Raw genomic sequence first — 144,179 nt, forward strand, 5'->3', positions numbered from 1 at the left:
TGTGAAATATAATTTGTGTTACTCATGTGAGATCCTTTGTAGATATGTTTTTACATTAATTCTTTAATTGAAAAGTATATCTGGAATATAAGGAGCTATGTATACTCTAGGCCAGTTATATAATACTCCAGTTTCATGTTGCAAGCGAATGCATTATTATTTTAATTTCTTGAATGAATGACTGAAATATATTGTGTAAATTGATATAAAACTATTCTTACATAACAACGACAATACATTTTGATTATATCCTACTACTTTTATCATTTTTGTCATTTTGTAGAAGTTGTAATTGAAATCTAAATATTCTTCATTGTGTTTCAGGTAGGCCTACAATGTTTCAACCATAATTCAGTGCTCTGAAATTCTACTCCTGACAAAGTGTATGTTTACTTCAATTCTTGTCATGTAATTTCTTAACAGGTAGAATTTCATCTTGCCAACCTTATTGTCTGTCTTCATTAACTTACAGAGTTGGTTAAATTTCAACAAATATATTCAGCATTAAGAAGGCTCATAATGGTGGTAATGATAATGATAATAATAATAATAATAATATTATTATTATTATTATTATTATTATTATTATTATTATTATTATTATTATTATTATTATTATTATTTCACGTCCACACCTGTGGAGTAACGGTCAGAACGTCTGGCCGCGAAACCAGGTGGCCCGGGTTCGATTCCCGGTGGGGACAATTTACCTGGTTGAGGTTTTTTCCGGGGTTTTCCCTCAACCCAATATGAGCAAATGTTGGGTAACTTTCGGTGCTGGACCCCGGACTCATTTCACCGGCATTATCACCTTCATTTCATTCAGACGCTAAATTACCTAGATGTTGATACAGCGTCGTAAAATAATCCAATAAAAAAAACTTTCGGTGCCGGACCCCGGACTCATTTCACCGGCATTATCACCTTCATATCATTCAGACGCTAAATAACCTGAGATGTTGATAAAGCGTCGTAAACTAACCTACCAAAAAAATAATTTCACAATCTCTATGTAAGTGAGTGTAACATTCAAGAAGAGGCAAACTTTTGACGGAAATGCTTATGGAACTTAAAACGAATTTTCAAACATGATAGAATATAAGGAAATAAGATATTAGAAAATAATCAGTGATAAGATCATCAATCACAAGACAACATTATCAGTGTTGCGATGGTAACAAATACGTGCTCATTAAAATATTCTGTGCAGTTCACAAAATATCAGTTACATATCATGTTACCAATAACATTCCTGTATGTGTAGTGTTCATCTTCGTCAACTATAAGTTAGCAAGACGTATTTTAAAATCTGCAGTTGAAATAATTGAAGGATTTTACTGAAGTCGTAAGCGATAAAAATGATACATCTCGCATATCCAGTACCTGTAATTATGAATTTCCTGAGATTAACTTCCAGTGATTTGAGTTCAACATTTGAGAAAAGATTGGTTGAGAATCTTGAAATAAGTCAAGATTGAAATCTCTTTTCTAACTGAAACATCATCCAGTGTGTCCAAGAATATAAATAATCTGGATTCTGTTATTCTATTTTAATTGGGTTAGTCTACAGCTTGCCTTCACTTTACATCGAGCCTGTAAGCGATCGAGACTATCAGAACATTCCATGGACGAAGTATACTTAGGAAATCCTGACAGATGAGGCAGATACAGTGATAAAGATGAAGTATTGCGTCGGCAGTTCAGTAAATATCCACCAAATCCATTGTATTCGGATGATGAGGCAATCAGAATCTGTATCTGATGACTGAAGCGAAATCCATCAAAGTCAGCTGTATTTGCACACAAACAAGAGAGAATCATAAGTTTTTATCCATATGAATGGAAAATTTAACTGGCAGAAAGAGGGAGAATCGACCTTTGTTATGTGCGTAATTTTTTTGTTGTCCATTTTTCTGCAACATTTCCGACATCGTTGGCACAAAAACAGTTGTTTGCAGATGGTTGGAATCTGATGCGTATTATTGCATAGCATCGTTCTTTTGTTAGCTTCATTCGTAATTGACAAACTCCGAAATGATGCGGTCTTGTGCCCAGGCACGAAGCAATATTTCTATGATGGAGAAAGGACTATGTATCGATTTCTGAAGTATTATTTTTGGGTAGAGCTCACCTTTTCTGGAATAGCTCGGCGCAGGATCTCCACTTGGGGAGTGAGGTTCAAGTATTGCTAATTCTCTTTGTCGTTTGTTTTAGGAAAATATTTGGACCGGGCTCTTTCAGGGCACTACTTTTCCCTGTAGCCATCGTGCCAATTCTCCAATGACGACACTAATAGTAGTAGTAGTATTAGTAGTAGTATTTACTTATTTAACCTTGTAGAGATAAGACCATCAGGCCTTCTCTGCCTCTCTACCAGGGGATTACAACTATAATATGAAGAATAAAATTACAATTAACATTAAATTTACAATTACAATTACAATAAAAATTAAAGTACAACAATATTACCTGAATAATGAAAGCTAGACAATTTATCATAGAAGTTAAGAACAAAGAATATTTTTGTATTTACTGAATTACAAATTAAACCTAGAATAACAAAATTCTATAGTGAAGAAATTACCATATATTGAGATATTTTGTGATAGATTAAGAGAACTATTTACAAGAAACCATGTCTGAACGAGGGTCAATTACTGACCAAGTGCCTAGTAAGTTTGCGTTTGAATTCAATTTTATTTCGGCAGTCCCTGATGCTAGCAGGTAACGAATTCCAGAGTCTTGGCTGGGCTATTGTGAAAGAGGATGAGTATGAGGAGATGCCATGGGATGCTATTGTTATCATCATTATCACCATAAAAGAATTTAAGTATAGAATCCATTTACTGTAAATCTGTTCATATACATCGCAGAATGGCTTTATATTTGCAATGCTGTTTCGGGTTTTCAGGTCTTGATAGCCTCTTAATGTAGGAAACTGTGGTTACCCTTATAATAATGCAGGGGAAATCTAAACGAATGAAACAATTTTACGTGTTCAGTATAAAGAAAATCTTTATTTATAAAAACGCGTGTAGCAGGCCTAGCGAAACCGAAAAACTTTTACTTACATCACAGACATTCAGTGTGGGAACCGCATGTCACGAGCATATATTTAGGGTATAGATCGACTCCCAGGTTATGCTAGTGACGTCTCAACTCTATGAGACTCTTTGGATAGTGCAGCCGCTTTGAAATGGCCTTGTTCTAACTTGGGCTATACAAAATCACTCCCCAACATTACCCCCTTGTCAACCGATGGAATCATCATAGAGCCAATTGGCTACTATATACCCTACGTAAAGATTAATTTTTTGGTCCTACAGAATAAGCAAGTAAAGCGATAAGTTTGGAAGTAAATCCCGAATAGACAAAGTATATGATTATGTCTCGTGACCAGAATATTGTACGAAATGGAAACATAAAAATTGGAGATTTATCCTTCGAAGAGGTGGAAAAATTCAAATATCTTGGAGCAACAGTAACAAATATATATAACACTCTGGAGGAAATTAAACACAGAATAAATATGGGAAATGCCTGTTATTAATCAGTTGAGAAATCTTTGTCATCTAGTCTTCTGTCAAAAAATCTGAAAGTTAGAATTTATAAAACAGTTATATTACCGGTTGCTCTGTATGGTTGTGAAACTTGGACTCTCACTTTCAGAAAGAAACAGAGTTTAAGAGTGTTTGCGAATAAGGTTCTTAGGAAAATATTTGTACCTAAGAGGGATGAATGGATTTGAGGAAAGTGGGATATGATAGTAGAGACTGGATTAATCTTGCTCAGGATAGGGACCTATGGCGGGCTTATGTTAGTGCGGCAATGAACCAGCGGGGTCCTTAAAAGCCATTTGTAAGTAAATAAGTACAGAATACGTCTGTTACGGTAACAATTAATATTAGAGGAGAAAAATTCGTTCCGGCGCCGGGGATCGAACCCGGATCCCTGGTCCTATCTACCAAGCGCTCTAACCATTGAGCTACGCCGAAGTTCATTCCATAGCACCGGATTAATACTAATTGTTACCGTAACAGACGTATTCTGTAGGACCAAAATATTAATCTTTACGTAGATTCTTCGAGCAACAGTGCATATTACTGTGGAATCCCGGCCATCAAGTCGCTCAACTGAGTACGCTCCTTGTATAAAGGCAGTTGACATTGATATATACATATATATATATATATATATATGTCAACATGTATGTCGAATTTGGAGTAGGCTACAAAGAAAGGAGAGGGATTCGATCCTGTGCTGTGGTTTGAATTTCGGCGTAGCTCAATGGTTAGAGCGCTTGGTACGAAGAACCAAGGACACGTGTTCGATCCTCGGCACAGGAGCGAATATTTCTCCTCCAATATTAATATTAATAGTATATACTCATCGATTCATAGTCATTCTACCTAAGAGCCAACTGGTTAGTGTCTGAAATTGAGACAACTCATCCTGCCTAAGGTTTTTCCGTTGTTTTCCTAAGGGGCTAAGGCAAATGTCGGGATGAGACCTAAAAGAAATGGGCCACGCACCTGCACTCACTTAACCCTGACTCCGGTAATTCCTCAAATTTTAATAATTATTTTACATCTATGCCCTCTCGCCTATCTCGTCCTAATTGAGTCACCAATTGAGACAATTGGCTGGTCTCTATATTGAGACGATTGAATAGACTCAAGTCATAATTCAATCGACCCCTTAACTAAGGGCCATTTGGCTAGTCTTTGATATTGAGACAACACATCGTCCCTAAGGTATTTCCGTGGTTTTCCTAAGGCGATAAGATAAATATCGGGAAGAGTCCTAATAGAAATGGGTCCCCAATTCCTGATAAAACAACGTAAATGTCTTGGTTCAACTTCTATAAAATACCCATTACATGGGCCAGGTTACTCGTCCCTAGTCGCATTGCGAAAGGACAGAAAACCTTTCAATTTGCAGATGAGAATTAGCGGCATCTCTTCCGACGGCCTTCACCTGCCTTAGTCATCGACATCGAACAGCACACGAATGAGTCTTCTCGACTCCACCTGCACTGCGAAATGACAAAGGTCCTTTCAATGTGCAGACTTAGGCTACACCTACCGCCGTTTCTTCCTCTTTCTGTCCTGTGATCACTTTAATCACATTCCCCTCCCCTAGCGCATATGATACCTAAGAGATTACGTCTATTTTCGACTTTCCCCTTCAAATTTTTCTAGAGATCCTTCAGTGGAGCAGCGTAATCTGGAGTGAGACAAGTGGCCAACAGACTTGGAGCCCACATATTCAGTTTCTTTCAGCCCCGAACCCTGTGCGAGGACGCGTTTTGCATACCTTTTAAATTTCTCCTCCCACTTCTCTTTCAATTCAGTTCCATTCAACCTGGCCACTATTAACTCAATTGAGGCACTGCACATTTTTCCTTAACCTTCCACTCCACCTTTCGTTGCTGAGACGATTACACAAGAAATAAGTATAGCTCAGTGACGGATTGTATAAGGCTTCTACGAATTTTCGGCTCTCGCTGGTCGCTGAAATCCATTAGTGATGCACATTAGCTATTGTGTGTTTGTTTATAAGATAGTAAGCGAAAAGGACATGGACGGGGGTTTCCGAGTTCCGTTTCACTTCCCCATTGTGTCCAGGAATAGTCTAGACGATAGTATATTTCTTGCCATAGCTATACCTGCCAGCAATCTCCATATCTATGTTTTCGATGGCAGCAGCAATACCCTACGTATCTCTTGCAAATTTTGTGATAGACGTGGCATATAAACAGCGTCCTTCACATATCCTCACGGACAAAAAAATTCAGGGAGTAAGGTCAGGTGACCTAGGTGGCCAATTTCGAAATATTATGTGTTGCCATATCACAAAATAAACTTTATTGCCCATTTTTCTTCATTAAAGGCACCGTATGTGGAATAACCGATCTTCACATGCTGCAGTAGGTCTTAATCCCGCAATTAAAGGACTACAACAAATACCTGATGCAACAAAATGGCCCACCCCATTATCACAATGAAGTTCGTAGGTTTATACCCCAGCCTGTGGTTTATTGTGCTTATCATTCCTGTTCTGTGAATGATATTTGTTCCCGAACGGTCGCGCTCTTTCACAAATATAGCACGCTGCACCTTGAACTTAACCAGAGCTATGCTAATGATGATAATGTTATGTGAAGTAATGATGGCGAAATGAGTCAGTGGGCCAACGTCGAAAGTTAACCAGCAACTCTGTTTCAATTGGTTGAGGGAAAACTTCACAAAAAGCCAACCAGGTAACTTTCTACCTGAACGAACATCTGCCCCATACATAGCTGGATTGTCCGTGGTACTACCAATTAGACATGGGTAAAAAAGCTGGAACAGTTTCAAAAAAACTGTTCCAAAAAAACTGTTCCAGTTTTTTTACCCATCTCTAATTTCGTGAAATAATCTGTTCCAACTGTTCCACTGCTCCAGTGTTCACTTCAACGTTCCACATGGTTCCAAGAGATAAACAGTTCAATTTCTAAACATCTTCCTTGTTACTCTGCTGTCTGCAAAGACCACATGTAGCGCTATCATCGATCTCCAATCGAAAGAAGATACAATATCGATGTTCAACACTGCCTTCGTGCAACAGTAGCCTATGTAGGACAGCGCAATTGTACGAATCTAATTCTCCAATAAATCTGATATTAATAAATTATTATTAGCCGCCCATTGATGGAGAATATGTTCATGGTGCCCAAACATAGTGTTCAATACTAGTATATCGCGAAAGTATTATCGGCTAATGTCTTATTGTTAAAATCTCCTAGGGTTATATGCTTTATCTTTTACTAAAATCGATTCATTTTGAATTGTAGTTATTTACTGCACTCTTTAACAGTAACCTACGAAAAATGACTGTCGTCGTCATAATATACTGAACAGCTGATTTAAAGACGATTCAAGGGCTTTGAAACATGTTCCCGAAGCATATGAGAGGTTGAAACAGTGGGAACACTTGGAACAGTAAGTAAGTTGACACTGATGTTATAAACATATTCTTATGAAACTGTTTCTTTGAAACTGTTATTTTGGAATAGCTTTGTTCATGAAACAGTTACAATCGAAATTGTTTCATAAAAATAACAGTTTATTCCATCTCTACTGCCAAAGATCTGACTTTTCGCAGTTGGTCATCGGACCTTACTCCATGTGATTTTTTAATGTGGGCGTATGTGAAGATTGCTGTTTATATGCCGTCTCTGACAAAAAATCTGTTGGAGTTATGACAGAGTATTACTGCTGTCATGAAAACCATTGATGAATATGTCTATCATTCTCTGTACATGTCCTAAACCTTACTTGTTCTGTTAAATTACAATAAGTGACAATATTTTTACCATTATTTTGCTGGAATAACATAGTTTATTACCTTTATTTTCTTTATAATCTCAATAAAAAGCCCATTGGTATTGTCATTAATTTAGAACAAAACGTAAATAATATGGCATTAAATTCTACACCATGTAGGCCTATTGTGCAACATTGTGTTGCTCTGTGTAAGGATCGTGTACAGGAGCTGTAACCGCTGTGCACATAGCGTAATATACAGAAGAGCAGACACGTGCACGATACCGTTCTACGACCAAGCAGAGCAAGAGCGCCCATGTAGCAAGTTAAGGCTGGTCCACAATAAATCAGGAACGGAAACGAAAACGAGAACGAGAATGAAATATTGTTAAAATAAATGTATTTAAATGTAAGCATTCACAATTAATGAGAAGCTTCCCGGAGTCCGGGAACAGGAACGTAAATGTTAATTGTCATTGCTCCTATTTAAATACATTTATTTTAACAGTATTTACGTTTTCGTTCCCGTTGTGTCCGTTCCCGGTTTATTGTGGACCAGCCTTTATCGGGCTGCTTCGTGTGACTTCAGCTGCCATGAGTTACAGTGTTAACCACTACGTCAATAAGCTGCAAGTATACAAAGGAAGAACATAGTCGTAATCAAGTTCAAGAGATACCACGCCTACTGTCAAGTGTGATTGTGAAGAATTCTTCTTTATTGAATTTCAAGAAAATGAAAAATATGTACGAAGGCTGAAATTCAATCTCAATGTGACATTACTCCGTATATCACAGCCAACAATATTGCGACTTTGTAGATGGAAAGCAAATTAAATTGATAAATGAACTCAAAGGAGGAGCACTACTATCAAAAGAGGTTCAAATTAACTTAAAATACATAACACTTTAAAGGACTTTGGTCATATCGACATGAATAAAATTACGTAAAAGAGTGAAATTGAGATGGTGATGATGATGATGATGATGATGATGATGATGATGATGATTAAGCCTGAGAAAGATATGCCGTTATACTATCAGTGCGCTTCGTTCGCCTCTGACTTTGAGTACGTCTCAGAGTTGTAGGTGAGTTAACGTAGTGTCTTTCGTTCGTTTGAACTCATGCTTATCATCACGGTAAGTTAGTCCTCAGCATTTGGGTGGTTGAAAGCCACTCATTTGATTTCGAAACAACTATTTGCTAAAGAAACATTTAAAGACATTATTTTCTTTGTTAAAGAAAAATTGTACCATTTTAAAGACATTTTATTTTCTGTTTGTAGAAAATACACCTAATATAACATAGATAAGTGTCAGTCTTATTCTTTCACTATGTTAATATGATGACGTATTACGTTTTTGTTGTACACAATTTTTCATTTCATGTACTATTGCAGTGAATAAAAAACCACATTTTCGAATTTTCAAAGGACAATGATTACATGATGCTAGAAAACATAATCTTACATCTAGAAAAACTCCGTTCCACTTCTGGACAAAGAATGAGGACATATTTGAAATATTTTACAAAAATATTATCTATCTCAAAATCTGTATTATTATTAATACATTTCCTCATTTGAAATAGTCACAAATTTTACATACAGTTTCGTCACAATATCATTGACTACATATTATTTTCTGTCTGTAGAAAATACACCTAATATAACATTGACAAGACTTATCAGTCTTATTATTTCACTATGTTAATATGATAGTGTATTACGTTTTTGTTTCACATACATTTTCAAATTTTCAAAGAAGAATGATTGTCTGTTGCTAGAAAACACAGCCTCATATCTAGAGGAATTTCGTTTCACTTCTGCAGAAAGAAAGGGGACATATTTGAAATATTTTACACAAGCATTATTTATATCAAAATCTGTAACATTATTACAAATTTCCTCACTTGAAATTAAATCACAAATTTCGTTCTCGGCATCTTGCTATTATTCTTCTTTACAAGACGTTGAATGTTGCCTGTTACGAATAGCAGTATTCGGTCGTAATGTAACCGATCAACTAAAGTTCACTGCTGAACGAGACACACTGAAATCCCCTCCCCCCCAACGCAATAACGTACTGGTACCTGAAGTCAGAGGCGCATGAAGCGCAATGTAACGGCATACAATTCTTAGCCCTAATGATAATGATAGCGTATCTATTACATTTTAAATATATCTTGCTTTTTAGAGAGACTCTGAGGAACAGATCTACAGCGACCCATTTTACCGGCTTAGTTGCCAAATTTGTTTACATTTAGCAATGCTTCTCAAAAACGTCGATGGTGGAGATATTAACGAACGCTCAATAATGTCTGTAAAAGAATTTTGCCCTAACCTAATGAAAATGTATCAGTCCGTTGCCATGTCACACAACACTGTGAGACTCAAAAATATGTTTTGCTAAAGAAACGTAAAAGTTAATTTATGAACATACATTTGCCTCAAATGCATCTTAATATTATTTTTATTTAGAATTTAGCATTAAAAACGCATCACTACTTTGATCACAGTTGTAAGTTAATGATAATATTGTACTTTATTTATTATAGGCATGTTAGTCTTTGAACTTTCAAAGCTACGTGTCGTAAAATTCTACACTGATGCGGCGAGATTGCATCCGAGAGCCGAAATGTGGAGTTATTTGGCCAGCGGAAGCAAGAGCATGTTTGTAGTTAGCAGACAAGCAAACATTAATTACACATTTTTTCTTAAATACCTTACTGTAAAAGTTTATAACTGTGGGCCTACTGTGTTCTCTTTGTTCATTACAGTCTTGTTATTCAGTAAGTAAAATATTTTACTATAGGCTAACACTTGTTTTGTTTTTAGCCACTGGAGAAGTGCATAAGCAAACAATCTCATGGGAGCAGATTAAAAAGTTAAATTCTTTTCTTTCATCATATTAATAATGTCAAAACAAGTTCTCATACAAAGTTTGGCCATTCGACCGCAAGTACGAGACCGTCCAGTTTGCTAAGGCGCTTGCTTACCGATTCGGAGTTGCAGTCGGGCAATAGTTCGATTCCCGCTTAGGCTCATTACCTAATAATGATAATGATAATACTAATAATAATAATAATAATAATAATAATAATAATAATAATAATGGGCCCAGACTGACCAGCCGTCTACTGTTCTCACGTTTACATGCCGAAGCAGTGGTTGACGATCATCCAACCCAGAATGAAGGTATCGTGTGGTTAGCACCATGATTCACCCAGCCGTTATAGCTGGCTTTCGTAACCGGATTTCGCTACCTATCGTAGTTCCCCAAGTGCATCATGATGCTGAGTGGGCACCGGTCCCATACACTGACCGAAATATCATGATAACATTTCTTCCCCCATGAGGACTCGAACCAGCGCGCATTTCGTAACGCGAGTACTATGCAGGATGCTTTAGACCACGACGCCATGGCGCGGAGCGGGACGGGGACTGATTGCCTGATTGGGTTATTTCCGAGGTTTTCCCCAACCTTAAGGCAAATGTCAGGTAATCTATGGCGAATCCTCTGCCTCATCTCATCAAATATCATCTCGTTATCACAGGCTGATATCAGTGAATATAATGTACGTTTGTGTGATTTTGTTCAAATCTTGGACTATTATAGATGTACTGGAAGGAATGGTGAACAGGAGAAGAGTTCGGGGTAGAAGAAGATATCAAATGATAGACGACATTAGGATATATAGATTATATGCGGAGAAAAGAGGAAGGCAGAAAATAGGAAAGATTGGAAAAAACTGGGTTTGCAAGGCCTGCCCTTGGGCAGAACAATATGATTGAATGAGATGTAGGTACATAACCAATTCATGCAGCGCCAACTTCTGTGAGTGAGAATTTTGACGAGCATACTGAGCATATTCTATTCTACCTTTATCAGATTTCAACTTTCCATGGCGATAGGTTGTGGTATAGTAGTTTTCTATGTTTGAATTACATTAGTATTACAATAAGTTCAGATATATAGAGATACTCATCAGACGAGACGTGGAACATCCCTTAGACTTCAGCCTAAAAATGCTTTTAATGCAATCGTGATGGAATAAGTTGCGTGCGAAGTATGCTGTCCAACTATGCTTGCCCCATCACCTGTCACACCACGCATTTCTCTCCAACCTTCATATATGTTATATATAGACGGTGGATGCGGAATGACTTAAGGAAAAGCGAAGTTGTTTCGTATCAGAGTATATGGCACGTGCCTCGCCGTCCGTCTTTTGTGTACCTGGCGAGTACAGCAGCGTACAAAACGAAGGAACCCCGGTCCGTTCATAATGCAATGTGTGCAGTTGTGTATCCTGCTCAAGTATTTAGTACGCGTTGAATAGTAGTAATATAATATATTTTAATATAATATAATAGAAATAACAATAAAAATTATTATTATTACTATTATTATTATTATTATTATTATTATTATTATTGTCAATAATTCTCTTATTTTTATACTATGTTTGTCTCATTTATTTTGACCTGCTGTTCACATTTTATTATGCTTTTCCCTTTCTTTCTGTATGTTACATATTATGTCTGATTTCTACTTACTTGTTGTTTACATTACGTTATTATTATTTTATTCAGTTTTGTGTGTAAAATTGTAGTGTACTTTGTAAATTTGTAGTGTTTTTTGTAACGCAGTTTTACTCCTGGTTGAGTGTTAGAGAAGACCGTATGGCCTTAACTCTGCCTGGTTAGATAAATCATTATTATTATTATTATTATTATTATTATTATTATTATTATTATTAATGTGCTAATCCATTCTTAATGGGAAAACGTTAAATTCGCTCAGAGATACGAAATGCAATTAAGAAGCATGAGAGTGAAATTTTTTGTATTAACGAAGACAATATCGTGTGTAGGCCTAATGTATGTAAAATTGAAATAAAAACCAGAACAACTCAGGCTATTGAGAAACAGTGCAACAGTACATCGCACAGGAAATATGTTGAAATGAAATCTGAGGAACCCTCTACATCATCATCATTATCATCATCATCATCATCATCATTTAGTTGTGCGGGTCTAATGACACGTGCAAAAATGATGCCCAGTACAAATATTCCTCTAAAGAAATTGAGTGATCACCATTTTAGAGGTTTTCTTCAGAAATTCTCTCGATACAAAAACTTTTAAGCGATAGGCGAAGACGATTCAGCTTCGAAAACTTACGAGAATATATCGTCGTTTACTGCAACGCTGGTAATTGCATCAATGATGACAAGGACTGAACCTTGCAAGGTATGTACTACAGTACGTTATTTTTCTTTTCCTTCTGACTGTACGGAGATACAATAGCATGTTGACGTCGTCTGTTTACGTTTAAAACCTGTTGAGCCAATGGTCTGAATGAAAAAAATGTAACATATAGTAAATGTGCACCTACATTCAACGATAAGTCATCCCGCATCCACTGTCTAGTTATATCATACTTCAGATGTTGATTTGCCGTTCCTCACTGATCTATATGAATCGTCATATCCCCGTGAGATTTTGTGGGAGCTTCAGTGTCCCTGCATGCATATCCTTGAGTTGTCTAGAACTCAGCACCACTGCCATCTACCGGTCTTTAGATAAACCACGGTGGCAGTGGCAGTAACGGAGACGATCCTTTTTCGAAAGAGAGTTGCTAATGATAGGGGAATAATTGTGGAGAATGTTGCTTGAATGACGGGAGAAAAGCGGGAGAATCTCAAGAAAAGGCTTCAGAACCTTGGCTTTGCTCACCATAAATATAACTTCAACATCGCTGAGTTCTGAATTCGGCTCCGCCCAACGCTTAGTTGAATGAACTACCAAGATAGATGTAGAAAAAGTGTAATGTATCCAATATTTGAGAAATTGATAGTGGTTGCATATATGCACGAGTAGGCTAATTTTCATTTTCGTCCTTATGTTCTCTTGTGCTTAACATCTGCCCTTGAAGACGCAACACACAACTGAATTTCAGAACATACACATTATTTGACTCCACACTACACAACACAACGCACCCTCGTCGGGGATGAAGACACCGGAAGACGCAAGACCTCAGCAGTTCTGAAGATGGCTCCCAAGCCGAAACTAGTCAACTAGGTACTTATAAACTTAGTTAAAATTAACACATGAAAGTAATCACCATATTTTGAATTTATAAGAGAAAAAAGAAATAAAAGATACCTTTCAGAAAAAGCCCGTGGTTGGAGTTATTCTGAAATTACGTTGTTTTTAAATGCAGAATGTTGGTAGATGCAACAAGGGGCTATTCTGAAACTGTTTTATCATAATTTTTTTTAACCCTGATTAATTTTATATCTTCTGTTTTCAATATGCTTAATAATGAAATCATAAGAAAGATCATTTCTACAAAAGATTTTCTTGCAAAACTTTGTTTACAAATATTAAGACAAAACTTGGAGTTGAACAGATGTATTGGTACATGAAACAGTTCCTTTCGCTGTCGAATCGCCCGTTGCACGGCGGCCGGCGATAGCAACCGTTGATAAACGAGCTCCCGGCACTGCGGCCGACTTGAATCCTTTCCTCTTCGTAGGCGCGGGAGTCACTCAGTCTCCCAGCGGGAGCTCGGTTGTCAACGGTTGCTATCGCCGGCCGTCGTCTTGCAACGGGCGACGCGAAAGCGAAAAGCACTGTATATACATATAGCCTACGTAGTAATATAATAGCTCTTAATTTTTCTTTATACTTGTTTACGTCACTGCAAATTAGGCACGTCAATGTCAAAAGCAAATTTAATTTGCCATTCCCGCAATGCAAACTCTGGATCAAGTAATATTTTGATGATATAATCCCTATAAACTGTGTCAATGTCATCAGCTTGAGGAAACTAATTCATATCTGGAACAAAGGCCTACAGTGGAGTCCAAATCTCCTGGCGTTTTGCGAGAACCAATAACGTACAAGCCCATCGTTTTCGAACCTACAAAGCTACCGAACGTCTGGCGGGAGGGATGGGCGGCCGGTTTTGAAAACAGGATCCGTTATCAATAACTAAACAGTGTAATGCAATAATAAATAATGTATTAAGAAATCATACCTTCAAATTGAAATTTGTAATTCCAGGGGAAAAGTCAATGGTGTGTTTTCGAAGTCATTTAAATTCGTCACTCTTTTAGGTATTTCAATATGTTTTCTAGGGGAGATGAACAATTTCTTAGCAACCTATGTTTCCGCATTTTGCACTTCTCTGCATGCATGTAACATGATTGATACATTTATTGAACACACCTCAGCAGTTAGTTCTTGACACTTAGAAAAGTTAAGATTTATAGTGTTTTCTTCGAAGGAATATTTTCTGAAGAAATGTAAACATTAAATATAATATTCCGAACTTTGCTACTATATCCACTGGATCTATTACTGATCCCACGTCTTATATTTACAAGCGACGTCAACGAATATCCTTGCGCGGCAACGCAGCGCTGTTGCTATTGGCTCTTGCCGTATAAGTAAACACGCACCAAACGTCAGGAGTATATTGGACCGCATTGTAGTCACATATAATCATGTAGTTGAAAGGGAACTAATTGCCAACAGATTACAATAGGTTACAATAAAATAATTTAAGTCTTACTACACTTTGTTTAGGTTATGTTATTTGTCGAAGTAACCAGATCTTCCTTTTCAAAATAGCCCCATATCACATTTCAGAAAAAAAAAACCCACAAATCAACATTTCTGGTCCACGGATTATAATAAAGCTAAAAATATATTTACTTTATTCCTCACACAGAAGTATTGCTTATTCACTTATCAATATATATATATATATATATATATATATATATATATATATATATATATATATTCTAAACTTATGACACACACTCAAACATTTTTATCGGTAAGAATGATGAGAATTTCAGCCGTCAACTTCCAAGCTATTTGTTGGGTTCATTCACTTCAAATTTCAACATGAACTGTCTTCGTATCCAATTTCTATCACGTTAGCCATGTGTAACATGTAAGAAATATGCTCCATAGAAGTTACATTCCATAGAACGAAAAATTGCAGTTGTTTTCAGAATAACCCCGTAGTTTCAGAATAACCCCACTTCACGGTAATAAAGAAGTGACCTACATAATCGCAGCTGCCAATACATTGTCTTACACATGAATGAGTAAAATATATATGAGTACACAGAATAGCATATTTTGACAATGTTACATTATGTCTCACATAAGACACTTTTTCTCGAAAATGTTGAAGTTAGACAGATGATTTTTTAATAGCTTATGTACACATAACTTGACCCTATGCTGAAACAGTACATTGTATTGACTGTATCATAATATCTACAGGAAATTAAATTTCTATAATTTGTTGCAACGAAATTTGCCTTAAATATGCATATTGTCGTAAATATCACTGAAAAAAATATTTTAAGAAAATATTTTCTTATAGAAAAGTATTGTTACTTCAAGTATATAACTATATTCTCTCATTGTTGCAGGTAAGATTCTTCCTCCCTCTTCTGGCATTTCAGAGTTGGCAAGGATAGGTGAGTAAATGACAAAATCAGTTTCATCCTCTGGCATATTATAGCCAACTCATCACTCTCCAATATAGAGTGCATTTTGATCATTCATAAAGCATTCATGGATTCAAATTCCAGCTGCGCTATGAACTTCCCTCCCAGCATATATCGAATTGGACATCTATTAAAATTGTTCCGATTGCCTTCTGGTTAAAAGTTTCTCGAATGCAATCACTCCTGTTGGCTCCCGGGTCACATACGATCGTACACCATTTGGTTCCCATTGTTTTCACCTCGGACAATGCACGCAGAATTAGAGTATTATGTTGACTGTGGGACAACGACTTTAATTTTATACCAGCCTATTACTAAAGACAACTATTCTGATTGGTTCTTTCTGAACCACTTAAGCATTGGCTGATTGTCTTGCTCTAGTATATAACACTGTACAACATGAAATTTGTCCTTTTTATAAAAAATATGGTATCCAATGTATTTTGTTGTCGCGAAAACAAATCTGCAGTTAGTTTTGTCCAGCATGTACTGTTTCTCCAAAATAAAAAGTTATTTAATGTAAGTGAAATGTTGCACTACTTTCACATTATGGGGTGCAACATGTCACTGAAAGTACACTTTCTTGACAGCCACCAGGACATCTGTAAAAAAAAAAAACTGGTGCTGTAAGCGATGAACACGGGGAGAGGTTTCATCAGAAATATCTACCTTCGAATAGCGCTTCAGTGGAAGGTGGAATGCAAGTATACTGACTGAATATTGCTGGTCACTCATCAGAGAGATTGCAGAAGCTGTTTACAAACATAAAAGATAAAAAAAAAGAAAATTTTAATTTGTGAATTTTGGACATAGAAAGTTTACTTTATGTGCTAGTGTAACAAATTTTTGTAAATAAGTGAAGTGCATGTACCATAATAGTGGTATTAGAAAAATTTGATTTTCAGAAATGAACTCAGCACCTCTCATTTAGTTAAAATTACAGTTTCATCTGAAGGACAGAAACATAATTTAAATTTGTTGTCCAGTGTAATCAGTCTCCCCTGCGCTAGCTGAGTGGTCAGACCTTCCTGTAATGCGGGCGATTCGGGTTCGAGGCCTGATTATGCCTGGAATTTTGCTTTCAAAAATCTATATTGACATATATGGCGGACAAGGTTGCAGTTGGGCTTTTCTTTCGGATTCTCTCGTTTCCCATATTAGGCACCTATATCATTCCGTCAATATATCTCCATTTCGTCATCATTCTATAGCATTCTCGGAACGCCTGTTGGAGACACACGGAGAAGGTTGGTCTAAAGATTGTGGGGTTACCTGCAAAGAACCTGGGTACTCAGCGAACCTTATTGTAGTCAGTATTCAGCCGATGTGGTTTTGAGAATGCGTCTAGCTTGAAGATTAGCGCAATAGACGTAATAAGGTTGCAGTGCTGTGTCGTAATGCCCCTCCCGAAATTCAGTTGCATTCAATATAGTCAGTTTACAGATTATGTTTTTTGATACATAAGTATCTCCTTCCAGTATACAGGGTGTAAGCGATATAAACTGCCAAAAAATTACTGGTAATAGAGCATAAATAACTGAAAAAAATAAGTAATGTTTTTCTATAACTGTGAAAGTTTTCCCATAAAAGTGTGTTTATGAGTCTATCTTTTTTTATGAAAAGAGAATAAACAGTCCTGTAATTACCTTGGAGATTCACAGTAAGAAAAATGTCCCCTGGCCTCGTTACGAGCGATGCGCAGGGTAAGGCCACCTAGATGGCAAAAACCAAAAACGAAACACACATTGGAATCAGTACAGACTTACTATAAAGTACATCTGTTAAAACAAGACAGTATAAGGAAATTATACTGTAAGAGATTAGATGAATGCATTGATTATAGAGCATTAAGTACAGATGTCAACCAAGAATGGGAGGATCTAAGAAATATAATTGAAGAAGCTGCATATGAATCCCTGGGAAAAAGAAATAAAAGAAGAAGTAAAAGAGGCATCTCAATTTGAATGATGAAACGAAACAGATTGTAGAAGAAAAACGTAAGGCATATTTAAGATTTTTACAAACAAAATCAGAAATAGATAGGAAGGAATATAAATATAGAAGTGCTATAGTTAAAAGAGAGATACGAAAATTAAATAGACAAAGTTGGGACACTTATATAAGTAATATAGAATACGATGTACATGGAGCACAAACAATGGCTTATAAAGCCTTAAAGTATTTGAATAAATAAGAAAGAGATACTGTAGCACTGAACAATATAAGGACAGAAGATTGGCTTCAATATTTTAAGGAACTATGGACAACTCAAAATTATGAGACAAATTTATATGATGACAACAATACTTCTGTTCCAGACCATGTAAGAGATGTCGATCTCATCGAGTATGAGGAAATGGAACAAATCCTACAATCCTTCCACAACAATACATCTCCAGGTAGTGATAACTTAAACATAGAATTATTGAAATATGCCTCAAGAAGTATAAAACAACGCCTATTAAATATATTGAATATTTGCTGGACAACTTATAAAGTGCCAGAAGAATGGGCAAAAACAATAATAATCCCAATATACAAAAAGGGGGATCGCGACAACCCTAATAACTATAGGGGTATCAGTTTATTAAACTCCGTATATAAATTGCATGCAAAAATATTAACTCGACCCCTAAATATTATTAGTGAAACAAAACTAAGTGAAGTACAATGAGGGTTTAGAAGAGGAAGATCATGTTCTGACTGTGTTTTTGTGATCCAGCAGATAATTCAGAAAAGAAGGGAATTTAATCTCCCAACATATATATTGTTCATAGATTATGAAAAAGCCTTTGATAAGGTCTTAAGGAACACATTATGGAAAATACTGTATGAAGAAGGATATCCCAAACATTTGGTAAATATCATAAAAAGCTTATATGAGACAAAAATATCGATAAGAGTAGGTAATCATATAAGCAATTCAGCAATAGTAAACCAAGGTGTGAAGCAAGGTTGTCCGCTATCTCCAACATTATTTAATATATACTTCAATAAAGCCATAGAAGAATGGCAGAATGAAATAGCATTTGGTATAAATTTAGGAACAACTGTATTAAATACAATGCTTTTTGTCGATGATCAAATATTGATCGCAGAATCTGAGGATGATCTACAAATGGCAACTTACCAGCTCCAGCTAATAACAGAAGGATATTACCTAAAAATTTCTAATAACAAAACTAAAAAAATGGCTTTCAGAGGACTTAACCATAGGCGATGTAAAATAGTTATTAATCAAGGAACTATACAACAGATATCTTCTTTTAACTACTTAGGCTGCAATATATCTTATTTGGGTGTACAGGATATTAACAGTAAGCTGAGCAAATTCCAACAGATGTGTGGAACAATAAGAAGAACTTTAAGAAATAAAACACAGCGTTCAACACAATTAAAATTTTACAAAACCCTAGCAGTTCCATTATTAACTTACGGCTCTGAAAACTGGTCATTAAACCGCGCATCAAAAAGAAGAATCCAAGTAAGAAATGAAGTTCCTACGAGGTGTTGCAGGTTGTACTTTATTGGATCATCAAAGAAACGAAAATATCCGACAATTATTAAATATTTTTAATTTAGAAGAAAAGATTAAAAATCAGAAACAAAATTGGTACCAACATATTACAAGAATGAGTAATGACAGATTACCAAAACAAATTATGGATTATGCACCAACAGGATATAGAAATGTCGGAAGAACGAAAATAAGATGGACAGATGATTTAAGACTTGAAGACGGAACAGGCCAATAGGCCTAATCCCTGTAGCTGAAGAAGAAGAAGAAGAGAATAAACAGTCATTATTTACTTTATCCTATACGTACACTGAAGCAGTCGTTTGTTACTCTGTTGTGTATGTATATAGAAAACCCATAATTCCATTAGAAATATCTAAGTGGGCCGACGTCAATGACCCAATCTGAAAGGCTTTACCCTCTAGTGAAATAAAAAGAAAACTGGACACTGAAATTTGCCTCTCCAGGTCAAAAGGTATGTAAATTGCCTTCTCTTTGCATGAGCTGAGGTACGCAGATACTTAAAATGGCGACCATGTCTCACATTTTTAAATCCGCCATATTAACCAACATTTCAGTTCCCATTTAAAGACTTAGAAGTGACAGTAGAAGGCTACTATACGTGCATAATAACTGGAACGTAAGAAAATCGTGGAATAATATAAAACTAGCGAACTAATTTTTTCTTATATGTTACCCATACATGCAAGAAATTAATGTCGCTGCTCCACCCTTTGAAGCAGGTAAAACACTTTCTATCACTTACATTTAGAAAAGACCTTATACAGATACTTGTGATGCCCCATCTCGATTACTGTGATTCATTGTTAACAAACTTAATTTCTAACTTAAATGAGAGATTGCAACGTGTTCATAATGTATGTGCAGTATAAGATTCGTCTGTAATATTCGGAAATTTGACCATGTAACACCGTCTCTTGAACTGCTCTCGTGGGTTCGTCTAAAGGAACGAAGAATCATTACACGCTCTTTCACTTCTATACAAAAGTTTACATAGGCCTACCTCTTCTCCAAATTACTTGTCTTCATGTTTTCAGTTCCAAACTACTTCACGAAATCAGCATCAATCTCTCCTTTCTATTCCTCGTCACGGAACTTCCCTACACTTATCCTCCTATACTGTATCATTGCCTCGCGTCTGGAATTCGTTACCTAGTGACGTCAGGGATTGCCGGACACTGACACAGTTTAAAAATAAATTAGAAAAACATGTTTTATCTCACGAAATCCGTTTCTGAGAAGTTGCTAGATTTATGCCGGAGTTTTTATTTTTAGTATTATGGCAATAATTTCCTTTTGTTAGATTAACCCTTTCTCTTGTCTTTGTGCCAGAATACTAGAACAGCTTACTGTCCCTTAGTTAATAGCAATGATGCTGAGTGTCACTGTTATTTTGTGTCTGTATTTGTTGTATATGTTTTCACTTTTTGTTTGTTCCTTTTTTTTTTTTTTGCATAATTTAATATGTTAGACTAATTTTTATTATTTTCAATTTGTATTTGTATGTTCAGTTGTTTTTTATGTCATATTCATCCTGTCACTCGTTATTACTGTAGATTAATTGCATTGATATATGTTTCTTGTAGTGCTATTGTATTTCTGGTGGTGTGGAAGAGAAGGCCTGATGGCCTTAGCTCCACCAGGGTAAATAAATAAATAATAAATAAATAAATAAAATAATTAATTAATCTAGTTTGCTGATATAGTGTGTCTTATTCACCTTATATATTACCGATAAGGTTAAGAATATGATTGAGAATGTGGTTACGTTCAGTTATAAATATGTCATAATCAATGAGCATAGAACATTAAATACTTGTTCCATTAAACCAAGGTCCGTGGACAGACTGTAGGTACCACTATCGGTCCACGGACATTGCCTTTAGATGAGGAGGAATTTAAAACAAAGAGTCCTAAGAAACTGCAGTCGTGTTATGTTTGTTTCTTTACTTGGTTATTTAACTACGCGGTATCAACTACTACTACTACGTTATTTAGCGTCCGTGGGATTTGTGACAGCGAGATGAGGTCGAAGATTCGCCAGATATTACCTGACATTTGCCTTACGGTTGGAGAAAACATCCAAAATACCCAATCAGGTAATCAGCTGAAGCGGGAATCGAAATCGCGCCCATTCGCAACTCCGGATCGGCAGGTAAGCGCCTCAGCCGACTTAAAATACCTAAGCCGCGGTCGGTGGCTATCTGTTGTTGTTAAAGGGTAAGTAGGCTGTATTATTTCGTAAAAATAATTATTGGTAGAAGACAGATATTTCTTTTGTCCTGGTTTCTGTCTACTGTATTTGTTTTAGAACTTTAATAAAATGATAAAGCTATGCATGATTGACGTTGGAATTGAATGGAATGGAATTTACGCAGGGGGGGGCACTATTGCTCAACACTGCGACCTGTTACGATCTATTGCGCTAAATCTCAAGATAGGGACATTCCCAAACTCACACCGCTGACTACACTAAGGTTCGCTCCGTACCCAGGTTTCGAGCAGGCAACCCCCCTCGTCCCTAGGCAGGCCCCCACCGTGCGTCGCCAGCCGGCGATAGGGGAACGCTATGGGATCATGACGAAATGGAGAAATGGTGACGGAATGATGTAGATGCCTAATATAACGGAAAACGGGAGAATCACGAGAAAAACTCTATCTGCGACCTTGTTCGCCACAAGTGTCATTATGGATTTTCCAATGAAAAATCCGAAACTTGACAGGGACTCGAACTCGGAAAACCTGTGTTATAGGCCTGAAGTCTGACCACTTAAGGCTGGTTCACAATAAAACGGGAATGGAAACGACAACGAGAACTGAAATATTGTTAAAATAAATGTATTTAATATTATTTCCGTTCTCGTTCTCGTCGTTTCCGTTCCCTGTTTATTGTGAACCAGCCTTTAGGGGTATGGCTCATGTTAAAACGACTGTTCTTTATGGTGCGTTTAATTGATTATAGCTCGGAGAATCCCCTCACATAATGCAACGGCGGCCCTACTTCTATGTCTATGATTCACATTTTTCAGTTCACTTCAAATCTGTCAACTACTGCGATCTAACAGTAACTGTCATGAGCAATACCAAGCAGAAGTAAGACAGCACTGACAGTTAAATTAACAGTGTTTTCGTCTGTATTAATTCCTAATATCAATTAACAACATTTTTCATAAACAAAATTTTTACCACATTTAAAAGTAACCATAGCCTAATCAACATTCATTCATTTTCAGTGATTTTTTTTGTAATAATTTTCGTTGCAGGTGTATGCTTGTCAAGTGCTCAATAATTGCAGTATAATTATTGATAATGGATAAATTCTCAATAAAGAAAACTGTCCAAATTAAAACTGCAATGAGTGAGACCAGAACGACTTAATTGAAGATATTATTAAAGTAACTACTTTATTTTGTAAATTACTGTGTTATACACTTATAATAATAATAATAATAATAATAATAATAATAATAATAATAATAATAATAATAATTATTATTATTATTATTATTATTATTATTAATTGTTCCAGTGTTCGTATGAAAGTATTTTGATTCTGAGAACTAACTTAAATAGGCTATATTCGATTTCATTATCTCTCTTAGTGTTATTATTATTATTATTATTATTATTATTATTATTATTATTATTTCATTTTATTTTATTTATTTTTTGACGTGAATGTCTCCATTCGGCCTGCAAACCTAGAATACTCGTATTTGTGACAACTTTTGTAAGATGAAGTTCCTAAAATTTATTATAGGGGGAACACCATTTTCATTATGGAATTAACCGATAGATGGCAGTTTCCAAAGGAAATGATGTTGTCACGTTGATAAGATAGGAGTCGGTTGTGCAAAATTGACGTGTTCTCTTATTAAAATGAAATTGTATCCTCAAATTTATAAGGGCTTCATAAATATTCATTTATTTAAAACAAAACAATTGACCGTTTATGCTTGTAACTTAGTTTGGAGTCTACTCTTCAAACATTTCAAAGGGTACTTTTTTCATAAAATTATCGCGTTTCCAGTTCTCTGTCAATCCATGTTGTTATGTGAAGGGTTCAGAGCCATTGTGGGCCAAGCGCCGTTTATTAAAAACGGAGAAAACAAGGGTTAAAGTTAAGTGAATGGCATGGTTTAATGAAGATTGACATATCATTTAGTTTTAATATGCATACCTTATATTACTTGATATATTTTTCATTGAATTATGGCATTCACTTAACTCTAGCTCTTGTTTTATACGTTTTTAATAAATGGCGCTTGGCCCACTATGGCTCTGAACCTTTCATATTTTCTTAACTACAGAGATCAATTTATCATTTAGTTTTAATGTGCATACCTTATATTACTTGCTATATGTTTCATTGAATTATGGCATTCACTTAATTTTAACTCTTGTTTTCTACGTTTTTAATATATGGCGCTTGGCCCACTATGGCTCTGAACCTTTCATATTTTCTTAATTACAGAGATCATTTTATTAGAGAAGGAATAGGGCGCTCATGAAATAGCATTGGAATTAAACTGGCATTAGAAAACATTTACCCACACAATTAATGAGAAATTAATAGTTACTAGGGATATACCTTTCCCTCAGTTACTGTGTCTAGCGAAATCCTCACGAAATGTATCTAAATTAGCACTCTAGTTCCGCCATTACTATTGTCTTCTTGCTATTTTGGTAGGTCGGGAAAAATATTGTGCTAAGAAGAATTCATTTCCTCTGTTTGATTTTACACCACAAATCTCAAAAAATCTCTCCAGAATTCAATCTTAATGAATAATATCAGAAAAGAAATTGTTTCGGGTTCGATGCTCGGCCCCGGAACAATTTTTCCCTTGCAATTATTCAAATGAGCTTTACAGGGAGCTATACCTGAAATCCATATTTGTATAATTATGTTAATATTTTATCATGATGTTTTATGAAGTATTATGTTTTTAATTGTTTCGTCAAAACTTGTGCAACATATTTTGACATTTTCACAATTTTTATTGAACTATAAATATTTATTTTTAGTTCGAAACAGTAAAGAACGTGTGTAAGTGAATTGATATGTCAAATTCTAACTACGAAACTTAGCGTCACATTTTAGTACTTCAGCTGTTTGTTTATGGTACTTTATACCGTATGTTCCACAAAATCCTGTTCGATAGTAGAACTAAATAATATCAGATACATACAAAAATGAGAGGGGGAAGTGATTATAAGGAAATTGTTTACACTTAGCCTATATCAGATGTCGGACTTTTTTTATTACGTGTGTATGATTACTTCTCAAATTTTTACATCATTCGTAAATTAATGTCATCCAGATACAGTGTTCAAGGGATTTCAAATTATTTTTATGTTGAATGATATTTTGTTAAACTATAAGTTACAAATAATAATTTGAGTCGAACATTTATATTGACGGTCGAGATGAAAGAAACCACTTATTAACCCCAACCCTTTCCTGATGTAATATATAACAGATTGGTGATACTTTCGAAGCTATCTGTATAAGCTGATTGCGAAAGATATGGTTTATCACAATTTTTATTCTATTAAACCAATCGTTTTTTTTTTCGTTTTCGGTAATTAACAAAATTCTCAGATGACCACAGAATTGTGAGACACTCTATATTTATGAATTTCATACAATCATCGCCTCCATAAAATTAATAGCAATTTTATAGACGGAAGTCGCAATCAGTGCACTTAAATGACATGTAAATATTTCAGGTTGATAAGCTACGTGAAAACACGTAAGAAAAATATTTTACACACGGGACTTCAAATTTAGTAATGTTTGTTACAACTAAGTATGGATTACACATAAAATTTTATCTGGCAATATTCTTCTACACATGTGTAGAGCAAGTTTTCCTTGGACCTCTTTTGTTAGGCTGCATTAATTGGTGGAGGGGCTGAAGTGCACGACGTGAGGTCTATAAAGAAGCCTGTACTGCCTACACAATTCTACGTACTCCAGGAACAACTCTTTACAGCTCCTGGACATGGCCAACAAGATAATATGTATTCTCGTGACGATAAGCTACTTAGCTTTGGTGAGTAAAGAGAACGGTTACCTCATTGTGAACGATTAACCATAAGTAAAGACATCTTATATCGCGTCGTAATTCAAGTATTCACCCAAATTTAATTCTTTACCTTAAAACACAATTTGGAAGACGATAATAACAGTGTTTTTTATTTCCCTACACAATAATCTTGTACACCTATCCCATTTCATGTAACATCCCTCTGATTCACGATGCACTGAAGAGAGAGATATAGAATGTTTCAAATGATTTGGTTGTTCAGGATCATACCACGTAATGATGTAGCGTAGATTGGAAATTCAGTGTCTATGGCAGAAGTTAGTAACCCAGTGCGTTTAATAAATTTTTCTGTCAGGGTTACGATTTTAAATAATGATAAAGGCATTTATCTAAGTGACGGAAATGTGGGTGTTTGTATATCTTGAAAGACATGCAGGTTTCCGAGCAGGAATTTTTGTATTTGCTTTAGATATTAATAAACTGTGACCTACACAACACGACTCAATACATATGAAGGGTCCACGAAAAGAACATGCTCAGTCACTTTTCTTCAATTTTTCAGGGGAGCATTTTTTAACTTTAATAGGCCTCCCCCGATAAGACAGCATTAGTTTTAAATATCACTTAAGTTACCATGTTACAATACAGGCTTTTTGCCATCCTGATATTTTAGAAAAATAGTTCACTTTATGAGCTAGAAGATGGGACCTAAAAACAAAAACTCTGAAAACTGACGGAGAACGTCGTTCAGAACTTTTATTTTGCTAATTTTTTTAATTAAAAAAATTCACAGATGGTCACTTAGAAAAAATTTTAATTCAATATAAATTAATTTTACATTTATTATTTTAATATTACAAATAACAAACAAGATAAAATATCTCGATTAGAGAACATGCAGAATCAACGAAGAAAGGAAGTTAGGGCATTTTAAATTTTGGATTTCAACAATATGAATTGGGTGAACAAAATCAAACTCTGTCCGTTTAAATCCTTTAAGAATATTAAATACCATCCGACCCAGTCGAGATGCATATAACTCGAGCAAGGCACTTTAGCATTTATTACCACACTAATTTGAAACATAAATGTACACAACATAACACTGGAAACGTTTAATTAATTATATAAAATAAATCAACAAAACTGATTAAAAAATCCGTTTTCCCCTAGTGATAGACGTTTTTACTTGAAAATAAAAGCTATTTTTAGTAGTGTCTGTCCATAGGTCTTTGGTGAACAAGTCTTATCTGATAAAGAATAAATTCCACTGTAAATATGAGATATACATAATCGATTTTTGATAGAAACCTGGCAAATTTACGAGTAAATAATAGTGACAGACTCTAATACATGTTCATTTAGATACAATAACCAGAAATAATCTTATCTGTTATTATATCGGGGGAATAATCGATGTTTCTCTTCTTGAACGCATGTTAATTTTTATTACACACATTAGCACAATACATCTGTCAAAATTCCTAAAAAGGTATTAAATGAAATGACCTTCACTAATTCATAAAATGTTATGGCATAGGGAACGGGAAATTTAAATCAACCAATGCTCGATGTCTTCAGTAAAACTCATAGCAATTGCTTCCATCAAAGTGCGAAAGATTTTGTTGACGAACGTACAGTGTTGTTAATTTTCTATCGTCTCGTTGAAGTAAGATACTTTTCACCAACATTAAGACGTTACACTGTAAGCCGGAAAGTCGCAGGTTCAATTCCCGATGTGATCATAGTTTTCCTCCATTACCTAATCTAATCCGTAATGAGTACCAGGAATATTTCCTTTGGAGTAAAGGCGGCAAGCACGTAGAACTGATATTCCTACTACTACTAATTCCAATTGTCTGAAATAGTTGAAAACAACCTCTCTCCACCTTATGGGGCTCCTTGATCTGGAACTTAGATGTCCAATTATTGTAACTCGTACGAGGTAACCCCTGGCGTAAGCAACCCGCAGTGCATATTCTTTAAGGTCCTTTTTCCTATTCTGTATGGAAAGTTATTGACCTTAGCAGAGCATGCTTGACGTGCAATATCTCCTGGTTCTGTAGGCGTTTGGACACCCATGATCTGGAAGAAGGATGATTTTACTTTAATGCACCTTTCTAGAAGCGAAGGTTGTGATATAGAAGTATCATCCTTGCTCAGTCGTACTATCAGAAAAAATAAGTGCTTGAGTTTTCGTTGGAATAAAATTATAGAAATGAATATAATATAAATTGTCACAACATAGTATAATTATGAAAATGAAGAGAACCAATAAGGATGTTGATAAAAATTGAAGAGTACAAACTCAAATTAGTGACATGTCATAGTGTGTAGTCGTTTAGCCGCAACAGCATGAATTCGGAGGTTTCGCGTTCGATTCCAGACGGGGTCATGGACTTTCCAAAATTACCTAATTATTCCGACTGAATCATGACCCTGAAGTGGACTCAGCCTCTAGCTGATAGGAGTATCAGGGAAGTTTACTTTACTTCGGAGTAAAGGCGGCAATTAGAACTGACATCCCTACTGCTATTAATTGTGTTGGGGTTTCGTAACAAGCTCTTTTCTTACGGTGATAGGTTGTTGCCCCTTCGCGAAGCTGGAGGACCACTCACTTTGACAGAGAAACAGAGGTTAATGGTGTTCGAGAATAAGATGCTTAGGAAAATATTTCGTGGTAAGAGGGATGACGTTACCTAGATGAGAATGGAGAACGTAGCGCAGCGCAGAACTGCACGCAGTGTATTCTTCACCTAACATAACTACTAACATTAAATCCAGACGTTTGAGATGGGCAGGGCATGTATAGTACCAATGGGCGAAACCAGAAATGCATATAGAGTGTCAGTTTGGGAGACCGGAGGGAAAAATACCTTTGAGAAGGCCGAGATGTAGATGGAAAGATAATATGGGATATGATGGTATAGACTGGATTAATCTTGCTCAGGATAGGGACCGATGGCGGGCTTATGTGAGGGCGGCAATGAGCCTTCGGGTTCTCTAAAAGCCATAAGTAAGTAAGTAAGTGTTTAATTAGGCAAATCCTACATGAACTTAACAATTAAATTTGTATTACGCCAAAAATTCTTCATACTGGCGACCACCACATTCAGTGCAGACATTGCATCCGAAGTTAACTGGCACACTCTCCCAAAAATCCCAGGCATCTCTGTAACCACGTTAGATACCGAAAATATCCTTCCTAAAAGTCTTTCTGGGTCCCCTACCGGTTCCTCTTAAACAGGCGTTTTAATACCCACAATAGAAACAATCAAGAGGCGCCAAATCTGTGGAACGGGTTGGCTATATTTATCGAACCTCCTTTTCCGATCCAGCGTCCGGGATATGCGAGATTTAGAGTCTCATGCAGCAACAGTAAAGTGTGCTGATGTTCCGTACTGTTGCGTTCGCATCTGCTGACAGCTCTGGAAGAACTTGTTGCAAAAAGTTGTAAATCTTCCCATTGAAACGTGGTGGCAGGAGGTAAGGTACAAAATCTGATTACATCTGCATTATTTGTCCTCACATTACGGAAGGAGAATTGCTTCGGAGAGCACAGGTTTCTATAACTCTAAAAGTGTTACATTTTGATCCCTCTATAAAATCCTTCAGTATGAGCACAATTCTTTGGGATCACCCATTACATTCAACATTTTAATATAACATATCTTTTAGTATTTATTTCGTTGTTAAAATCATAACTTTTCAAGCTACCGGTAATAATAATTAGGGCTAGGAAGTTCGTACCAAAGCTGTTGATTTCAGTTGAGTACATCTAGGAGTATAGATATCATCCGCGCCTCGCCCTATTGCCCCTCGCTATAGATGATACACAGTATGTTCACAAACAACGCATAGTGGCATTCTGTGGAGCTGTGTACAGTCATGAATAGTTTGAAGAATATTGTTAATTTATATTAATATTTTATATTCTGAACAAAGTGAGCTATTCTGTTATTATTGTATTATTTACCGTACGTAATGTGAATGTTATGCATGATTTCAAAAAAATAAACTCAGCTGTTATTAAATAATTATGCAAACAGGAGTGTGTGAAACGTTCATTTTTTATCCTATTATTCTTCTTTAGGCTAAATGTTGACGTCTCCTGCTGCTATGCATTCGGTTGTGTTACAATACAAGTTCAACAGCGGAATTGCGATACAAACTTCCTAACTGTCATTACAACAGAAACGAAAATTTTTCTTGAACACAGTTTTGATTTAATATTATGCGCCAAATCCGAGATACACTATTAGATTCACAAAGTAGTTGTTCACCTGATGATAGTGAGATATACTGTATCATATTTCATATTTGCTCCAGTAACGTCTTCTGATGTAGAACGAATATTTTCAGAGTACATATTGTTTGTTTCTTTTTCTGAACATAAAAGGAGTATTTCTTTTGATAAAAGAAAAATGTTCATTATGTGTTATAATGAGGCTAGAATCATAATTGTATACTATATGTTATTTTTATATGTATAGGTAAATTATTTTAGATTGGGAGTTACGAACTTTATAATTACAAATTATTGTTTTTATATGGTTTTTTTGTTCTAAGGCTGTGGACGACTAGAGCACATGTTTGGTTACCATCTGGCTGTACATGTTTGTCGTTCTGGTTCACTAACACTGGAGACGCTCTAATTACTTTTCACTCGGTAGAGAGATAGTCCAAGCTCACACAACTTAACAGTTTTGGTACCAACTTCCTAGCTTTAATAATAATTTCATTTTCGCCCCTTTTCATTTTTAAAGTTGAAAATCTGTAACACAGTCTAGTATACGGAACATGTGAATTTGTTTAACAATTGGTAAATCAATATTGAAAGAATACTAATGAAATAGTTATTTCGTTAGAGTAGCTGGGTAGCTCAGTCGGTAGATCCAAGGACTACCCGGGTTTAATCCTGAATCTGAAGTTTCAGAAAGGTCTTGAGATCCACTCGGCGTTGTTTCAAATTGAGTACCAGGTGTTTCTCGGGGGTAATAAGCGGCCAGGGAGTGGTGCCGGTCTCATCATCTCATTCCAGTGCCGTGTGGGCTCTAACTCCAGGTCTCCAATGCCTCCATGCTTTTTCATAGTATGTGAAGAAATTCCCACAAAATGTGAATGTGTAGTGTTGATTCAGAATCGTCATGAGACTCTGAATGAAATGAGATGAAGTGTTAAATGCTTCAGTATATCGAAGGAAACAATAATATGGTATTATCAGTAGGCCTATATCTCAAAATGTATATTCCCCTCCTCTGAATGAAAGAAAAACAAAGAATGGAGGGAAAATTTAAGGAGGGACAGCTGGAGGCTTATTGTATTTATCACTCCTATTCTCTGAATGATATTTTTATCGTCGAACGGTCGCGCTCTTGTACGAATACAGCATTTCACTCCCTCCAGATATTTCTAAGGCACACAACCTAAGTCGGATCCAAGGAAAACCTAGCTTGGTCCTATTCAAATTTTAAACGTGAAACGTTCATGCTCTTGATATTCGAAAAATCTGGTCACATTTTCTGTTAAGGTGATCCAAGCGCACTAAGTCACGCAAACTATAAAAATAGCGCTCTTCCGCTCAGGCTGAGAATATATAGTACAGAAATTTTAAAACTCAACGAAATATTAAAAACTTAATATTAAGTTAAAAAGAAATTATTCCTACACAAATGGGGGTTATTAATAAATGGGGCGAGTATAAAGACAAAAATAATTAATTTAGTATAGGCCTACTCTAATTCTAAAGTACTTAATTTCAATATCAATCCATTTCACTATAATAAACATATTCTTATTAGTTACAATTTGAAACAACTCATTGGAGTCATTTTGATGTGTGAATCGTTTCGACTATTAATTGCAATGTTGTCTAGAAAGTAGACCTAATGCACTGAGGAAGCGATTATAAAGTAATTAATGGGAAGGCTCCATCTTATATTTAAATTCAAGTATAAACACAGAAACGGAAAATAATATCAAACTTTTATTTGAAATCCTAAACATCCTTTGAGTTCCAACTATGCTCACAATAACGATTATACGAAAACGATCTTTATGCATAAGAAACCATACTAAATTATTTCCTGCGTAGCAGAAAGTTGAAGGAAGTGGAAGACCGTATTTAGTTATGCTAGAATTAGTAGTATAAACTATTATTTGTATGCATAACAGAAAGTACATACTTCTACTTCTAAGTAAAAAACTAAGAAAAATCATAGTCTGCCCTTTTTGACATTTCGTTAGCTTAGCATAAGCTTTTGTAAAGTTTAAAATATCAGAATTTATGCAAATTCACACTAGAAAATCCTACGAGGAAAGACGAAAACCATCAGAACTTGATTATAATCAGTTATAATATTATAGGAAGAATTTTTGTAATGGACTACTCAAATGTTGATTTTGAGATAACTTCACTGGAATTCTATCTGTTGGTTGACTTTTGTTGTTATTATTATAAGTAATATATTTTTAGTAAATGATTACATGATGTATCTATAATTCATTCCATTTACGTGAAAAAACTACGTATGCGTACAATATTTTAAGTTACATGAAAATTTAATGTATCATTTTGGGGCCTTCTGATTTTGACTTTGCTTTGCTTTTCATGCGATTTACTTCCTTCATAATTTACTTTTCGTCAATTTTTCCCCCCTGTAAACTTCCAACTCAACTTTCATAGCCTGGATGGCTTTTTCCTTATTACTTCTTGCGACTGAATTTTGCAACTTGTTTAATAATTCTTTAATTATCCTCTTAGTAGATTAAAAAACAGCAGTTGTTCTCTTTCTCTCTTTTTGCACTTTCCACTTCGTCATAATTGTCCACTTTCTTGTTAAACTAACGAAATTTTAAGCATGATAATCAATTTTTCCTACCCAGAAATTAATATAAATTTATATAAGGCGAAAACTAAGGAATCTTCGCAGATAACTCGAAGTACTGTCGATATAATCGAATACGCTTGATAATTTATACTACCGCCGCGTAGTGCATACTTCGCAGTACTAGTATCAGTTTTATGCATACAAAATGCAGTATATGCTTCTACTTCAAGTTTCTTCTACAGTCAAAGCTAAAGGTAGCCTAATACTACAACTTAATGCCTATCACCCAATATTAATTTTTATTTATGTACATATGCGTGCATTTAGTTACTTACTTTATTCAGTTATTATTTATTTTTTTATTGTTTATTTATTGTTTATATATTGTAGGAAATTTTACTTCAAGCAATCAAAGATATGTCTGGAAATAAATCCCGAAAATACAAAGTATGTGATTATGTCTCGTGACCAGAACATTGTACGAAGTGGAAATATAAAAATTTGAAATTTATTGTTTGAAATGTGGAAAAATTCAAATATCTTGGAGCAACAGTAACAAATACAAATGACACTTGGGAGGAAATAAATATGGGAAATGCCTGCTATTGTTCGGTTGAGAAGCTATTATCATCCAGTATGCTCTCAAAAAAGCTGAAAGTTAGAGTTTATAGAAACGTTATATAACCGAGTGTTCTGCATGGTTGTGAAACTTACTCTCTTTCTTTGAGAAAGGAACAGAGGTTAAGGGTATTCGAGAATAAGGTGCTTAGAAAAATATTTGGGGCTAAGTGGGATTAATTTACAGGAGAATGGAGAAAGTTACACAACAAAGAACTGCACGCATTGTATTCTTCACCCAACATAATTAAGAAATTAAATCTAGACGTGTGAGATGGGCAAGGCATGTAGCACGTAGGGCGAATCCAGAAATGCATATAGAGAGTTAATTGCAAGGCCGGAGGGAAAAAGACCTTTGGGAGACCGAGACGTAGATGGGAATATAATATAAAACTGGATTTGAGGGAGGTGGTATATGATTGTAGAACCTGGATTAATCTTGCTGTTGATAGGGACCAATGGCGGGCTTTTGTGAGGGCGGCAATGAACCTGCGGGTTCCTTAAAACCCATTTGTAAGTAAGTATAAGAAATAAAATTAACTTGTATTATTCACTGTACCACAAACGTGGAATGTGGCCTCGTCACTAAATAGGATATGTTGAAATACGTGTTTGTTGTTCACATCCTCCATAAGTCATAACACATTGCCCTACGAGCTGCATAATCTTCTACGTCTAGTTTGTGAAACACCTGAATGTGATAAGCACGCTTCTTCAATGTAAACCTCAAAATCTTTAACACAGTTGCTCTGGACACATCTAGCTCGCTACTTAAACGACGAGTCGATGCTTGAGGACTGCTTTCGATGACTTCTCGGATCTATGCCACAGTCTCCTCGTGCTCGGCAGGTCGACCGGAACGTGGAGTATCGGCGACATTACTTGTCCTCTGAAATTTATTGACCAGGAGTATGATATTTGCTCGTGTTGGCGCCGGTTTGTGGAATTTACGTCTAAACTCCTCTTGCACATGTGCATAAGTTAAACGTCGCAATCGAGCACTGACAACAGTCACCCATTCTTCAACAGTCAACATACTCAGCCTGAAACGAAAACCAAATTCCAACGTTAACTCGAAAATGGATCGAGACTTTAAAATCTCCCTGTAGTGTAATACTCTATTGGTGGAAAGTTCATAGTTTTCTCAGAAAAAAAAAAAGCCCCCCCCCCCCAAATGTTTAACACCATCTTATTCGTTAACAATTGCGAGTAGGATCGTGATTTTTGTCCATATCGATAGAAAATCTAATAAGTGATCATCAATTTGGCGTATTTCAATTTTATTCGCCGACTGTGAACCATATGAGATATAACGTTTTATTATAGGTTCTTATGAAACCTATTACAGTTTGGACCTCAGAATTCAACCGTCAGAATTCATGAGTCATTAACATCATCATCATCATGAACAGGTTAATGTTAGCTTCACTTGAATCTGTTACTAAATCTCGGAATGTTTATGGCTTGACCATCGTTGTTTAGGTCTTTCTTTATCTCGGTGTCCTTTAAGTTGGTATTGGAGTGCATTCGTTGGCAAACGAGTTAAATTCATTAGGCGATTTTAGCCAATTCATACCATCACATTTTAACTTCTCTCAAATGTCTGTATTTCTCTTTTTTACATCCTATTTAAATCTAAAAGTGGACGTAAAAACCTCATTTGGAATGCTTATAGTTCGGGTTTATATTTGTAATTCAAAATCTAGTTTTCACTGCTACATTTCAGAGGCACTTTTGCTGTCATATTACATATTACAAAACTTTTATGAACAACAGTAGCTGATATATGTATCTGCTCGTTCACAGCCATATAGCCCACAGTAAATGATAAACACGCCGTGATACCAGTTGAGATCGATAGAGACCTACCTCATTCAGGGACAATATTGCTCTTAATCATCCATTCTTGACCAGATTTGTACCCTCTGAGGAATTTTACACGTTGCTGATCACATGAGGAAATAGGGCAAGTTGTAGCTTAGTTACTACATGCATACATACAGGGACATCACTTTATTTTTACCAACATTTTTAACATTAACCTGGCTATACTCGGAAACACTGTTTCCCCCTTCAATTACAGGAGTTTGATGTTACTAGTGCAATATGTAAACAAATCATTTTACTAGGTATAGGAGGAGAGAAAAGTAGTGTATCCATTTATGTTGTAGGGAAATACGATATTACGATTTTCAGTTTGATCATCACTTTTACGGAATTTATCAAAATACAGTAGAGTAGTAACATTTAAAAAAAAAAACTCAACATTTCAGGCGGCTATGTTCGTTATGTAATGTCTAGTTTATTTAGCATATTAATTATTGATGTTATCATACAATATAGAGAGTGCATTTAAATTGAGGGGATCATAAGTAAAGGGCTGTAAGTGCACTTAAGTTACTTTTGAGAAAATGGGGTTTAAATATTTAAGCTTTCGTAAAATCGGTAAAATTTTTTATTTAAATTTTAATGTGTGATGCGATTAAAAGTATCCCTTTGCCACTAAAATTTTAGATACTTTTGCTTACACTGGATGCACTTAACTCATGTTATTACAAATGTCACTAGCATTCCTTTGCTTCTAGCCACCTCAATTCAAAAAAAGCTAATCTGAATTTTTAAACAAGTTGCTGAAAATGGTTGCCGTTCATTACAATGCAGGCTTCAATTCAGTACGCATATTATTAAAAACATTTTGAAGCATATTCTCTGAAATTGAATTTATCGTTTCTTGAATATAATTTTTTAGTACGATATTATTAATATAGGTTCTTTCTTCTATAGAAAACGCAATCATATTTATGAAACACACTATACACTGCAGTGTTTACTTCACTGCTTGAAGACTTCGAATGCAACAGCGGCCGTAAGTTTGTGTGTCTGACGGGAGCAAGGACATTAGTGAAGTGAAGTACATTCAGAAATGCAGGTACAATAAAAATGCAAGTAAAAATAAAATGATGTCCCTGTAGGCCTACATACATACATACATACATACATACATACACATATAGTGTTCTGCCCAAGGGCAGGTCTTTAACTGCAAACCCACCATTCTCCAATATTTCCTATTTTCTGCCTTCGTCTAGTCTCCGCATAAGCTGTGATCCATATATTTTAATATCGTCTACCATCTGATATCTTCTTCTGACCTGAATTCTTTTCCCGTTCACCATTCCTTCAAGTGCAACCTTCAGTAGACAATTCCTTCTCAGCCAGTGACCCAACTAATTCATTTTTCTCTTCCTGATGGTTTCAGCATCATTCTTTCTTCACTCACGCTTTCCAAACAGCGTCATTTCTTATTTTGTCCGTCCATTCCACATTCACCATTCTTCTCCATACCCACATTTCAAATGCTTCTAATTTCTTCTCATCACTTCGTCGTAATATCTATGTTTCTGCGACATATAATGCCACACTCCACATAAAGCATTTCACTAGTCTCTTTCATAGTTCTTTTTCCGGAGGTCTGTAGAAGATGCCTCTTTTTCTATTGAAAGCTTCCTTGGCCATTGCTATTCTCCTTTTGACTTCCTGGTTGCAGCTCATGTTACTGCTTATACACCCAAAGTATTTGAAGCTGTTCACTTGTTCTACTGCTTCGTTTCGTATTCGCACGTCTATTTTTCTTCCTGTGACCATGGTTTTCGTCTGTTTGCATTTATTTTCAACCCATACTGCTCACAGCTGTCATTTACCTCCAGTAGCATATTCCTTAGTATCGTCTCCTCTTCTGCTAACAACGCCATTATCGTCATGCATTATAGGCTCTATGTTCGGTTGAAGTTTGTCGATATTTGTTGCCGATATTCGCTCAGCAGAAGGAGGCCTGTCGTGTTTGTTTCATCTTGTTATAAAAACATTCGCTGTCCTCGACTCATGCTTTAACCGGTTAAGGATTTTAACACAGATCTTGCGATTAGTTTTTCATATAAAATAAGACGAAGTTTTTGATGTCTTGGTTGCCTCTCCTATGTTCGAACATTGCAAGATACTAAATGCCATATCATCAGCTATGATAGTTTAAGGGGAGAGGATGGTATTTTTTACAACTTTTTTCCTATTTGGTGTAAAATATTAATTTTTTGTATGTAGAGAGCTCATAGCTGTAGCAACTCAACCAAATATAAATATTTTGAAAAAATTATTTTGGGGCCCAAATTTGAAAAAAAAAAATATACCCAATGCAGGATTGTACTAAAACCGATATATCTAAACCGTTTTTAAAGATAGATTCAAACGGTTTTTGCAATGTATTTGCAAAAGCATGTTCTACAAACTATCTGTAACAGAATTTTGATATTAGTCCCTACGTTTGTAAAATAAACAATTAAAATTTAATAACAATTTTCTGATTTTCTTTCTTGTAAATAAACGGACGTAATTTTAAAACGAAATCTATTAACAAAATTCTGTTACAGAGAAAAGTTTCGTAATAGTCTAAAGAATGTCTGTTCTAAATTTCATGCATCTATCTTTAATAGTTCAGAAATTATATGCATGTTTGTCTGGAAATGTAGCAAAAAAAAAAAAAAACGATAAAAGTGTGCGTGTGGTTTAAAAATCCATAGCGCAGGAAGTTAAAAATGACGTCTCAACATCCGATAAGGCACAACTACCCACAAAGTGTTATGCAATGCATTCCACACATATCAAAGAGTATTTTAAAGAAAAAAAAAATTGAAAATTTAATTTACCGGAAACAACAATAAAAATTGGGGAGTGATTTAAAAATCCATAACGCTGGAAGTTTAAAAATGGCGACTCAACATGCCATAAGGGCACAAATACCCACAAAATGTTATGCTATGCATTCCACACATAAAACATTATTTTAAAGAATTTTCTTTGAAAATGTATTCATTTTTCACCAAAAAATACCATCCTCTCCCCTTAATTGAGGACCGTTTTTGAAAAACTTGCTAACTGAAAAAAAACTAAATTTTACAGGAGAGACAAAACACTATAGTAAGCAAATTTTGCTTACTAACTTTCACTTATAGCAGAAAGCATGTTTTGAAAAAACGATCACATTTTAACAAACTACAATGAAGAGAAATAACCCAAATTTACTAAGACACCTTGAGCATCAAGTAGAGGCCTGCCTTAAGACAACGAATCCATCAAAATCTCAATTTTGCAAATTTTGCAAAAACGGTCCTCAATTCTGAGACAAGTCAACATTCGGTATCTGGAAGATTCTGTGGAAGGAAACGCTATTGTCAATTCTTTTTCATTTCAGTAGTTCGTTTTCATTCCAACATGCCATGTATGTATCACTCGCAGTCACGTGCTAGACATGCACTGAGTGAGTTTCATCGCGTTACGAACTTTGATGTTTCTGTGCGTGTTTGAAACGAACAAGAAAATAGCGAATCCCGCGAAGTCTGAAGTGAGATCGCCGATTCGATTTCTTAATACAAAAAGGCCACTTGTTGTTGAGCTCATGATCCAAGGAGCGACAATAAACGCTGACGCATATTGTGCGACACTAAAGCCATTACGGCAGGCCATTAAAAATTGCAGGAGAGGCGTATTGTCTAGCTCCCTTACAAAATAACCCCAACTCCTTCAAAGTTACAAGTGGAAAGTTTTCGACCAGATACCCTGCGTTCATGACCTAGTGACATTAACCTTTTTTTGTGAAACTAATGAAATTGTTAGGAGAAAAATATCTGCGAGTACTGAAGAGCTGAAGAAATCAGTCACTACATTTCTGAATGGACTGGAGACAGAGGCGTATGCTTAGAGCAGTGGTTCCCGAACTTTCTGAAGGCGCAACCCACTTCTAGGCGAGACTTCTGTATGCGACCCCCGCTTACGAACTGGTAGGATATTCAACTCCATTCAATAAATATAAATCCCGTTAAAATCGAGTTGAGATTAATAACCGGTTCAGAGGCTCTCAGTTCTTCACAGTTTAAATTTACCTGATCAATTTCACTCTGATCTTCCTCTACTTCATTTACTATCGGTCTTATTATAGTGGGCTTTTCTGAAATTTTGAAAGCTATAATATAGTAATTTATAGCAGAAGAGGATAAAACTCTGTTTATTCCTGTGTGCAATATATTTTATCCATTACTGATATCTAAATTTAATTTTAAGTTGAAGAGTATGACCCAAAATTCGCTCAGTCCATATGGCCATTTTTATGATTTATACATATATAGGTAGGCCCATAAGTCACGTTACCCCAGTAATATTTTAATATTTTAAAGTCAATAAGCATCGCTACCAAACGACGACCCAACTGCGGGTTATTGAGGAAAAAGCATTCAGGAATATAACAGAAGATTTTCTTAGCAAAACCTCTCGTCGAACATATCGTGTTCAGTTATGCCATGATAACGACGTTGCACACAAAGATCTTCTGGATAAATAAGGTACGTGTATGTATATGAGTCAGTTGGTTATTTAGTTAGTTATAGAGGAACAACTTACAAAACTCCGTTGGTCTGCGCATGCGTCAATCTTAATGAGTGGCACAATATACTATTCATATCCTCCTTCCTAATTGTCAGCCAATAGTAGCGCGTACTGATAGCAGTGATGCATCAGATAATTTGTCAATCTGTAACGACATTGGTTCAGATTAATGGAGGGGAAACTCCAGACTCCGTCTCTAGCACAGCGGTAAGGTTTAGTAACCTCATATAATGGAGTTTTCCCAGTTGTAGGCCCAGTGCTGCCATGGTAATTCTTTTCTTGGCTGTACGCCCCAGCCCCTGTTTTCTCCCTTGAAATATATTTTGCTCTCGTCTCTCAATCTCTCTGACTGTCATTTACTGATTTTTTTAATATTAAAAAAGAAGAAAAGAAATTGTTTTGCTTTAGATTTTAATTGTACAAGTTTGATTTAAAGAATACACCATGTAGCACCACCGTAGATGTACGCTTGTCTCGATGAATCTTGGAGTGTGTATTTGCAGTACTTCTTGTTTTTCAACCATTATTTTATATAATTCTGGATTCCAGTGCTGCAGAGGTGGACAATTTTAGTTCATGAACGTCAAACAAAATACATTAGGAACAGCAAGAGATGATCTAAGATCTGTAAAGATCTACGCGTACAAAACTTAGGCACCCATATGCCGTATGGCTCCGCACAGACAACATTTTCTTTTCCCCATACGATTAATTAAAAAAAATGTAGGTTCCCATACGATGTATGGCCTCAATGACAGCACTGTGTAGGCCTATAGTTAGTTAGTTAGGTAGTTAGTTAGTTAGTAAGAACATTAAGTGGGGATAACGTGACATATGGCCTTACCTGTACTGCGGTGGACTCGTGGTCTATAATGGGAATGACGTGACTTTACCTTTATTTATTAGCTGTTATATTATTTTAGTGCAGAATGTCACTTTAACTGCGCTACAGTATAGAGAAAGTCAGCAACTTTATCATGTGCATTTATTTATACGCAGAGTTTAGTCAATAGGGCTGGAAGTCTAGGCATGAACTTGCAGAATATCTCAATTGAGTCATGAAATCGTTTCAAAGACATAACAAACAAAACCGTAAGAAAGTATTTGAAGAAATGTAGCCTATTAATTGTGGTTTTGTAGTGTATTTATATGCGCAGAAAGGAGTAGTAGTTGAACTTCGAGCATTATATCGGTATTAGGTTTGTTTTGTTAATTTGGGCAGAGTCCTCGCAAGAATTATAAGAAAAAAGTTTTGTATTTCTCTGAGTCTCCATGAGAAAATACCGCCAAAACCCTTAGATATGTCACTCGCGAAAGAGAAATTTGAGAGAAAGAATTACAATTTTTTCTCCTCATATTCATGCACAGGGTTTATTTATATGCCGAAAATCTACCAAATAAAATCCTTTTTTATTTTAAAACTTTTAATAGTCTATAACCCTTCCATCGAGTTTTAATTGCGGCGAACCATGTGTCCAGTTACAACCATGTAAACCAATAGAATTAGGCCATCGAGCACGGCTCCGCATTTAAGTAACCAGCACTGTCGCTTATAATTGCTGAAATTCCTAATAAAGGCCAGTATAGACTCAACTTGCATCATTTACTTTATTAACTATTGTTGATATAACAAAAAATTGTGCTGAATGCATTTGTGGGTTTACAATTTCACAAAACACTGCAGTGAAGAGGGATTACCCTGTTGTAACTATCAGTTCATTTTGTACGCCATAATTACATTTGACAATAATGCAGAATCCCAGTAATACCAATGACTAGTTTCCAATAGAGGTAATTACAATGCTTAATAACGATTTGTTAATGCAAGGCTGAGTTGTATAGGTTGTTCCAAAGTAATGTGAAGCGTTTATCAATGAATTATCACTATATTTCCTATTTCATATTATTCATATCTTCAGCTTATAGGGAGAGTCAAACCTAAGGGACCAGCACTTCTGCTATCTCCCGGCACTTCAATCGGATCTCACGGATAACGTTCTTGCCGTCTCATAGTATTACAGTATGGCAAGTGATCTTTTGCGCTGCAGGTGAATTATTTATTTGCGAAAATGGAGACGTTCCTACCTCAGTTTGTGAGCACTATCTCTGAAAGTTCTCTGTTACGTTCTGTACACATATTACATTGATATATTGTGAAGTTCTGTGACACAATATGTGAGGTCGGGGAAAGTAAACTCACTAATTGTCACACAACAATCTGGTAGGTCGGTAAGAATGTCTGCAACTTTGGTTTAAGTTCGGCCCAGGACACAGTGCGTAGGTTTTCCATATCAGTTGTTGCATCACACTCGCAATTGATGCGTCCATTACCAAAAGGATCCTTGTCCATGCTGTTTAATTTTAGGGAATGTGATAAAAACTTTTTATTGATATTTTGGATTGAAAAATGTAAATGAAACTTTTGTATTTTGTTTATTCATGATTATAGAATGGCATTCTGAAAGAATTAACTCCAATTCTTATTGATTTTATTAAAAATAAAGTTATTTACTTGGACAAGGGTCATTTTGAAATTGTTTTATGGATAAGGGTGATTTTGTAACCGTTTCAAATTGACATGGGCATTTTGTCCTTGCAACAATTTATTAGTGATCCAAAAGAACATATTATTCAATAGTAATAATAATAATAATAATAATAATAATAATAATAATAATAATAGAGAGTCTATATTACCTAGGTCAGTACAGAAATACTGAAAAATAAAAAAAAATTGAGGAGCCTAAATAACAGAAATGTATACTTCGATCATCTTCACTAAGGCAAGAAAGAAAGGCCATCAATGAAATTAACACAAAATTAATGAAAAATGAGTGGGACACAATACAGAATTTTGATAAATCATAGTTATCTATTAATAGCAAAATAGCAAATAGCATTTACATTGTCTCTAGCCATTGGGAAATTCAAGATCTTCCATGAAACCCCCCCCCCTCTTCAGATGGCAACTCAACTTCAACATCACTGACAGTCTTAATTTGTTTGTAAAATTCGCAAGTTAGCCCAGGTGTCTCCAAAGTGAGGGCTCAGTAAGCGATGGATCCTTTCCCTTAAGTGAGGGTGTCACTGCACCATATACTCGCCTAACCTCAATCTTAAAACTTGTAGACGGCTGCTGTCGTTAATCCATATTCTTGATAAAAGCTATGATGAATTAAAATGTAATAATTAATGCAATGATTAAGCTGAGAATGTGTGCGTAAAAATAAAGTACGGTAAGAGAAATAAAAGCCTACAATGCACCACTCAACTCAACAAAACAAGACAACTTTGAATATGTTTCACAGCTGTACTGGTCGTTCAAATTTGTGTGTTTCTTATGCTCTGTGCCTATTGAGGTAGCTACTACCAACAGAAACATATTAAATTATTGTATAAAAATGTTTAATTCTCTGTACAATTAAGCATTAAATCTAAAATGACAAATCCAAGTGAGAAATGGACAAGGGAACTTTTGGAAGTAAATATCATATTCTTCATAAGGTCTGCTATTGGACAAGATTCCATTTTTTCCTGTAGTGATGATTCCTGCTATAGTCAGCTATGATTGATTCTTTGTTATGGAGAAGGGGCATTTTGGATCTTTTCGTAATTTTCAAATGCTTTTTATATAGTTTTAAATGCGTTTTGGAACTGTAAGACGTGTATATTTAGATAGAGAGTGATCATCTAAATGCAGAGATACCAATATCTCAATTTCGAAAATTTGTGGACAAGGCAGCATTTGGAAATGAATGCCTCAATTAGTCAGCTGTCTGAACTCAATTGGGAAATACGTAATTTTTTATGTTGTTGGATACACAGCACAGCAACACATTTTTCTCGTTGAAACGTATCTATTGAGGAATTCGTATTATGTGTTTACGAAGTATAGGCGAAACTTTTCAGAGACTACAGAAGCATCGAAACAATGTGTTGTTGTATTATTTAATAAGTGGTTAGAGACAGGTTCTGTTGTCGATAAGAAGAAACGTTAGTACAAGCTAATTCGGGATATGAGTGAGAATAGACTCCAGTTTCTGACCTATAACTTCATACTTCCCTATGCTATGTTTGCAGAACGGAATGAAAGACATCGAGCAACTGCCCTGAAATTCAGGTTGGAGTCTTTCCAGTTATTCAAATAAATAATTCACTAGTTACGCGAAAGATCACCTACCATACTGTAGTGCAGTGGGACAGTAAGGACGTTATCCGCGAGATGTGTAGGCCTATTTATCTGCTTGCCAAACTGTAGTGAAAAGAGACGGCAAGGGGTCAGTCCCTTAGGTTTGACTCGTTCTGTATTTTCTATGACTACGCACAATATGTTAAATTGCAGCACGCTAAACAAGAAACTGGCATAACACTTTAACAAGATATTATTGCGAATTAATAATACGAATTGCAAAAATTATATATTTACTTTGTGCTACGAATTTTAAACACTATTGCAAGTAGTCAGTGTATTTATCCACCTACTGGACTCTCGTGAATGATCTTAAAGATTGTGATGTTAATTAAATCAAAATTTTATTTTCGTGGATTATAAATAAAAGTAGGAATTTGTACTACAACATGAGGATATTAGGTTAGTTGTGCTTAGACTGTCGTTATGTCATTAATGACATGAAGCCTAAGGTATGGCCAGGTTACAACTGAACTGTGTTATGTATCGCAGCAATTGAATGGGGAACGTTTCTTGTACGTAGGTTTCTGCGTTGTGCTCCGGCAATTGGTTTGTTTACATGTTACATTGCACTGCGATTCGTTGATTGGTTAACCACATAAAGCTACAACATCATCCCATTCCTTATAGGCCAATGCACACGGGATAGTTTACAGGAATCAAGTGCTTGAAGCAACTCTACTTTCCCCGTGTGATATGGTCGAGACAGTCAAATTGTGACTTGGCGGTCAAGCAGAATTTGAGTTGACGACTTGGATTTGTAATTCGAAATTATTCAAGCAACCACCTGTTTTTAGATCAGACCTACACCTGGTTAGAAGCAAGTGGAATATGATACTATAATTATTTGGAATCCTCATTGCAAAAACAACGTTCATTCTTTCGAGTTGATGCAGAATAAATTCCATAGGTTTCTATATTATAAGATATTCAAAATACCTTGTCCATTCCAGTTCCCAACTAGATTATTGACATGAATTTTTGGTTTCCATACGCTCAGTGACACAAGAACAACTTACTCGATGATATTCTTCAGAAAAATATGAACAAAAATAATATTGATTCCGTTGAAATACTCAAAGCAATTTCATTTTAAATCCCTGTAAATATGTAGAAGAAATTTTGTATTCAGTATCTCTAGATCGAGACACATATAAAAACTTTTTCCTTGCTCTGGCCCTGCAATTTATTACCTGTATCAATTTATTAAATTTCTGATTTTTTAAATCATAATAAGCAACATGGCTTTCATGTTTTCATTTATTTTATTTCTATTGCTAATGAGTTGCATATATTAGTAGCTATTTTATAACTGCTGCTGATGTGAATCATTATCAGAAATTATAAATTAAATTTGTGTGAAGAAGGGGCTTTGATGGGCATCTAGCCTGTGTACTTGCTTTCCCATAAATCATAATATATAAATAAAAAGTAAATATATAGACTCTATTTTTAAGAGTGCATGAGATGTACGAACTTCCGTGGAATATACAGCATGAGAAAACTTCAATAATAATAAAAATTAAAATTAAACAAGAGAAATTATTTCAGAAACTTGTTACGAAACTTAAAAAACAAGGTGTCCAAAACATTAATATAGAAGTGGTTCGCAAAAAAATGTAGAAAAAAAAAAACAAAGTTGAAACAGTGTACCTTTAAGCATACAACATTCAGCGCGCATTTTTCACGTGTGGAACACGGTTTCAAATTTGGTGTCTCCGTGTGATCAGAAACATGGGGTAAAGTTTAGAGGTTTCAAACACTTGACTCCTGTAAACTATTCCCGTGTGAATCAGGCTTATACCACGGCAGAGTTTCCTAACAGGTACCCAACCAGCTGCACTGCAAGCTACACTCACTCTCTCTTTCAACAACAAACAATCTATGCCTATGCATACCTAACCGTGTAGTCTCTGTGGGTAAATTCATGTCTTTAGTTATGAATTATAGATCTATAATTTTTCCCTTAGCGCGATGGAGGGACACAAAGGCAAGCGCCGCAGTATCGAATGGACTTAATATGTATTGGCACTCTTTCATTTAGAAATATTTTGTTGAAGTCCGAACAACCATTTTCTCAGTATACATATCATAACTTAGCCATGTGGTGCCAACTATCAGTTCAGGCATAATGCTTCGATGAAATCCGATTAGTTTGCCCTTTTACCCCAGAAAGCGTTACTACACTTCCAGACAATTCCGTGAAGTCTAGCTTTGAACTATTTTTTACCCGCTACGCGCTTTGAATTGCCAATAAAAACTGAATTCGTCACACGTCTCTGTGCCGTCAAAACAATATTTATACATTTTGTTTATGATAACTCAAATCTAGTCACTGCTTCTGCAGAAGAACATTTTTTGTAATCTTCTTTCGTGTTTCTTAAGGCTAGTTCCCCCCACTGCGTCTACATACCTTTTCCATTATGATTATAAAAAAAAATTCATGTGCAGTTGTCCATCGGTGTGGAGTAACGGTTAGTACGTCTGACCATGAAACTAGCGTGCCCGACTTCAGTACTGGTTGGGACATGTTATCTGGTTGAGATTTCTTCCGGGATTTTTCCTCAACCGATTAATAGAAACTGCTGGGTAACTTTCACCTCGCTAGCATTATCATTTTCATCTCACTCAGACGCTACATAATCATAGTAGTTGATACAGCGTCGTAAAAAACCAACTAAAAAATCAATTTGCAATAGACATTGTGCCGAGGGTTTACAGTTGTCAAATGTTCGTACATAAAATGAAAGTGAAGACGGCGTTACAACATACAGTAAGGTCCGAAAGTCTTGTCTCCCCCCCTTATTTGTGTGTTGATGTGCATCCATTTTGAACATGTCATAGCAGATGTGTGACAATGGTTGATACTTTACGTTCCAGCTTGTTTAGTGATCCAGAACATCAGTATGAGACCATCATTATCGCCGCACAAAATGATGCGGCGCCATGTCCTGTGTAGATTCCTAGCTTAATTAAATTTTCGCCATAGTGTAAACACTTCCACACTTAGTAGTAAGCCCGCCTCTGTAGGAAAGGAGAGGAATTCTGCTAGCTGCAACGCTCCGCTCTGGCCCTGTACCTTCCACGTGCTTCACTAGGGACGTCAGAAGTCGCTCCTTTGGATACGATAGCTGTATCGTGATCATTCAATAGATTCAAAACATTTAAATGTTAGACATATAGTTCTTGAGATATATTTGTGAGTATTGAGCAAGGGATGAAATCAATACTCGAACTATTCGCCGCGAAGAAGAAATCATTAAAAAGAGTAGTAGGCGAAAGTATCCTATATAAGAACTATGAAGATACATGTAGAGTGTGGAGATTGAGCGCTATGCTCTTATAATATTGACACTAGAATGGGGCGATATGGTGGCCACTGCGCACTGATCACTTTTATCCTCTGCAAAGACCCGGTACTCAATTTTACAGAGACTGAGTGGTCCCTGAAGACCGTTCTATATGTTTTGGCAACTTGTGGTTAAACCCGAGAACTTCCAGTTCGTAGCCAGTTCTCCTACAAACTGAACAAGGAATAACGTACCTAATAGATGACAATAATGAAAAGGTATTAAAATGAATAATACAGAGCTCTTCGAAAAGTTATGCGCCACAAACGTGCTTTATGGGAGGTTTTGGAGGAAGATGATCTGCATATATGTCTGAGTGACACGCGTAATTAAAATGTTTTTTTTTTATTTGACGAATCTATATCATTTGGGCGCGTTGCACATCGTTATTTTTGTTTTACTAATACAGTAAAACCTTCCTAAAACGAAACTCGATCGTTCCAGAATTGTTTTTCCATTTTCACAGGTTTTCTTTTTACAAAGGGTTGAGTTTTGGCAAAACTAAGAAAAGACTACTCCAATATGCTCACTGTAGGAAGAATACAATGAAGAAATAATTTGTAATAAAAGTTACTACAGTACATCCAAAGTGAATTTTATTTTCATAATTATTAACTTACGTAATTGCAGTCTCTCTCTCTCTCTCTCTCTCCCTCTCTCTCTCCCCTCTGCGCCCTAGTTCCTTGGCCCCCACATTTCTTTTAAAATGCAGTCCCGCGACTTGGAAGGGAACGTTGTAGGATTTCCTTCGCGCCCTGCGTCAATTCAGAGTGTAAATTGTGCCCTGATTTATCAGTTGTATAACTGAAGTTGTTTTTTGATAGAAAATAGATTACATTCACATTAGACAAATCAATCCTTGGCTGGCAGGTAGCATTGTCTAAAAACAGTATGACTTTACGACCTTGACGTTTCATTGCTCCATTAAAATTATGAAGCCACTCTTCCATGATAGAACTGGTCATCTAGGCTTTTTTAATTAAATCACACAGTTTTACTTTATTCGCACTGTTATTTAATACCGGTACTGCATTGGCATATTAACACAAAACTCAGAATAAATAAACGGAAATATGGAACTAAATTGAAACTACACTACAATTATTCACAGTTTATTCTACTCCCAATGTCCTTTTATGACTGTATTGGCTTGTTACCACAAAAGTGAGAATAAATGAAAGAAAATGCTAGAGAGTTTGAAGAAGTAATGGTACAGGAGGTCAGTAACCTGTCCGGGTGCTTGACAATAAGCACAGAATAGTGATATGGTTAGAGAAGCTTCACCCCCAACGCCTGACAAAGAATAGCGAAAGTCTTCCAGATCATTGCATGTACACTCACAAAAAAATTATGCCATGCTTCGTACAGTATTATCGCAACATTAAAAACGGTTTGAAAGAATTTAGAAACAGTTACGCTTAAAATTATCCCTTTTAGTCAGGTTTTTTTTTTTACCTAAATGGCCCAAAAGTGATTCCGTTTTCGCATTAGGCAGTTTTCCGTTTTAACGTATAATTTTACATAGGAAGTCATACCGTTCTCAAATTTATTTTTCGTTTGTGCAGGTTTCCTTTTTATAAAGGATACGTTTTAGCAAGGAATAATGTAGTCAGTACACAAAGTAACTTTTTATGACTTATTTTTATGTAACGCGAGTCCCTGAATGACAAATTGTTTCCAGTTTTGCAGTGTCCTCTTATACACGTAAGAAAAGCTTGGTTCGATTTTGTACTGTCTGTGTCTTTATTATACTGTTATACTGTATAAATATTGTGTATATTTTGTCACAGACTTGGAATAACTCTGCTTTCAGTTCTGATTATTAGTTCACTTGCATTTACTTTATGGAATGCCTACTTAAAACCGATAAAATGGGGATCTCTTTATAAACTTATTGTTTCATTCTATAATATAGAAAGAAGGAACAGTTAATACACAAGTTATTGATCAACCGTTATAGTGCATTCTATTGTGAACTTATGACTGTTTACAATGTAACTTTAAATACTACTTTGTTAAACTTTGAAAGTAATGTCATATACTGAGGAGGTTTATTACTCTGTAGTTTATACATTGCTTTTCTTCATATCTATTCTCCAGACGTATGAGCCCATGTATTTGTTGATCTTCGGATTCATTGCTTCAAATTTTTAACAGTATTCTACTAAACTTTATTTCTTATACACCAATTCACATGTATTTAGTATGTTGCTGCTTTAAAATTTTCTGTGTTTCTTACAATTATTTACTAAAAATGGTTAGTGTCCTTTATGTAATCTTCTTAAGAGGATGTGTGTCTTGGACTAATGTTAATATAGGAATTCTTGTTTTTGAAGTTTGGCTGTGCATTTGTCTTCACATTAGCAAAAGAACATGTTTGAAGAGTCATTACAAACAGCTTGTAATTTGCAATTCATGTTCTGATTTTCGATAAGTCAGTTATTAAATACAGTAAATATTAACGTTAAAATGTTCAATCTTATGACTTATCAATTTAATATTAACATGTATTAACAAATATTAATACTAAATTGATAAGTCATAAGACTGAACATTTTAACATTATTTATTTATTAAATTCACTTGGGTTACTTGTATTGCTCTACTTCCTTCCCATGTCCTGAAACTGTATATAAAGACACTGTCTCTCCTGTATATCGTTGTCAATTTTGCTTACAAATTTGTTCAGAGGGTGATGATAAGCTTTTCATATTATAGAACATATATGTCCAATTGTAACACGTAAGAGGTAACCCCTGGCGTAAGCAACCCGTAGCGCTTATTCTTTAAGGTCGTTTTTCCTATTTTATATGGAAAGTTATTGACCTTAGCAGAGCATGCTTGATGTGCAATATTTCCTGCTTCTATAGAAGTTGCAGTTTTTTCTGATTGTGATTTAAAATTGTATAATAATTATCTGCGAGCTTTTTATTTGTCCTTCGTTCCTTTCCAGATTTTCTAGTTCAAAGTCTATCACTTTTTATAGGTTTCCTGTACAGTTGCTTCAAAATGCAGCAGTTTCCCGTTTTCTTCTGAATTTTCATCACACGTATTGTCTGTGTGGTCACCAAGTGGTATAAATGAAAAAAAAAAACCTTGTTTTGAGAAGATCAGGGGGTTTCCGTTACTTACATTTAAAACATTTCTAGAAATCCTAGGAATAATTCCACCTATTGATGCTGAAATATATGTGATGATGGAATAAATTTGTAGGCTGATTGTCCAAATGCATCTGTGGTACCTGACTTAGGCTACTTCACTAATCACAGAACACGAGATGAAAATAATGTTTGTATTTAAATTTATAATGCACTCTCTTGATAGATTTTTTGTATGTAATATTGACTTACTTCACTTGCCAAATTAATACTTCTCCATATGGAGAATACGATGGCACTACTAACTCAGTTTTGATAATTTTTACTTAACCACTTGGCGACGAAGCAGCTCATACATAATATATTGTGTTGTCATTTTTGGTCATATGGGTGTCTCAAACTTTCTGTTTAAAATATATAGGCCTATACTTTTTCATTTTCACCCTATGATTGTCTTTACTCAAGTCTTACTTATTTAGACCAGAGACCAAATTTTGCTAATGGTAAAGAGTAGTCTCAGTTAATTGCACTTCCTATTTTAATCCGCTTATCTTTGAATTCCAGTATTAACTTATTTGTTTATATAAACCACACCTAGTCACTCGTGTACATCTTCATAAACATCATGCACATAATGACACTCGTTTTAGGAAAAGGACTTTAGTACTTTTTCTGTTAATATGTAGACGATTTTTTTCCAAGTTTTCAAAGTTTATCAGGGATCATTGTATACCTTCTAAGTCATTAAAATCTCCACACAAAGTGACATAGTTATTTTATTTAACTTTTTTAATACCTACTTGAAACTAATAAACAAGTCTGTTTCTTCTCTCTTTTACTCTTCCTGTGAATATCCCGTATTTTTATACGCCATCAGTTATTATGCATTTCATTAGTTTAAAATATTGAATGAACACTTTCATTAGCCACAATCTTGTTTAAAGACTAAGAAATAAATTACTGTGCGCCAATAATGAAGCCACAACGGAGTTACAATAGCAGTGTAAAATGGCGCACAGGAGAAAAATTTTCACCATTGCTGCTCTCTTTTACTACGAATTTAAAATGAATTCCGAGATGCCATTTAAGGTTATTGACTAAGCTAACGCCGAACCTTCAAAATTCATAGTACTACTAGGAAGTAATAACAATAGTAGTAATAATAATTACAATACTAATTGTAATTGTATTGGTAATGAAATAATGATAATGGTTTGTGAGGGAATATTAATGAAATTACGTATAGTGGTAATAAAATATATTGTGTTCCATAAAGCTCTGAGACTTAATGCATACTTGAAAACTAATATAAAGTTTCAACACTTTAAAATGTGTGATCCCATTTTAAACTTTATGAGATGCCGTTATAACTGCCATAAGAACTCATACTAAACACAATTTCAAAATTGTCAGATCATATGTATTGTTTGTTTTTTTTTTTTATTTTATTCATCGTGATTTAGAGTGATGTGTCTGACGAAACATGCTCATGCTAATAAAGATAAATAACATAATTTACATTCCTTTCACTACATTGAAATGAAACTAAACACGAAGTCACTGTATGTAAGAATTCCGCTGACTCTTATTTTTGGAGCTCAATAATCCATAAGTTTTAAATGTATTAAGGCTATTACAACTTAAATAAGTGTATTATACTTTTTAAAATAAGTGTCTTGAATTGATTTATGAATATTGAGACCTTAACATTGTGTTTTCAGCGCAATAAATCATTTCTCTGTGGAAATGTATTAAGTAATATCTGTTACAAACTAAAGACGAATGAAGTTGTGTAGCTAAAATTAATACAATTTTAAACTGTGTGAGAGTAATAATTTTAACAGAAACAGTAATTGAAGAGTACTGTATAGCAGCGCAATGAATAGTTGGAAAATGTAAACAGTCACGGAAGACACGTGCCTTTTACCTCCCCTTGCGCAACCGCAAGAGGGAGGGGACAGGCTATGGCGTTTGAAATTGTCCGGCTGTCTATTGCGGTCGGTGGACATTGAGTTTATGATAAAAATGATCTGCTACAAAATGAACTGTATTTCATTAAATTGTGACACTGCAGCTGTAGAGATTATGAAATCTATAGAATGATTCCCAAATTATTTTCTGTAAATGGCATTTTACCCTACTCCAGTGTTTCCAATACATTACATAAATTTGATAAACAGAGCGCAAAGAAATCGAAGCTTAATCTTATATCATTATCGTCTCTATCTAAGACAACAAAAATAATTTAAATTGATTATATAATGTGAAACTTCCTTGGCATATATAATTTCATATTGAAATTAATTAAATATAAAGTTACCTAATAAAACATTACGCATTATAATGTTCGTTGCTTGTAATTAATTAGTACAGAAGTTGTAATTATCTTTAATAACGGTGAATTAAAATGTTCTGTTTTGATATACTGCCTGTGATTTTTAATTGTACATACTCTTACCATTTGATTTTAATTTTATAGCGATTTATTCAATTTATAGCTCAAAATATTGTGTCATATTTCATAGATATCAATATGTTGTGCTTTCTGTCAACTTAAACAACATTGTTTCATTACCTTAATCGAGACACCATAAATACACATTGAGTTATTATGTTACAACCTATATACTGGCAGTATTTCTTACTCAACACGCATATAAAGCTGTACTTTTGAAAGACATTTTGTTCATGTTTACGTCGTAATTACATTCTGAATTCAATCTTCGTGGTAATATTTTATCGATGTGTCACGGGCTCCTCTAAACTTCACACCAAGTTGGCAGATGAATGCATCTTTCAACAAGTGGTTATACATCTACTGTCAAGTCAACTAAACACATTCAGAATATTAACCATTGGAAATTCCGAGAGAGGTAAGTTCAATCACTGAACATAAATGTTTATGTATATTTTAATTATGATTTTACAATTATATGTAACTTACTCAATCTCATATTAAGATTCCAATGTAGCATCTTAGATGTTTTGTATCACTTTTTTTTGTTATACTAACCTACACTTAAAGTTAATAGATAAAAATTTTAAAAGTATCTACTAGTTCCATATTCAGAAAAGTTTTCGTGAATTTAGAAGTTTGACGTATAAGGATAGGCTTGTTTTTCCATATAACTGGACCCTTCAAGGATATGAGGGATACTTAGTACTTATAAGAATTTTACAAAATGTTTTAGGTGAAATTCTAACCTTCTGAGTCCTGAGAATATAGTATACTATACCACACTTCATACATGATTATGATATAAGATGTATGTGTAGAGACCCTATTTATAGTATAATATATCTGCTCTTGTACCCTATCTGTAAGATAAAGAGTTGTTTTTTAGCTTTTTTTCTCATGTCAGTTACTTTTTTTGGTGTATAATTATATTAAACTCTTTAAAAATAAAACAAAAAATATCTCAGGGCTCAAGAGGCTAATAAGAAGTTTACAAAATATTTGAAGTGAAATTCTAACCTCTTGAGTCTTGACAGTACGGTATACTATACCATACATAATTATGATATAAGATGTATGTGCAGAGACTCGATGTATAGTATAATATAGCTGTATTTGGGCCCCATCCCTGACCTGAAGAATTTTTTCAGCATTTTTCCTCATGTCAGTTATTTTTTAAGTGTAGAATCATACCGAACTTTAAATATAAAACAGCAAATGTCTAAGGACTCGGGAGGCTAATAAAAAGTTTACAAAATATTTGAAATGATATTCCAACCTCCTGAGTCCTGATATTATAGTATACTATACCATACTTCATGCATGATTATGTTATAAGATGTTTGCGCAGAGAACCGAAGTACAAAGTATAATATACTCGTACCTGCAGTTGTGCCCTAACTGTAACATGCAGAATTTTTTCAGCAGTTTTCCTCATAACAGTGATTATTTTTATGTAGAATCATAGTGAACTTTAAAAATAAATGTCTCAGGACTCAGGAGGCAATTATAAGATGTATAATATAATAATTCATTACTCACTATGTATATATGATTCGCGCTTTAGCAATTAGTTCTATAGGTTAAATTTTGAGTAAAAAATGTAATATGACTGTAAGTCAGATTAGCAATATTGTAGTACCTATAGCTATTGGAATCTTGAAAAAGTACAAATGGTTCTGAGTACAATAATATAAAGCTATAGGGGAACAGCTTAGAAAACTTCGTTGGTCTGCGCATGCGCACAATATACTATTCACCCCATCCTTCCTGTCAGCCAATAGTAGCGCGTGCTGATAGGAGTGATGCATCCGATGACTTGTCAATCAGTAGCGATAATGGTTCAGATCAATGGAGGGAAACTCCGACTCCACCTCCAGCACAGCGGTAAAGTTTAGTAACCTACAACGGAGTTTTTCCCAGTTGTTAACCTATAGATTATTGGAAATACTGTTTACAAAGAAATAAACAATTTAATTTGAAACCAGATTATAAAATTAAAAAATAAAATCTTCGTCCTTCCACTTCAATGCACTTGCCGCATATATGTGAATCGCAGACATAATATTTAGTAGCTCGGCAGGATGATGAGGGCTGCAGCGTTCACAATAAGGACAAATGATTATAGTTTTCTTTATTCCTGTTAAAATGTTTTTCGTGCCCATAATCTTTACACCTTTTAAAAATTTTTTTGGCAAGTCTATTCGCCTAATTCATGCCGCACATTTTTATTTCTTTTGAAATTTCTTTTTCATGTCCATTACCTTGTTATAACCTTCTTTGTCATGTTTGCCTTTATTATTATTGTCAAAATCTCCTATCCCATCATCTTTACCTTATTTTTGTTATAAATTCCTTGTCATCTCCACCATATTTGCTATAGTTATACATTTTTTTCACCTCCATCATCATTATAGACTATTTGTCAATTTTCTTTATTGTGTCTATAACTTTGTTCTTGGAATAATATTGTTTGTCGTAATTTCATATATTCTGTGCCATTTCAGTAATGTTTCTTCTTGTATTCTTCTTTGTTACGCCAATTATATTTATTCTTCTTATAATTTTACTTATATATGCAGTGTCATCCTTATTTCTGTTATAATCTACTTTGCGATTCCCATCATGTGAATTTTTGTTATAATATAATATTGTCAATGTCATCGTCTTTGTTCTTTTTACAATTTTTTGTTAACATTTCAGTAATTTTCCTTGTTATAAATATCTTTGTCATGTCAGTTTTTAATCTTGTTGTCATTTTTATTATATTTAACCTTATTATAATATAATCATCTTTGATATGTTCATAATCTTTGCTCTAGTTATAATCCTCTTTGGCAGTGTCATCGTCTTTATATTTTATATAATTTTGTTTTCCATATCAATATATTTTCGTGTTTGTAATGTCTATTTTCATTCTTGTTACCATTTCTTTTTCTTTTTCATTATTAATCGTGTTATAATCTTCAGTATTATGTTCGTCCTTGCCTAGTTCAACATTTTTATAATAATGTCCTTCGTTTTGTAATTTTTTCATAACATTTATTGCCATGTTCTACATGAATACTCTTAGTATTCATGTTCTTTTTCAGAATATTCTTTAACATCAGGTTATTCGTCATGTTCTTTATATCTATGCTGTTTATCTTTATATTTAGCATGATCTTAATCGGCAAGCTATTTTTCATGTTCGTGATTGTTATGATCTTCACGACATTGTTCATTGTAATGTTGTGATATGTTATAACCTGCTTTATCTTTCACAATGTCACTTGCAAGATCTTGGAATTCCTTCCCTCTCCCCATCAGAATTTGCAGGAAGCTATCAAAATTAACAAAGAAATTGAAAATTAATCTATTAAACAATCAAACACCTCACTTATAATATGATTTGTCCACTCGTACTTTCGTTTCCTTTTCACATTAATTGGACTATTCGTGTGCAATTACTAGACTTAGTACAGCTAAATACTCGTACTGAATAATATAATTTACTTCTTAGTGTAGCTTATATGTTAAGGTCAAACGGCACTATATTAAAATCTTTCTATGTCAGTATTGTCTTCCGAAACCGTTTATTGTATTATATTTCATAATGTTGTGTAGTATTTCTATTTGGATGGAAGAGAAGGCTTGAAGGCCTTAACTCTACCACACCAATAAATAATAATAATAATAATAATAATAATAATAATAATAATAATAAAAATGTCTTTTAATGTGACGTAGTTGGCATGTTATATATCACGTTTTTTCATAATGTTATTTTCCGAATTATTATTATTATTATTATTATTAGTATTTTTTATTATTATTATTATTATTATTATTATTATTATTATTATTATTATTATTATTATTATTATTATTATTATTATTTAACTACGCTGTATTAAGTACAGGTTTATTTAGCGCGTCGATGGAATTGGCGTTAACGAGATGGTATTTGGCGAGATGAGATCGAGGATTCATGATAGATTACCTGACATTCGCCTTACGGTTGTGGATAGCGTCGGAAAAACCCAACCAAGTAATCCACCAAAGCTGTAATCAAACCTACGTCCGAGAGCACAAGTCCGGATAAGCAGGCAAACGCGCTACCCCCGACCTACGTCAGTTGCTTATTATTATTATTATTATTATTATTATTATTATTATTATTATTATTATTATTATTATTATTATTATTATTATAATACTTCTTCCTCAAATTTCGAGGTTACCCGTAGACAAAGCATACCACATACATGCAAGTAATAAATTAAGATACGCTTTGCAATAAGTTGTGCTATGTATGATGTTCTCTATATTTTAATCATTTTCTTTATCTTGAGTTTAATCGGTATATTGTCATGTATTTAAGAGTCATGTATTGTATTTTATAACCATATTGTTTATAAAGTTCTTTATTATACTTTGATCGGTACAGTACGATTATTTAGTCCTAACAGTCGCCGGAGATGTTCGTCTGGGTCAGGCGAGTCCATTTAGTTACGCCAAGGGGTGTTTGGGTTAGTCACTCCCTTGCCTTCGGAGTAATCGGATGCCACTCATGCGGTAGAGCAGTATGTTTCCAGTACAATTAAGTTTTACTGCATTCCTTTACCGACCGCTCGCCCTTATCTCTACTCGGGAGCTCTCCCCACTACTTCTATTACTTCCCCTCTTTCGCGTGGCTGAGCTGTCAGGACTAAACAGTCGGTCTGTACGTTATTTGTCTATATTTAATCGTTATTTGCCATAATTTATTTTATCATGTTATTTAGCATATTTTTTTACCCATATTATTTATCATGTTTTTCATGATGCTCTTTATCGTAATGTTTTGTCTTCATTTTCTTTGTCATCACCTTTATCATGCATTCTTTATTGTTACCTACATTTCATTCTACCTAATTACCATTATCGTAATAATTTCATATTGCATCATAATTACATGCTTCTTTATCATAATCTTCATTACTTTAACTATACTCCAATACTGTGGAGTAACGGTTAGCCTGCATGACGGTGAAACGAGCGAGCCCGGGTTCAAATCATGGTTGAACAATTTACCTGGTTCAGATTTTTTCCGGGCTTTTCCCTCAACCCATTAAGAACAAATGCTTGGTGACTTTCGGCGCTGGACCCTGGACTTATTTCGCCGGCATTATCACGTTCACCTCACTTAGACGCTAGATAACCATAACAATTGATAAAGCGTCATAAAATAACCAATTTAAAAATATTTCCCTAGCAGCAGTTGGTGATTGTCCAGATTAATTGTTTGAGCACTGTGGTCTCTTCCGTTTTCACTCGTGTGTTATTCAATCAGCAATGGACAGTAGGGTGGAGTGAATCTGTACATGAAATTGGTTTTTATCTGTTTTCTAAATGTAATAGATGCAAAAATCTGTCTTTTCACATAACTTAGGAATGTGAAAAATATGGAGTTTGTATATTTAACTTTTGAGGCACCCCAAGGGCTTTGAAGTTTCTTAAAATTATAATTTTTTTGCCTTTTTGTATATTTGTTCTATCAGTTTGTTTTTCATGATATAGCTAGTGAATTGGTATAAGATCATATATTTAAACTTTATTTGGAAGACTTTAAATTGGGGTTCCAATAAACAGTGTTTTTCTGTATTGATCATGGTAAGCACGTATCAATAGAATTGTAATGTTCTTGTATGACTGACTTATCTGTGGAGCGTTAGGTATACCTCTTCATAGAACATCTCGTTATTCATAATCTTTTAGTGTCCACCGCGCCACAATGGAATTCCCTGTCACAAAGTATTAGGGGCTGCAAGACAATAAACACTTTTAAAAACAACTTAAAAGATAACCTTCATGGCATTTCACTCCAGTCATACTGACTTAAACTATCACTGTCTACATTGTTACTCCTTCCTTTAGACATGCATCCTGATAGTGCTGTATTTTCAAAATTGTCTCATAATAATCTCTTTCTATTATATAACATTATTTGAAATATATTAACATTCTATGGATTTTAGCTTAATTCTGCTACATAGTTTGTATTTCAGTGTTTAATTAATAGTTCATAGTACTTTGTTGTTTAATTCATAAATGACTCTTTTATACATGTAACTCTTATCTAAATCAAATTGTTTAATTCTTTGTAAGTTCATACATATGTCTGTATACTTTTTGCTGGTTGAGTGGAAGAGAAGGCCTTACGACCTTAACACTTCCAGCTAAAATAAACCATTATTATTATTATTATTATTATTACTATTATTATTATTATTATTATTATTATTATTATTATTATTATCGGAATAGATGAATTTATCCAGATTTCCTTACCTCTGATAGCAACTCTTTCTAAAATATCTCCAACAGTAGGTTCTTTTGATTTGAAGTCAGGTTTTAATTCATTTTTGATCCATAGATAATATTTCGTTACGTCATGATTGTACCCCCATGCTCCCCAAGTGCCTCCATGGCATGTTACGGGGATACCTTCACCTTTTACCTTTACCTTTTACGTCATGATAGTAGGTAATTGTGATGGGTTCAGCCCCTCCAGCATTCCGAATACAGGGCAGAAGGTCAGATTTCTTGTCTTAATTAGAGCCATTGCTCTGATTTAAACACCCTTGCAACATCAGAAGAATGAATTTCGATTAATTATATTAAATATATACTACCTAAGAGTTTTGTGATTACGCTCAATTCTCAATTTTCTTATAAATTGAGGTTTCTGTGACATTTAAAGATGAAATAACAGGAGACCAAAAATATGCAGAGTCTTTTAACATGTATTTTTTAAACATTTTCCTGTTATCCTGTTTAGATTAAACCACTGGAGGACGTTCTCTCGCTAAAAAATCTGAACCTCCAAATTTTGAACATTTCAAAATATGGTGCTCTTGGGGCACCTCTAAATATTAAGCTAGAGAAAACAAATTGCATTATTCTTTATGATATCACCCCAAAACTTTTCCCTGGCATTACATTTTGATTCCATAAACTTCATATTTTCACTCCACCCTATTGGGCAGTCATTTGTAGTAGTACCTACTCAGTATGTTAATGGCCTAGCGGAAAGCCATGAGTTAAGGCAAACAATTAAAAGTAATTGTTATTAAACTCAGGAGTGATAGAGTAAATAATTGAGTACAATATAAGTAAAGAAGAACCATGATCGATGTTGTCCGCTATGTGATGCGACATGTGACATGTTGACCAGAACATATATTGGAAAGAAGAGCAACAACGCGACGTATAAATCGATGTTTGCTGGTCTCCAGGACGCACTGGGACGAAGAATTTAATCAACTTGCCAAACGCCGCAGTCACCACGAAGTAATTCCATCAGCTCCTGTTTTACCACAAATTAATTTTCGTGGAATGAAGCACATAAATCTTTAGCACATGCAAGCTCTCTCTCCCTCCGTCTAACTCGTCTGCAAGAAGCGGAAACGATTTCATCAACTCTAATGCGAACTCATTTGATTTTCAGGGGGAAAAATCAGAGTCACATCAGATTTCTAATTGCCAGCGATTTATTGATATTTTTGCGGACTTCATAGAAGTACAGTACATATATTTCACTTTACTGCAGGTAACAAATTCTTACTAACTCCGTTCACATGAAAATTATCGCATTCCATTTTTCAAACAACTTTTTATGACGAAAAATTCTCTCCGTCACTGGGACTCGAACCCGGATTTTCAGCTCTACGTGCTGACGCTCTATCCACTAAGGTACACTGCATTCCAGTTCCGATTCTGGATTGAATCCTCTCAGTTTAAGCTAAACCTCTTAGTTTCCTTTTAGTGGCCAACCCTCATTTACTTTGTCACAGATGTGTGACAGTGGTACAATGTCCAACACACTAATGTGCAGAGCTGCACTCATTACGAGTGACTAAGTGGACGGGATCCGACGGAATGAGCGCCGTCTTAAATCACTAGTGATTATATACGCATATCATATTACAGCGATGTACCGAAGTAAATAATATGCAGAAATTTTGCGTTATCATATGATAAAGGATCGGTGGAGCGGAGAAAATTTCTCTCCGCTACCAGGATTCGAAACCGGATTTTCAGCTCTACGTGCTGACGCTCTATCCACTAAACCAGAGAATTCCGGTGCCGGAGAGAGTTTTTCTCCTCTCCACCGATCCATCATCATATGATAATGCGGAATTTCTGCATGGAAATATCATATGTAGGCCTCCTTCGGTACATCGCCATAATAACAACTTTTTAGTTTAAATAATTGCACAGATGCATTAATAGGAGAACAATGACGTCGGTTTTTCATGCCGAAATGTGGAATTTAAATCTGGATTAGTTCAAGTGGTATCTACATGTTGTACAAAAACACCATTTCGAGCACTTCACCTTTTCATACAACAATAATTTCTCTTCGTTCAATATAATTTTATTTATGAATGTAGCAAGTGGAGAAATTCGTGCTATCATTATGATGTGTCTCGAAACAGATGATCTACGTCTGACTCAGCAGTGACCCATTTGTGAGAGAGAATTATGAGATTGGTGCAATTCATTCATTCATTCATTCATTCATTCATTCATAGTGTTCTGCCCAAGGGCACGTCTTTCACTGCAAATCCAGCATTCTCAAGCCTTTCCTATGTAGTGTTTTCCTCTTTGTCTCCTCACATGAACCATATATCTTAATAGGGAGCTACGAAATATTCTTTTACTCAAACATGTTATAGGTCTAATAAAAGTTGCAGTAAGTAATATAATACAACATTTCAAGGAGAACTTTTATTGACATGTACGAAGCCCACATTTGTTCGACACTATGATGGTTAGCATTGAATGCTTGATATGAACACGTATGTGATCGTTTAAGGCTCCAGAACATCGGTGTGGAGAAGACAGTCATTTTCGTAGCAGAGCTGAATTGAATTTCTCCCCGGATTTGTAACCAGTAAATCCATAATACACGTTTCAAGAGGAAGGAAAATACTTTCAGAGGCATATTTCGTTAGGCCTGTATTCACTAGCAGTTCCATTTGACCGATCAAGGATACAAATTTATTCAAATATTGGATGCAATAAATTTACTGTTATAAATGAATTCTTCCAAATTACTTCTCCCACCTAAGTTACATATTTCATTAATTTAATGTTACATCCTTTTACCGGGGAGGTCTTCAATTCTGCACCATGTTCTGGCAGATGTTTTCCAGATATAATTCAGGGTCACGTGCGTGAAGACATTTTATATACAACTTCCCGCAAGTCTTCCGTTGTGTGAGACCTCTTATTATTACCGAAGTCCACAAAGATACACGGCAATACAAATCTTCATGAAATAAAGGGTCTGGCTCTCACTTCTCTGCTACTCTGTGCGTAGGTACAAATGTAATCAGCAATGTTTTTAGCATGAACTAGGCCTAATTTTGCGTATCTTTCTAAATCTGGAAACGTTGGCACCATCGACACGCCCGGGCGTTCGTTCCAGCAAGAACAAATTTGTATCAAGGACCTGGAGTCAGGGCTACGGTTTGCTGACCTTTTCTATAAATTGCAAATCCCCTCCAGGTAGAATGCTTATCCACGAGTGGGAAGAGGTGACAGTGACAGGATCTCAAGGGTTAGGACTATGAGAAGACATATTCTGCCATTATAGAATCATTCTCATAGAGCTTATATTGCCTAAATAAGTACACCTCAAGGGGCTGGCAATATTTTGTTGTTTGTTGTTCATGTTGATGGAAAATGTAGCAATATAGTCACGACATTGAAATTTATGTGTTTTTGGTCCCATTGATATTTTGCTTTTTTTGCGTTATCAAAGTTCTTCTCTTAAACCTTGAATAAGTTATCATTCAAATGTCTCTCGTGGTAAGACGCGCAGTTTTGCATGGAAATGACTCATGCCACTGTTTTTGTGATGGGCGATTTATATTATAAGCATGCTTTTCTGGTAGGTTAGGATTAAATGGGTCCTCTAATGCTTATCTATTAATATTGTATTGGTATATTACAATTTATTGATCATGAACGTTTTCGGCACATATGTGATCAATGAATTGTAATATATCAATACAATATTAATAGATAAGCATTAGACGGACCCATTTAATCCTAACCTATTGTACTTTGCTTATCGGTCAAAACGTCAACAAAATGAAAAAAATGCTTTTCTGTGCTTCTGAGCGTTCGAGGTAAAGTACATCCCTTGTAAGTGTCTATTACAATGAATCTTGGAAAGACCGGGAATTTCTTGAAGCAGTGTGACAATGAGGTTGTGATGCAGTATTGGTACAAAGACTTTTCAGTAAGATAACTGGAGGTCTCATATTGGTATATAAACCTACTTAATTGAAATATTATATTCTAAAAGGAAAGATTGTTTAGATTGCTGCATCACAGTGCCTCGTCAATTACCAGATTAAGTGTACATCATTAGTATGAAGACGGGTGGACTCTTGCAATAATGGTCAAACTTTGAAGTATAGTTTGGCGCAGGGAAAGTTTGAATTAACGTAAATGACACGAATAGACACAGTACAAACATTAGGCCTATTTATTGATGGAAGCGCATATACATAATATCCCATTTATGTTGCCATTATTACACAAAGTCACTTGTCATGTTACTTCTTGACGATGACATCGGAAAGATGTGCTCCATTTCGGTTTACACATTCAGATGTATCATGGCTCGAGGAATGCCAATGATTTTGTCTTCAATCCTGGTTGTAGGATTTCTGCGGTACACATTGCTTTTAAGATGTCCCCACAGGAAGAAATCGCAAATACCGAGATCAGGAGATCTCTCAGGCCATGGAATGTCACCGTCACCGGCCTCCATCGATTGTCGAGCGGTATGTGACATGGCTCCATCCTACTGAAACCACATGTTTTCGATGTTAATATCGCGCAGTTTCGGTGCAAAGAATGTTTCAAGCACAGCAACATACTGCTCGACTGTTGGTGCTGCCAACACTGTAGATCTAAGAAACCTGGACAACTGACATTCTTACAAGAAATATTGTGCACTACTGGCGTTTTAACAGAAACAGAATATTTAGAAGCCATTCGACACTGTACTATTGACGTTTTCAAAGAACTGAATATATGTGTTCATGAATGTCCCAGAGGAACATCAGATGACCTTCTAACTAGAATTACAAGATTTTGGACAACTGACGTTTCTGCTAAACATCCCTCAACTCTTATCTCCTGAGCACAAATCATTTCCCGCCGTAAAAGTGAGACTTCGAACTCACAGAAACAAAAGGCCACATCTTATAACAGCGTGATTAATGGACCCTTTATATCGTTTCATGAAATAATTATGTGCTAGAGTTTTTAACCTCTGTGAAATTCCCATCACATGTTATTGGTTTGAACTACGTTCTAAGAATTTATACGAGATGCAATTTACAACAAGAAAGACAGGAGGCTTGATCCATTGATATACTACCTAGTTCGGCTTTTTTCAGTTTGTATTGAGTTTTCTGTCAATGTTGGTTTATTATAACGAAAGACCACTTCAGAATTTGCGATAACTACACGCTACGGCTTGAGTTGGGTACAACTTCTAATAATTCACCTTGTTACATGCGAGATAAGGACCATTTGAACAGACCTCTACGACCAGACACTTAATAGTTTCCCAGTAAAAGGGTTCACAGATATTGAGTACATCCCACAGACATGAAGCAATTAAAATACTGTTAAAGTATATATATATATATATATATATATTTTTTTTTTAACATTTTAAACTTTGTTCAATTTGGGATTTCAGGCTTAATTTGTACAAATACTAACAGAATTACAGAAAAAAGCATTCAATTAATAAGTTCTGGCATATGCAGCAGTGAACATGTATTTCCGTTGCTGCGGTCGTCGGTTCTAATCCGCTCTGATACTTACAATATATGCTTGACCTTTGTTATTATGTTTTCTGAAATAGAAGCGTACTGTTGTGTCAATCTCACGTTGTGGAAGTCCCATTTGATGATCCAACTGTAAGCGTCGGATAATCAGAAAGGACTTGGGGCTCTATGCCCCTGAGGATTATTATACTACTCCTCCGGAAAAAGGGACCTGACTCCATCAGGGGCTGAGGTATGTTGCCCCATCTTTCAGCGTCGGATTCACGAATACCAACGAGACCACCTACCTGATTTTGAGAGCGCAGAATGGGCCAAAGCATGTCTAAGTGTGTGAACCCGAGCTCCAGTAGCATATCCCTTAGTATCGTCTCCTCTTCTGCTAACAACGCCATATGATCAGTAAATATTATGCACTTTATTTTCTTCTTCCTCCTATTATCACGCCTCCTATGTTCACTAAATTCTACGAGGATATATTGAACAGGATAGGTGATAAAAGGCATCCTTGTCGTACTCTTATCCCTATCTCACTTCTTTCTGACATTTCAACTTGGGTCGTTGTTTCATATAAATATTAGTGAACAGCCTCCTCTCCTTCTAATCCACACTTATTTTCTTCAGGATCTGACACTGAAAAATATAGCCAACACGAGCTCTAAAAAGCCTAACTTAGATAAATCGCAGATTTGGCAATACTACTTGTTACTAGTTTGATATCTGCCGAGATTCCGATACAGTAATGATGTCAAAGCAAGCGTATCTTTCTGACCTTGACGTCGTTCACGGGCATCATGCGCTAGGTATGGAAGGAAGAAGAGTTATGTACATGAATAAGCAGCCTGTTGGATTAAGAAAACAGTGGTGTACATACTTCAAACGGAATGTGAAATTTTATGTCGTTATTTTTATATGGCTTCTTTCTGTTTTATATTATCTAAGTTGTCTGTAAAACAAAAATACTAACACCAATTTCTTATTATTGCAGTTGTGTTTTAAACGTTAATAACATAATAAAGATTTCAGAAGGAATATTCACATACATTGCATAGTAGTACAACTATACTGTACTAAGCGAATGAAACACATCATTCATAAAGGAAGTTATATCCCAAAAAACGAGATTGAGTTTGACATGATAAGTCGAAATTGATATTGATAATATTTTTAGCCTTATAAAATCAGTAAACTAATCAAAACAATATTATAATACAAAGCAAAGTTACCTAGGTATATGTTTTAATTGCAACTAATATTACATAACAAAACTCTTATCGCATTATGCTTTTATGATGATGCTGGTGCGCAACTTCCTATCATCGGAATATTAAACTATTTCCTCGAAAGCCACCGACGTGGCTCAGTCGGTTAAGGCGCTTGTCTACCGGTCTGAAGTTACACTCGGGCGCGGGTTCGATCCCCGCTTGGGATGATTACCTGGTTGGGTTTTTTCCGAGGTTTTCCCCAACCGTAAGGTGAATGCCAGATAATCTACGGCGAATCCTCGTCATCATCTCGCCAAATATCATCTCGCTATCACCAATCTCATCGACGCTAAATAACCTAGTAGTTGATGCAGCGTCGTTAAATAACAAATTTATTTCCTCGAAATCTGCTGAAGCTATAGAGCTGTCGTTTTTACAACAAATGGGCACATATCTTTTGTTTATGATGTAACAGTAGGTGCTTTGTTAATTCATTTCCCTACAAACATTTTCCATGCGAATATTTACCAAATTTTCAATACACTATCTTCAGTAATACGGATTTACTATGTATTAGATTTAAGAAAACATTGTTTCAGTACCTGTAAGGCTACTAAATAAACATATAAATAAATAAAAATAGAAAAGTTTAATTAAGAATGATGAAATAAACATGAGTTATTTTAAAAGTTACAATTATTGTAAGTACAATGTTGGAAAACAAAGAAATAAATGCTAGGTAGGTGATAAAAGAAAAGCAACAAGCTAGGGAGGTGGTAAAAATTGTAGGATAAGCAGCCATGATTTGTCGAAACATCGTTCCGTACTATTTTATTGGTCAGAAGTAGTATGATGTAGCCATGGAAAATTTTCGTTTTCGGACATACGTTCATAAGAGCTTCTTTGTACTTCCTCCCTTTAGAAATCATTCCCTAAAGTTTGTCCACAGATTTTAAGTTCACACTGTATAATGCTCAGATTTTGAATAAACTTGCCTTACATGTTGTTACATATTATTCTTGAATATTAGTAGTGACATATATACTATAGTAGATTAGGTAGGAGAACGGCTTTTGCCAACAATTATCAATGAATGCTACGTACTACTGTCGTAAACATTATACTGTCTACCCGTAAATCTAAGATAAACTATCGTGAACTAAACTAAACTAATTACTGTACTTAATATATTATATAGACTGTTAGGGCTATATCTTAAATCAGTTATTATAACATTAACATTATATAGACTGTTAGGGCTATATCTTAAATCAGTTATTATAACATTAACAGTACATTTCTAATCCACTGCTGTTTATTACGTCATCACATCTCCGCTTTCAATGCTAATGGCGTGAAATTGTGACTTTTTTCTGTGTAGCAATACATATGTTTTTAGATTGGATTACAAATACAATCCGCGCGAGTGCTAACGCCAGAGTTTTTGACAGGAGAGAATACAAGGGCATAAAATTTACTTATATGTAAATTGATTTATTCTCATAAACCGTTCCTAAGACATTTTCATACTAATTTTCTATTGTTGCAGTGGTTATTTTATCCTTCAATATAAATGATTTTGTGGAAATATTTGATAATACAGAATAATATCTTCTTATATGAAACAGACATGCATTTGAACTCAATAGTGAATTAAATTTGAGGGAGTCAGCGCAACAGTGGTCTAACCCTCCTAAATGCAGAAAATTAAATATTGAGCCTTCCGTTGATTTTGACGTCAACTATCTTCCTACGAAGTGGAATAGACCAATCCACCATTACACGGCTTGTTAGGAAGCATGTAATTTTCCCCCTAAAAATATCATATGATATGATGGATATCACTTTCTTGTCGAAAATGAACCAACACTCACAATGCATAGCTTAGGACATATAGAATTTACATAGAGAATTATATGGCATTAACACTGATAGTCATTGTCCAGTAATAATCGGAAAATCACAGTTAAGCTTTGAGGGCTAAACATTTCAAACTTTCAATTGCTTCTCCTGCAAAACGTATTCCAAATGACATCCATCACTCTTGCAATGGACTCTTCATATATAGCTGTCCAAATCTTTTATTTAAAATATCGGCATCCAATCAATTTAGATTAACAAAAAAGAACATGCAAATTAATGTTAGAAAAATACATAATGAAATTTAAATTAATTATATTTAAATTTCATTATGTATTTTTCTAACATTAATTTACATGCTCTTTTTCGTTCATTTGAATTGATTAGGATGCCGATATTTTAAATCGAAGATTTGGACAGCTATCACTTCGATATATGTGTGTATATATATATATATATATATATATATATATATATATATATATAACTTGCTTTTTCTGCATTAAAAAAAAAGTGGCTTAGACCACTGTTGCGCTGATCCCCTCATTTTAGGAGTAGGAGATAACTCTAGATTCTATAGTTTAGTTTATATTAACTGACAATTAAATCTATATTATATTAATACAGATTTAGTTATATATTTTTAATCATAATACCACTCACTATATTATTATATTGACATCACTGATTTAATATTAAATTTTAAGTGGAATTTCACTGCTATATCGCAAACAGTTTAGTAGAATCAGTAAAGTAAAGTTACTATTATATATATATATATATATATATATATATATATATATATATATGTTGTAAAATTACATAATCATACGTGCAAACGAATTCATTGTAAAAAATAGATGAATGACGAATGTAATCCGCGCGAGTACTAGTGTCACAAATTATGGTGCGAGCACTGATGGCTTAAGAATGCAAAAGACAAAAACAACACTTCACTAGGCCTACTGCTCTTGCCGAGTTAATTGAAACACGTACTTATGTTCCGTAAGATGTGACAGTGTCAGGTTAACACAAACGAAATTGTGCAGTGAGAAAGACATACAAAGTCCTGAAACGTTTTACTCCCCTTCTTAGACTCAGAATCGTTCTTTCAGCGGCTTAATTGTGATATAATCATTTAAACAAACTTACTATCTATGAAGCTGAGAACACAACCTAAAATGCATTAATTGCATGAATATGAGAGAGCGGAGGAACAGACTGAAAACACAATGTTAAGGAATATTATATTGGTTTAAACTGTGGAACATTAATACAGTCGACATCTAACATATATACCTTTTACAGATTGATTCCGGGTCGGCTATTGATGGATACACGGAGCAGTATTATCCAAAAGAATATGAAGAAAATACCCAAAAAGCCACAGTAGAAAAGAACAAAGAAGTGAAGGTTTACGGATATAAAAAGAAAGCGTACAAGAAACATGCTCAGGAATTAGAACAGAAGGCAGAAACTTACAAAAAATCTGGAGCAGAATATATGTCGGAATATAAGAAGCTGGAGCAGCAAGCAACAATTCATGAGAAACGAGTTGAAGAGTTAACAAAACAAATTGAAGAGTACGAAACGAGTGCTAAGCTGTACCAGTTGAAAGCTCAAGAATTCGAAAGTTTAGCCAGACAACATCAGTACACATCTAGGAAGTTGTTTGCTAGAGCAGCTCAAGAGAGTCGAAAGGCAACAGCGGCAGAGATGCAAGCAAAAGCAGCAGTGGCTCTAGCTGGGGAGCATAGAAGTATTCGCCAGAAATTTACAGTTTTGGCAAGTCATATGCAGAAGACTGCGTTAAGAGCCGAAGAAAGAGCCAAGTTGCATATAAAGCAAGCGGCAACATTCGAAGCAAGGGCCAAGAAATATGAAGCTCAACGTGTGGAACTCATGAAACAGTCTGATTCCGCTGAGCGAAGTGCTTTCCAGTCGTATTCTCAAGCAAGACAGTTTCAGTCGAAGGCGCAGGAGCTTTACCACAAAGCGAAGCAAATATCAGTATCGGCTAAGTATTTGCGTGAATTGTACCAACATTACCACTTGGCAGCCGAGACCAAGAGGACATTTGCCAGGAAGCAGTTAGAAGAATACAAGTTCTTGAAACAGAAAGTCAAGGAGGTGGCGGAAGAAAGTCTGTCTGAAGGAGCAACAGGGACTGAAGTTCGAGAGTCTGAGAAAGTTGAAGTGAAATCACGTTAATAAGTGATAAGTTGGTAACATTGGTGACCGTGAGATTTGTATTGCTTTCTTGGTGGACTGACGCTGTTCATTGTGGACTAATAAATAATGTTTCCTCTTCATTTTGATATAGGTGTATGACGATGTTGAATATTGTATACCAGTAAAATAAAATCTGTCTAGGGCTTATGGAATAATATAATTATAATTCCTGGAAAAATGTATTTATTCTATAATTATTTATTCATGAATAGAATGCAATAATTATATTCGGTCTCAGTCTCTTGTTACAAATTTCTTGGAACCACTACTATTTGGGACCTTATAATTAAATACTTTTGTTAAGTTGTAATATATTTCTGCAATGTTTAATATATAGTTTTTAATACAATCTGTCTTTACTTTTCAAATATGTAACATAGTTTAACTTATGCAAATTTGGCTTTCAGGTAGAAGCTCCCTGTGAAGCAGGCTTGAATAATTTCAAGGGAAAAATTGTTCCGGGGCCGGGTATCGATCCCTTCGCTTAGCGCACGAATGCTCTACCGACTGAACTACCTCAGGAACCACACACGACATCGCCACAATTCTTCCCTTTATATCCACACAACTCAAATGGGCTGATACGACGCCAGAACCCAATTATGTGTGCACTCAAAGTTGGGTTCTGGCATCGTGTCAGCTCATTTGAGTTTTGTGGATATAAAGGGAAGAATTGTGTCGGTGTCGTGTATGGTTCCTAGGAGATCGATACCCGGCCCCGGAACAATTTTTGCCTTGAAATTATTATACATTTTTAAACTTATTTTAAAATTTCACTTGAGCAGAATGATTCTGACATTGTGATATATTTTAATGCATACATTTTACCTTTCCATACTCGGGCTGTAGAGCGGACGCGGCACTGCACAACGTAGCTGTATACAAAAGAGCGTGGAAAGATAAAATGTATCCACTGTATATCAGAATCAAATTATAGGTGTTTAGAATAATAATAATTTTAGGAACTTTCATACATAAGATAATAAGACTTTGTTATGTAATCTACTGCTCCTATCTGCCTTTGTTTGGTTGTTTTTGTGTACTTTGATGAAGTAGGATCAAGAGGGATTTTTCTAACTTTGTAGCCTTCATTAAGAGTTATATTCCAGCAAAGTGTTCATCAGTAAGAATTTGGAAGAGGACAAGCGTGTGTTTCATTAGGTACTAGTTCAAATATCTAAAAACACATAAAAAGTTTAATTATTATATTTATATTATTATATCCTACACGATGAGTATTGTCACTTAGGTCTTTTTGGATTCCGATAACTATGAAATTCGAATCGCATTTCTGTAGTCAAGAAAATTAGTTTTGCCAGATGTTAGAATGATAGATGAGAAATAAATACAGGCAGAGTTGAATTCAAGTAAATACACTGTAAATAATTCTGATATTGTTTTTTTTCCCGAATAGAATCATATAACTTACAAAAATTTTTGCCATCCTTAAATGCATTGCATTCGGTCGGATATGAATACGAGAAACTCTGGTCCAATAAATTCCATGGTGAACTTCATCTCAGAGGGATCACGTGCTATTACTCGACCGAGGCGAGTGGAGCCGCGGACGTAATGTGAACTATCGCAAAGGGTTTAAAAATGCACCAGTTGAGCGCGGGGTCAGTTTTGGGTGTACATCAGTTGAGCGCGGGATCAATTTTGGGTATATATCAGTTTAGCACGGTGGTCAGTTTTCCCTAGGCTTAGAGATGACACGTAGCGCGTGAGAAAATTTGTGTACAGTGTAATTCAGGCTTGGTGGAGAAAAATTCAATCCTTGGGGCTTTCTAATGAGTATAGGCCTAAAGATAGTAATACTGACAACGGTAAATTGTTGCACTGGCTATTCGGTCTTTAATTTCTTCCTCCAAATGAAGTCGGAGATGCATCTGTTGAAGATTCAGATAGCAACCAACCTGTTAATGAAAGTATCACAGCCATTGCTGATTATTTGGTATCAAATTTCATAGAAGCGGATTCGTTATTTCACCTGAAATATGGGCTTCCGATACTGTTACATCAGACAGACCTAATAATGCATGTGAGATGTTGCACAAAGCGTTCTGTCTGAATTTTAATGTTGCTCAACCTCATATATATTTGTTTCTCGAAGTCATCATTGAGACACAAACTAGCACATATATTGAAATGAATGACAACGGAAATACTATTAGAGCCAATCCTACATATAAAAGGAGGAAATAGTAGTCTATATAGAAGAATTACTTTGTAGATAAGACGCGGAAATATCAGTAGAATTGGTTCCCTTCAGAGAGTGGCCTACTATTATCCAAGAAAGTGACCTAATTATTAAACAATCCATTACTGACACTGGAACAAATATTTTAAACTCTGACAAGTTCCAAGTTATCAGTGCGAGCATTTTTACGAAAGCGGCATTTTTAACCATACCCGTCAATGTATAGAGCGTCGTAAATCTGTACAAAATGGGAAGGGAAATTGCTGCGGCTCGTGTTAAATTGACCGCCACGCCGCAACGCGCTCAACTGATGCATCCCAAAAGTGACAGCCGCGCTCAACTGATGCATTCATTTCAGGTTAAATTTTCTCTTGCGCTCAACTGATGAACTCCCATCGCTATGACGTATTATGAACACAGGAGCAGTACAAGTGGCCCTCCGGGCTGCAGGACTCCACTGGTCTCGGTCGAGTAATACTTCCATTAACGTTTGTTACATTGTTCTAGGAAATCGTTCCCAACAACGTAGCAATTTTTAACTTCTGTAACATGAGTTTCAGTAAGATATTTATCGCTAGAAATATTTATAAATACAATTAACGATTAAAATTAACTTGCAGGACGCGTTCAATAATTGATCCTCTAGTTAAAATAAAATAAAATCAAAACCAATCAAGTTAAGTCTTATATAACCTAACCTAATCACGTAACCTAAAATAGTACAATTATTTCAATCTAACATGTTGCAATCCAATCTAATCTAAATGTAGAATGTCATTTAAAGGTTGATAAATTTATTGACAGTAATCAGTAAGGCCTTTTTATATCAAATTTCATTATTTATGTAATTTTGCTTTACACCTTAGTAGGCCTATATATTGTCATTACGATTTGTTACATATTTTGATATTTTTTCTTTCGATATGTTAATAGAACATTGTATGTTTGTGTATTAGTTTTCTAACAATTTTTTTGATTTTGTAAATTTAAAATTCTGAGATTCTTAGATATTCAGGTTTTTTAAACCACAATTTCTATAAATGTATATGTTCGTATCCGCAGTGTCTCAGGTGATAGAATTTATAGCTACAAATATAGTGGCCCCGGGTTCGATTCCCGGCAGGTAAGTGAAAATTTCTGTGATTTCTCCTTCCTACCAGGATTAGCTCCATATCCTGTGTATTCCAAAACGGTGATCTTACGCTTTCTGAACACATGACCACAGATTTATACTATTTTCGAATGTCTTATGCTGATTAATAACACAAGAGTGAGAGTGGAATGAATAGTGAGACTAACATCTGAATGTATATGATTTTCATGGTCTGTTAGATTGTGTTGAAAGTGTCATGAACTTGTTCTGCAGACATTTTTATTTGATGAATTTAGTAGACAGAAAACAATTAAAATTTGTTATTAATACATCAAACTGAGCTGAAAACACAATTTTAAGGACGATCGGGAAACTGGAAACATGTAGGAAGACTGTGAACTAATAGATGTGCCTTTTACAGATTGTGTCGAGTTCTCCCGGCGACCAGTATGAATATAATAATGGACCAAAGGCTAAATTAGAAAAGAACAAAGAACTGAAGCTATACGGGTACAGTAAGTTAGCAACTAGGAAGAGAATAAAAGAATTTGAGAATAAAGCAGCTGCATACAGGAAAGTCAGCGAAGAGTACATGGCCGAAGCCAAGAGATTAGACGTTCAGGCCTTGGTATATCAGAAGCAAGCTGCAGAACTAACAAAAAAGATAATGGAAATAGAGTCGAGTGCTAAATCGTATGAAGTAAAAGCACAAGAATTTCAAACAAAAACCAAACATTACCACGAAATATCCAAAAAGTATTTCGCCAAAGCTGCTGAGGAGAGCAAGATGGCCTCTGCTGCCGAGATCCAAGCCAAGACTGCTCTATCAGCAGCGAGTGAATACACGAATTTCGTAGAACAGAATCATTATTTCTCATCACATTTACAGAAGAGTGCTCTGCAAGCGGAAGAGAGGGCAAAATTACAGCTTACGCAAGCCACGTCTTTTTCAGCTAAAGCCAAACAGTATCAGGAGCACCGTCGAGAGTTCGTGAAGCAGTCTGAAGAAGTGGAAAAGCAAGCTCTTGAGGCTTACAGCAAGGCGAGTCAGTACCAGGCAAAGGCTCAAGAGTTCTACCACAAGGCAAAGCTAGCGACTTTGAGAGCCAGATATGTGCAGGAGTTGTATCAGCATTACCGCCTCGCAAGCCGAACCAAGAAGGCCTATGCAAGGAAGCAGGAAGAAGATTCTCAATATTACCAACAGAAATCTAAAGAAATTAGCGAAGAAGCTTTAGCGGTCAAGGCACAGGGAGCTGAGTTGAGAGAACACGAGAAGGTTGAAGTGGATCTTCCCAATAAGAAAACATAAAATGATAAACCGCTCACTTATGCAGAGTGCCTGAAAGCTGTGTTATCTTTCTTTGGAAGTTACGTTAGAGATTATATGCGGCATAAAATGTAAACATATGTTATATTTCTTTTCTTTTCTCCCTTCCAAATTTTGACTTACAAACCAAATTAGATCTCAAGAGATGAATTCATGCTCTTACCTTAAATTGAACATCGTTCTTGTAACATATTTATTTCGATGTATAACTTGTTAGAACTTTGGGAAATCGAGGTCTGATATTCCTAACATTCGTTTGGACAATTTGACTACTTAATTGAAGACCTCCCCGGAGTAAGAATGTAACCAACAGAACTACAATTCAAGTTTCATGACAAAGGAAAATAATTTCAGGAGCATATTTTTAAGGCCCTTATGTACTACCACAACGATTTCACTAATCAAGGATGTAAGTTTATTCTGCTATTGAATGCATTAATTTATTGTTAAAAGTAATGTTTCAAAATTACTTTTTGCACCTAAGTCGTATATTACAATAATTTTATATATTTGATTGTTAAATTGTTCAACTCTTTTGTTACTGAGAAAATGTCATCTTTCTCTTAATGCATGTAGGCCTACTCCTCTGTAAATTTCTGAGTATATTTCACGCAGATAAAATCATTAAATTATACTTAATTGCATAATAAAATGAAGGTTTAAAAATTAATTTCAATAATACGACTCAATTATATACTCTGTAAAAAAATCTATTAAAATAGTGTCTAAATAATGAACTTTCCGTTACCTATGTAGAAGTAATTATATGAACACAATGCTAAGAAACTTAATTAACAATTAGCTCAAGTATTAGTACAATTTCAGAATTTGGTTAAATTATCGAGAGACTGTACCTGTGTGATATGACGGAGGATTTATTTAATCAATTCTTGTCGTGTATCATAATAATATTTGAAAATAATATTACTGCCTTTTAAGCACAGAATGTAATAAGATTATCAGAATATCCTCGAAACCATTCATGAAAAAGTTTCTCATTTTATGCTTCATACGATCTCAGAATCTATTTATCTAATAAAACAATGTTTCTGAACATCCTGAATTACGGATGAATTCAAATTTTAAGAAACGTGTTTTATGTTGTTTGTTCTTTATTTGTTTGTATATATGTTATGACTTTATATTTCTTAATCTTGTGTTTAAATGTTATTCTACAATCTCGAAAATAAAATCGCACCATTTATTTAATAAGTTTCCTACAAATTTGTTTACTTATTTCCTAATAATATATTGAAAACATACAGAATAAATTTTTGTTACGTAATGAAAGTGTATCTTTTATTATTTATACCGATGAACTCATCCTATTGCCGATTTCTTTCCACCATTACTCCACTGCCGTTTAGTATGAGCGCTATAATTTGGTAGAGAGTTAAAGTAAATTACTATTATTCACATGGTTATAATAATTCATGATCATCATCATCATCATCATCATCATCATCTTTTTCTTCAAGGATTCACAGTTATAATCTCTTCATCTTCACTCTAGATCAGGTATGCAGAACTATGCGACAATTGTGGCAGACGTCACAAGCCGCAATACCTCACTCATCCCTTCCTTATACCCTACGCGTCATTGACATGTCAGGGTAGGCTGATTCGTATTCAGTGTCTGTGCTACAGAATCACGGACACGTCATCAACGCCGGTGGACTGTGGACGGGGAACCAACGCTTTCCCCATGCTTCCATCCCTCTCCTGCCCTGTTCTTCATCTCTGTTCTAAATATTTGTAAATTGATAAGATTAAAAGATGTACGATTAACAGCTGCAATGTTTGTACATAAGTATCTAGTGTGGGTATTTTATCAAAAGCTCTTAATAAGTATTATTCGAAAATATAAAAATATATTTCGAATTTAGTCTATGACATTCCTTGAGGGCTAAGGCCTCCTGCACGTAGGTAGGTAGCTCTGATTCACTATTTAGGTGAGCTATCCTAGAGAGTGTTAGACCTTGTTCTCTTGTTCATCGTCTCTCGTGTTGGGTATGAAGCAAAAAATATATTGGATATTCCATTTAAAATGAGAGAGTTGGAATTACTTCCGGTTAAACTCAAAGTATAAAAGCTCGGTATTACTATTATTGAGTTTTTAGTATACGGTTATTCCCACAAACCGAGTTTCATGTCTTTGAACCACATGCTCCAAAAGTTATTTAGGTGGGGTGGAACGTATTACTAACCCTGTACGTATATTTGTTTCACGACACTTTGAATTACAGTGAAATATGTTGTAGGTTATATAGATTGAACAGGATGAGTAAAACAAAATCATCACAGTTCAGAGTTTAACTATGCAATTAATTTAAATATGTAGAATAAGTTATGCAGTGCATATGTACATAGGCGCCGAATTTGGGAGTAGCAAGTTACTTTCTACCATCACAATTTATATAGGCATCGGGGGGCATCGTCCTCCAATAAAATTAATGGAAGAGTCTCTCCCCTACAAAATGTAAAGATTCTTCATGTTAAAAAAAATATATACTAATTTCTATAGTTATAGTCTTCAAAGTAATTCATCTGTTCGTTGTAATTGCTTTTAGATCCGAGTGGTATTTTGTACATGAGTACTATTCCTGTTATCCACAGACTTATACCCACAGGTACACGAATAAACAGATGTCAACACACGGTACCGCAGCGTGAACTAATTGGTTTTCTCCAAAAACATTAAGAACAGAACATATGTTCATATAAACGATTTGTTCAGAGTGACCAATATTATCACACCTCACACCATGTACCTTTCCTCCTGATTCACTCTGTATATAACATATATACACACATACACAGGGACATCATTATATTTTTACTTCAATTTTTATTGTACCTGAGTTTTTGAATGTATTCACTTCCCACACCTTCTACTAATGAAGTTCCAACTGTACTCCACACAGAACCAAGGTCGCATATAGTAAACAGTAGTAGTAAATATAGTACGTTCCAGAAATATGTTCGTGTTTTCCAGTGACGAAAGAGCTTTCAATTTTGAATTATGTTTTCGTTTGCCTACGTCGAATCCCGATTTCCCCCACCTGCTCCTGCTCGCCCCTCTGTAAAGGCTAGTGGCTAGGCTGTCTTAACTCTTTTCTGAAAACATTAATTTCTGTTAGTAATTGGACTTCTATATAAAATATTATACAACTGTTTAAAATAACTTAAATAAAAGGGCCTCGTTTAGTAATTAACTATCACGTGATTTGCCACTTGGACGGACGTAGATAGCATGTCTGAGTAATTTTGTCTGTGCGGGTCGGGCAGAAGTGAAGATTGAATTTACACTACTTAAGGTACTCTTTCATAGAGTAGGTACAGAATTATTTCAACATAAGTTACTAGTACGAAACACGAAACTGGAAATTGGTATTAGATGCAATAGTCTATAGTGCGATAATATACACAAAAGAACTGAAGCCTCTATCGAAATGAACAGCCACCATTTTAAAAAATGTGTTTAAATATCCATATTATGATTATTTTTCAATTTAACTTATTTCTCTATATTGTACACTAATATGCTCTAGACAGTATAATATACACTGCATAATGAATACGTTCGCATGGTTAACTCAGTTCATGAGTAAAAACACTTATTGTTAATAATGTACTGTGTTGTGATTAAACAAGAACGTAATGAAAATTATCAAACTCAAAATTGCGATATTTCCTAGTTTACGTAAATGGATGAACTACTTTTCTTCCCTTCTACACCTAGTAAAGTGATTTGTTTGTATTTTACGCCAGTATCATGGAACTCCAGTCGTGGAAGGGGGTAGAAAAAGGTGTTGTTTCTCGACTGTTAATACAAAGGTATAGCCAGGTTAATATTAAAAATGTTAGTCAAAATAAAATGATATGCCTGTTTACATGGATCATTCCAAAATTAGTGACAACCTTTAATGAAGAATCAAAACGTAGTTATTTACATTCCACATCATACAGTCTATTCTTAAAAGTAATCTCTTCCAGTATCTCGTACCCGTCGCCACACCTCTGGAAGACGACGGATGCCATCCACAGCGTCACTTTTCTCTAAGCTTCTAATTGACTGTTCTACAGAATATTATAATGGCTTATTTCTAATGCGTGACCTTTCTCAGTGTTAGGAGAAGGTCGTAAACACAGGGATTGATATCCGGAGAATACTGAGGATTCGCCAAAATTTCCCAGTTCCACATGTGAAGTAAATTAACTACATGGGCAGCCACATGACAATGAGCACAATTGTGAAGCACAATAGGATGAGTATTCAAGAGATTTCTGTGCTACTGGCGCATTGCTGATCGTAAATGGCGTTCCAGAAAGTGACTGTAAAATGCAGCATCCACGAACCTTCCAATTGGAAAAGGATGGAAGATTAACACACCCTCGCTAGGCCTCCTAATCACAAACCACCGTAAACATAACTTTGAATGGGTCCTGCTCTAGTCTACAATTCTTTAGCCTTATGACTTTACATTATAATAGTTTCATTATTATAATCACTTCATACAGAGTATAGATGAAATTATTATCTTATAGCGTACCGGTACCAAGAACACATACAGGCACCACTCCATCTCATACTATCAACTAAGATTAGCCACAGCTTAGGGAACTGAATACTAGTAGTGATGGCACAGATTTTTCAATGATAGTAACAAAGGAGACATTTAACCTCGATTATACACAGTATTGCTTAAGGACACCAGGTAGCAATTCTATTGCACTCTGTGGCTATAAAGCTATCATTTTCAAAATGTGATATATTCACTTATATTCAAGAAAGTCCCTGAAACTTCTACAATCAGTTAAATTCGTATCATATAAAATTGTGAGAATGAATCCTCTGTGGATATTTGTATATTATTACCGGATTTTTAAATTATGAAATATACATAAAAGGGGTGGGGGAGTTTGAACATATTATATAGGCATCATTATCTCACAAACCAGTATTCATGTAAGGTTCAACCTCATACCTTATATGACATATCCGGTGAAGCCTTTTGCTACTTTTTATATTCATATTGAATATAAAAAATATAATTTACATATAAATCTTTGTGCTATATTTTTCCTCCATTCATAGTGTTCTACTCAAGTACACTGCAATCCAGCTTTTTCCAATCTTTCATATTTCCTGCCTTTCTCTTAGTATCCGCTTATGATCCATATACAGATTGATTCACGAGGAAAAGGTAAAACATTTAGGATCTGAATTCTGAAGTCATTCAGAGTCAAAAAGTTCGTATGAATATAGGTCCGTTTTCGAACGGTTACGGAGATATGGCTCTTTGATTTCACAAAAACTTCTAAGATTCCATTTTACTAACTCGCATTTAGAGACAAATAACGGAAAAATTTAAAGTTTATATTCATGTATGCATACATACCTAATATTCTAGACGTCGGGGTCGATGTTTTCGCACATTTTCAAAGGTACCTCCTTCTGCTTCAATGCACTGTTGCGCTCGAGCGTGAATCGCGCTCATCGCGCGGGAGAGTTGCACGTAACTGTTCTCTATGCCGCATCCAAAATACGGTCGATTAGCCTCTCTCGTTTCCCCCTTCCTTTGCTATATCAAGTCTTTCATCCAACCCCATAGACAGTAAGTACTCTTCGATATGGTACCCTTCCGTTCGGAAAGCGTCGCTCATATTCGCCATAACTCGGAAATGAAGCATTTCCGGACACATGTTGTAATGAACTATTTTGATTGTCTACATGTGGGAAATACATACCTGAAATTATGCCTCGTATTTTTTAAACACCCTGTATATATAATTTATAAATCTGGTAATATTAAAAAAACGCCCTAGAGGATTAATTCCCACATTTGTATGTTTCAAACTTGTGTTTAACAGGTGGTAAAAGTTTCAGGGGCATATCTTTACATAACAGCAGGGAAAATACTGAACTTAAAAAATATTACGTTTTTAGCCACAAAGTACAGAGGCTCTATTACTACGTGGTGCCCTTAAACACATAATTATGTGTATTTTTTAAAATTAGATGAAATGGCTGTATGATATTGTGATTGTTTCTCAAGTTAATATATATATATATATATATATATATTTAAAAGTGACGTTAATATTTAATTACATACAGTAGATTAACTTCAGTTCATTCATGTGTAACAGATAGGTTTAGGGAAAATATATTTTTCTAATGTTATCCGAAAGAAAATTACGAGTAAATACACTTTACTAACGACAGCCCAAGCTGCTAAGTCGCTTATCCTGGAGACTGTTTCGAGTATAAATATTGGAAAATAGAATAATAAATAATTCTGCATATAACATTTTTGTGAAATAAAAGGAATCGTGGGATATAGGCCTACTGTGCCTGTAATTTTAATTATCTTATAGAAAAGAACACTTAAAAGAGTAGGATAGTGTTGATTGTTATCTTGTGCTTCTCACTTCCTTTGACATGATTTTTGTACTGAAGTGATTTGATATATTACGTGCAAATTGGTTAAATTATCTCGTAGACTCTGAATGTGAACGAAATTTGTCCAGTAAGGGGAAAAAGTAAAAGTAACTGGACATAGAAAGACAAAACGGCAAAAGAACTTTATCAGTGATGCTGAAGAAATATATCTCGCCTTGTCATGTCGTATAGAAGCCTGTATCGCCGACTTTCGCGAACGAACTGCAACTGTCGAATAGTTATGAAACGTCATGAAAGCAAAACTCAAGTACGAGTATCTTTCGTCTTTAAATTATTACTGATCGTCTACGCCTGTAATCATAATGTGATGTTTATGCTCTAGAGTCTAGAATTTTGTATAGGCTTAGTTAATTATAGGTTCGACTTCCCAATATTAGCTTCATTCAAAACAGATTTTTTTTTATTTTTGGGACATTGATAAAATAACTATGAAATAAATGAGAAATAATAATGTAAATTGTAATTCTTCAGAGAATTTACCTCAGAGTGTTGAGTTAATAAAAATCGCACAAAATAAACCAGCAATCTCTTTGAGAAGTTGTCACTGATCTGATTCAACGAAGTTTGTGCCTAAAGGTACTTGTCCTATGCAGGGTGTCTCAGGATGAATGTAAAATACTTCAGGATAATGTAGTTTGGTTTAACCGTCATCAATTTAACATGATATGCCTATGTCCGAAGTCTAACTGCTGGAGAGAAATTAAGGGAAGAAATACAGCAACGTCTTGCAGTTCCGTGTAAGCCCTACAGTATGCCAGATATTTTGCACACGACAGCATCTGAACACAGCCAGTGTAGTTCAACACACAACTGAATACACGTTCACTTGACATTAAATTCGTTTATTCTCATAGCGAATATGCAAGCATGCATTTTGTTTATGAATTTTGTGGTGGCGATACAGACGACGTTTTTTCCAATTGCAGGATTCCATTTACCTGATGTTATCTGAAACTGGCAAGTTACCAAGTGTTTCATTATGGTCGGAAAGAGAACCGGTATCTGTACATGATATGAATTTACAATAGTTAATTCATGGAATCCATAAAAAGGACAAACTTAGTAATTTGCAAATCAATCTTTCAGGTATAACTCCCTGTAAAGTTGATTTGAATAATTTCGAGGGAAAAATTGTTCCGGGGCCGGGTATCGAACCCGGGACCTTTGGTTTAACGTACCAACGCTCTACCAACTGAGCTACCCGGGAACTCTACCCGACACCGATCCAATTTTTCCCTCTTTATCCACAGACCTCAAAGTGGGCTGACAGCTGTCAAGCAACCAAAGTTGAGTGCACACTAACTCTGTGTGACTTTAATTATGGCTTTCTGTTAACGAACAGTGACGTGTATTATGCAAATCAATCTTTCAGGTATAACTCCCTGTAAAGTTGATTTGAATAATTTCGAGGGAAAAATTGTTCCGGGGCCGGGTATCGAACCCGGGACCTTTGGTTTAACGTACCAACGCTCTACCAACTGAGCTACTGAGTTAGTGTGCACTCAACTTTGGTTGCTTGACAGCTGTCAGCCCACTTTGAGGTCTGTGGATACAGAGGGAAAAATTGGATCGGTGTCAGATAGAGTTCCCGGGTAGCTCAGTTGGTAGAGAGTTGGTACGTTAAACCAAAGGTCCCGGGTTCGATACCCGGCCCCGGAACAATTTTTCCCTCGAAATTATTCAAACTTAGTAATTTGTTTTGTGTAATTATTTTATTTTCTTACTGAGTTTGTATTTAATAATGAAAAAAATAAATTATGGTTTATTTAACGACGCTTGCAACTGCAGAGGTTAGATCAGTGTCGCCAGTGTGTCACAATTTTGTTCCGCAGGAGTTCTTTTACATGCCAGTAAATCTACTGACATAAGCCTTGGCATTTAAACACACTTAAATTCCATCGACCTGGACACCTGAACCGTGATCGAACCCGCAATCTCGAGCATAGAAGGCCAGCGCTGTACTAAGTACGCTACCGAGGCCGACTACTGTATAATGAAATAACATCACAAGAAGCAGCATTTTCAGTAAAGTATATCACAATGTTCTGTAACGTAGAAATACATTTATAATAAAACGAAAGAAGACCAGCCTCATGGGCTAGTGGTCACAGCTTATGACAACAGTTTATGACGTCCCAGGTTCGATTCTCGGTTAGAACATAGGAATTTTTCCGTAAAGGGGAATGTTCCTGTTTTCGTGCATGGTCTGGAAATTAGGTTAGTCTTAGATTTAAGACCTCTCCTGGCACTTCATAATCATCCTATCATAATATCATCGGGGCAGCGTAACTCCGACTTCGAACCTCAGAAGTAGGTTATAAATAAGTCATTTCCAGGAGAAACCAGAAATGTAAAAAATGACAACCTGGTAGCATTGAGTAAAAAAAAAAAAATAAAATACAAATTTAAACGTAAAAAATTTAACCGGTGTCTGGTATAGTTAATGGCTAACTCAGTCGGTAGAGCGTTGAGTGATCAGCCAAGGGTCCCGGGTTCGATACCACATTTGCATAATATACGTCACTGTTCATTAATAGAAAACCAAAATTCTAGTCACACAGAGTTTATGTGCACTCAATGTTGGGTCTTTGACGGCATATCAAGTATGTGGATAGAAAGGGAAAAATTAAGCCGGTGCCTGGTATAGTTTTTGCTTAGCTCCGCCGAAGGTCCCGAGTTCGATATCCGTCTCGGAACAATTTGTCCCTTGCAATTATTCAAATCAGCTTCACAGGGAGCTATACCTGAAAGCCAGATTTGCACATCTACGAGTATATTGCTTCTCTCCGTTTATAAATTCGCCCATCAATAACTTCCCAGCCGTTACATTTCGAATATAAATACATCAAGCTAAATCGATGTAGATTAACCAAAACTACAGTACACTATCCTGAAGTATTTTCATTCCTCCTGATGCACTCTGTATGTAACTCAAATTGTGCTAATTGTTGGACCTTCATGCTTACACATAAACTAATAATATCACAAAAATTTGCTATATACAGTGACATCATTTTATTTTTACTTCAAATTTTATTGTACTTGAGTTTTTAATGTACTTCACTCCCACCCCTTCTACTAATGATGTTCAAACTGTCCTCCAAGGCCGCATATATTAGGCCTAAGCAGTACTGAGTTAGTGAGTATAGTACGTTCCAGAAATATGTTCGCGTTTTCAATATTAAATCGTATTTTTGCACAAGTACTGTCGTCCGTTTGCCTATGTCGCATCCCGATTTCCCCCACCTCCTCCTGCTCGCCGCTTTATAAAGGCTAGTGGGTGGGCTGTCTTAGCTCTTTTCTGAGAACATTAATTTCTGTTAGGAATTGGACGTCTACGTAATATTATACATCTGTTTAAAATAACTTGAATAAGAGGGCCTCGTTAAGTAATTAACTGTCACGTGATTTCTCCCCTTTCTACGATCCTGTGACAAAACCACTTGGACGGAGAGTAGATAGCATGTATGAGTAATTTTATCTGTGAGGTCGGGCAGAAGTGAAGATTGAATTTACAGTACGTAAAGTACTCTTTTATAGAGTAGGTACAGAATTATTTGAACATAAGTTACTAGTACGAAGGACGAAACTGGTAATTGGAATTAGATGCAATAGCCTATAGTGCGATAATATACATAAAAGAACTGAAGCCTGTATCTAAATGAACGGCCACCATTTTCAAAAATTTGTTTAAATATCCGTATTATGACTATTTTCCAATTTAACTTCATTCTCTATATTGTACGCTAATGTGCTGTAGACAGTATAATATACACTGCATAACGAATACATTCGCATGGATAACTCAGTTCTTGAGAAAAAACACTTATTGTTAATACAGTACTGTATTTTAATTAAACAAAAACCTAATGACAATTATCAAACTCAAAATTGCGATATTTCATAGTTTACGTAAATGGATGAACTACTTTTCTTCCCTCCTATACGTAGTAAATTGATTTGTTTGTATTTTATCCCAGTATCATCGAACTCCAGTTGTGGAAGGGGGTGCAAAGGGTGTTTCCAGTTTCCAAAGGTATAGCCGGGTTAATATTAATAATGTTAGAAAAAATAAAATGATATCCCTGTAGTAATTGCACAACTCGAAAAATGACACGACTACAAAGAAGTTGAATATAATATTTACATACTGTACAACACGCCGATTATGGGAGAGCTGAAGCATTCTATAAATATTTTATATGAATGTTAGGTAAAGATTTCGATTATTTGTTTGGAAAATTAACGTCGCTAATAGAAATGAGAGACACATTACTGAGGCAGTCCATTTCACACACAGAACGTGTTTTAGAAATATAGCAATGGAGTGTATATAATCAAATATTATATTACTTTTTCATTTATGTAACGTTACTGAGCTGTTCTTTAAATGCTCGTCCACAAGAAACCGGGAACGAGAATGAGAACGGAAAAATTATTGAAATAGGCTACATTTATTTAAATGTAAGCATCCACTATTAACGAGAAGCTTGCCGGAGCCCAGGTACGGGAATGTGAAGGTCAGCCAAGGATTAAATTTTCCGTTCTTGTTTCCGATCACAGCCTACTAGATTCATTCTGTAGTCAAAAATCTATTTGGTCGTTGTACATTCTGTAGCTATAGTGATATAACTTCTTCATCATCTATTTTTTGTATCCTCTGATTGAGGTTATGGCTGATATACACATCTATTATCAGGCAGTACACTTCACTTGACGATATGTTCCTGAGGAAGAACAATTTGTTTGTATGCATCTGAAGTCTGACTAGAGTAACTCGCTTCACTTACAATGTAGGACTTTTCTCAAAATTGAAAAGTTTTACTTGATTAACAGCGGATCATACCTCGAATTCTGAGTAAATAAACATAAGCTACATAGCCTATTCAATCTTGAGCTTCATAAATTTATTTCCATAATATCTGCTACTTGGAAGAAATTAAAACCGTATTAGTAACTTTTACAACACTTTTATTATCTAAAAGAAGCATGAAAATGTAGACTTCCAAATCCGTTAAGACGGCATGCACAGTGTTGCGTAGATGCTGAAGAAGTAGATGCTCAGTCACGTTTCGTAACATCCAGTGCAGTGATCACGACCGAATGACGTATAAAACAGTCGCAAAGTTCTAGTTGTGCTCATAACAGTACACGCTAACATGGACATGGATATTAGTATAATTTTTATTGTAGCAGTACTGAATTGTTTATCAGAGGTAAGAATATTAAATGGAAGGAATTTTACATTATTTTAATGGATAAGGTACAGCTTATAGCAGTAAAAGGTTTGGAAAAAAATATATTTTTACGATTTTTTTTTTTTTTCAAAATTCAAAATAGTGGCAGTTCACTGTGCAGTGATGAAGCGTTTCCCTGCTAACTCATACGTTTGTTAACTTTTTCATGTCATTTCTCTTATATTTTATTGCTGAAACTCATGTTTACAATATCATGCTCTTTAAACTACATTCCTTAATAAATATTTTTTTTAATTTTGTGTTAGAATAAAATACTAATATTGACCATTTTTAAAATGAATTTATTTTTTACCAGACAATCTATCAAAGGTAGAGAAGTGATCTTGCATCATATTATAGATATGACATGCATAAATAGACATAAAAAATTCATCACAGTATGTTGGATAATTTTTGAGTTATGTGGGAAACGCTTCATCTCTGCACAGTGAACTGAATTTTGAAAAAAATTTAAATGATTTTTTTAATCGTAAAAATATTTTTTTTTTCATATAGCGGAAGAACACATACCAATTTTCATTATTGTACAAGATTCAGCAATGGAGGAAAATAATTGAATATTTCCAAAATTTTACTGGTGTGAGCTGTACCTAACCCCTTAACTGAACCTCATAAATATTTATTAACAAAGACTAAAGGTAAAAGTATGATAGAGACTGGATTAATCTTGCACAGAATAGGGACCGATGGCGGACTTATATAAGGGCGACAATGAATCTAGGGATTCCTTAAAAGCTAATTGTAAGTAAGTAAGTAAGTAAAGGTAAAAGTATCAGACATTGAAATTTAGAGCAACCTTAGCAAATTGTTAGAGCAGCTGCTTTCCAAGTCACACATTCCAGTTCAAATATTGGCAAGTCCAAGTCTAATTTGTGGTCATATCCCAGAATATTACAATCTCCCCGATCTTCTTAACCACCATCTCAATGTCACTGCTCCATGACCAATTTAACGTCTCTTGTATGATACAAGATGCATAATATATAAACAACTTGAGATGAAAACACATTAAAAAGTAGAATTATTTTGTGCATTGACACTAAGATCGTTGGTTATAACTTCTTTCAGGTATGAATATTTATTGTTGTCTCATGTTTCATGTTGGTTTAAATACTTAAAAGGATTAGGATGTATTCATTTCACTATGGTCCCTCAAGTGTATTATTGGAATTTCCTCAAGGAGGAAGTACACATATTATTTTGTGTACATTGGGTTGATGCAAGTAACGCTCTTTCGCTGTGACAAATATTTTTATTTGATATGAATAGAAGTCAGAACTTAATCAGTAACATTATCTGTGACTCTAAGCCAACGCTGCGGTAGTTTTCATTCCGCGTGTGAAGAAATCTGCTGGTTTTGAATTAAAGAAGTGGTTAAACCAAGTTTGTAACCCTTTTTAGTTAGGAAAGGAGTTCTCTTGAAAATTGTTGGATAGAGAAGGGAAAATGCGGAAATCTGAGGGCGCGAGAATATCCAGGATGCGGAATAGCAAGTTCCTGCATAGCTTATTATTGCGATATACCGAAGTACATATGATATTTCCGTGCAGGAATTCTGAGTTATCATATGATAAAGGATCGGTGGAGCGAAGAAAAATTTTCTTCGGCACCGGGATTCGAACCCGGGTTTTCAGCTCTACGTGCTGACGCTCTATCTCTGCACTAGGTGACTAGACTATAGACTATATATTATATAGTCTATTGACATAGTGAAGCCTCTCTGCCATTTTGTTCACTTAATATAAATAAAAGAGATAATTCTTACAAGTAAAACTACAATGGTCGCTATAGTTCTGGAATTCTGTGCTCGAGGTTGCGGGTTCGATCCCGGTCCAGGTCGATGACATTTAAGTGTGCTTAAATGCGATATGCTCATGTCACTAGATTTACTGGCATGTAAAAAATCTGCGGGACAAAATTTCGGCACACCGGCGACGCTGATATAACCTCTGCAGTTGCGAGCATCGTTAAATAAAACATATGTTAAAAACAACTACAGTAAAATTACAGTCTTTCCACGTTCCTGCTAGGTTTCTCGGCTTTTGCTATAGTTGATCAATCTTCCCATGTGGTTCGTGATCTTCCTTTTACCCTCCTGTTCTTAATTGTTACAATCAAATGAATTTTAGTTTATTTCATTTATAGTTTTCTGCGCAATGGCAGTCTTTCTCCGCAAATCCAGCATTCTTTCCTATTTCACGCGTTCCTTCTAGGTTCCGAACATATTCCATATATATTAATGTTGTGCATTATCCAATATCTTTTTATGTTCCGAACCTTTATTTATAGTAAGTAAATTAATTCATAATCACTACAAAACTGTAAAGATGACAATTATAATTACAAAACCATTCATCTGTAAAGTAAATTATTGAATTTAAATAATTCAATTTGATTGAGTAAAAATAATGATAACATTCCGTGTCGTCCATATTCTGTAATAAAAAATATTGTTCAATTTAATGTCTTTTTCATCAGAGTGATCAGGCGTAAACTGTTAGTAGACTATTCGACACAAGTAACACCATTGTCTCAGTTAAGCGTAAAGATAATATTTAGTTCACTCTAATAATACAGTAAAACCTTGCTAAATACCCTCTATAAAAAGGAAACCTGCACAAACGAAAAATAAATTTGGGAACGGAATGATTTCCTATGTAAAATAATACTTTAAAACGGAAAACTCCCTAACGCGAAAACGGAATAATTTTTGGGCACCATTTAGGTAAAAAACCTGACTAAAACGAATAATTTTAAGCGTAACTGTTGCTAAATTCTATCAAACCATTTTTAAATTTGAGATAATACTGTACGAAGCATGGTATAATTTTTGTGTGACTGTACATGCAATGATCTGGAAGACTTTCGCTATTCTATGTCAGGCGTTGGGGGTGAAGCTTCTCTAACTATTCTGTGCTTATTGTCAAGGACCAGGGCAGGTTACAAGCCAATACAATGATAAAGGACAGTGCGAGTAGAATAAAACTGCGAATAATTGTAGTGTAGTGTCAATTTAGTTTCATATTTCCGTTTATTTATTCTGAGTTTTGTGTTAATATGCCAATACAGTGTTAAATAACAGTGCGAATAAAGTAAAACTGTGCGATTTAATAAAAAGTCTAGATGACCAGTTCTATCATAGAGGAGTGGCTTCATTCTTTTAATGCAGCAATGAAACGTCAAGGTCGTAAGGTCCTACTGTTTTTAGATAATGCTACCTGCCATCCAAGGATTGATTTGTCTAAAGTGAAGTCAATCTATGTTCCATGAAACACAACTTCAATTACACAACCGTTGGATTAGGGCGCAATTTACACTCTGAATTGATGCAGGACGCGAAGGAAATCCTACAACGTTCCCTTAAAAAAAAGTCGCGGCAATGCACTTTAAAAGAAATGTGGAGGCCAAGAAACTAGGGCGCAGAAAGAGGGGGGGGGGGAGAGAGAGCGAGAGACTACAATTACGTAAGTTAATAATTATGAAAATAAAATTGACTTTGCATGTACTGTAGTAACTTTTATTTCAAATTATTTATTCATTGTGTTCTTCCTACAGTGAGCATATGGCAGTAGTCTAATCTTACTTTTGACAAAACTCAACCCTTTGTAAAAGGAAACCCTGTGAAAACAGAAATAAAAAAATTCTGGAACGATCGCGTTTCGTTTTAGGGAGGTTTTACTGTATATATGCTAGACCATGCCGAAAGGTAGTAATTATACACCTGGTAGCAGTCCTTTAATGCATGTCATTAAAGTACACCTATTCATTAAAGTTCAGGTTTTCGATTATTCTCGGATAAGCAATCGAAAAACAACGAGGGAAACATCACGGAGGCTGGAAATCCAATACTGTCGCAGAAGTTTATGTTCTGTCACTATAAGAATTAGCGTTAATTGTAAATAATAATCATATAAATTCAATTTGTCATCTCGTTTTTCAATTCTAAATCAATTTCCAGGTTATATCAAAATTAGTTCATGTTATTCTCTAGATTATATCAAGGTCAATGACATTATTGATCCTCGGAAAAAATCAATACTTTCGCTTCTGCGCACATCTCACAATTAACGAGCTATGAACAAGGTCACTTCCGATTTTCTGTCAGATACAAATAAAATGAATACTTCTGAATAATTTCAACTCAGAAATATGGTAGAGCATAAAACGTCGTATGAAACTTGCCTATAATGGTAATTAAGACGCTCGTATAAAAATTATGAAACTCGCTTGCGCTTGTTTCATAAACAAACATACTCGCGTCTTAATTACTATCATTATAGGCTCGTTGCATAATGTACTATTAAACTTCGTATGTAATAATGTATTGGTAATATTTTAGCGAAAGAGATCGTAAAGAGATTAATCGACAACACTAGTGCAATGAATGAATGAGGGTGAAATTGGATGATCCAATGCATCAGATAAATTTTACTCCAAAGACATCCCTATTAAAATATGATATCTTACTGCTGTGTATTCGGACGTCATTGCTCTTAATTGCATGAGCGCTCTTATAAATGAATTTTCCTTAAATATTTATGTACTGATTTCATTGCAGGTCACCTACGCAGAACCAGAGACAAAATTACCTTCAAAAACCGTAGAGATTGAAAAATTAATTGACAAAAAATTGATAAAAAATCAAGAACTTAAGGAACTGAAAGCTGTAAAACAAGAAAGCATTGTTTCAGCGAAAGATCTGGGACATATTACAAGTCACGAAATTTCTGCGAAGTCCGCAGCAGATCACAAATTGGCTGTTAAAACAGTTTCTTTGAGAATTGAAAAGAAGAATACAGAGAAACATTATAGAACAAAATATTACAAATCGAAGGCGCATCAACATGAATACTATTTCAAACAATTCACTAAAAGATCGGAGTTTTTGGAGAAGAGAGCTTTAACCCATAAAGAAAAGGCAGACAAGTTTCTGAAGTCCGCACGTAGACACGAACTAAAGGCCAAAGAATACATAGACAAGTCAAAATCTGCTAGAAAAACAGGCGAACATTTTCATAGTATGGCTGGAGAATTTCTAAGCCAATCAAAATCAGAAATGAGATCGTACGCCCTAGCAGATGCTGAATCCAGAGAGGCTGCGGTACTGGCAAGAGGTTACGAAACAGAAGCAAAGGACCACTTCATATGGGCAGCAGATTTGAGAAGTAGAGCTCAGAAACTGATACATATTGCCAATCTACATAAAAAATATGCCTTAGAGGCTGACCATAACGCCAAGAAGTTGAAAACAATTGCTGAACAAGAAGAAAAGAACTCAAAATTACATCTGGACAAAGCTCAGAAATTTGAATCAAAACATTTACAATCTGATGTAAGGGCTAAAGGGTTCTTTAATAAATATGAAGATTATTTGCTGAAATCAAGATTAGAGAAGAATACTGCAAGACAATCAAAGATAAAGGCATTGTACGAGGAGGAGTTAGCAAAGGCATATGATCAAATGTCACTAGAGATGAAAGCAATCGGACAGCTTGAGGAATCTGAAGTATATTCGTTGAAAAGAACGGCTCACACTGCAGGAAAGACTGCTAAAGCCCTCGAAAAGGCGGCTTTTCATGTGATAAAGAGTGACAGATGAAGTCATGAAATGTGTCATTGACTAAAAAGGTTAAACATTTTAGTGTAAGTAATGTTACCAGATATGTATAGCAGTTTCTCTACAGATATATTTCAATTTACATCTCCATTCCTAATACAGTAGATCCCCATTTCAAACAATAAAATTTAATAGAAGATTGAGGAAATTTATTGTGATATATTTCAATAATTCCCAAGACAAATTATTTTCGAACAAGTTTAATTTCTACTTACAGCAATTCTTAAGTGTTTTCTACTATAATTCTAAAAAGGTCCGTTATCTTTTGTTTTCTTGTTGTCGACGCAAACGAAGGAAGGTCTGCAGGACGAGTTGTTGTTGTATAACGTTAAGTGAATTATAAGAAAAGAAACACGCAGAAAAAGTGTTTGCTACCTTCTACATTACATAAAAATTTGAACATCAGAACATAATTTTTTTAACTTGTATTAATAGTGATACTGAGGTTGGTTTCATTCAACATGCGAAAAACTGAATTATCTTGTTAGTTCTAAAGTATTTTTGTCAGCGAAAGAAGTTTCCTTTCATTTGACATCACTGTTTGAAGAATTTTGTTTGTTTTTAACGCTGAGTGTCCGTAAAATATATCAAAATATAGAAACATAATTTTATATGCAAGTTATGTTACAAATTAAATGTTGTTTAATGTAATAAAGTTTTAAGTATTGTTTGTTTATTTTTTTAATACAAGCATTTGAAATACTTTTCTCTTTGTAATTATACTGAAAATATTTACATGTGTACTATGCATAAAGAAAAGTATATACTAATAAAAGAATAAACTTTGTTGATAATGGTGGGAATTTGTCAGTATACTTGACTGTTAGAGACTTTCCCGAATTCATAGAAGCCCACGTGAACAGATAAGTTTAATGTACAGTATTTTCAGGAATTTGCCTCACTATGATTATTTATTTCATTGTTGCAAAATGGGTGTTTGGTTTGGTTTCTAATACCGAGCATTCGGTAACAATATAGATAGATACATGGATTTATTGAGCAATATTATACATACAGATGTACTATATTATCAGAATTTGCTCTTAAATCCAATGCATGGGTCTTCTGACCGTACAGCTGTCAAAAAAAAAAGTGGCCGCACTCGTGAACAGCGAATATTTTCAAAGTCCACTTCGGATCGCGGCGATGTTACACGATGCATGTGCTTGTACAAGCAGATCCCGAACTATGAAAGTGTTCCATGTCTGCGCCTCGTAGGCCAGCGGTAGAGTGTTTGTTTAATGATTAGGTTGTGGGTTCGGGCCTTCTTCAAGTTTTCATTTGATTTTTTAATCGTTCTTTAGCGATGTAAATGCTATTAAAATTATCATTTATATTCAGTTATCGTTCTTTATGGATATCACGTTATTTATATTTTGTTATCGTTCTTTAGAGATATGAATAAAATTCAAGTCATCATTTGTATTCTGTTATCGTTTTATAACGATATGAATAACAATTATTATTATTGTATCTCCAATGGTGGTTAGCCCTATTTTACATATGTATGTTACGGCTATAGTTTCATACACAAAAAAGATAAGCATAAAGAGAAATGGAAAAGAAAATTAAATTAGCTTACGCGATGTAAACAAAACATAAACAAACCGTAAATTAGTCATTGCGATTGCAAAATAAATATCAGGTATCAATTTGAAACATACAAAAACATTAACAACACACATACGTAACACTTCTATAACACAAATACGCAGCCTTCCGTACCATACATAATAAATTAATACACAATAGTCATACAAACACAATCAAACTATAATTACGACATTGCGACGACATCAAGCATCACATAACTGACTCACATACATAACAAATCAAGCATCCGTTACAACACATACACTTCAACATAATAATCACACTTTTAAAAGTTACAAATTTGGCTCCAAGAAGAATAAATAGGACACTGTTACTAATTACTATTCTTCTACAATTTCTTAAATATATCTGTAATAAATATGTGAAATTCCGATATGAATAATATTCACGTTTTTTATATTGTTATCGTTCTTTAGCGATATAGATAATATTCAAGTTATCATTTATATTCTGTTTTCCTTCATTAGCATTATAAAATAGTATTCAAGTTATTTATATTGTTATTGTTCTTTCGCAATATAAATAATCTGTATTTTATGTAAGTAATTATTATAACACAAATAACCATCTTTCTTTGTAAAATAGGTTATTTTATTTAGATAATTAAATAAGTATTATATAATATCTTATAATAATTAAACAAACCGATATTTATCATTTATATTCTGTTATCGTTCTTTAGTAATACTGTATAAATAATATTCAAGTTATTTATATTGTAATCGTTCTTTTGCGGTATAAATAACATAAATTTAATATTAGGTTTGGAAAAATCCAGTTGCATAATACTGGTATTAGTTTTTCTTTTTGTATTGTTACATTAATAAATGAAAAGGAGTAACGAGGAATTGAACCTGAGACGTTGACATCTAAATTTCGACGTTCGTCCGCTGAGCTACGAGGGCAAAAGTGTGGAAACATTTTCGGAAAAATTGGCCCTATCACACTCTAAGATTTTCTGATGATTCGTAGAAGCTAGTCCAGGATGCGAGGGGCAAAGGCTAATTGAGATTTCCCGGTCTCTGATCGGGTCAAACATCCTGATAGATTTAATATTTAACCCTTGCCGTGACTTTCGGTGAAGTCCGGAGGGCCCAATTAGTCAAATCCACTCTCCTCATCTCCATGCTTGGGTCCCCTGGAATTTAATAAGATGCGAAAGAGATAGTGGTGTGCGGAAAGCAACAGGATGTTACCGCATTTAGGTCTATCCTTCCCAAGAAAAGCTGCAAACATGAACAAAGGAAGCTTTTAATAGAAGAAGAAGGATCTTCTGCGGACCTCTGGAAAAAGAACTAAGGAAGAGACTAGTGAAGTGCTTTGTGTGGAGTGTGGCATTATATGGGGAAGGAACATGGACATTACGACGAAATGAAGAGAAACTAATTGAAGCATTTGAAATGAGGATGTGGTGAAGAACGGTGCGTGTGAAGTGGACAGACAGAATAAGAAATAAAATTGTGTTTGAAAAAGTGAGTGAAGAAAGAATGATGCTGAAACTGATTAGAAAGATAAAAGGGAATTGGTTGGGTCTCCGGTTGAAAAGAATAATAGAAGACATTAGGATATGTGGATCATATGCGGAGACTAAGAGGAAGGCAGAAAATAGGAAAGATTGGAGATTGCTGGGTTTGCATTGAAAGACCTGCCCATGGACAGAACACTTATGTATATGGGTATGTTCAGAATGCCTGGAATATCGTATCTAAGAACAGTCGCTATTTGCAAAGACTAGTCGATTCCATGCCCACTCGACTGCAAGATGATCGAGATAAGAGGAAGATAGACTAAATATTGAATTGTGGCTTTTTGTTTTGTTTTTTGAACGCTTAATTGTTTGAATGTTTTAAGGCCGACGCCAGTTAATTTGTTATGTTTATGCCACGAAAGATATTTTTATTGAGAATAAAATCTTTTTTCTTTCCATTTGCAGCCACAATATCATAATGATAAAGTCATGGCATAATATATTAATGAACCTGATGTTATCTACTAAAATAATCGTAAAAGAGAAAGGAGCCATTATGTATAGTTTGTCTCTCTCAAAAACATAACAAAAAAGAACATGAAAAGCACGAGGTTGTAGTCGAACGCAGGACCTCATGAATAAGAGGCCTGAACGCTACCATTACGCTATCGAATCACAGAGAGAATACTTCAATTATAACTGCAGATATCAGGCAACTTGGTCCAACAACACGTAACATCGCCTGTCTCCGAATTATAGCGAAGATACCCGAAGGGAATTTTGTTCCAGGAGAGCGGCCACTTTTTCTTTTGACAGCTGTACATGCTGTGTAAAACAAGTCTACTTTGTAGGTTTCACCCCCTCACCTATGATTAGATCCAACCACTCTCCAAAAGAACACACAGATAAAAAATGAAAATGGCACAAACAAAACACATTATATAATACTGTATATTCTAAAAAAATGTTATGTTTTATTTAACGACGCTCGCAGCTGCAGAGGTTATATCAGCGTCGCCGGATGTGCCGGAATTTTGTCCCGCAGGAGTTCTTTTACATGCCAGGTAATCTACTGACATGAGCCTGTCGCATTTAAGCACACTTAAATGCCATCGACCTGACCCGGGATCGAACCCGCAACCTTGGGCATAGAAGGCCAGCACTATACCAACTAGCCAACCAGGTCGACGGTATATTCTAACCTAAAACAAGCATAAAAGTGTATAATTGAGTAGTTATCATTATCTCTTCGTCAGTTCGCGTCACAAACTTCAACAGCTGCAGTTCTAGTCTGTCTCGCCTTCAAGAGGAACAATCCAGCCTTTTGTTCGAATTCTCTATTCCCCATGAGGTCAAGACATGCAAGCGAACTCCTATTCTGACTTAGTATCGAGGGTGGTAGATATTTTCTCCGGATATGTTTCGTTTCGACACACTGCAATAAAATATGTCTCCAGGAGTCTTTTTCCCCGCACAGTGGACAAAGGCGCTCTCCTTCGTTGACAGTTTTATTATCCTTCCATTCCCCCAATCTTAGCCACGCTAAACCTGCTCTAATGTCTTTGTTACAAGAATTTATCTAGTCACACCTACCCCAGTTAAGCTTGATTCGGTAACAAAGTTGATGGCTCTTACAAATAAACTTTTTCAGTTAATAGACTTAGAAAGAAGATTGATAGTAAGTGGATCTCCTTCGCTTTGCTCACTCAGTGGCGGAGAAGCTAACAGGAAACGAACTATTTGTCTTGGGTAGTATCAAGAAAGCATAAACAATATTCCATTTCTCAAATTACATGGCATCTTGGACAATGCTGTGTGCTGAGAAAGATGCTGAATGAACGTATCCGTCGACGTGTGTCATGGTTACAACCAACCTGAAAGAGAGAGCGGAACGACTCATCGTTAATTTCAACGAGGAAAATGACATCATAGTCTTCACCAAAAATATGTGTTTTCATTAGTCTGTTGAGTATTAGGAGCAGAATATCCACCAATTCAATTGCGATCACAATGTTATAAGACCCTGCGCTTTAATCTTCCTGCTACCAAGGTTTTTTTTTTTTTCAACTTACTACGTAACTCCGTACGTAGATGAAAATATTGGGGATCATCAGTGTTGTTTTAGGCGTAATAGATCGACTATTGATCAGTTTTTTTTTTGCATTCGACAGATATTTGAGAAAAAATGGGAGTATAAGGATACAGTACGTCAGTTATTCATAGATTTCAAAAAGGCACATGACTCGGTTAAGAGAGAAGTATTATAAATTTTATTCTTATTGAATTTGGTATTCCCAAGAAACTAGCTCAATTAATTAAAATGTGTCTCAGTGAAACGTACAGCAGAGTCCGTATAGGTCTGTTTCTATCGGATGCTTTTCCAATTCACTGCGGGCTAAAGCAAGGAGATGCACTGTCACATTTACTTTTTAACTTCGCTTTAGAATATCGTCGCTTAAGAACCAATACCGCGTAACTAACAAAATGTAAATTTTACAGGAGAAGGAAAAAACCGAATAAAAACCATAAAAATAACGCAGTAGTCTTGAAAAGTGGTGTATGGCTATGAAATAGCTTAACTAATTTTTAAGTGAAAATGGATGATCGTGGCCGTAGACATTTGGCCATGTCACTTACGCGGTATTGGAACTCTGCCGTTGACTACATTTTGTTAGTTACGCGGTATTGTGAGACAACTTTAGCACCTTCGGGACACATGTTGACAAGCGTTTACTTTGCGTTAAAACTGCCTTCTGTAAATATTATTTGTGCTCTTGTATATGTCAATGTGTTATCTGAATTGTTGTCCTACCATCTGACTTGAGGTCAAGGTCGGTAGGCTGTAGCTTGAATCAGCAATAGATTACGTTCCAGACAATGATTGCTGCATTCTTAGTCAATCAAATGCTGAAACTATGGGAAAGGAAAAACAAAGACACAGTTCAATGTTTATTGTTATAATAATAATAATAATAATAATAATAATAATAATAATAATAATAATAATAATAATAATAATATTAATAATACAGGAGAATGGAGAAAGTTACACAACACAGAACTGCATGCATTGTATTCTTCACCTGACATAATTAGGGACATTAAATCCAGACGTTTGAGATGGGCAGGGCATGTAGCACGTATAGCCGAATCCAGAAATGTATATATAGTGTTAGTTGGGAGGCCGGAGGGAAAGAGACCTCTAGGGAGGCCGAGACGTAGATGGGAAGATAATATAAAAATGGATTTGAAGGAGGTGGGATGTGATGATTGAGAATGGATTAATCTTGCTCAGGATAGGGACCAATGGCGGGCTTATGTGAGGGCGGCAATGAACCTCCGGGTTCCTTAAAAGCCAGTAAGTAAGTAATTAATAATAATAATAGGCCTAATCTGTTACTGGGCACTTTATTTTCACACTACGTATTCGAGTAGATAAAACGTTGCTGATAAGTATAATTTTATAATAAAATAATTAATATTATTATTATTATTACTATTATTATTATTTTTATTATTATTATTATTATTATTATTATTATTATTATTATTATTATTATTATTATTATTATTATTATTATTATTGGCAATGGACTTGACTGACTTGCGAATAATGAAAAGAAAATCATATAAAATTATAATAATGATAATTTTTCAGGCGCAATATTCGTTAAACACAATAAAGAAATAATTATAGGCCTATGCTGAAATCACAAAAAGTAATCCTTGAGTAATCCTAGTGTGGAATACTATCATAAAAACTAAGGCACAATCGGTTCTACATACAATAATATGACGGTAATTTAGGCAGGCTACTAATGCTCTTTCTTCTGTGCTTTTGCACGAGAACATGACTTTTTTTTTTACTGAAGGTACGCCATCAGTACTATTAGCTAACCAATATCGCACAGTTCATTCTTTAATTCCCAATGTACACAGAAACATCTTTTTGCAAACCTGAATTTTTTTCTCATCAACTTTTAGATTGTAAACAAATGTTCTCTTTCTTCTTGATTCAGAATTTGTACTGCCAGGTCTTTTAGTAGGAATGAAATTCACAAGATTTGATACGTGAATGGTGCTCTGTTCCCAAGTCACAGTTTTCCAGAATGCCTGAAAGATGTGTCTTCACTCATTAGAAATTAAATTACAGCCTCTTACTTTCGAATTTTGGCACATTTTATAACTACACTCTGGCCCCAAATTCCTTGCATCTCTTTCCGTATCATGTGTCACTTTGCCATCTTTCGATCTCTTGTAGCTAAGATAAGTTCCTCTTCCATTCTAAGTTTTCTATTTTTCATTTTCTTACACTTACCCTTGTGTGGCTTTGAACTTCTTTTTCTCTTTCCTGTCAAATTTCCATGAAACGCTTGTAGATTCTTCTCTTTACCTTTTTCTGACGAATGTAAAGATGTAGAATAAGTAGCACTCACGAATTCTTCGGGGACGTCTACATCTGAAGACGCATCCGAAATTTGGTGCAGATCCTTTATTGACGGGGTATTGTCTTCATTTCTATCCTATCCTATTTTTAGGTGTATTATTTTAATAGTGTTGCTTTAAATCATACCAGACTGGATAATATGATCATAACCTTACCGGTAACACTGGACGGACAATGCCTGATCTACAGCAGCACTTTTTCAGAAGGACGGTTTTCTTTTGCATTTGAATTATCAGGCAGTACACCTACGAATGAGAAGAGATTACTAGTGCTTATAAATGTGATATAAATGGATTAAAAACACGTGAAGTAAATATATTATCATCAATTTAGATCTTCCTCCTACCGGAGGAAATGGAAGGAACCAAACTCAGGACCACTGAATGTAGCGCAAATTATTTTAGCGGCCCATTCATGATTATTTATATTACTTAAATTAAGTTTGCTGTTATGATTCCATAACCGAAGAAAAATAAACGTTTAATAACTGTGATACTTCTTATGCCATACCTTTGTTAATGTTAACAGAAGTTTCTCCCGTCTTGAATGCCGAATATAGCACAGATAGGATTTCGTTCTCGCTAATTTGACCGTCGTCTGATTCATTGTCCATTTCTTTTCTTGTATCTGTAGGCCTATATAATAATATAATATTAAATTTACTATATTTCAGTGAATGAATTTGCAGTAAGATTCTGCGTGAATTCAGCTCAACTAACATTCAATTAACATTAGTGAAATAATTCTATTATATTTACCTTTTAAAATAATTGAAACTGAACACTTTTTTAATCTTCTCAGGATATCACACACTCTTGATACAATTTTACAAGGCAGTAACGAGAACCAGCTTCCGTACTGATGGTGCGCAGGGAGAAGACATAACAGCCTATCTGTTGTCAGATACGCGGTATTTCGTACAGACTTCTCGTGACTTCAGATACGCGGTATTGTACCCCCCTCCTTCGCACGCAGGCCATTCATGCAATCAAATTCCAGCGCTTGTCAATGCATGCAGATGACAGTGAAGGTACCATCTGTGCAAAAAAACAGTTTTGACCAAAAATGTCAGTTACGCGGTATTGTTTCTTAAGCGACGATATTCCATTAGAAAAGTTCAGGATAACAGACAGGGTTTGGAATTGAATGGGTTACATCACCTTCTTTTCTATACGGATGACCTGAATATGTTAGGAGAAAATCCAGAAACGATTAAGGAAAACACGGAAATTTTACTTGAAGCAAGTAAAGCGATCGGTTTGGAAGTAAATCTCGAAAAGACAAAGTATATGATTATGTCTCGTGATCAAAATAATGTACGAAATGGGAATATAAAAATTGGAGATTTATCCTTCGAAGAGGTGGAAAAATTCAAATATGTTGAAGCAACAGTAACAAATATAAATGACACTCGGGAGGAAATTAAACACAGAATAAATATGGGAAATGCGTGTTATTATTCGATTGAGAAGCTTTTGTCATCTAGTCTGCTGTCAAAAAATCTGAAAGTTAGAATTTATAAAACAGTTATATTACCGGTTGTTCTGTATGGTTGTGAAACTTGGACTCTGACTTTGAGAGAGGAACAGAGATTGAGGGTTTTTGAGAATACGGTTCTTAGGGAAATATTTAGGCGAGGGATGAAGTTACAGGATAATGGAGAAAGTTACACAACGCATAAATGCACGCATTGTATTCTTCACCTGACATAATTAGGAACATTAAATCTAGACGTTTGAGATGGGTAGGGCATGTAGCACGTATGGGCGAATCCAGAAATGCATATAGAGAGTTAGTTGAGAGACCGAAAGGAAAAAGAACTTCGGGGAGGCCGAGACGTAGATGGGAGGATAATATTAAAATGGATTTGAGGGAGGTGGGATATGATGGTAGGGACTGGTTTAATCTTACTTAGGATCGGGACCGATGGCGGCTTATGTGAGGGCGGCAATGAACCTCCGGGTTCCTTAAAAGCCATTTGTAAGTAAGTAAGTAAATAAGTAAGTACTATCAAGGGTGGTAATACAATTACCCCCCCCCCATCAAAATCATGGTACCAATCTTTGTTAAACAAGCACTTGGAATATGAACAATACATATATTATTGACTATGGACCTATACAAAACCATTAAGTGACTCTGACTACATGTGTCCTGTGAAGTTCAGTGATGGCCATTTTGGCAAAGAATAGGTTAATATCTTAGAAATGTAATGATTGTGTTGATGCATTAGATTCAGAATAATTTTGTGAAAACTTTCAGTAAATGAAAGTAACAATAATATCTGTTCTCATCAATGTAGAAACAAATATGAACTTCATTATTTTACATATGTGTCTCTATTTAAAATGATTGTGTATCCTATTTCAATACGATAACTACTGCTACAAGTGCCTACATTATGTTAAGCTGTGATGTTGATGTTTTTCTCAATGTTCAATATGTAATATAATTCTGCTCATATATGCGAGGTGACCTTATCATATTACCCAGAATTCTGGCTATTATGAGAAACATGTACCTGTTGAAGAAATTTAATTGTTACAAAAAGTGATAAAATTATTTCTTTTATAAACGTAGGGGATCAAAGCCAGAAGATCGGGCTTTAATTTGGTATATTGGTTGGTGTTGTTTAGTCAACTGTCCGAAGACAGGTCTGAACCTCACAAGTGACACCACGAAGACACCACTTAATGAGGCAACTAGGCCAGGAGATAATGGGGTAGGATGGCCAGTTCCTTTCCCCCTGGTATGTTGGTTATGTTCTAATAGAACGTATTATATCAAGTTTTTCAGCATTATCTCTTAATATGCTCATATTTGCCCTAGTTCCCCTATACTTCACCTCATAAGCTAATAATGAAATAGGGAAAAAAACTATTAAAAAGCATATAATAATTGTTTAGGCCTAAAGGAGAATAGAAGGGAATGGAATTGCATACAGTGTAATAGACCTGAACTGAATAGTGTAGAGCGAGACTAAAAGGATTAGAATAATTTGGGGTAGAAAGGAATACATAAGAATAGCATCAAAGAATATTTAATAGAAAAGAATGGGATAAATAGTACGGAACGAGACCGAATGGAACAGAATAGAGCGTACAAAGTAAGAGGTAGGCTTATCATGACACAATATTGGATAGAGAAAAATGAGATGAATAGAATGAAATGAGACCGAACGGAAAGGAGAAAATAATTATTTAGGATAGATAAAGATACATATGAATATCAAGACACAACATTGAATAGAAAAGAATGAGGTGAATTGGTCGGAATTAAATCGAATGAAATATATAGAATAATATAGAATATGAAGGAATAGATAGGAATATCATAACACAATATTTAATAGGAAAGGATGAGGTAAATATATTGGAATGAGATCAAATGGAATGGAAAGAGTAATTTTGAACAGAAAGTGATAGAAAAGAACATCACATCATGACACAATAATGAATATAAAATAATGGGATGAATAGACTAGAGTTGATAGAGCGTCGTAAAATAGACTGGAATGATATCAAATGGAAGAGGGAGAATGGAAATAGATAGAAACATTACAGTGACACTCTTCTGTTAGCCGCGCGGTTTTCGTTTCCCCGTCGCCCGCAGTATTGGAAATTTGTTGTCTGACGAACAAAACTAGACGCGGCAACCCCGATCAGCTGTTCTCGCTTCATATGAGTTGATATTCAAGGTCGTCTTATCCCACTGCCATTCTACGCTTGGTTTCCTGCGGGATATTAAATGTTGTAGATAGTAAATTCAGTGATCTTGAAAGTGTTAGTTCAAAATAGCAAACATACATGTCAAAATATTGTAAATAGTAAAGTAATTTGTTTGTGAAAATGCATTTAAGATATTGTAAATAGTAAAGTCAGTGTTTGTGAAATCGCTAGTTAAAAAAATGTAAATATAAAATTAATGTTCATGGAAGTGCTAGTTAAAATTACTACGTTTTTATGTAGTATTCAGATCGATTTGAATACAGTTTCCATATTGAATACGATGTCCCCGATCCCTGTTTTCATGCAATTTTCAATACGTATCGAAAACGATCTGAATGCGGAGGTTATCGAAAAAGGAAGCTGAAGTTTCGAAAGTTGTTACGTTATCATCAACATGTTAGCATGTTAGTCTCTCTGTGGACCTTAACTATAAACATTAATGAGTTTTCTTAATAAGGTCCATGGGAACTTAATATTATGACTGTTAATGAAGAATGGTAATAATGGCTTTCAGGAAAATGTTATAACCTTCCTTTTCAACATAAGTAATTGAGCTCGCTGTTTTTAAAAAACCTGATACATCAAACAAATGATTATCGATCACGCGCTTAGCGTATTGAGATCGTTTTGAATACGATACGCGTTTCCGTGCAAAAATTTGAATACGATGCAGTCGATCCGATCCGACGTTTTGAATCTCCATTTTCATGGAATTTTCAATACGGTAATCATAGCTGTTTGCCAGCTGATCCGTGACACGGGCAGCTTAATTCCAGCATTTCGCAAACGGGGTCGATAATAATAATAATAATAATAATAATAATAATAATAATAATAAATTTATACTGGCAGAGTTAAGGCCATAGGGCCTTCTCTTACACTCTACCAAGTCACAAGGTATGCAAACAGTTAAAATTTAACAAAAAGTTAAAGAACAGAATACTAACATATTACAAAACAATAATAATAATAGCATAATAAAATCGACACTAAACAACATGAAAATAATACAATAATAGAAAAAGGAAAGTAAAATACATTGGAATATAGTAAAAGCAACTCATTTAGTACTAATGGGTAATATGGAAAATGTAAGGTAGAATATAACAAAATGGAATATCGATAACGACTGACAAAATTTTATTGCTAACAGGGAAGAGGAAATTTTTAATTTGGTCGAAAAAAAAACAGGGCCGAAGCTGTCGCTTGATTTTGAAATACGTAACTTTTTGTTTACATCTCACATTGGATGAGTTCAATACCTCCGTGCGAAATCTTGGGCATTGCGATGTTGCCAGCGTGCTTAAACATTCGATGCAATTATTTAATTAACCATACACTTAATCTCAAAAAAGTATAATAGATTTTTTATTCATTTTCATGTAATCTATCCCTCCTTTCAATTCGGAGGGTCATATCGCTTTCACTGTGTATATGGACACAAGAAATTAAATTTTGTAAATTTTGAAGTTACCACTCTCTTGCACGAGACCCTTCAATTTTCTTGGAGACGCCTCCATACTAGTAATATCCTGAGGAAATAGCTTCTCTTCCCTGTTCGTCAATAACATGAACAAGATTTTATGAGAAGGAATCTAAATGTGAATACGGGAGGTGAATTTCAAGTCATGTGTTAGATATCATTACTTCGCATTTCGACAATTTTAATATTCTCAAGCCTCTTGTTCCACTTCATTCAAAGCAGAATCTATTGTTATGTCCTCAGGAATTTTCTTTACTTGCGCCCCTATAAAAGACCTTGTTTTTATCTCGCTCGAAGATTTTTTTTCCAGTAAGACAATCAATATCACGTTATATGATAGCCTCACGAGATTTTTAGTTATATTTTAGGAGTGATAGTAACACTTTAGTATGATAGAAAAAATTGTAATATGTTAATAATTAGGCCTAATTGTTAGTTATGGTGTAAAGTTTCTGGCGTTTTTACTAGTTTTTCTATACAGTTGCATTTTTACTCAAGGGAAATATAGTTTATTCTAACTGCATGCAGATCATGACTGCTACAAACTTTATGTTACCACAAACAATCCTGAACCATTTCTTTTATTTAATGTATTTAGTAGATGTTACACATTGTCATTGCTTTCATTACTCATAAGCATGTTGTAGACAGTGCATGAGCTACATAAATTTATAACTGGATACTTGTTGCCTTTCTGGAGAATAAATTATTGAAGTACATGTTGAAACACGTCTCGGGAAATTGTATGGACAGTTACACTGACCGGATGATTGTGTTTTATTGTGGCAACGACTACATCAACATGAGTGTAAAAAACCGAATTTTTTCTGCCATTAAAGAAATAAGGAAATAAATACCGATAAATAAATATGTATATATATATATATATATATATACAGAGTGTTTCACTTACGGAGCTTATTTCCGAAGTCATTCTGAACAAATAATAACATATAAACATGTGTTGTAATCTCATTATTTTCAGAGTTACATTAATTTGAAGTTGTTTGTGAAATATCACTATTATTTAGTTTTAAGGATAAACATATATTACAGAAAAGAAATGAACTATTCAGGAATATCATTTCTTTAATTGGCTAGTATTCTGAAGCTAAAAATGTGTTGTGAATTCCATAGTTGCTTCATACAGATTTTTTTTTTTTCGATTTGTAACTACAAAATTACATTTTTATTACGCATTTATCACACAATTGTTACAAATCACGCCACTCTTGTAAATTTTTCAAGACTGTACGTTAGGATACATAGTTAAACTCTAAAGATCAAGGTCCTGAAGTCGTATGATTTATAACAATTTTTGTGATAAGTGCGTTAGAATAACGTAATTTTTAGTTAAAAATTGAAAAAAAAAATGTACAAAGCAATTAACAATACATTTTTAGCTTCAGAATACTAACCAATACAAGAAATAATACTTCTGAAAAAGTTCCTACTCTATTTGTTATATTCTTTAACCTTAAAAACTAAAGAAAAAAGGTATTGTACTAACAACTTCAAACTAGTGTAACTCAGCAAGTATTGAGATTAGGACAAATGTTTATATGACACTTTTTGCTCAGAATGTCTTCGGAAAAAACGCGTCTTCGGAAATAAGGTCTGTAAGTGACGGTAAATTCTCGTGAATCACTCTACATATATATATATATATATATATATATATATATATATATATATATACAGTCCACACCTGTGGAGTAACGGTTAGCGCGTCTGGCCGTGAAACCAGGCGGCCCGGATTCGATTCCCGGTAGGGACAACTTACCTGATTGAGGTTTTTCCGGGGTTTTCCCTCAACCCAATATGAGCAAATGCTGAGTAATTTGCGGTGCTGGACCCCGGACTCATTTCACGGGCATTATCACCTTCATCTCATTCAGACGCTAAATAACCTAAGATGTTGATAAAGCGTCGTAAAATAACCTACCAAAATAAAAATAAAAAACATGCATGCATACATACATAAATACATACATACATACATACATACATACATACATACATACATACATACATACATACATACATACATACATACATACATACATACATACATACATACATACGTATGTACATGTTGTTATGAATAAATTCTAGCTCTGCAATAAATAATGACTTCTGCAGCTAGCGTTAACACTTGAATCTTAAAGCAGGTAATTTAGATCATTTTGGGAAGTACGTTTCGGCTCAAGTTAGAGTCGGTACATCTTGATACAAGGTTTGGCGATTGGCACATTATCATCACTATTATCTGAGCTCTATATTTTGATAATATGGGGACTGATCTTACAGAGGGAGACAATGATGGACATGGAATGGTATGCTATAATTTTAATGAAACTACAAATTATCTATAGTAATTTCAGACCTCCAGTGAAATTTATTAGCACTATTTCATGAATAAAATTAAAATGTAAATAATATAGTCTATACCTAAAATTCCCTTACAGAATGATAATAATTGTATATTTATGAATACTTAACCTATTCAGACATATGAAGTTGAAATAGATGAATATCGATTAGTGCAATAAAAGAAAGTGGTTGTTATTCAGTAATGCCAATTGAGAAACCGAAATACAAGTTTAACAATGTTATTTACATGTACTGCGTTTTTCTCTTGTTATTATAACAGAAGTTCATTTTCATTATCTGCGAAAATCATAATTTGATGTAAACATTTTACAGTATAATTACAAATAACCTGATTAACACATTAATTAAATGAACTATTGTTATGACAGAGTGCCATTTTCTTTAAGGGGAGAATGTAAGTATATTTGGTGAAAAATCTCAATATTTATAACATTATAATCTAAAAACTCCAAGGATGATTAAAAACATTCTTGTCTACTAGTGTGCAAAATTGCGTGATTATACCTTAAATACATTCAGAGAAAAGGTACATAAAGTGCACCAATTTAACATGGCGGAGATAGGGACCTACGGATACCTACATTCTTCCCTTAAATACAATGGACATGGGATTAGAAGACGGAGATGTAGATGTAGAAGTAGGTTTTGGACTTCATTAATTTAATACAATGGATTTATGCTAATCGATTTGCGGGAAATCAGTTGGCAACACTGACTAAACAAAATAACGACATTGTTATAAATTGAAGACTTCGGGGTTATAAATAGTGATAACCTTCAAAATTTAGATTGACAGTTTTCTGGTTGGTAACAACCTATAAGCCACATTATCTTGATTTGATTAAATAAATATGTAAATTTGTTAACAAATGATTTGATTATGCTGCTTGAAAGATATGGCATTGCTCTTATGTTTGTATGTGGGTTATTATTATTTATCCCCGAAGTCTTCAATTGATACTGATAAATCGTGTTGCAAAAATTATCGCGAAGTATGACTGTAATTGATTGGAATTCAAAATTTCATTGTACGTCATTGGTCGAAAATGGAATGACGTCATGTAAACGAAATATTCAGTGTAACATAAATTGCATTCGGTGACTTACCTTTGAACTTTACAAATTCTTTATACGGTGCCATTATTTAGTCCTGGCAGTCGCAGACAATGTGTGCTTTGGTCAGACGGGTCCTTTAAGTTATGCCAAAGGATGTTCGGGTTAGTCATTTGCTTGTATTCAGAGCGATCGGATGTCACGCGTTCTGTAGAGCGGTGTGTTTCCAGTACAGTTAAGGTATACTACATTTCTTTACTGACCGCTGGCTCCTATCTCTATTCCGGAGCCCTCCCCACTACTACTATTACTTCCCCTCTTTTGCGTCGCCGATCTGTCAGGACTAAATAATAATTTATTATAATCAGTCTGTAATAGCGAACAGAAATTATATGGAAACTTATCCCTCATATGTTCAGTGTTGTCAGACTCGAAACTTCGATTTTCGCACCGAAGGTATTAGAATGTCCCTTTTTGAGTTAATATTTCTGTCTTGGAATTTTTGTTGACATTAAAGAAAGAGAAATTACAAATACTTACACCATAGTACTAGTAACTGTCATTACTGACATGATGAACCATATGCATGTGTGCTTGTTGTTTTTTACTTCAATCTGACAATTGGAAATTTCACCTGGCAATGTTTCCACTTTTTTCTATCTTTTAACACTTTCTGGCGCACAACCAAAGGATTAATGCACTCTAGGAACCCAACTGCAAATTCTTGTTGCTGAGATTTGTCGATTGGCTTGATTACTTGAGCCTAATAGGGATATCCACAATTACCAGTTCCATTTACATCAGTGACGAAATATTTGAGTTGAACTTTCTATAAAACGAAATAAGAATTTTGCACGCCTTTAGACTTCTTTTGAGACAGGCATGCTAAAACCCCGCACATTGTGCAGTTGTCTCCGTGCGATGAGCAGTTCCTATTCCCCTACGTGGAGGGAGAGAATCAGCTTGGAGGGGAGCGCGTCAGGGCTATACAGTACTGCAGTAGCAGATCAGCTTTTGTTTCAGTAACACAGATCAGTACGGGTGCTCATTGAGCTGTGACTGTGAATCCGTTATGAAAAATAAAGTAAGCAATTTACAGATATAACGAAAAAGAGAAATTACGAATCACATTACATAATTGTTACAATGTTTTCCTCGGCCAAGAATAATTATTTTAAAATGAAAGGCTGTTATCAGCCCATGTCGAGGTAATAGTCTTGTGACAGTTTAGATCAGATTAATAAAGTTCTCAAAATATGGTATTGCCAGCGCTTATTTTTTTGTCAGTACTCTCACAAAACAAACTAGACAATGGCGTTGTTTTGGAATCTGTACTAACACAGCCATCAAAGGTTAGATGACTTACGACTTTCACTTCATAAGCTGTTAAGTGATGAGAATATAGTGAAGAATACATGCGAGGCTCTTGAGGTTGTAAGGAGCGAAGAAAGCAACTATTTGCAAGGCGGAAAAATTTTCTGGAAAAATGTATAATGGCAAATTTTCCATCTCACGTCACTATATTATGTCAATATACTTACATTAATAAATCTTTAAACCTGACATAAAGAGAATATCGTCGCTCCACAGCTTGTGAACTACACTTTTAATTTCTTTCAGTAACGCTCTCAACTTGTCGATACTTACTCTCAAAGTTTTCCAAGTAAACTATGTGCGAATTTAAATTCTAAGCTTAATTTATATTATTTATTAATATTAATATTAATTTATATTGACATACAGCAAGGAAATGATTTCAGTGTTAAAACTTCATAATGTCGTACTGCATGTAATTAATTGGGAATATAATATTTTCTTCAATATGTGTGTACCAATGGTCCCAATAAATAATAATGCTTGACGAACAATCGAAGAGTAGGGTCTATTACTTTAAAGTAATTAGTACCTACAACATAAAATGAAATACTGTGTTCGTTTTTTGTTGTTTCAAAATTACTGCAATATTTTTTTTTCTTAAAATACCATATAAAAATTGTGAAGTACAACTGAGTAAGCCTAATGTTTCTGTATTACAATGATAAAATATGGACACTGATAATAACTGTGTTTTTTTTCCATCTGGTAAATGTGTTTATAATGTTAAAATGCCTATTTCATCCAAAACTAGAAGCAGAATGTATTATTGTACAGTGTACACCCCTCCGGGCAAGAACTGGGAAGAGCAACGCTTCAATGATACAGTCCGCACAGATCGGCAATCCGCGCACATAATTGCACATTCAGGGCCGTATTCATTGACATTCTTAGCGCGGGCTTCCGATGGATGACCAGCGAACGTTTTTCGTATTCATAAACCATTGTTAGCGATATGATATGAATCCTGTACAAGTAACCAATCGATAGCCGGGGCTAGTTAGCACGCTTGTAGCGCGGGCTAGCTAAATGTCCATGAATAGCATCCTAGTGTCTAATTTCTGGCATGTCTGCTTTAAGAGAAAATCAAAAAATTAAATTTCGAGAGGGGACTCTGTATATTGTGAGTCTGTAATTTTATCAGTTTGGTATTTGAATTTGCAAGACTACATTCATACTATTTAATAATAATAATAATAATAATAATAATAATAATAATAATAATAATAATCCATGGCTCGGCAGCGCATTAAGGGTGAAGCCATAACAGCAGACTGCTGGCCTCACATACTACCCCAGCGAAGTTGACTATCGTACAGTATGTACGAGGATAACGTATGGTTAGCACGATGATCCCTCCCGCCGCTATAGCTGGCATACAAAACCAGATTTCGCTGCTTAACATAGCGCCCCAAATTCATCACGATGCTGGGTGGGCATCATGCCCATGCACTGCCCGAAATTTCATGAGAAAATATGCGTCACATGAGGATTCGAACCAACGCAAATTTCATACCATCAGTAGAAGCTTGACGTGTTCACGGCACAGACAATCATATTGAAGGAGAAACCTTTTGGAATTATTTTCTTTTTTTATATTGTTCGTCGTATCAATTAATTGTGTAATTGTGTTTTGTCAGCTGTCCGAAGGAAGGTCTGAACCTCATAAGTGACATCAACAAGGCACCATTTATGAGGCACATAAACCAGGAGATAATGCGGAACGGTGGCTAGATCCTTTCCCTTCTCCATTGTATACACCGCCGATTAGCTACATATAACACTAACCAGACTTCAAATGTTGCATTTTCATTCAGAGTTTTGTGTTAATATTAGTTTAATTTATCAAACTATGTTATATTGTATTTCATTTTGATCTGTATTTTGAATATATTGGGTAATATGTAAATATTGTTAATTTGTATAACCCGTCTGAAGAATCATTGCAGACGGCAGGTAGAGTAAGCTTGGACATAAACATGCGATCGATACTGCATTACGTCACCCTGTTCTGACGTACTATGCACAGTGCTGCAGTAAAGAAATGCCTCAATTCAGTTCGTTCAGTCTGCTACTCGGTATCGGAAGTGTGTATATACACAAGAGCGAATGGAAACTCCGCCGAGACACTCACGCGAAGTTTTACACTCGCAAAGCAGAAAGATTATATACAATGTGCAAAAATTGTGTAAAGAAGAAAAAAAAAGGTCTTATCATTAAATTAACGAACGCTGTGAAAAGAACAGCAACGATGATGGGGAAGAGTAAAAAAACCAATACATATTATAGCTAAGGAAGTGAAAAAGCAAAGCGCATTGGAGGACAATTTTCAACTCCTGGTAAAAGCCAAAGAAAATTGTACTTGATGATTTTGAAAAATGTGTCATCAGAGAACTTTTTTGGAGTTTTGTGAGAAGAGAAAAGAAATTCCAAACCTACGCAAGCTTCTGAATGCTGTTAAGGAAAAGGTACAGTTTAATGGCGGAAAAGATACATTCTGGAGGCTGCTGAGATGTATGGGATACAAATTTAAGAAATGCAAAAACATGCGACATGTTTTAATAGAGCGGTCGGACATTGTTGCACGTCGTGCAGCATACCTGAGAATGCTAAAACAAAACGAAAAGGGGCCAAAGAAGCCAATTGTTTATATAGATGAAACGTGGGTCCTACTCATTACACTGCAAAAAAGTGTTGGCAGCATGATCAATTAGTGCAAGGTGTGCATGTAAACCAAAGTGTTAGGCAAAGAGCTATTGTTGTTCTGGCTGGTGGTGAAATGGGATTCATCTATGGGGCCGAGTTGATATATGATTCCAAATCTCAATCTGCAGATTATCATGATAAAATGAACGACGAAAATTATAATATATGGTTGAAGGAACGTCTCATACCAAATCTGCCATCTGAGTGCAGTGTTGTGTTAGATAATGCATCGAATCACACAGTACAAGAAAATAACGTACCAACAATGGCCTGTAGAAAAGCGGACATAATTTTATGGTTAAAAATCAAAATCTCACTGCAGACTCAGAATTAACCAAATGAGAATTAATAGAAATAGTTAGACAAAACATGCGGCAAGCTGTATACACAGTGGACAGGATTTTAAAAGAACATGGGCTTACTGTACTCCGACTACCACCCTACCACTACGATCTAAACCCCCCCCCCCACCAAAAAAAAAACTTGTTTGGAATTTGGTGAACAAAACATAGCATCTAAAAATGTTGGTTCCATTTCCCTGCCAGTTTTGAAACAAATGATCGCACAATCAATAAGCGAAATCACAAAAAAAAAAAAAAAACAGGATAAAATGCTGCCAATCTGTTAAACATATCGAGGACGAATACTGGCGTCGTGACGCGTTAATGGAAGAGGAAGTTGAGAGGATAGTAATAAATATAGGCATTGTGAGTAGTGATGAAGAGTGTGATGAAGATGAGATGGATTATGATGGGCCAGGTAGAAGACAGACGAAGGCAGTTCAACTGGCATACAGCTACTTCTGGAATAAGATATGTGTATATACCGTACATATGACAGAAAAAGTAAATTCAATTATGGTATTAGTAATTGTATTTATGTTCATAACAGCTGTTGATGTTTTTATTGTCAGACTGTACCAACATTTCTCCAGCTGAATCGCCACGCATCGAGGCTGAGCGGAGCGCATTGACGACACACCAGCGCCCTCACTTGAAAACTGCAATGTTTCGTCAGACGGGTTATATATTGATTTTTGTTATTTTTGTTATTGTGTCCCTGTAACGTCTTGTGACGTAGGATTAACATTTTCTTAGCTTCAACAAAATTTTACTAACAGTTACAGTAAAAGACACCAATTTCATAACATCAGAGTATAGGTTTTTGTTGTGTTTTGTTAAATGAAATACTTTTATATATTGTATTTATAGAGTATATACAGTTAATGTGTATCATGTTTACTATTATGTTGTATAATATATATTATATATACTAGTTAAATATTATCATCGATCTAATTATATTTCCTATCACATGTAGAACTAATATTTTGTACAGAGCTTGTTTCGCAATGTTAGTGCGTTTATGTGGTTAAAAAGTAGCTGGACAGACCATTTCAATTTAGTAGCAATCCACTTACAGTTGTCATGCTCCATTATTATACTTGCTTGCTTGCTTGTAAGGAACTCGGAGATTCATTGCCGCCCTCACATAAGTCAGCCATTGGTCCCTATCCTAAGCAAGATTAATCCAGTGTCTACCATCATATCCCACCTCCCTCATATCCATTTTAATATTATCTTCCCATCTACGACTCGGCCTCCCCAAAGGTCGTTTTCCCTCCGGCCTCCCAACTAACACTCTATATACTTTTCTGGATTCGCCCTTACGTGCTACATGCTCTGCCCATCTCAAAAGCCTGGTTTTAATATTCCTAATTATGTCAGGTGAAGAATACAATGCGTGCAGTTCTGTGTTGTATAACTTTCTCCAGTCTCCTGTAACTTCATCCCTCTTAGCCCCAAATATTTTCCTAAGCACCCTATTCTCAAACACCCTTAACGTATGTTCCTCCATCAAAGTGAGAGTCAAAATGTCGCAACCATAAAGAACAACCGGTAATATAACTGTTTTATAAATTCTAACTTTCAGATTTTTTGACAGAACACTGGATGATAAAAGCTTCTCAACCGAATAATAACAGACATTTCCCATATTTGTTCTGTGTTTTAATTCCTCTCGAGTAGCATTTATATTTGTTACTGTTGCTCCCAGACATTTGAATTTTTCCACCTCTTCAAAAGATAAATTTCCAATTTTTATATTTCCATTTTGTAGAATATTCTCGTCAAGAGACATAATCATTTGTCTTTTCGGGATTTACTTCCAAACCGATCTCTTTACTTGCTTCAAGTAAAATTCTCGTGTTTTCCCTAATCGTTTGTGAATTTTCTCCTAACATATTTATGTCATCCTCATAGACAAGGAGCTTATGTAACCCGTTCATTTCCAAACCCTCTCTGTTATCCTGGACTTTCCTAATGGCATATTCAAGAGCGAAGTTAAAAAGTAAAGGTGATAATGCATCTCCTTGCTTCAGTCCACAGTGAATTGGAAACGCATCTGACAGAAATTGACCTATACGGACTCTGCTGTACTTTTCACTGAGACACATTTTAATTAATCGAACTAGCTTCTTGGGAATACCAAATTCAATAAGAATATCGTATAAAACTTCTCTCTTAACCGAGTCATATGCCTTTTTGAAATGTATGAATAACTGATGTACTGTAGCCTTATACTTCCATTTTTTTCCTCCATTATCTGTCGAATACAAAATATTTGATCAATAGTTGATCTATTACGCCTAATACTACACTGATGATCCCCAATAATTTGATCTACGTATTATGGAGTTAATTTTCTCATAAGAATATTGGACAAAATTTTGTACGACGTCAATAAAAGTGATATTCCTGGAAAGTTATTATTATTATTATTATTATTATTATTATTATTATTATTATTACTATTATTATTATTATTAAGCATTTATGGTTAAAATTTGAACCCTGAAACTCCAGGATATACTAACCGATAACTTTCCTAACTTGTTTGGGAACGAAAATGAGCTGCAATGCTTATAATGTACGTGTGAGACAGAACCTCTAACAGAGGTATGTCTCGTTCTACATATAACATTATTTTATTTAGGTTGTTACAAAATACGACCAAGACGAACAAACTTAAAGTCCGTATTCCACTGGAGAAGTCTCTAAGAATGAAAGTATGAAAAGAAATATTGTACGTCTCACTGATTTCAAAACATGTTATTTTCACTTCTCTTATCTCCTATTTTTACTTCGATGCTCTTGGTCAGCTCCTCTTTCAGTAGATTTCTGTTGCGGCCGAAGCTCGCAGTGACCCCGCAGGAGGTGACTGCAAAACGCGTTGAATTCTTTGCACTTTTTTTTTCTCGTAGACGGTGAATAATGCGGCATTCCTTTTCCGACCCTTATCAAGTTTTAGAGGGTGAAAAGCGTGAAAGCAGAATCCAACACAACCAGCTTATAGGTGCATATAGCAAAGCGTGTGAGCATAAAAAGAGACAATTTCAATGCCTGCGCGAAACGTCTATAATCGTATTATATTTTTTAAAAAATCCAAAATTCACCATGTTTTTATGTACGAGGGGGATCCAGGAAATAACGACCGTTTTGTTGTAATAATTAAAAAATATATATTTATTTGAAAAAACAAAGTCTGTTACATAACTGAAGCTTCCTTTACTTCTCTACATAATCACCACCTACATTTAAACATTTGTCGTATCTGTTCACTAGCTTTAGCATTCCCGTGTTATACTCCTCTGCCGCCAGTTCATTAAGCCAGGTGTTCACTGTCTTCTTCAACTCTTCATCACTTCCAAAACGCGTACCACCCAGAAAGTCTTTCAGCTTAGTGAAAAGGTGAAAATCGCTAGGAGCAAGGTCTGGACTATAGGGCGGATGATCAAAGATTTCCCAACGGAATTGATCCAGCAACTCTCGAGTTGAAGCAGCAGTGTGCGGGCGGGCGTTGTCGTGAAGAAGCACAACTCCTCGAAAGCATTCCTCGCCTCTTGTTTTGGATGGCTCGCCGTAGTTTTCGTAAAGTCTCGCAATAACGATTTGCATTGATCGTAGTGCCTTTTGGCATGAAATCCAGCAAAAGAACACCTTTGCGATCCTAGAAGACAGTAGCCATGACTTTTTGTGTTGAGAGAGTCTGTTTGAATTTTCTCGGTTTCTTGGGTGACGAGGTATGATGCCACTGACGTGATTGGCGCTTGGTCTCTGGGGTGTTGTGAGACACCCAGGTCTCATCACCAGTCACAATTTGATCAAGAAAGGCGTCTCCATCTGTGTGATATCGCATCAAGAATGTCAATGCTGAGGCCATTCTCTGAATGTTATGTTGGTCACTCAGTTGCCGTGGAACCCATCGTGCACAGATTTTGTGGTAGCCAAGACGTTGCGACACAATGTCACCAGGCAAAGAACGAGAAATGTCAGGAAAGGCAATATGCAATTCGTCGAGTGATGTGCGCCTGTCTTGCAAGATTCTGTCGTTCACTTTAGTCTTCAGGTCTTCTGTGATGAGTGATAGGCATCCGGGTCGAGTTTCATCGTGGACATTTGTTCGCCCATTGTTGAACATTTCGCACCATTTTCTCACATTTCTTTCATTCATTACAGTATCACCATACACTTCTTTCAATTGCCGGTAAATTTCTGCAGGTTTCAAATGTCGGGCATTCAAAAATCGAATCACACTCCTCACCTCACAGTCGGCGGGATTATCAATCACGTCGTTCATTTTGGAGTAACACAAAATGCACAATGGCAACTTGTTGCAACCAGTACTCACAACATTATGAGAACACATGTTAAGGAAGCCAGTTGACCTTCAAACAAGGAAGGGGAGTCAGCTGCGCGGCGGGTATGCGCGAACGATCGTTATTTCCTGGATCCCCCTTGTAGCATTCTAGTGCATTTTATTTGATACGCATGTACAGTACAGTGTGTCCGCAGAAACATTCCGGAGTTATAAAGTGCTATAATTCTGTCCCTACCTGTTTTACGAAATTCATACCAGTGTCATTCATTAGAAAGAACAGCTCAAAGAATTTCAGGAAATGCATAATTGACAATTGTTGACCAAAAAACAGATGGCAGCACAAGAAGAAAGAAAAACGACGTTTCCAATATTTCGCTCGCCATTAAGACATTGTTGGATATAAGCAAATTATGTTAAAAGATCTAAGTGTTAAATTTTCAAGTATGAGTGAATTCTGCAGCATTTAGAGGGTTATTTAGGTTATGGAAGAAGATGATGAAGACCTTTCAGACAAATTCATTTTTAGTGACGAGATAATGTTCCACATTAATGGAAAAGTAAACAAGCACAATGTTAGGATTTGGGGGAGAGAGAATCCACATTTCATTTTAGAGGTTGAGCGTGACTCCCCTAAGCTAAATGTTTTTTATGCCATTTCGAAACGGAAAGTGAATATTGCCCATTTTTCTTTCAAGAGAACACTGTCACCAGTATGAGTTATCTTGATATGCTTACTGAGTGGCTGTTTCCACAATTGGAAGAAGAAGGCAACGAATTTCTTTTCCAACAAGATGGAGGACCTCCTCACTGGCATCTTGATGTACGGAATGTTCTAAATCAACAACTTGCAGGAAGATGGATTGGGCATACTGGGAACCAAGATAATGTTTCTTCAGTTGGCCACCGAGATCCCCTGACTGGACTGTGTGATTTCTTTTTATGGGGTCACATAAAGAATCTTGTCTATATACCTCCACTACCTCAAAATCTGCAAGATCTCTAACTTCGTATCACTGCCGCCATTGAGTCCATCCCTATAGATATGTTGGAACGTGTGTAGCATGAGTGGGAATATCGCCTTGACGTCTGCAGCATGACACGTGGAGCACATATCGAGTGTCTTTGAGGTAGGTAGAATAATTATTTTGGGTTTATCTTTCTAATGATACCAGTTTCGTATAAATCCGGCAACTGACAGCGACGCTATAGCAGTTTATAACTCCGGAATGTTTCTGCGGACATACCGTATATAGGGCCTACACATAACACATATACCCAATATTTCCATGAATATTGTGTGGAATAAAGGAATTAGTGATTGAAGGAAGAAAGGAGAGAACCAATTAAAAGGTACTCAAGGGAATTAGAGGCTGTGAGACAATATCTATGCCAGCTCCAAGTTTGTTGACCATTTCTCTCATTCCGTTGAAGGAACTTAAGAGCATTCTAAAGGTGACAAACTGAAAATGGATGTAATGTGTGGGAGTAATGCCGCAAGCACGATCAGCGGGACGACTGAATAGTAGCAGGGCAGAGTCGCCGAAGATGTTCAAAGTCTGGGCAGAGAGACTGAAGACAGAGTACCGTCAGTATCCTCGCTAGACAAGGGATCTGAGTCCTTGCATTGGGCGAGTGACGATGCCGTAAGCTCATCCTTAGGTTCCCAAGAAGACATGTGTGAAAGGTGGTTCTGATTTGTAAGGTCTTCATTTGAAAAAATCCGAAATTTATGTCTAGGATTACGTAAGTTTGTAGCCATTTCTATTAGAGCCCATCCTGACATTTGTCTTAGCGCCTTAGAAAATCTTCGAGGCACATGAAACAGAGAATGTAGTGAGGCGTACGGCATGGTGAGCCACTTATACTTTTTTTACTTGGTTGTTTAAGGACGCTGTATCAGATATTAGGTTGTATCACAGTCTAGTATATACAGTCACGAAGCTTGAGTTTTGAGGATACTAGGAACAGTGGACTGTCCAGCTACTATTTCGCATTGTCAGTAATGAGGGCATAGTAGCGATACTAGTGGGTAGCATCTATCTATGGATGCATACTCGTATTTACTACGTACTGAGCTTCGTGACTGTATATACTAGACTGTGGTTATATAGCGTCGATGGGATTGGTGATAGCGAGATAATATTCGGCGAAATGAGTCCGAGGATTCGCCACTTATAATCTGTAAACTACCTTATGGTTGAGGAAAACCTCGGAAAAAAACCCAAGCAATTAATCACTCCAAGCGGGAATCGAGCCCACGCCCGAGCGCAATCCCAGATCGGCAGGCAAGTGCCTTAGCCGACTAAGCTACGCCGGTGGCGATTATAATTGCTTCATTGGTGTCATGAGTGACGTCAGAGTAAACTTTTCATGTCACAACGTTAAACTTTTTCCATTTTGTACCTCGAATGTAGTTTCACGTCAGTAACTTTTCAGAACGGCGCTCTTCTACCAGTTACAGATTCTTAGGCAACCGAGATGAAAACGTAATAGACTAATTAATACAAGGAAGATAGTTGGTTCGAATCAATGGACTTCCCACTTTTCCTTCTTTCTCTACTTCATTGTGTTTAATAATGATATTACAGACGTGGACAAATTATTAGTCATAAATTAATTATTTATATGCAACAGAACTGTATTTATCGGCAGAAATAATGAACAGAAATGTATTTTGCACAGATATAATGAACAGAAAATTGAGTCTGGAGGTTACTAAAATTTGTGAACATTCCCTAATGCTTTATTAACACGTTGATTTTGTCAGGTAAGCTGGAAATCAAAGTTTGACACTTTCTTTGAATATCAGCATCATTTAGCCAGATATCAGACAGTGCTTAAATGAGTCCATGTTTTGTTGTAAGCGTCTATTTCTTCACTTTCTTCTTCAGTATAGATCACAGATTTTCAATTTCGTTCATGTCCGGTCTTCTTGCAGGCCATGGGAGAACATACTGTTGAATATCTTCTGCAGTATATAATTAAAACACCAGTAGTACCAGCACAGCCAGACAAAATCTGCTTAACCATTGGAAAAATACACCAGAAGATGTAAAAATCATATTTACAACAATAGAGACTCTGTGAATTATACTGATAGTTGATATGACGAATTATATTATGTTTCCAAGAAAAATGTTTTAGTCTAATAATTTCTCCACGTCTGTATATCGGTGCTCTTTTATTGAGTTCCCAATTGGTTGAAACTTCTTTCCAATGTATGCCACCCTCCACACTTTTAGTAAGTTGTGGACATAGGAGAAATGAGTTTAATCTTAAGCGGGATTTTAAAGGGATAATGTAAATTTAGTAACAGTAAACAAATAATAATTCCTCCTTTAACTAACTTCGGAAATAGCAACAGATTCACGGATTCGCTTTAATTGTTCAAACTACGTTATAAATGCGAATTAATTAAATGTATTTATAACCTGCATGATGAATACATACGCATGTAATTATATACATAGACTCTAGATATTCAACCAAGCTGCTTAGACCACTTGGCCCCTGGCGTCTAACGATTTCCATTACATACCACGTTCGCCGGTAAAAATTCTGCCAAGGGCTAGCGATGCCTTCGGAAGGGTAGTAAAGATATGCGGCCCGTGTAATAGATTTATAGCAGGTGAAAGAAGTTTGTCTCAGAATGAGACGATTACAGGTAACATTTACAGACAATTTTTACAAATACAGAAATTATAAACTAACATAATACTGTTGTAAATGCTCGTGGATTTTTCCTATTCTCCGCTTTTAAACCATACCATATCATACTCATTTCCAAGTCCTCTGTGTGTGTTGTTTAAGATATTAGTTATCAATTTGTGTTTGACACTTCTTGAGTATTGCTAATGAGTTTAGTTTTCAGCCTTAGTCCATAGGTCTAGATCTACTGTACTAGCATTCTATATTCTGTTCATATAAACAACTCACAGTATGTCAGCAACTATGGGTGGATGTCATTAGTCTCTACATTACAATAATAATACACACTAGAGAAGCAGTTTCATTACGTACTAACGTTCGTATAGAGTTGTGCAGTTTAAGGAGCGGTTTTCAACGCGACAGAACCAATCGCAAGAAGTTGAATGCAATGCTTTAAAAATATTGCTGGTAATCATATTAACAAATGCAGAAAGATTTCACTTGAAAGTATGTAATATGGAAATTCAATCTATGAAACGAATTGTAGTTTAGAAACATTGTGCTATGAAAAAACGTGCAGAATACCTCTTTTTACATGGGAAATGCAGCAATTAAGTCTTCTTAAAAACCTAAGTCAAGTAAGCATTGGCCTAATTCTTATTTGATGTAATATACAATGTTGGTAGGATGCAATAACCCTTCAAACAAAAGCCGCGAGACATATAAAAGAACAAAAAGAACAATGTTGTTAAAGTATACAGCCTACCAATCCGAAGAAGTTCCAATAGTAATTAAAGCAAATAAGGTGTTAATATGATGTGCCACATAAGAGATACGCTATATTAATCACAAAGCTTTTGTTCATTTTATGATATGTCGGTAGTAAGAAATACTGTACCATAGGCCTATTTCAGATTTGCTCGTCACATCTTGTGACTTGAGAGGAGCATTTTCCGCATACAAATAGTTTTTCTGAATATAAGTAGAAGCATTATGTCTTTTGATAAAATAAAAACGTACATAATTAAGTATTGTGACAAGTCTAAACACATATCACTATGCATTTTGTTTGTTACTTTTATACGTATTTGTAAATTACTTTGGACTGAAAATTACAAAGGTTCTAATTGGCAATTGGTGTCTTTTTATATTATTTGCTTATTGTTTTTCTTGTTCTATGGCCATGGACCATTGGCACATAGACACGTTTGGTTACTGCCCGACTACACATGTTTCTTGCGCTGGTTTGCTGACGTTTAGAGCTGCTTCACTACTGTTCATTGGGTAGAGATATAGTTCAAGTTCACACAACTTAATAGTTTCGGTACAAACTTACTAGCTCTAATAACAAACAAAAACGTTTTTCCTCTACAAGAAACTATGCAAGTGTAAAATCAAGTAAAAATGCTAAAGTGAGGAAAGGATATGCAGTAAGAGCCCCAGAAGGAAACAAAAATAAGAAAGTTTTGAAAGAATTACCAAATGGACGCAGACCACTGCAAGGACAAGGGCTTTTACATTAGGTAACTTAAAAAACGCGTAAGTAGGTTAACATAAAATAAAATTGATTGGAGGAACAAATACATTGGTATGAATAGAATAGATTTTATTGCCAATTCAGCAGTGAAGAGCTTTCATAGTTTGTACAGGTGATATAATAATAATAATGATAATAATAATAAATTAATAATAATAATAATAATAATAATAATAATAATAATAATAATAATACTTACAAACGGCATTTAAGGAACCCGTAGGTTCATTGCTGCCCTCACATAAGCCCGCCATCGGTCCCTATCCTGTGCAAGATTAATCCAGTCTCTATCATCTTATCCCACCTCCCTCAAATCCATTTTAATATTATCCTTCCCATCTACGTCTCGGCCTCCCCAAAGGTCTTTTTCCCTCCGGTCTCCCAACTAACACTCTATATGCATTTCTGGATTTGCCCATACGTGCTACATGCCCTGCCCATTTCAAACGTCTGGATTTAATGTTCCTAATTATGTCAGGTGAAGAAAACAGTGCGTGCAGTTCTGCGTTGTGTAACTTTCTCCATTCTCCTGTAACTTCATCCCTCTTAGCCCCAAATATTTTCCTAAGAACCTTATTCTCAAACACCCTTAAGTTTCACCAACCATACAGAACAACCGGTAATATAACTGTTGTATAAATTCTGACTTTCAGATTTTTTGGTATCAGTCTAGATGACGAAAGCTTCTCAGCCGAATAATAACAGGCATTTGCCATATTTATTCTGCGTTTAATGTCCTCCCGTGTGTCGATTAAATTTGTTACTGTTGCTCCAAGATATTTGAATTTTTCTACCTCTTCGATTTCCATTTCGTACAATATTCTGGTCACGAGACTTATAATAATAATAATAATAATAATAATAATAATAATAATAATAATAATAATAATAGTGATAATAACAATAATAATAATAATAATAATAATAATAATAATAATAATAATAATATATTGTCATCTCCAGTGTTACTCCAGACGTTGCTTCGAACACAATATCTTCTGGAAATGATAGATTGAATAACGTAATTCCTTCTATCTTAATTTCATAGTGATCTTTAAACATTTTGAAGATGTTTGCGAGGACGGCATTGGAATATTCTGAATGTAAAATGACATCTTAATTTTTAATAGGCTAAGTTGGAAAAAAAATGTATGGTCCTGTGTCAGTGGTTTTAGAATAATAAATGTTAAAGTGAACTGTATAAAATTGAATAGAGAACCGAATGAATAACATGTACGCCTTGTATTCGGCAGGTCCGACATTCGGTCTGAGATGCCAGCTACCATGATTTGGTTTTTCGTGGTTTCCGAAGTTTCTCCAGACGAATACTGTGTAGTACCATTTACAAGGGCCACAACCCGCTACCTTCCAACAATCCTTCATAATATAATTCCGTATTCATCTCGATCGTCTACCCGAGACATAGCAACTGAGTGTGCTTCCCTCTATCGAGAGGAAAGTTTATTGGAGACAAACCGCTGAAATGTGGAAACTCATGTGAAAAAATATGCAAATTATAAAAGTAAGAATTTAGAATCGAGATTTTATTAAATTATCGTAGCACCAAAACCGTTACATGAATAAGATGTTGCACATTATGGAATAAACAGAATTTATGTTTTAGAAGTATTAATGTGTTTGTTGTTGTCAACTAATGCCGAGTTCTTGGCTATAAAGCCATTAACTTTCTTCACTCCAATATAGGGAAATGATGTAACAAAACGTAGAGTCTATAACCGTTTAAATGTAGGCACTATACTTTTATGTTATGGCAGTTATATCACATACACGCAGCCCCCAAAATGTTAGGAACACCACAGCTACCGGTGGTTAGTAGTTCCACGTGATCTAGTTGGGAGCATTGCCAGAGAACTCCACTGACCATATCCCATTTTCACCACTTAGGGGACATTTATGTCTGCCATGCATGCAGAAATGGCATTTCCTTCATGTGTACCTACTTACCGCTGTTACTCGGTCCTCAGAGCCTCGTTTGTTAAAAGTAGGTTGTACCACGGGAAGGTGAGAAAGGGATTTGAGTATGAGAGATTATGTAATGCACTGAACTATTTCTTGCAATCCAGAAATGTTAATGTGAAAAATTGTTAAATAAATTATTACTATTTAACTTAGTAAATGTCCACCAGTGTGGAATAAAGGTTAGCCTTCCTGACCGTGGACGAGCGGGCTCGGGTTCAAATCCTGGTCGAGACAAGTTACCAGGTTGGAGTTTTTTTTAGGTTTACTCTCAGCCATTCGAAGCAAAATTGCTGGGTAACTTTTGGCGTTAGACCTCGGAATCATTTCACCTTCATTAGTATCATTTCATTAATCATCTTAATAGTTACAAGTCGACCGGGAGGTCATGACGGATCTGCCTATAGGCGGCATCTGTTTGTGGGAGTTGCACATATCCATAGAAGCCGCAGGGGCTTTAATAAGCGGACTGCTGTTAGATCGGGGAAGTGTAGCTCCCTCGGATAGACGACGCCTTGGTGAGTCGTGGATCGACGGCGGCATGGCCTTCTGGTTGAGGATGCAACAGATTCAGGCACATGAATTGCGAACAGATACTATCGATCTGAGAAGGCTGCAGATTAATATCACAGGCAGGCGGAGAAATGGTCTCCAGTTATAACTGGGCGCTGTGGCTGAATCGATACAATGGCACCATGCAGTGAATAATGCGCTTGAGGAGTTATCCTAAATGGACTTCAACAACAATCAATCCAACATAAGGAGGTTGCACAATAAGCCTAGGGCTGAGGTGCTTGCCTGCGGGCAGTCCTCCAGAGAGAGAAATGATCACGGTAAAAATTAGTCCACCGTTGTGGCTAAGGGGTTAGCGAGTCTAACTTCGAATCCAGCGGGCCCGGGTTCGATCCCCAGTTGGGACGAGTTGCCTGGGTGAGGTTTTTTCGGGGGTTTTCCCTCACTCCTATGGATGAATATCAGGTAACTTTAACAGGCGATTGGAACTCCACTCATCTTCGCCACTTCCTTTCCTCCCCTATCATTCTTTCATTCATCATCCCGTTACTTCTTCTGTTTTCAGATCGCTCTACAAGCGGCTCTCCAAAGCTGCTGGTTCTCTCGACCGGCCTCCGTGAATTGTATTCATGCGATGATGGATAGCTTCTGCAACGGAACCCGGGGCAGACCTTCTCGGGGGAGGACTTCCGCCTCGGACCGTTAAGGGAGCCTTGGGGGGGGAGGGTGCCGAAGCAGGAGTGGTACATGAACTCTGTTGGCTATAGGGACCGGTCGTTAAGGGGGTCAAGTGGTTAGGTCGATGCGCGTAGAGGATGGGTGGGCACGCAACTCATCCCATATCGGGGGGGGGGGTGTACAATAGACCTCAGGTCGTAGTGCGTGGGATGGTCCCTCTCACTCCTAACAAGTAAAGTAATGGTACAAATTATAATATCAGACAAATTGAACATTTTGAGTATTATTTTTAAGGTAGGTAATTAGTAATTAATCTGATATGATCACGTAAAGCTAACAGAATCCAAAAGGTAATTTAAATTCACATTCAGGATATCAAATGATTTGATGAAGGGTGGAAATAATCTTTGTCTAGTCCTGTCAGAATTCCACTCCGTAATAGCACAAATCTGGTTCCCAATATGATTCTATTTGTTTTCATTATGTTTCTGTGGTATTCCTTTCTTTTATGCAGTGTTGTCACGCAGTTCCTTACCAGTCGAATATTACATCACCTTTATCAGTAATAACCAACACACTCTTTCTTTCGTTTTATTTTATTTGTCTAGGGACATTGACGTGAATTGTTCTGAGTACTGTCTAGACCAGCGTTTCTCAAACTCGTGGTGCCATATCAAAGTGGTAGCGAAATAATAACTTAAGGTGTACAAAAGAAATAAAACGCATTTATACATTCCTAGAATTATACATTAAACAGGTTATGACAATTAAAATCGAACCATGTATAATAATTGAGCTCCTTATGTAACGCGGGCTCAAAATGTTAATTATTTAGTAGACACGATGACATAGTACACGAGACATCCATTATCGTAGCCTATAAACAAATGAAGGTTACCTTGAAAACGAAAACAAATCACTGCTCGCAAAAGAACAAGCCGTCTTTACTTGAAACAGAAACCTGCATGACAATTTCAATTCATTTTGTCTTTCCCAATATATAATACTATAATTTCACAAAACATTGTATCCAACTAATTCCACGTGCTCTAAATATTTGCTCGTGGTATAATGTCAAGATTATACTCTTATATTTCTGAGTTAAACGAATGTATGTCTTAAAACATAATTATTAGACGCACAATTACTAAAACTCATTCCATTCAGTTCTAAAATAGATTTATTCCATTTTGAGCTAAAATCAGTTAAGAAGACTATCGCATTCGCCTCACTTAAATAGCCTATATACTTCTGCTGATAAAGGACGCTTTTCTATATATTTATTCAGGTCTGCGCAGGCTTCAGAATAATCACAGCACTTATGAAAGAGCACTATCTCTAGAATAAGGTCGTGTTTATGGAGGTCTGTTTGATGTTGTAATTTTGGAATAAAGCCCTTTTAGAAATTACTGATTTATTGAAAACTAAAGAAATTGGCTAGGTCACTGACTGAAAGAAACTGCCTACTGAAGGATGTATTGGAATGAATGGTGAAAGGGAGAAGAGTTCGGGACAGAATAAGATTTCAGATGATAGATGACATTAAGATATGAGGATTATATGCGGAGACTAAGAGGAAGGCTGAAAATAGGAAAGACTGAAGAATGCTGAGTTAGCAGTAAAAGACGTGCCCTTGGGCAGAACACTGTGAACAGTTCTAAGTCTGTCTTTCTTTATGTGACGGATGCGTTTGTTTTTCATTTAAGGGGTTAGGTACAACTTACAGCAGTAAAATGTTTGGAAATATTCAACATTTTTTTTCCTCCATTAATGTATCTTGTACAATAACGAAAATTGTTAAGTGTAAAACACTATCCTTCTGCTATATGAAAATAAAATATTTTTACGATTTAAGTAATTTTTTTTTTCAAAATTCAAAATGGTGGCAGTTCATTGCAGTGATGAAGCGTTTCCCTCATAACTCATAAACTTGTTAACTTTTTTACCTTCTCTCTCTTTTATTTTATTGCTAAAACTTATGTTTGCAATATCATACTCTTTCAACTACATTCCTTAATCAATACTTTTTTTTAAATTTTGTGTTAGAAGAAAATACTAATACTTGACCATTTTTTAATGAATTTATTTTTCTCACACATTCTATCTAAGGTAGAGAAGTGATTTTGCATCATATTATAGATATGACATGCATAAATACACACAAAAAATTCATCATAGAATATTGGATAGTAGACAATTACATCTTCATCGTTTTTGCTGTCGAAACAATAGGCTCGTGGTGTAAAGAAGCAAAAGGTGTAGTTTCCGAAATTGGCAGAAGTTTGGTGACTGTTACTGGAGACCCTCACTACACCAATTACCAACGGCAACAAATAGCAATAGCCATCCAACGTGGAAACGCATTTAGCATTTTGGGAACTTTTTCTAGGCGCCAATTCTCTGGATGAGATTTTTCTTATTTGAATATCTGAAAGCAAGACAAGGGTGAAGTACGAAGCCATGTATAGCGAAGATAAAGCTCCACTCATGGCAAGAATCGGACCACGGACCGCTTCGTTGGACAACACACGCTCTATGTACAGAGAAATAGTGCCATGTATACATTCAACCGTTACGAATTGTATAACTTATATAAAAATAGATTGTAATTCATTTTATTCTGATATGCATATATTAAATGATTAAGATCAAGTAAAAAAAAATTAAAAAAATTAAATCGTAAAAATATTAGGCCCTATTATTTTTTTTTCATATAGCAGAAAGACAGTGTCTTACACAAACTAATTTTCATTATTGTACAAGATACAGTAATGGAGGAAAAAAATAATGAATATTTCCAAAATTTAACTGCTGTAAGCTGTACCTAACCCCATACCTGGATCCACATTAGAAACATACAAAAGCAGTATGATTTCCAGCATAACAGACGATTTCTGGATTTAGTCTCCAATGCTGCCATAGACGGAAAGTCCTTTTCACACGTAGGTAAGAAGATTAGCTAATATTTTCAAGATATCTGTGACTAAATTTCCATATTCACTTTGACGGGCAAGCCAAAACTTACTTAATTTTACGAATGTAATTTGTAGTTGTAATTTTTTATCATGTGATAATTCGATGCCTTATGGAGTTCGACTGGTGACTTTGCAGCTGGAACAAGGTTTTCATCAAGAGAATTGAGTCTTTGCAGAGGGGCACAATGTATAAAAGTATTATTATTATTATTATTATTATTATTATTATTATTATTATTAATTACTTACTTACTTACTTACTGGTTTTTAAGGAACCCGCAGGTTCATTGCCGCCCTCATATAAGCCCGCCATCGGTCCCTATCCTGAGCAAGATTAATCCAGTCTCTACCATCATATCCCACCTCCCTCAAATCCATTTTAATATTATCTTCCCATCTACGTCTCGGCCTCCCCAAAGGTGTTTTTCCCTCCGGCCTCCCAACTAACACTCTATATGCATTTCTGTATTCGCCCATACGTGCTACATGCCCTGCCCATCTCAAACGTCTGGATTTTATGTTCCTAATTATGTCACGTGAAATATACAATGCATGCAGCTCTGCGTTGTGTAACTTTCTCCATTCTCCTGTAACTTCATCCCTCTTAGCCCCGAATATTTTCCTAAGAAACTTATTCTCAAACACCCTTAATCTCTGTTCCTCTCTCAATGTGAGAGTCCAAGTTTCACAACCATACAGAACAACCGGTAATATAACTGTTTTATAAATTCTAACTTTCAGATTTTTTGACAGCAGACTGGATGACAAAAGCTTCTCAACCGAATAATAACAGGCATTTCCCATATTTATTCTGCGTTTAATTTCCTCCTGAGTGTCATTTATATTCGTTACTGTTGCTCCAAGATATTTTAATTTTTCCATCTCTTCGAAGGATAAAGCTCCAATTTTTATAGTTCCATTTCGTACAATATTCTGGTCACGAGACATGATCATACAGTATACTTAGTCTTTTCGGGATTTACTTCCAACCCTATCGCTTTACTTGCTTCAACTAGAATTTCCGTGTTTTCCCTAATCTTTGGTGGATTTTCTCCTAACATTTTCACGTCATCCGCATAGACAAGAAGCTGATGTAACCCATTCAATTCCAAACCTTCTATGTTATCCTGAACTTTCCTAATGGCATATTCTAGAGCATCTCCCTGCTTTAGCCCGGAATGAATTGGAAAAGCATCAGATAGAAATTATTATTAATATTAGTATTATTATTATTATTATTATTATTATTATTATTATTATTATTATTATTATTTACATTTTGGGGTCATGTGACTGAATTCTTTGACACCAATTCCAGTAGCCAATGCTGAATTTCATTTTAAGAAGAAATTCAAATACAGTATATAGGTCCATTTGTTGAAACAAATGCGTCAGACTGTACTTCGTACGCTCTTTATTTGGTGACCAACACGTCATGAACGAAGTAATATTCAGTCATAAAGGAAGGAAAAACAATCGTATATTATGCGAGTCTTAGAATTCCGACCACAGATGGAGATAGTTGTAGCTTAAATATGGCAAGTAGTGTTGTTTCGGGTGTCACTATTCCAGTAAATCAGTAGCGTCTGGCGGGGACGCCGTGCCATCGAGAAATGGATTACACGACCTTATTATCTCTCTTGACAATCCTCTCCGCGCAGGTAAATAATCTTATTCTTCTCTTGAACTTTGACCTTCCCGAAATAAAGGAGGAGAAACATAGCGAAGAAACGTCACTGTTTGATACTTAAACATTTATTCTCGGACGGAAATTGTACAGAAATGTTGAGGCTGTGGAATTATTTTTAACAGATTAAAATTCGATTCACATTCCAATATTACACATATTCATATCGTTTATGTGTAAGTCTATATGCTTATTTTGTTAAAATGATGACAAGAACAGATTTATTTATTTGCTAGTATTTGCTGTGTATTCTTAAGTGTTCTTCTTGAAATGGTAACGATTCACAAGTTACATTTGAACGAACATCATTATTAATCCATTTAAACTAAAAGATAGTTGCTGGATTACTTCAATTTTATGTTGTAGAATTTTGTAGGTATTTAAAACACTTATATTTATTTATTTATTTAATTATTTATTTATTTTATTCACTCATCTATGTATTTACTTACTTTTTAATCATTTATTTATTTATTTACTCATATATTCCATTATTTATTTACTTGATAACCTATATTATTTACACGCTCGAACATTTTAACAAGTGACAATAGTAAATTTGTTTCATAAAACTATGGAATCTGTCCAATAATTTTTTGTAGTAATTTTATGCAGTATTTCAGTATTTTTATTGAACATCTATCTTATTTAAAGTTACAGACCTTTTGTTTCCTATTCGCAATTAAAAAATTTGTCTACATTATAAGAAGCGAAACTATAAATCATTCATTCATTCATTCATTCATTCATTCATTCATTCATTCATTCATTCATTCATTCATTCATTCATAATTTTATGCCCAAGCACACATCCTTAACTACAAACCCAGTATTCTCCAACCTTCCTATCTTGCCGACTTCCTCCTAGTCTCCAAGTTAATAATAATAATAATAATAATAATAATAATAATAATAATAATAATAATAATAATAATAATAATAATAATGGTAAAAATTTTGATGATAATAATAATTATTAATGAACTATGTTTTTATTTCTTGTGTTTGATGCAATTAATATAATTTCAAATATAGTTATTATTATTATTATTATTATTATTATTATTATTATTATTATTATTATTATTATTGCTGTTGTTAAGTTGACAAGTGTTTAAATTTTGTCTATCATATTTATTTTTACCTTTTTTTCCGTAACTGTAGACCTACTATTATGTATTTCAATATAAGTTACAGTAAATATCATTATGTTTTATTGAGTATACAATACAGTTTGAAGCAAACAAATTTTGACAAACGGTTTTCAGTTATTAGTGTGAATATATTTTATATATCATTTCTAACAGACATGTTTATTTTCTTGTTTTGCAACTTCCTTCGTCTGTATTTAAATTTGGCAGCCACGTTAAACTAGTTTTATAAATTTTGAATCTCTGTACTGGTTTGTTTTCTTCCAATATACGCATAATTATTTTACAATTAATACGTATTGTGGAATTTGTGTTCATTTGAATTATTTTTCAGCCAAATTCTACTCATTTGAACATATTTGTGTGTGTTCGTTTAAATTATGATAGTTTGGAAATTCCTGTCGAGTGAGTGAGTGAGTGAGTGAGTGAGTGAGTGAGTGAGTGAGTGAGTGAGTGAGTGAGTGAGTGAGTGAGTGAGTGAGTGAGTGAGTGAGTGATAAATAGATTTTTCCGGATATTATCCGTTGTGCCAAAGCCTTCAGTTATATTGTAATTTCATTAAAGTTAATTAAATTATTGAACATGTGAACGGGATAGAAGTGCTTGATTGTGATCTAGATGAATCATATAGTGAACAGGAGAAAAATCATCTTCCTTCCAAATTCATTCTTCAGTGGTAATATAGTGTTATAATGTCTCATTCCTTAGAACAGTGTTTTTATGAATGCCTTCTTCGCACTTAAACATGTCTCCAAACCATATTTGTTGAGAAGCATGACTTACCATAAAAATTCAGTAGTTTATCTCTAATCTCTTCAAAATTGGCAGTTGCATCCTGCATGCTACTTCGTGGAAGTTTAACTGTTTCTTTCTTTCTGATAGTAACCACGAACTAGGAAAACATATATTTCATAATTTACTCTCTGAATATGTTTTGAATCCTTCGCTGTAGGCCTATATTATTTCACTTTTATAAAAGTTGTCAGTTATGAACATGGATCCAGTTTCATTTACTGTACATGTATTTTCTGCCTGTTACATTGAAACATCTGCGTCGTTCACGTCATTTCCTGATAGACAGTTATGTTATTTGAAGGGAAAATGGTTGTTAAGGTGTACGAAAATTTAGAAAAAAAAAGAATATGCCTGAAATGAGCTTGCCATAGATTTGGTTCTATTCATAGTAGCGTTTTGAGATTTTTGTGCCGAATAAGGGAACTATTCGCTGTTGAATTAACATGGAATAGTTGTTATCTTCTGCATAGTTAGATAGAATTAATATTTAATTTTAAAATGTATTTTTTTTAGATGATTGTTACATGACTGTGCATTGGTATATTTTATTCATTTTCTGTAGTTCTAATGGTAATGATATTTCAACCATTGTCAGAGGACACTAAAGTAAACTATACAATATCATTTTAATGCGTCCATTATTTTTGTACTAGGGCTCAAATAAATATTAGCCCTACAAAAAATTACTCATTTCCGTCTAAAAATGAACTTAAAACATAATTTTCATTTACTTGCCGCCCTCACATAAGCCCGCCATCGGTCCCTATCCTGAGCAAGATTAATCCAGTCTTTACCATTATATCCCACCTCCCTCAAATCCATTTCAATATTATCCTCTCATCTACGTCTCGACCTCTCCAAAGGTCTTTTTCCTTCCGTCCTCTCAACTAACACACTATATGCATTTCTGGTTTCACCCATACGTGCTACATGCCATGCCTATCTCAAATGTTTGGTTTTAATGTTCCTAATTATGTCAGGTGAAGAATACAATGCGTTCATTTCTGCGCTGTGTAACTTGTTTTTAGGAATTTTAAAATAACTACATTATTAACACACCATTGCAAGCTAGTATAATAATGGAGCACCAACGAGCATTACACAAAATAGTTCTAGCCAGTATCGAACACGAAAATAAATAATACGACAATTACATATAGAGAAATATTAAAAAATTAGCAGCATATATTTAGACTCAATTTTAACTTTTTTAATAAAGGGACCTATACAGAGTGTTCCTGAAGTGGTGTTACAAACCTTCAGGGATGATGACGAAGGGCACATGTATCTATTTGAGATAAGGAACCATGGTCCGGAAATGACTGAGTCGAAAGTTATAAGCAAAAATAGTTGTGTGGAAATGGAATTGTAATTTGGCACCACGTGCCCTCTTTCCCTTAACCTTTGGAACAGTCGTGGAAAGATGGTATGGCCCGGATGTCTCCTACGTGGGTACTTGCCCGATACAATCTGTGACCTTCTCTACTGTTCCCATTGCCTCATCCGTATTCGAAAATCAGGCCTGCTTATTCCGCTCCCGTGTACTCCATTTCACTAGGACTGATCGACTGTACACTGCAACTTGTACACATACACTGCTGTCTACAGACGTGCATATCACGGCCGACCATGTCCGTTACACATTACGCTATCCGCATTGCTTTAGTGTAGTTTCCTGTCCCCACCCCTCAGACAGCGCACTGAATGCAATACTGTAAGTAGACAACGTAAACAACGACAGATGAATACAGTATGTGTAAGATGTACAGATAAATACACATAAATAAGGTGTACAGAGGAATAAAATTATTTCATTTCCACACAATTATTTTTGTTTGTAACTTTCGACTCGGTCATTTCCGGACCAGAGTTCCGGATCTCAAATTCATACATGTATCCTTCACCATCATTTCTAAAAGTTTGTAACACCACCTCGGAAACACCCTGTATAAGTAAGAAAACTTTTTCTATAATTAATTTCCTCAAACACTAGACCAACGTTCTACCTCTTAGCCTCAACAATAATCTCATTCAAACTTTAATGATGTCCCATTTCTATTATTGCGATTCTCTATTCACGAACGTAAATACTGATCTTGTTTACAGACTATATAGCGTATTCACAATATCTAAGTTCGTTTTGTTTGTAACATTATAAAATTCGATTATGCATCACCGTCACTAGAACTGTTGTCTTGGAATCCACTTAAAGAAAGAACACACTTGAACTCCCTCTTATTACTATTTTAAACCATCAACACCTCCACATCCTCTTACCTAGCATCTCGTTTTGATACACGGATGATATTTCCACTTCTTTATGTCCACAGACAAAATGTCCACTTTTTTATGTCCACAGTCCAAATATCTAGTTTCTTCTGCCCTTTACATTAAAGTCCATTAATTTATAGGTCCAGTTATTTAAAGTCCATTTATAATGTGTCCACAGATGGTTTGTCCATAATTTGAAAGATTCACAAATCTGAAGTAATAACGAATTTAAAAAATCATGTCTCTTTTTAGTATGATGGAAAGAATACAGTCAAGCAGATGTACATTATTTGAGAATTTTAATATTACATAATAACTGCAATTGCAACATATGTCTTTTCATTTATAAAATACCATTAATTTGGTTTATTATCGTTCTCATCATGAGGAAGTTCTTCTGCATACAGTTTCAAACGATAACTAATGTCTCTAAGATATATGTCAACGTCACCATTTTCTCCGTATATTTGGTAATTCCGCACCATTTCCTCAATGTGTCTTGAATTTAAAACACAGGCCTTCTGTATGGGACGACGTATTGCCATATGACCTGTCATTAATTGATTTATTATTAACTGATTGCCATTTTGGCCTTTCTGCAAGTTTTCGATGAACTTCCATATGTTATTATGGTGAATTACTACACATTTTTTTTAAATTTGGAGTGCCATCCGTCTATTGTATTAATTGTCATTTGAGCCCCATTCAAGACTAGATTATAAACATTCCAGACATGCGGAGGAAAGCGAGGCGGCATCTCTCGTCTTCTACCTCTGGCAGGTATCCCTCTTACGAAGGTCCTTTCTATGTATAATGTTAAATCTAATACTGATTCCTCTACACCATCAGAAACTTCATAAAATGTATTCACAATATGATCCAGTGGTATGAAAGGTATGGAAATTCACTTTCGGATGTCATTTGTTACTCTGTCATTTTCCCTGTTATTATGAGCAGCCTTTAATCCAAGTTGAAAAATATGATGCCAAATAGCCTGATGGAAGTGAAAAAGACAACCTTTTATTAATTTCTGTTTAGTAAGATGTATTATGGACATTATAATTAATCGACAGTAAAAGTCATTGTATATAATGTATATGGACAAAATTTCTTATGGACATATTTCTTTGTGAGTAAATGTCTATGGACATTATGTTGAGTGGACAAAACGCTTTTGGACATAACGTGATGATGGAAATTTTTTCTTTGGACTTGATGAAAGATGGACATAACTGTAGTGGACCAATTATCCTGGAACCCTCGTTTTGTTTACCTTTGACTACCTCGAACCCAGGACATGTACCTTCTCTCTATTTATTTGCACAGAACATCCTTCTACTCATCATCTTTTAGCACATCGATTCCAAGCCCCTGAAATTCTGCCCCTGACCATGTCAGAGACTGTCGGACAATATCAAAATTCAAATTTAAATTAACGAATCATATTCTGTTTCAGCTGCACGTGATGATGAACTCTAACTCGATATTTTTGAAAGTTCATCGATTAACATTAAAACTGAGGAAATTATTATCCTTTCTGCGAAGTATGAAAAATCCCTTTTTGGTGACAAACAATAGTTTACTTGTCAAAAGAGAAGAGGAGGAGTTAGAATTGTTAGAATTATGTTTTGAGTAGTCCTTAAATATCGGGTTTCCTACAATGTTCCTGTTGCAGTTTTGGTTACATGCACCATCCATATGTCTCAATATATTCCGAATTGCAATGCAATACTTAATATCATTTGCACCATCATTCTTGTGTGAGAATACATTCTCTGTTCTGGTCTTCTTGAAGAACAAATACACAAATGAACATAATGTTTAGGCAGGCTTGCGACTTATAGGACCTACAATTGAGCCAGATAGATAAAGCAACATCAACCATCCCATTGATAACTTTATGATAAGTCTAAAAAAAACCGGTTTGATTTTCCAAAGAAAAGACAATCATTCCATTGGTAATGTTATGTGGTAATAAGTTTCTATGTTTTCAGTCAAAAGCAAAATCTGAAATATAATATCGCTGTCAATTAATTAAGGCTATACAGGAGAGTGGAGTGAAAATATGAAGTTTATGGAATAAAAATGTAAAACGAGGACATAGTTGTGGTGTGATGATATGAAGAACAATGCAAAATATATTTTTTATTGATTAGTATTTAGAGGTCCCTCAAGAGCATCATATTTTGAAATTTTCACAAAATTGTCAGGTTCTGATTTTTTTTAGCGAGAGAACGTTCTCCAGTGATTTAATCTGAACAGGATACCAGGAACATGTTACAAATACATGTTAAAAGACTCGACACATTTTTGGTCCCCTGTTGTTTCATCTTGAAGTGTCACAAAAGCCTCAATTTATAAGAAAATTGGGAATAATCACAAAACTCTTAGGTGTGATATAATTAATATAATAAAATTAATGGAAATTATTCTTCTTATGTTGCTACCCTGTATTCGCAATGCTAGAGTGGCTGAACCCATCATAATTACCTACCTGTCATGACGTAATGAAATATTATCTATGGGTTAAAAAATGAATTAAAATCTGACTTCAAACCAAAGAATCTACTGTTGAAGAGATTTCAGAAAGAGTTTCTATCAAATTTAAGGAAATCCAGGTAAAGGCATAAGTTCCGAAAGCCATACAAGAATATTACAACTGATTCGTGCTTACCATGATCAATACACAAACTTAATGAAGCCTTGTAAGAAATGACATAGTGACGACAACTAAAATGACAACATTGAAAAATTAAAAAAAAGAAGCAAACAAACTATTTAATATATGCAGTTGCAAATGCAAAAATGTTTAATACTGTAGGCCTAATTGTGATAAAGACCGCCGTGTTCCAAAACAAGAAAGAATGTTTTACTAGAGGAAAGAACAGAAAGAAGGACGATAATTGGATCTGTTGATTTAGTTTCCACTCAGAAATAAATAAAAAAGAAAACAAAAATAAATTCTAACTAAAAAAATTAATGGGATGAAATGGAATTTTTGTCATATTTTATGTAAAATACTATATATTTTGTCCCTTTGGATCCCCTCAAAAGTACTGAATACTGCAACCCCAATTCGGAATCTTCCAAATAAGGTTTAAATACGTGAATTTACACCAATTCATTAGCTTTGTAATGAAAAACAAAATAATAGAACAAATATACAAAGAGGCAAGAAAAATTATAATTTTAGGAAACTTCAAAGCCCTTGGTGCACATCAAAAATTAAATGTAGAAAATTCATATTTTTCACATTTTTAACTTAAATGAAAATACAGACTTTTGCAACTCTTACATTTATAAAACAGATAAAAAATAATTTCATGTATAGATTCACTCTACCCTACTGTATAATTCAATACACTATAGAAATATTTAATGAGTAAAGCATATACCGATACAAGCATATATTATACAAAAACGTTTTGGGGTCCGCCAAAATGAAGTATGAGTTCCAAGTGGTCCGTGACAATCAAAAGTTTGGGAACGCTGTTCTTGTTCATGGAATTGCTTGTAAACACCTGTATTATTATTATTATTATTATTATTATTATTATTATTATTATTATTATTATTAATGCTGTTATTGTTATTTCAATTATTTTTTTTCTTGTATTAGCTTAATAAAATGGTATAGTGATATAACCCTGTTGTTGCTCTATTCGACTTTAATGTACAATGATTTGTATGATTTTTGTTACTGTTTGTATTTGTTGTATTTGTATGTGGTCGCTGGTAGGATGGAAGGGAAGGCCCTATGGCCTTAATCCTGTCAGATTAAATAAATAAGTAAATAACTCAATGAATGAATAAATAAAAAATAAATGAACAAATGAATAATACATAAATAAATAAATAAATAAATAAAATAAAATGTTTTAATATGCCCTGAAAACTTTATAGCCTTAAGGGGTTAGGTACAGCTTACAGCAGTAAAATTTTTGGAAATATTCAACATTTTTTTTCCCCTCCATTACTGTTTCTTGTACAATAATGAAAATTGGTATGTGTAAAATACTGTCCTTCTGCTATATGAAAAAAAATACTATTACGATTAAAAAAAAATGTATGTATGGCTATTTTTTCAAAATTCAAAATGTCGGCAGTTCACTGTCCAGTGATGAAGCGTTTCCCTCATAACTCATGAACTTGTTAACTTTTTCATGTTCTCTCTCTTTTATTTTATTGCTGAAACTCATGTATACAATACCGTGCTCTTTCAACAACATTCCTTAATAGGTATTATTTTTTTGTGTTAAAGAAAATACTAATATTTGACCATTTTTTAAATGATTTTGTTTTTTATCAGACAATGTATCAAAGGTAGAGAAGTGATCTTGCATCATACTGTAGTAACGACATGCATAAATACACACAAAAAAATTCATCACTGAATGTTGGATAGTTTTTTAGTTATGTGGGAAAGGCTTCATCACTGCACAGTGAACTGAATTTTGAAAAAAATTGTAAATACAGTCAGCTCTGGATATAGTGAACATTCGGCTATAGTGAACCTAAATAGTAGGTCCCGACCCGCATACATTATAAAGTACATTAATATTTCCGTTTATAATCAACCCTCACTTCCCCAAGAAAATGTAATTTTAAAATGCCCAAAATGGTACGAGTAATTTAGGTAACCCATCCTCCTATAAACTTTCAAGAATATGTTCAGAACAAAATCTCAAATTGTCTACTCGTTATGTGCATTGAAAGACAAAGGATTTGTTCAGCTTCCTGGACAACTTGAAACATGTTACAGAGAATAAAGTACGCAGTGATGGAGAAAGGAAGGATCAGTTCTGACTTCTTTAAAAGAGGTTATTCGAAGAACAGGAAGAGAAAGTGTTTTATTTTGTAAAATGGAGTAGAATGATGACCAAAGGGTAAATACAAGAAGGATTACAGTATAATGGTCCTCAACCCTCCCTCCCGCATCTTTATAAAAGTGAACCCGGGGAAATTCCAAGGGCGAGTACACATACCTCTAATGGGAAGAGGTGCGAAATCGGTCAGTGCCTACTACCTCCATCAGTGGTCGTCAGCACTCGCTGAAATGTGCAAAGGGTACGCGGTGCTGTCCCGTGTGCACTGTCGTGCAACAGGGAGAGATAGAGAGCATACCCGCTAGCAGCTACGGAGTGCATCCTAGTGCAGTGCGTTTTCCGCGGGTAAGAGAGACTAGCCCCAGCGTGCTCTGTGCTGACGACCCCTGACCTACATGGGCAGATTAGATTCAAGTTTCGAACTGTTGACATCTGAATGTCGAATCATAAAGTGTTTAATTTGAAAGATAAAGTGAACATTATTACTGATATTGAACGTGGTCTGGCCCTAGTGTACATTAATATTGTATGTATAGCAACGTCAGTAGTATAAAAACAGACACTTCGGTTTTAGTGAACCTCGGATATAGTGAACGAAATATGCTGGTCCGCAGAGGTTCACTATAACCGAAGTTGACTGTAGTATTTTTTACATCGTAAAAATATATATTTTTTTTTTCATATAGCAGAAGGACAGTGTTTTACTCATACCAATTTTCGTTATTGTACAAGATACAGTAATGGACGAAAAAATGTTGAATATTTCCAAAATTTTACTGCTGTAAGCTGTACCTAACCCCTTAAGTTTTGTCATTTCAAAGAAAACTGTGCCAATAAAACGAATCTAAGATATTTATCTTATAGTTTAACGAATAATTTCTAGGTTAAAATGTAGTAGATAACCATTCTAGGTTTATTCTATAGCCAAACGTTACCTTATTCACCAGAACAATTTTCAAATCTATGTCAATATGACTTCAGGCAATTTTTTTCTACCTATGTTTCATACACCATAGCAACCATCTTCCATTAGTATAAACGATGTGAATAAAAGAAAAAATCTACTATACCTCCTATTAATGGCAAAGCTAAGCTTACTCAATTTATTCATGTAACTTAGTCCCTTGATTTTGCTGAGTTTATGAATTTATAATCAGCAGAACTGATTATTAATTTTCTGACATATTTTTAAAACTCCATTACTTACTTTAAATCGTATGATGAGAACTCTGGAAGCAAAATATCCCTTAAACGCTGATTCACAAGGTACATTACAAAATATGTACGGTTAATTATACTTTAATAATATCATTTTGTGATAATAATTTCCTCTTACGAAAGAGATTCGGTTCGCCTAATTCAGGCTTTGACGATGAATGTAGCAGTCATTAATTATTTGTCCTCTGGGATCTATTTCATTGTACGAACATCTGATGCATCCTGCAGCGACAACACGAATAATACTGACAATTGCTAGGATATTTGAATACACAATAGTTAATAGGTACATGAATATGAAACAGAAACAGGAGAATATGAAGGTTAGCCATAAAAGAGTTTTTGTTTGTGAAGTAATTTAATTCTTCCCTTCGAAACTCGAATCTGGCCCTCCGGAGTGGAAATACAACGCTATGAACTTTGATTACGCTGTGGTTTAGAATCATGTAGGAAAAACTTTTTATGCTCGATGTCAGTATTGACAAAATGAAATACAGAGTGATTGTAAAGAGGAGTTACGGAGCATATACTCGAAAACACTATGAGCAAAAAATGTCATATAAACATGGGTCTTTCTTAATATTTTCAGAATTACATTAATTTGAAGTTGTTCTTCTTTACTTTCAAAGGTAAAAGAATATTACAATTAGACAGTGAACTATTCAGAAGTAAATTTCTTTAATTAACTAGAATTGTGAAGCTAACAATTTGTTATTAATTCCACAATTGCTTGGTACAGCATTTTTTTTTTTTTTCAGTTTTTTAACTACAAAATTATATTTTTCTTACGTACTTACCGCAAGCATTGTTGCAAATCACATCATTCTTGTAAACTCTTTGGGTGCTATTCATAGACATTTTGCTAGCTCGCGCTACGACCATGCTAAACTAGACCTGGCTATCGACTGATTACTTGTACAGAATTCATATATCATATCATATCGCTAACACTGGTTTATGAATACGAAAAACGTTAGTTCGCTTATCATCCACCGGAAGCCCGCGCTAAGAATGTCTATGAATATGGCCCTTTAAGACTGTACATTAGGGTCAAATTTGATCTGTAAAAACTCAAGTTGTTAGAGGTCGTGTGGTCTGTAAAAATTGTTGTGATAGAGAATTGGACGTCTACGTAATGTTATACAACTGTTTAAAATAACTTAAATAAAAGGGCCCCGTTAAGTAATTAACTGTCACGTGATTTCCTCCCTTTCTACGACTCTGCGACATAACCACTAGGATGGACAGTAGATAGCATGTCTGAGTAATTTTATCTTTTCGGATCGGGCAGAAGTGAAGATTGAATTCACAGTACGTAAGGTACTCTTTCATAAAGTAGGTACAGAATTATTTCAACATGAGTTACTAGTACGAAGTACGAAACTGGTAATTGGCATTAGGTACAATAGTCTATAGTGCGATAATATGCACAAAACAACTGAAGCCTGTATCGAAATGAACTGCAACCATTTTAAAAAATGTGTTTAAATATCCATATTAAACAAAAACCTAATGAAAATGATCAAACTCAAAAGCGCAATATTTCCTAGTTTACGTAAATGGATGAACTACTTTTCTTCCCTCCTATGCCTATTAAAGTGATTTGTTTGTATATTACGCCGGTATCATCGAACTCCAGTCTTGGAAGGGGGTAGCAAACGGCGTTGATCCAGAGGTATAGGCAAGTTAATATTAAAAATGTTAGTAAAAATAAAATGATGTCCCTGTATATTATGAAACGAGTCTCTAATGGTATACGACTGTTTTTGTTAGATGATAATTAAATGTCTAAGTTTAGAGTTTTTACAAATATCTTACCTGAGTCTTTTCAGCGTGTTCCCGAATAGTGCAATAGATGTCAGGCACGAAGTACTTTTGCGTGTACGCCGTATTTATTGATTTTTTGAAGGGCTTTGGTTTAACAATTTTAACCTCAAAGCAACACACATTAAAACACAGAAAATTAACTCAATTTATTAGCATATTAAAATTAACATGAACAGAATTTATTTTATTTTAAATACATGTTTTGGACTGTGCAGAGTGTGTCTGCCACTTTGGATTACTCTTTCATGGCTTGCGGGTTGTTGCGCGTACGATATTAATTAATATCACATATGCTTAGTGGGAAGTCGATAGTTAGAATAACATAATGAATAGCAGTATTTTAATGTATGTCACATGTACTGTTATGTCAACTGTAATGAGTGTATTATAGTGTGGTCGAGCAAAATCATTATTAAATATAATACAGGGCGCGTCAAATCTAAGCTACCTGCATTCTTACCGAACATCGAGGATGCTTTTGACCGGCAGAGCATTGGGTCTTCCCTGTTGAGTATTTCTCTTAAGTCCGACAGAAATAGAAGAAGTGAGAGTTGAGTAGTGTAAACAGTTAACAAGGAAAACTCACGCATTGTAAACTATTCCCGACTTAGTAGAAGCAACTGACAACGGAAACCCAACGCTCTGTCCATCAAAGAGCAACATCGTGTTCGGTAAGAATGCATATAGGTTAGCTTTGACTCGTTCAGTATTTAGGACATTTCTTCTTAAACATGTTTTGCTTTTCAAAAGTTTACTATAAAGTACTTTTCTCTCGATAAAGGAGAATACACTCATCCAATTTACTGCAGATACGAGTGTTTCAATTTTCATAGTTATGAATTTACAGTTATTATTATTATTATTATTATTATTATTATTATTATTATTATTACTATAGACTACTTATAACTTTCGTAGAGAATACCTGTACAAAAGTAAATTGGGACTGTCTATTATTGTCTGACGGTTTCAAATATACAGGGTGATTCACGAGGATTTACCGTCCTTTGCGGAGCTTATTTCTGAAGACATTTTGAGCAAAAAATGTCATATAAACATAGTTCCTATTCTGAATATTTTCAGAGTTACACTAATTTAAAGTTGTTTGTAAAATACGTTTTTTCTTTAGTTTGAAGGTAAAAGAATAATATAAATAGAAAATGAACCATTCAGAAGTATCATTTCTTTAATTGGCAAGTATTATAAAGCTAAAAATGTGCTGTGAACTCGTTGCTTCGTACAGACATCTTATTTTATTTTAAACTAGAAAATTACATTATTCTTACGCACTTTTCACAACAGTTATTACAAATCACACCACTTCCACCGACTTATTTATTTGCAGTTCAATTTTACATTCTCTTTTACGTCGACCTGGTTGGCGAGTTGGTATAGCGCTGGCCTTCTATGCCCAAGGTTGCGGGTTCGATCCCGGGCCAGGTCGATGGCATTTAAGTGTGCTTAAATGCGACAGGCTCATGTCGGTAGATTTACTGGCATGTAAAAGAACGCCTGTGGGACAAAATTCCGGCACATCCGGCGACGCTGATATAACCTCTGCAGTTGCGAGCGTCGTTAAATAAAACATAACATAACATTCCTCTTTTACAGTCTTGAGTACACTTGGCCGCACGCATGTGAACGGCACTCGTCGCGCTACGTAACTGCATACGGCTATCTTTGACTTCCGTAGCGCTCGCGCTGGCTGCTGACTGCACGCTGACCAAGATCACGCGTTCACAGCAATGCGTTCCGATAACGAAACGTAACTCTGTAAATATTGAGAATAGGACGCATGTTTATATGACATTTTTTGCTCAGAATGTCATCGGAAAAAAGCTCCGTGACGGCAAATCCTCATGAATCGCCCTGTATAATAAAATAAAAAATATGTCTTTCAAGAGATGTAGATTCTGTCATAAGAATATGTATGAGTCTGGTAGGAAATTAAGTTTTCCCTTAAGATTTAGTTATAGAAACAACTTTTTAGTGTTAAATTGAAACTAAGTAGATAAATTACCCTAAGTTATCTTATTTCAACTGCACTATTAGTGATCTTCATACTAGAAGACTAACAAGCTGTACATACAAAAAAATATATTAAATAAAGTACATTAAGTGAAATATAAAATACAGCCTCACAGATGTTTTCAAGTACAAGGTTCAGTACATTTTAGTGCCGTTCTTATACTTACTTATGGCTTTTAAGGAATCCGGAGGTTCATTGCTGCCCTCACATAGGCCAGCCATCGATCCCTATCCTGAGCAAGATTAATCCAGTCCCTACCATCATATCCCTCCTCCCTCAAATCCATTTTAATAGCCGTTCTTATAATATTTTGAAATAATAAATGAATTAAGGAATGTTAATTTTTATTATGAAGTCGGGAGTGAGTGACATAGTGCATATTGTCCAGTTGTGTATGCTATAGAGTAGCAGCTAGCGATGAAGAAAACATTTATCTTCTGCTATCAGTAGCTTTTAAATTAGCCAGTTGATATAAACAACAATAAAAATGAAATACAAACGCTTAGTATAGACTTTCGAAATGTAGATTACAGGGTAAAAATTTTCAATGATAAAATTTTTCACTGTTTTGAAAGTCAAATAGTGTAACGGACCGAGCGGGCTAGCGGAGT

The 144,179-nt window shown here is 35.1% G+C and overlaps 4 protein-coding genes and 1 non-coding gene across 5 annotated transcripts in view; 4 read left to right on the forward strand and 1 right to left on the reverse strand.

Moving 5' to 3' along the window:
- Positions 1-25,288: 25,288 nt before the first annotated feature.
- Positions 25,289-69,897, forward strand: LOC138698199 (tol-Pal system protein TolA-like). Its single transcript, XM_069823981.1, has 2 exons — positions 25,289-25,440; positions 68,623-69,897. Exons 1-2 carry the CDS (start codon positions 25,390-25,392, stop codon positions 69,523-69,525), a joined length of 954 nt encoding a protein of 317 aa, XP_069680082.1. The 5' UTR covers positions 25,289-25,389; the 3' UTR covers positions 69,526-69,897.
- A 364-nt stretch (positions 69,898-70,261) lies between these two features.
- On the forward strand, positions 70,262-75,380 carry LOC138698200 (uncharacterized). Its single transcript, XM_069823982.1, has one exon. It carries the CDS (start codon positions 73,246-73,248, stop codon positions 74,149-74,151), a length of 906 nt encoding a protein of 301 aa, XP_069680083.1. The 5' UTR covers positions 70,262-73,245; the 3' UTR covers positions 74,152-75,380.
- A 6,389-nt stretch (positions 75,381-81,769) lies between these two features.
- Positions 81,770-81,842, reverse strand: TRNAN-GUU (transfer RNA asparagine (anticodon GUU)). Its single transcript has one exon. It is a non-coding gene; the product is annotated as a tRNA-Asn (tRNA).
- Positions 81,843-85,696: 3,854 nt separating this feature from the next.
- LOC138698198 (uncharacterized) lies at positions 85,697-92,177 on the forward strand. Its single transcript, XM_069823980.1, has 2 exons — positions 85,697-85,851; positions 90,452-92,177. The coding sequence occupies exons 1-2, from the start codon at positions 85,795-85,797 to the stop codon at positions 91,490-91,492; spliced, it is 1,098 nt and encodes a 365-aa protein (XP_069680081.1). The 5' UTR covers positions 85,697-85,794; the 3' UTR covers positions 91,493-92,177.
- A 37,106-nt stretch (positions 92,178-129,283) lies between these two features.
- The window catches only part of LOC138698201 (flagellar attachment zone protein 1-like), a 22,887-nt gene continuing 7,991 nt past the window's right edge, over positions 129,284-144,179 (forward strand). Inside the window, exon 1 of the mRNA XM_069823983.1 lies at positions 129,284-129,425. Within this exon, the coding sequence (XP_069680084.1) occupies positions 129,378-129,425 (48 nt within the window). The 5' untranslated portion in view covers positions 129,284-129,377. The remainder of the gene's footprint in view (positions 129,426-144,179) is intronic.

Source organism: Periplaneta americana, chromosome 4 (assembly GCF_040183065.1).
Source record: "Periplaneta americana isolate PAMFEO1 chromosome 4, P.americana_PAMFEO1_priV1, whole genome shotgun sequence".
Lineage (NCBI taxonomy): Eukaryota > Metazoa > Arthropoda > Insecta > Blattodea > Blattidae > Periplaneta > Periplaneta americana.

Bases quoted from the DNA above. Each gene is read 5' to 3' on its own strand.
- LOC138698199 (XM_069823981.1), top strand. From the start codon at position 25,390: ATGGCCAACAAGATAATATGTATTCTCGTGACGATAAGCTACTTAGCT. The intron at 25,441-68,622 runs GTGAGTAAAGAG...TACCTTTTACAG, and splicing joins CGATAAGCTACTTAGCTTTG to ATTGATTCCGGGTCGGCTAT.
- LOC138698198 (XM_069823980.1), top strand. From the start codon at position 85,795: ATGGACATGGATATTAGTATAATTTTTATTGTAGCAGTACTGAATTGT. The intron at 85,852-90,451 runs GTAAGAATATTA...ATTTCATTGCAG, and splicing joins TACTGAATTGTTTATCAGAG to GTCACCTACGCAGAACCAGA.
- LOC138698200 (XM_069823982.1), top strand. From the start codon at position 73,246: ATGTGCCTTTTACAGATTGTGTCGAGTTCTCCCGGCGACCAGTATGAA.